General features: G+C 39.5%; 14 protein-coding genes across 26 annotated transcripts; 5 read left to right on the forward strand and 9 right to left on the reverse strand.

Moving 5' to 3' along the window:
- Positions 1 to 513: 513 nt before the first annotated feature.
- On the forward strand, positions 514 to 4801 carry LOC106642702 (transmembrane protein 42). 2 transcript variants are annotated; one of them, XM_089595224.1, is made up of 5 exons: positions 514 to 736; positions 3303 to 3432; positions 3866 to 4012; positions 4428 to 4639; positions 4742 to 4801. In XM_089595224.1, the coding sequence occupies exons 2-4, from the start codon at positions 3325 to 3327 to the stop codon at positions 4629 to 4631; spliced, it is 459 nt and encodes a 152-aa protein (XP_089451350.1). In that variant the 5' UTR covers positions 514 to 736; positions 3303 to 3324; the 3' UTR covers positions 4632 to 4639; positions 4742 to 4801. The 2 variants fall into 2 exon arrangements, with proteins under 2 accessions (XP_089451350.1, XP_089451351.1); XM_089595225.1 differs by lacking the exon at positions 514 to 736 and adding an exon at positions 1408 to 1437.
- A 5044-nt stretch (positions 4802 to 9845) lies between these two features.
- Positions 9846 to 18120, forward strand: LOC106642666 (uncharacterized). Its single transcript, XM_089595308.1, has 7 exons — positions 9846 to 10182; positions 10739 to 11139; positions 13532 to 13648; positions 15443 to 15739; positions 15805 to 16116; positions 16857 to 17312; positions 18000 to 18120. Exons 2-6 carry the CDS (start codon positions 11119 to 11121, stop codon positions 17250 to 17252), a joined length of 1143 nt encoding a protein of 380 aa, XP_089451434.1. The 5' UTR covers positions 9846 to 10182; positions 10739 to 11118; the 3' UTR covers positions 17253 to 17312; positions 18000 to 18120.
- Positions 18121 to 23689: 5569 nt separating this feature from the next.
- EMC8-9 (ER membrane protein complex subunit 8/9) lies at positions 23690 to 25281 on the reverse strand. Of its 3 annotated transcripts, none has more exons than XM_089595390.1 (5): positions 25017 to 25281; positions 24471 to 24677; positions 24328 to 24404; positions 24088 to 24255; positions 23690 to 24013 (listed from the first exon to the last, which is right to left on the reverse strand). In XM_089595390.1, exons 2-5 carry the CDS (start codon positions 24660 to 24662, stop codon positions 23842 to 23844), a joined length of 609 nt encoding a protein of 202 aa, XP_089451516.1. In that variant the 5' UTR covers positions 24663 to 24677; positions 25017 to 25281; the 3' UTR covers positions 23690 to 23841. The 3 variants fall into 3 exon arrangements, with proteins under 3 accessions (XP_089451516.1, XP_014213034.1, XP_089451515.1); XM_014357548.2 differs by having other exon boundaries at positions 25012 to 25280; XM_089595389.1 differs by lacking the exon at positions 25017 to 25281 and having other exon boundaries at positions 24471 to 24998.
- A 900-nt stretch (positions 25282 to 26181) lies between these two features.
- On the forward strand, positions 26182 to 29248 carry twy (fas-binding factor 1 twitchy). The gene is made up of 11 exons (XM_023390809.2): positions 26182 to 26389; positions 26468 to 26800; positions 26838 to 27121; positions 27174 to 27361; positions 27437 to 27599; positions 27677 to 27968; positions 28034 to 28266; positions 28331 to 28474; positions 28532 to 28696; positions 28768 to 29048; positions 29119 to 29248. Exons 1-11 carry the CDS (start codon positions 26182 to 26184, stop codon positions 29246 to 29248), a joined length of 2421 nt encoding a protein of 806 aa, XP_023246577.2.
- A 116-nt stretch (positions 29249 to 29364) lies between these two features.
- LOC106642692 (uncharacterized) lies at positions 29365 to 30879 on the reverse strand. Of its 2 annotated transcripts, none has more exons than XM_014357534.2 (5): positions 30686 to 30879; positions 30468 to 30600; positions 30275 to 30377; positions 30082 to 30196; positions 29365 to 29996 (listed from the first exon to the last, which is right to left on the reverse strand). In XM_014357534.2, the coding sequence occupies exons 1-5, from the start codon at positions 30816 to 30818 to the stop codon at positions 29935 to 29937; spliced, it is 546 nt and encodes a 181-aa protein (XP_014213020.2). In that variant the 5' UTR covers positions 30819 to 30879; the 3' UTR covers positions 29365 to 29934. The 2 variants fall into 2 exon arrangements, with proteins under 2 accessions (XP_014213020.2, XP_014213021.2); XM_014357535.2 differs by having other exon boundaries at positions 29950 to 29996; positions 30075 to 30196.
- Positions 30880 to 31083: 204 nt separating this feature from the next.
- LOC106642664 (uncharacterized) lies at positions 31084 to 32856 on the forward strand. Its single transcript, XM_014357503.2, has 8 exons — positions 31084 to 31165; positions 31235 to 31329; positions 31408 to 31558; positions 31631 to 31728; positions 31800 to 31991; positions 32071 to 32369; positions 32527 to 32725; positions 32842 to 32856. Exons 1-8 carry the CDS (start codon positions 31084 to 31086, stop codon positions 32854 to 32856), a joined length of 1131 nt encoding a protein of 376 aa, XP_014212989.2.
- A 139-nt stretch (positions 32857 to 32995) lies between these two features.
- Positions 32996 to 47828, reverse strand: LOC106642673 (membrane-associated guanylate kinase, WW and PDZ domain-containing protein 1). Its single transcript, XM_089595544.1, has 13 exons — positions 47142 to 47828; positions 40439 to 40517; positions 39512 to 39827; positions 39211 to 39430; positions 38461 to 39140; positions 37273 to 38370; positions 37046 to 37193; positions 36593 to 36967; positions 36300 to 36503; positions 36134 to 36211; positions 35894 to 36064; positions 35669 to 35803; positions 32996 to 34447 (listed from the first exon to the last, which is right to left on the reverse strand). The coding sequence occupies exons 2-13, from the start codon at positions 40485 to 40487 to the stop codon at positions 34295 to 34297; spliced, it is 3627 nt and encodes a 1208-aa protein (XP_089451670.1). The 5' UTR covers positions 40488 to 40517; positions 47142 to 47828; the 3' UTR covers positions 32996 to 34294.
- Positions 47829 to 48199: 371 nt separating this feature from the next.
- LOC106642697 (translation initiation factor eIF2 assembly protein) lies at positions 48200 to 49655 on the forward strand. The gene is made up of 6 exons (XM_014357545.2): positions 48200 to 48481; positions 48562 to 48666; positions 48745 to 48970; positions 49043 to 49165; positions 49238 to 49500; positions 49572 to 49655. The coding sequence occupies exons 1-6, from the start codon at positions 48257 to 48259 to the stop codon at positions 49623 to 49625; spliced, it is 996 nt and encodes a 331-aa protein (XP_014213031.2). The 5' UTR covers positions 48200 to 48256; the 3' UTR covers positions 49626 to 49655.
- A 680-nt stretch (positions 49656 to 50335) lies between these two features.
- LOC106642696 (uncharacterized) lies at positions 50336 to 78511 on the reverse strand. The gene is made up of 16 exons (XM_089595543.1): positions 78216 to 78511; positions 70767 to 71203; positions 64794 to 64933; positions 64216 to 64445; positions 62597 to 63156; positions 62189 to 62488; positions 60516 to 62099; positions 60007 to 60418; positions 59503 to 59937; positions 58884 to 59422; positions 58518 to 58787; positions 57890 to 58159; positions 57036 to 57612; positions 56083 to 56931; positions 53692 to 55285; positions 50336 to 53593 (listed from the first exon to the last, which is right to left on the reverse strand). Exons 2-16 carry the CDS (start codon positions 70794 to 70796, stop codon positions 52753 to 52755), a joined length of 8631 nt encoding a protein of 2876 aa, XP_089451669.1. The 5' UTR covers positions 70797 to 71203; positions 78216 to 78511; the 3' UTR covers positions 50336 to 52752.
- Positions 78512 to 81954: 3443 nt separating this feature from the next.
- LOC106642675 (transketolase) lies at positions 81955 to 92531 on the reverse strand. 2 transcript variants are annotated; one of them, XM_014357515.2, is made up of 8 exons: positions 92278 to 92531; positions 84711 to 84856; positions 84440 to 84629; positions 84049 to 84283; positions 83832 to 83978; positions 83563 to 83745; positions 83272 to 83487; positions 81955 to 83184 (listed from the first exon to the last, which is right to left on the reverse strand). In XM_014357515.2, the coding sequence occupies exons 1-8, from the start codon at positions 92382 to 92384 to the stop codon at positions 82513 to 82515; spliced, it is 1896 nt and encodes a 631-aa protein (XP_014213001.1). In that variant the 5' UTR covers positions 92385 to 92531; the 3' UTR covers positions 81955 to 82512. The 2 variants fall into 2 exon arrangements, with proteins under 2 accessions (XP_014213001.1, XP_014213002.2); XM_014357516.2 differs by lacking the exon at positions 92278 to 92531 and adding an exon at positions 88495 to 88738.
- Positions 92532 to 92960: 429 nt separating this feature from the next.
- Positions 92961 to 97597, reverse strand: LOC106642674 (E3 ubiquitin-protein ligase SIAH1). Of its 2 annotated transcripts, none has more exons than XM_089595198.1 (5): positions 97477 to 97597; positions 95635 to 96027; positions 95325 to 95564; positions 95015 to 95207; positions 92961 to 94751 (listed from the first exon to the last, which is right to left on the reverse strand). In XM_089595198.1, the coding sequence occupies exons 2-5, from the start codon at positions 95861 to 95863 to the stop codon at positions 94574 to 94576; spliced, it is 840 nt and encodes a 279-aa protein (XP_089451324.1). In that variant the 5' UTR covers positions 95864 to 96027; positions 97477 to 97597; the 3' UTR covers positions 92961 to 94573. The 2 variants fall into 2 exon arrangements, with proteins under 2 accessions (XP_089451324.1, XP_014213000.2); XM_014357514.2 differs by lacking the exon at positions 97477 to 97597 and adding an exon at positions 96391 to 97447.
- A 1068-nt stretch (positions 97598 to 98665) lies between these two features.
- On the reverse strand, positions 98666 to 102537 carry COX6B (Cytochrome c oxidase subunit 6B). The gene is made up of 3 exons (XM_014357557.2): positions 102450 to 102537; positions 99205 to 99292; positions 98666 to 99014 (listed from the first exon to the last, which is right to left on the reverse strand). The coding sequence occupies exons 2-3, from the start codon at positions 99285 to 99287 to the stop codon at positions 98846 to 98848; spliced, it is 252 nt and encodes an 83-aa protein (XP_014213043.2). The 5' UTR covers positions 99288 to 99292; positions 102450 to 102537; the 3' UTR covers positions 98666 to 98845.
- Positions 99686 to 102535, reverse strand: LOC149373963 (uncharacterized). The gene is made up of 2 exons (XM_089595354.1): positions 102450 to 102535; positions 99686 to 101091 (listed from the first exon to the last, which is right to left on the reverse strand). Exon 2 carries the CDS (start codon positions 100997 to 100999, stop codon positions 100172 to 100174), a length of 828 nt encoding a protein of 275 aa, XP_089451480.1. The 5' UTR covers positions 101000 to 101091; positions 102450 to 102535; the 3' UTR covers positions 99686 to 100171.
- Positions 102538 to 106696: 4159 nt separating the features above from the next.
- On the reverse strand, positions 106697 to 113579 carry LOC106642703 (RNA-binding protein squid). 7 transcript variants are annotated; one of them, XM_014357552.3, is made up of 5 exons: positions 113454 to 113579; positions 111365 to 111819; positions 110736 to 111066; positions 109693 to 109875; positions 106697 to 109023 (listed from the first exon to the last, which is right to left on the reverse strand). In XM_014357552.3, the coding sequence occupies exons 2-4, from the start codon at positions 111749 to 111751 to the stop codon at positions 109700 to 109702; spliced, it is 894 nt and encodes a 297-aa protein (XP_014213038.2). In that variant the 5' UTR covers positions 111752 to 111819; positions 113454 to 113579; the 3' UTR covers positions 106697 to 109023; positions 109693 to 109699. The 7 variants fall into 7 exon arrangements, with proteins under 7 accessions (XP_014213038.2, XP_089451271.1, XP_014213041.2 ...); XM_089595145.1 differs by lacking the exon at positions 113454 to 113579 and adding an exon at positions 112329 to 112399; XM_014357555.3 differs by lacking the exon at positions 113454 to 113579 and adding an exon at positions 112130 to 112291.
- Positions 113580 to 127209: the final 13630 nt, after the last annotated feature.

Here is a 127209-nt window from a genome sequence, read left to right on the forward strand (position 1 = left end):
AAAAAGTAACGCAACAAACTGTTGACCGTTCGTACAAATGCAGTGCAATATGGACTCCAAAGCCTAGTAATTTTGATAAAAGTAAAGAACTAAATAAAGTACCTGGTAACGAGATGCCGTAGTCGTCCTGGGGAGTAGTCGAGGAGGAGGTGGAGACGGGCGAGCCAGGACACCCGCTGCAACATCGCACGAGCAGACCGCCAAGCGCACTACCACCACGACCGCCACTTGCACGAGCACTGTCAATAATTACATTCTTATCACTTGGGCATAGCAGTAAATCCCGGAATGCCTTCGATTCGGGATTACGTGGCTGCTGCTGTCGATGCAGATGTTCACGGGGAGGATACTCGAGGAGAACAGGTGTCGCGGCAGCTTGGAGGTTAGGTCGCGATCCGAGGTCGTTGTTGTTGTTGTTACCTGCTGCCAACGATACTGCCTCACGGCGGCAGGTACAGCGATACGACTCCGTATTACACTTCCTCTTCTCTCGGGCGAGAGATTAAGAAAAAAAAAAAAAAAAAAAGTCGATGTCTTATCAAAACGCGTCCTCCGTAGTCGTGATTGAAACAGACCGTGCTTGTGACAGTGATTGTTGTTGTTGATGTTGGACCCTCCTCTGCGAGCTTATCCTGCAGCCAAGCGCCATTTTTAAACTACCCGTTCGGATGTTGTACTTAGCTGCACTGGAACGAATTCCGAAACTCCGATTCTTGCGACGATCAACGTCTAACGGGCAAGTACATTATTACGTATACTTATATGCCATACCTATATGGATACATTTAAACCTCGACTCGATCAAACGTCTTTCTCGCGAGTCTCGCGACCTACCCTCTCTCTGGTACGTATATACGTGTATACCTATAGTTGTACACATACCTGTCGAACTCTCTCTCTCTTTCTATCTCTTGGGCTGCAGAGCAGCAGGTATGCGGCAGAGAAAAAGAGAGATAAGGTGCTGGTGCAGCAAAGCGCGCAGCAGCAGCACTGCGGATGTGTTTTACATATATACATACTACGTGTGTACATATAGCGGTAAATGTAACGTTAAAGTATAAACTCGTCCAATTTCACACCAATTTTTATGTATTATCCCTATACCCCCCGCACTTAATTTTAGTGCTGTCCCATAATGAGAACCAGACACACCTGGTGATCCGATTCATTTGCTTTATAGTTGTATTATTTTTCAACATACAATTATATACGGTTTTTCGTTACGGTAAATAGGGGACCCGCGACGATTTTTAAAAAAATGTCAATTGAAATTAATATAATTTAATGTAACGTCTCCCACTTGAAAATTTCATGTTTTTAACGGAATATCGACGTTACTGCGGGGATTTTATAATACACAGGGCTTATTTGTTGGAAAAAAAAGGAAATAAGCGTGGGAGTATAGTTCCCCAATCGATCGGCTTACCGCGGTAAAAGGTGATGTACATCTATTAACTTTCTCGGATTGATTTCGATGTGAATATAAAGTAGATAATGGTGTAGATTACATACAAGCTTCCTCTTAATTCTCTTACTTTTACTGTTTCGTAAAGTGTGTATATAAGTAGCCAAGTATGAGTAACGTATTATATGAATGGGCGTGTGTGTCACAGCAACAAAGTATATTATTTTGAAACGCGTTTAGTGCAGTGTTACACGTCACAAAGTCGTTATTGCTTTTTCCCTTCATTTTTCATTCGTCGCAACCTGCAACCCTTTCTGCATCAGCCGCACACGGTATAGTTTATCTAAAAAAGGTAATAAATGCATATTTTAAAACCACATTTATTTATCCATCGTAAATGGGTACATCAATCAAATTTGTTTGTAGACGTCAAGGAATGAAACGACGGTTGTTTTTCTAAATTGTTAAAATATCATAAACCGAAGCGTCCGTTAGGTCACATATTTCTCTGAAAAGAGCAACAAGGGTCCAATTCTAAAGATACGTGCAGCGGCGTCCGTAATAATGTAACTGTACACCTCGCCACCTCTCTCGAAGCGTGTCTTACATTTTTCTTTTCTTTTTTTTTTTTCGAAACGAAATGAAAATATATTTGTTCCTATGGGCATTGAATTATCATGCGTAGTTTTCCCACTTGCCAGCTGCTGCACCGTTTCACCGTGACTGTCGCACTCCACCAGTATAATTAAATTTTAATAATTAATACACAGCATCTAAAAATATCTCCGGAATAGTGTACGTGGAGCTTGTCAAGTCGAAGCAAAAAAGATGGATATTGCCGGTTGAAAGCCAATAACAGAAAAAGTTTTTTAAAAACTCGTGGCATTCTTGTTTTTTCAAAATTTCGAAACAAAAAAGGCCTCTATAAGCTGACATTTTCAGAAAATTTTTTAAAAAGCTCTTTTCCGTTAGATCTCGCGAAATAATTAAAATAGAGATGAAGGGCTGGGGGAGGAGAGAACAAAAACTCTGTGTCCTCACAAAGAGAGCATACACGCGAATATTTAAAGAGAGACTCGTTGCTCAAAGAGCCCCGGAACGGAACAATTCAAATTACTAAAACCTTTTTGGCTTTTAAAAAAAAGTGGGCGCCGCACTTTTCAATCTCCCGACCTTTGCCACTTAATCACACTCTAAAAGAACACCCATTACCCAATTTGAATTGCATTCGTCGATGAATTCGAATGTTTGTTCACAAACATATACTTTTACTTTGATTAAAGGTGCCATCATTTTGATTTATGTATACGCGCGCGAAAAAAATTTTGTTCCGTGTACAAACTTAGTCTGCGGCTTTCACGGGTGCAAAAGTAGCGTGAAATGACGGTTAAGTATACGTTGGCTGTGGATATACACACATATATGGTAACTTAAGTGAATATAACGTGCTTCCATATTTATTTTGATTCGAATTGTGCCTCAAATTCACTATACTTTTCCAATTTCACCTTTTCGATCCAACTGAAGAGACGGAGAACAAAAGTAAGCCGTACACGTATGCAAATATTTATTATTTTCACATAAAAGTGTCGCTATGCACGCCGCTGCAGTTTATCGCGTTCGGCTGTCCGTCTCACCGACCCCGGCATCGTTCTACTTATTATAAGTGCACACAAAAGCCCCCCCCCCCCCCTCGACGCTTTACCTTTTCGCGAATTATTCAGCGTGTCTGCACGACTCTGGCCAACTTTTTTCTCTCGCCATTTTTTTTTTTAATCAAAACTGCCACACGTAAGTATATGGCTTAGTCTTTCGAGGCCGGAGCGAAAATGTTTGAATTTTAACAACATATGTATATGCAATACGTTGTAACTTTGCGCATCCGTTTGGTTTCCAGTGGAGGATTGTAATGAGGAGAAATGGCCGCGGGATCGAGTATTCACTTGGCAGTGCTGGCGGGCGTGTTAGCGACCGGTGGCGGCGTTTTTGCCAAACTTTCCGGCTACTTTGCCTTCACGGGCGACCTGGTAAGAATTACGAGTTTTTCTTTTTTTTTTTTTTAATTAAGTACAATGTTATATCGATGCGTGTGTTTGCGCGTGCGAAAAACAGGTCGTTTTCATAAATTTTAACGAGAGAAATAAAATATACGTACCACCATCTGTGGGAAGCTTTTTTGTTTTTCCTACTGCTCGGTGTACTGCAGTGCAGCAAGTACTATTTTTTTTTTTTTCTTATCTAGCAAATAAATAAATTTCAAGTTCGCACGCTTTGTTCATACAAGCAATGATCAAAAACGGTACCTACCGATGAAAATGGCCTTCGTTGTATATAGTTTTTAACATAAACTTATAAAAATACATAGATACACGTGAGTGTACAATAATTGTAAATATGGGGGGGGGGAAAGAGACGGTACGAGTATATCGCGAGTATAACAATGAATTTGCAAATTTCAAGTGGAGCCCAATAGCTAAGCTGTTACTGCTGGGCGCTATGGTGGTCAGCAACACGTTGGGCTGCACGTTGTTCGTCAAAGCGATGGTCGGTTCAAGCTCGTCCCTACCGGCCACCGTGGCCAGCTCAACCGTCAACTACTTTTGCTCCGTAAGTACAGCCCATGAGATTATACATATATATATGCTTGCACACTCGTGCCCTTTTCGAAAACAATTAGCTCGTATACTTGCCACCACCGACGGACTTGGACATTGTTATTTGAAACTGTATAGTTTATTTGGGCTGAAAATAAATTAAATTTTTTTCGTGGCAAAAACAGTGCATTGAAGTTAAGGAAAAAAAGATTCCAAGTTTATTGAAATGTATACAGTATAGTTTCAAATGAACTTTAATATCTGAAATGAATGCTTTTCTCAACATTGTATCGCGAATAGCGAGGGGGGGGGGGGATTTTTTTGTCCAAATCCAAAGTGACAGTGTCACGAGTATATATAATTTATTAATCGTACATCTGTACGTTTATTCCTTCTGTTTTAAAATCATGTACGATGTCACAATATAGGCACTGCTGGGCTGGCTGGTGTTTGGGGAGTCGACGTCGCTGACCTGGTGGTGCGGCACGACCCTCGTGCTCCTGGGACTGCTGTGCATCTGCAACTCACCCGAGTCAAACGAAGTGGTGACCGATGATTCGAAAAAACTCGCGGACACTGCTGGTATCCAAGAAGAAGAAGATGATGATGATACGAAATTCAAGCGCGAATAGAGGCAGAGGTGTTTTTTTTTTTTACCATACAATGCTGATGTAATAAATTGACTGGCACACGCAAGTGCCATTTTGGTCATCCAAATCAAAAGCTATTGTTTATTTCTCAGCCCAAAATATACCAACACGAAACATTCAGAAGCGGAGGAATACAAGTGGTATGTACAGGCAAACTCGTTGGCTCGGAAACGTATTTGTGCATCGAGGGGAGCTTAAGCGCGAGTTTATATATACATGGGATAAGGGTTCAGAGGCACGCGTATTGGATGCTGCACGTGTGATCAAAGTTTAAAAGATTCGAGAGTAGCCACTGAGGACTCGTTTGACGCTGGATTGCGCCGTTTCGAGTTTACTTAATATTTCATCGGCCGGGCGAAACGCGGCCTTTTTTCCTTTCTATCCGTCGAGCTACCGTCGAGGGTACTTTTTTTTTTTTTTTCCAACCGACTCGATCCGGTAAGCACATTTTTTTGTATTTTATCGAGGAACAGGTAAAGTATATTAAAAAAAAAAAAAAAAAAAACAAAGGAAAATGGTCACGGACTACGATATAGACTTCACGTATGAGATTCGTTATTTGCTAATGACGGTATAATTACGAGTCGCGCGGGCGGAGTTTGTCAAATGGGCTTGAAAGATCTGTTCCTTTTTTTTTTTTTTTCCTTCTTTCAAACTTCCATTGTTTACGTGAAATGGAAGAGAAGCGCCGGGAAGACGGAGAAAAGAAAGAAAGGGAAGAAACGAAAAGAAGTGTATATATAGACAGTGGCCCTGCGCCTCGTCGACGATTTAACGAGACCTGCCGGCTAGGCGCTCTAGTTCCCCCCCCCCTCTATTCTTCTCTGGTAGTTTTTTCTTTTCTGTTATTATTTTTGTTTGTTTGTTTGTTTGTTTGTTTTTTTTTCAAGCTCTCGTGTGCCCAGTGTAGCTTTCAAATCCTTTAAATATAAATTACACGTATATAAGAAAAATAAGGTTAAATGAATCAATACACGTATAGTAATTATAGACGTATAAATCCTCCGTAAGGGCCCGTCACTTGGAGGGGGCGCGCAATTGGTGTAACCAATTTGTAAATTAAAACTCGACTCTCCCGAGGAGGACGGATTATAACGATACACAAACGGGGAAGAACAAAATAATAAAGTGACCGGTTTTATACACGCAATAGTCGTACAAAAATTGATTTCCACCTTCCCCCCACCCCCCCCTATTTAAATCCTCGCTGAATTTTGTTCTCGTTCCAATCGAGTTATTTAAATTACCATCATCATTTTAGCTTCAAACCCTAGATTATAAAAAAGCGCGATACTTGAAAAAGGAAGGAAAAAAAGAAAAAAAAAAAAGAAAAAAACTAGATTCCCGGGATGGTGGTTGATGGGTAATGTATGTATGTATGTCTACTACCTCCGAAATCATCCACATGATCGCGAGTGTACCAGCAGGGCAGAGTGTTGGCGGTTGCATAGGTATATATAGCCTCTCAAGAAGAGTATGCACATCCCTCCCCGCTCCTACCCGTATATATTTGTATGTGTGCGAGTATATAGGGGGTGGCGCAAGGCAGTAGGTTGTCCTTTATCGAGCGGCGCTTGCGTCCACCCCCTCGCCCCACCCCCATACATATATACATACAACGACTACCCTGTACGTATGTGCAGTGCATGTGCAGCAAGAAAGAGGTGCAGGTATATAATATAGCAAACGAGGGTGTGCAGAGAGCAGCTATAGCATCCCTCCCTCCCTCCCACCCTCCTATGTATATCGTTGCAAGTGAGCGAGGAGGAGGAGGAGGAGGTCTCAAACTCCGACTTCTCAGTCTATCTCGGCCAGAGTCGCGGGTCGGAGGTGCTCCTCCCCCCCCCCTCTCGTATCTGTCCACCGCTCCCTCCGATGACACTAACGTAACGAGAGAGCACTCCCGTCAGCTGTGCGTACTCGCGGTTCTTGATTAAAAACAAAAACAAAACAAAACGGTCAAGAAAAAAAACGACAAAAAAAAAATATATATACATACGAACCTCAGGCGCGCAATCCGCGAGATGTGTTCTCATCACGTGCGATACAATTGGTACAGTATACGTGCACGCGTGCATCAACGATGCACAGCGAGATGATGTAAATATATATTATATGTATGTGTATGTAGGAGGCAGTGTGCGATATATATACCAAATAGGCCATGTAGCCGTGAAATGATAATTATAACGCGGGTCTCGATATAGATCGTGGATTTTGTGTAGTGATAGAGCGGGTGGATTGTTGAGAGCTCGCCGGGTGCGCGGCTCGATTCGTCGCGAGTGCGTGCAGGTACAAGGATAGAGAGAGGAGCTTGTGTCTTTGTGAAGGGAGAAAAAAAAAAAAAAAAAAAAAAAACATTGAGAGATCGGCCGATTTTACGCCCGATGCTTGTGTGATGTGTATACATATATTGGGTGGGGTGGGCCACTTGGAGGAGAGAGAGAGAGAGAGGCTTGGATTTGCCGAGGAGGAGTGGCGCTGTTCCTCTCCCGATGGGCCGAGTTGATTGTGTACTTACTTGGGGGATCGGTGCGTCCCTATACACCCTGATTAGCTTGTTTCCCCCCCACCCCCCCCAAGCAATATATGTGTCGAGGGTGTGTTGAATTTTAGGTGCAATTGCGTCGCTTCGGGCGATCAAAGCTCGACTTGTCAATCAAAGTGCACGTATGTATAATGTATATGTATAAGGACAATAGTGCGCCTGAGAGAGAAAAAAAAGAAAATCATTTCTCACCCAATAGTAACAATTACACGTATATATATATATATACACCACAAAATAATGGAGAATCCAACAAATGCTAAAAACGCTGTATTATATTTTATGTATTACAACAATAAAGGTACGCGTAATGGCTACATACTATGTATATGTATATATTTATATCGCAAGAGCAGCTGTTTGATTGATGTCGACTATATATACCGCGCACTCGTTACCCATCGTATGACCATGCAGCTCTTTTTTTTTTTTTTTTTTTTAAATTTCTTCTACATGCATGCATATATCTAGGTAATAAGGCTACGCTGTATGCATTACCTACTTTTATAATATATACGTGTATTATGCACTTGAAACGCAAGCTTGCGGCCTCCACTTCTCGTATCTCTGGGCTTCCTTCCCGCCCCTTTATAGACAATGTTTTTTTTTTTTTTTTTTTTTTTTCATTTGGCTTATTATTATATGGATAATCCTTTTTTTTTTTTTTTTTTTTTTACGTGTAATAAGAGTTAGTTTTACGGTTCCAATGAGTATATTTTTGAGGCCAAAGTTAAAACACTGCTCCGGTAGATCGATTATATACATTGTTGCATCGAAAATTATGATGACGATGATGTTATTGAGGGTTACATAAATTGCACATCGCTATTAGGTTAATCCCGAGTGGTAAGGTTGGCAAGGACGATTTTGTAGGTTTTCCTTTTCCGGTTGCAAGCTATTTTTTTTTTTTTTTTTTTTTTTTTTCATGTACCCTACAAACAAAAAGCGCTTTGCTCACTCCAAAGGAGAGATATGTCGTATCTTCCCTGGGCGCCAAAAAATATACCAACTCAAGTGATGTGTGCACTGCACCGGAGTTGCGACTCCCTCTCGGGAATTTTTACTCTTTCTTACACGGATTTTTTTTTTTATATTTCACCATTATCTTTTTGAATGCACTCGTGTTTTGTTGGCGTGGCATGTGGGGTTGGGCTAAATCGGCAGGATGTTTTTTCTATTGTAAAACAGTTACTACGGGCACTCGAGTCTCGTAATATCGACAGGATGTGCGCAATGTCGATAGCGTGAGTAACGCGCATAAATAACCGAGCGAAAGAAATAACGCGCGTATAACAGACGAGTATATATAGCTTACCGATCTTCTTCCCCTCTCGATTTATTCCAAATTAGAGTAATTTAATACCCGTCTACACTTATGCAAGTACATCGGGCCAATAGCTACCGTCCCTCGTTTTACCGATCAGCGATCTAAAATCGGTAAGAGAAAAAATCGCTCTTTTTTCAACTCGAGTAATTTTGGGTGTAAAACAATTGTATGTACATGGCGCAAATGAGACGTAAACGTCGATGATTGGCCCTTTGTGTACTCGCACAAGAGCCAGCAGCAACCCTCTGGAAGGGAGAGAGATCCACGCGAAAGATTAAAAATTACTCCCCCCCCCCGCGTGCAGTGACGGACACTTACACTCGCTCTTTGGAGGAGCAAATGCATTTTTTTTTTTTTTTTCAGTCCGCGTCCTCCTTTCTCTATACGGTGGGGGGGGGGGGGTTGCACCTCTCTCTTGGTCAGTCCAGCTGAGGTGCTCGCCCGCCGCCACGCCCAGGGCCCTTTTTCTCCCATATTTTAGATTGACCTTTTTTTTATCTCTTCAAGTTCCCGCTGATGCATCAATCGACCGCGGAGGGTCGTTTTTCTGTTTTTCGAAAAAAAGAAAAAATAGCGGCAAGGTAATTGTTGACGGGCAAAGGAAAAATCGCGCCAACCGAGGGCCGATCGATCGAACCAATCGTCACAGTAATATTCGACTTTGAATGTTAATCGCGTCGAATTGCAGAAATTAGCCTCCCGGGAGTAATTGTTTCTCCGGCGCCCCCTTCCCACCCTCTAACGGCGCGGGTATATCGACACGCTTGGCCTTCGGTCGTTTTTTTCTATTTTTTTTTTTTTTTTTCTTTTTCACCTTGATAATGAAGGAACGATATACATTAGTCATTTGTGCGGGTAACACGATTTATATGGGTATATTGTATTTATACCCAGGCTTGAGCGCGATTAAGTATTTTTTATGGACTTTTTTAACACTTTGAGAGAACATTTTTTATTCATCGCTATTCACGACACGATATTAAGGAAACCTTTTTTATTTCTTACAGATATAAGTGCCATACGTTTTATAACGTAGAGTATTTTACATTAAAAATCATGGACTCTCTCTCTTTTTTCCTTTCCAATGGCAATGCATCGTTTTTGCTGGAGGAAAATTTTTTTTTTTTTTTTTTGCAGCACATTACACTCCCAGCAAAGAAATTACGTTTAAAGTGAAAAAAGAAAAATCGAAAAAATATCCGTGTACACCTACCCTCGGCTCAAGGAATTAATAGTCTCGTGCACTACGTACCCACACACACAGACACACACACACACATATATATATATATATATAAACACGTATTAGGAACAACTTGTACATGCAAAAAGATTCGGTATCGCGGGGCAATTAGCCACTTTGGCTCGAGCAACACTCACAAATTCATAGTACATTGCACATTAAGTATATATGTATGCAATAGTTGACAAATAACCCAAAAAATCGACCCATAGTCGTAAAATCGGTTTGCTTGGCTCGTGTGTGAACGATGAATTGTCATCGTCTCTCTGAGATGGTTTTAATTGAAAACACGCAGGTGTGTACAGAAATGGACGCAGCGCTTGGCCGAATTATGGGGTAGCACAGAAACTGACGATATGCGGAGGGCGACGACGAGGTGTTGATGACGCCACTAATTCGGACCGACAATGTAAATGTAAGATTTTCTATACGAGGTACATTTCCTATGGCTTATATTTTGTTGTTTTCATTAGACGCATGCTTTGTTGGAATTGTTAAAAATGTTTTTTTTTTCATTTCCACTTACCTTACAACAATTTAATAAGAAAATTTTTCCCAACAAAAATCGTGCGATGCAAGTTATATACTTTTAAACAAGGTACACCCTAATTGTGATCGACCTTTGCCTATACAATTTGAAAACTGACAATAATCCTGTAACAAATAACGCGGTGCACTTGAAACAAAAAAAAAAAAAGAAACGTATACGTGTGGTTTTCTGTGGGAAAGAATAAGAAAAATGATCAGAAATAGGTGCACTTTGATGCTTGTGCAACAAAGTATTATCAATTGCGATGAAAAAACAAAAAAACGTACCAATTAACGAAAGGATTAATTGGGGTGAAAAAAAAACGGAGTTGCACCCGCGAACCTCATTAAACGGAGTAGCGCAAAAGAAAAGCACCAAGATACTCTTTGCACACACCCTGCAATAGACACGGTAAAAGAGAGAAAAAAAAATTCTTCTCCAGAGCCAGCCAGCCACTTAATCACGTCCGAGTGCAATCGAATCCCTCCCCTCTGCTGTCCGTCTAAGTGGAAGAAACCAAGTAGTCGCGAGAAACAACCGAAAAGGGAGCATGGAGGGGCCTCGCCAACGTCACCGGCCAACAATAAGAGCCATGCGGCGCGTGACCAAGGGAGTACAGGCGTACTCGCACCGGAGGCTCGTCGGACGCCGAGTCGCGGCTAAAACCGGCCGAGACCATGCACCCGCTGTCCTTAGCGTTGCGCGGCCGAGGACCCCCGATGATTACCATATCGGCGCCCGCGACCCAACGGATCAACCTATTCGAGAGGCCCCACGTCACTGCGAGCCGGGCCAACTGTAGACTGCACCCCCACTGCCAACATGGGCAATGGCATGAACAAGGTGAGCCCTCGAGCGCATGTATATATACTTACAAACACCTGTATCGGGCACACAAAAAAAAAAAAAACAAATAGAATCATCAAGAGAAATGTCACTTTTGCTCGTTTCGTGTGATCGTTTATTGGATTAAACCCTTTCTTTCTTTTTTTTTTTTTTTTTCCGAGCACGGGTACATCAAAGAGGATTCCAAGTAAACGTCGATCTATAGTTTGAAAAATGTTTCATCTCCCACAGCACCTTCGATTACATATATATTTGGGGGTACAAAAAGTGCCTCTGTACAGAGAGAAGGGGAGGGGGCGATTAGAATCCGTCGCGGCAGGCACTCGTAATCGAGTACACTCGCGGTATACAGCGTTCGATTAATATTAACCCGATGCGCGCGCGCGCGGATGTTTATTTTCGTCCCGAATAGGGTGTAATGCAGCCTCGGTCGTTACCGGCCTCCCTCTGATTACCCTCCGTGCCACGAGGTATATAATACGTGCAAGTGGCACTTGACATACCCTGCACTATTATATCCGAGTTAATTTTGCGATGTGGTTGGAAAATTGGTTGTGTGTATATAGGTACAATGCACGTGGTGTTGTAGGTGAGACGCGCGCCGAGGAGAGGCCTATTTTTACAGAATTTATTGGCCACTTGACCCGCAGCTCGCCCCGAGTATTTAACCGATACATGATTAACCGGTCGCTCGAGATCACTTTGGTTTGTGTACGACCAAAGTGTATACATGTACATGTCGTGTTCTTGAAATATTCTCACTGACGATGCTTAATCGGAGCTGCAAAGGGCCGGTATGTGTGACAAATTTGTCGGGTATACCTACACATCATGAAAATACGAGATGGCTATGGATATACGACGGGGGTATGTTGGCACGCGATTTTATTAATGAAAACTGCATTTGTATCGATTTTTCGTCGTTTGTCCGGAAAAACTCTTGCGATAAATATAGGGGTGATTTATTAATTATTTATCTCTTTTGTGTAGTTCGAACAACAGTTGCATTTGCTCGTAGGAGCAGTGGGGTCGTTTCGAGATTTTATTTCCGTCTTTATGTTGGACCTCGAGGGAAGGGGGTTCACCTGAATTATTGAGTTACCCCTTGGGAGTAAGGAAGGGGGGGGGGGTGGTTCCGTTGAAAATCTAAAATTCAATACGATGAAGGATATAGTACAAGACGCGGGGCCAAGGGTCCTTGGTTGTGTTTGTCTCCTGTTGACAAGCTGTGGATTTTAATAAAATGAAATGAAAAACAAAGAACAACAGTTTCGGGTTTGTTTCGGGACTCGGCAATTTTTTTTTTTTTTTTTTTCGTCCATGAGTACACAAGATAACAGCCAGATGTTTGTTTGTTTGTTTATTCCGAGGCTTATGAGTTATTATAAATTTTATATTTTTATTTTTTGTATTTTTACGTGCTTATTTGTTGCAAACTTGACTCGATTCAAAGTCAAAGTCTAAACTTGTTTCATTTGTTTTTTTACACATTAAAAATTATGTTAAATTACGGAGTAAATCCAAATTACTATGCGCTTACAAAAATTTTGTCAAAGTGACTTACATTATTAATTAACCTTCGTAACAGATATATAATTGGCTATATTTTTAAGCAACTATGCTGACTCGTACAATGTTGAAGGGTGAAAGTATCCTTTTTACATGAAATACATGTGTGAAAATATTGTACCAAAGATTTTACAGTCTGTTACTGTACAGTTTTACAAATGTGGCGTTTTACAAACAATAAAAAATTTAATCACCGATTGAACACATTTGGTGCCAGACTTGGGCACTTTTCGAAATATAATTTGGCGCTAAAAATGTTTTATGCAAAAAAAAAAATTTGTTTTTCATACTGTTTATACACACAGTACCTAATAAAATTACATACAAACAATTTAGGAAAAAAAAAAGAATCAAAGTATTTAGAAATATTTTACTTTAAATACTACGTGTTACAGCAAAATATGTGATGTGTGAAATAATAATCGACACGTCGACTGCTTTATTAGTAAAGTTGTTACCAAACCTACTTACAGGTCGGTAAAGGGGATGACATAAGTAGAGCGTGAAAGCTGCAGTGGTCGCTGGATCGATTTTACACGCCCCTTTATAAGTATATGGTTTATTGAGTCGTGGTCATTTACGCGTTGCGTTTTTCTACATTAGCCGGATGAATGGATCTTTTATTTTTTATTATGCGACAGCTATCATGTAGTAAAATTTTTTTTTTTTTTTTGTAAGTGGGGAAATGATACAGCACAAGTTTATGCTTGATTAAATTGATTATGGTCATCGATCGCGAAATTTTTTTTTTTTATAGTTATTAGATACATCAACCGAGGGACTGTGATAATGAAAAAAAAAAATACGTTCTCTATAATAGGTTCTACCAGGCTTGTACGTGGGCAATTACCGAGACAGCAAGGACTCGGCGCAACTCGAGCGCTTCGAGATCACGCACATCCTCGCCATCCACGACGCGGCTCGACGATTGCATTCCGTAATGTTGATTTGTTATTATAGTAAAATTAATTTACTCTCTCTCTCTCTCTCTTGTCGATCAGTTTGGAAAAACAAATAATGCCTGCACGGTTTTCGCTGCACGCACGGGACACGATCAATAAACGTACACGTGTATTACTGTGGAATTTATAACAATTTACATTTTTTTTTTTCACAGCGACTGCAGTGTTTTTATTTTTATTTTCTCTTGTTTTTTTAAATCATTATAAGAATTTTTGATGTACGTTTGCATTGTCCGTTATTTCCCAAATTTTTACTTTTTAGTCGTATACCCGCTGAAATTTCAATAGTTGAGAAAGGAATTTTATTTAACACTATTTTTTACTCGTATACTACATATTTGAGACTCCTTCTTGCCTTTCAATCGCCGGAAAAATATTCTCGAAGCTCCTGAAAAAGTGATAGTACATCACTATTTTGAAACACGATTTAATTGGCCATCGACGTTTGGCCTCGTTGGAAAGTTTATACATATGTCGTGCCTTTTGCAACATATAGGTATACTACAGCGTTAAATTAGCGGTTACCGGTCACCTACAATACTATTATTAATTAGTTATCGACAACGGATAGACAACACTGCTGTTGTGATTGCGTCTCCAACCGCGTGGCTCCGGTGCCTTTCCCGCAAGTGGCGAAAAAAGTACTTGGTTAGTATATATAGCCGAATTAGCTTTTCAGTAGTCAGAGTTGTGTGCACACTGGCTCTGACCTACCCATGTGTAAGGCTTGGCTTGAGCTGCTACTAATGTCGAAAAAAAAAAACGTAGTGGCTCGCTGAGATAAGTGGTAATTGGGAGTCAGACCCCCGGCGTGTTCATACTTTTTTTTTTTTTTTTATAATTTTAGTAATAGCCAATATATGGCCTTATTATAACATTATTTCAAATTTTATGTTATTCATTTCGTCTCATAAAGAGTGAAAATTCACTTAATAGTAAAGTTATAAACCTTTTTGTTGAAAGTTTAATGTACTCGTAAAACAATTTCATTATTTATTCTCTTCAACATATTTTCAAACACTTCCAATGTGTTATTTTATTATTTACATTTCATTCTATTCAAATACTTTGCACTTTTTTTCATGACATGAATTCAGAATATGTTGGCTCAATATAAATGTCCAATGAAATTTTCCATTATTTTTTTCGTGGCTCTATATGTTCGGAACCCCTGCAGCAGCTCAAGCACACCCCGCAGAATTAAGAAAAATTTGATGAATTCTTCCGTTATTTTAACCCAATAAAATTTTCTATTATTTCTTCTACGTAACCAACGTTACCTCAAGGAGACAGAACACCTCCATCCTCGATTTAAATTAAAATAAACATTAATTAACTACTCAATATCATAATCTGTTCATTTATTAAAAAAACTTTTTTTCTTTAGCTATAACAATTCACTTTAACGGCTGTACGTATATATTATTTGCTTACTATTTTGTTTTATCTTACAAAAAAAAAAAAAAAAAAAAAAAAAAAAAAAAAAAAAAAAAAAAAAAAAACTTAGTAGATAGTTCCTATTCTACTGAAATTGGATTGAAAATCATTATGTTATGTATATTCGCAATTAAAATACATGTTATTCCCATGGGTATACGACTAAAACAAACATTTTGGACACTCCAATGTACGTGCATCAATTAAAACTGTAAATTACTCACTGTTTCTGCGCGACAAGTATACACACGTTGTACGAGGCATTCCAGTGTTAAAAAAAAAAAAAAAAAAAAAAAATGAACATGAATTAATCAACTCCTCGACACACGCAGGACAAGCATTACCTATGCATCCTGGCCGCCGACACGCCCGACCAGAATCTCTCCCAGTACTTTTCCATGTGCAACGACTTCATACACTCGGCCCGACTGCGCGGCGGCAACGTCCTCATCCACTGTTTGGCCGGAATGTCGCGGAGCGTGACCGTGGCGGTGGCGTACATAATGAGCACGACGAGTCTCTCGTGGAAGGACGCCCTGAAGGTCGTGAGGGTCGGCAGGGCGGTGGCCAACCCGAACGTGGGCTTCCAACAGCAGCTCGAGGATTTCGAGTCGACTCGACTCCAGGAGGTATATAATTGGGCAGGTGTATACCTTGTATACACATGACCACCTGACATTCATGCCCCGTACAGGAGAGGCAGCGTCTTCGCGAGCGCTTTCCCAGCCTGGCTCTGTCGTCCCAGGACGCGGAGGCGTGTCGCCAGACCCTGGTGAGCTACGAGGGCTTGGCGTTGGCGCGCGAGCTCTGCGAGGGCAACTGCCCGATGGGCCGCAACTGCCCCACCGGGATCTGCCGGCAGCCCTCGAAGCGCAACCCGCGCCGTAAATCCTCGACGAGCAGCGCAACGTCGGTGCCCAACGCGGGCCGTACTCCTCCGCAGACACCCAGGATGCTCCCGTCCGCGCCACCGTCACCGGGACTCGCGCGCACGGGTAGCGCGTTGGCTCGACCCAGGGACAATTGGACGTGAGTTTATGAAAAAACTCTTTTTTTTTTTTTTTTTTTTTTTTTTTTCAGCTCAAATTATAGCTTATAAATATATTGTTTCGGGTGAGAGTTATAAGTGCGCAACTGAGACACTACACAGTTTCATAACAAAAACAAGTGAATAATCAATATTTCATTGAATCTAGAGATCCACTAATGAACAATTTAAAAAATAAATATAAAAAATCAATACTTAATAAATATACACAACATAAAATATTTATTGACGGGGATAAAATTATTTACCCTATATGATCAACAAAATTTTAATTTATCAGTGTGTGTAAGCAGACTAGGTGACGGATAGTTTTTTAATTTTTTTATAAATACAATTGTTTATGCTAGAATAAATTTGTTCAATCACATTTTATAAAACTGCATTTGATGAAATTTTTTTCTGCAAAAACAATCCATTCGAATTTTTGAAACGAAAAAAAAAAAAACAAAAAAAAAAACAATCCAAGACGAAGAAAAAATTGTCAAAATATTTTAAAAACGAATCCAAATACATACTTATCAGAATTTTTGTCTAATATTGTATTACCAATAATAGTGGCTAATGAAAAATGTTTCAAAGATAAATAATACACTTTATTTAGAAAAAAAACTATTCTCAAAGTGTAAAAAAAAAAAAAAAAAAAAATTCACATGAATATAATCGTGCGTCTGCGTGCATGAACTATTTAAAATTAGGAGAGTAGTTGTGTACCGATCGACGACACGATGATGTACAGGAGCGGTCCAGCGGGGTTGCATTACTACACGAGCTCGGCGCCGCCCTCGAGGGCAATGTCCCGGGTGGATCTGTCGGCAGCGGTAGCGTGTAGCAGCACAAGCGGCGGCGGTAGCACGTTGAGCCTGTCGGCGATCGGCCGCTCGGCGCCCGTCAGTAGTGGCCAGCAGCTGGTCACCGGGCCCGGGGGCAGACCAGCCGCCGGCCGCTACTCGACGAGCGCCCACTTGGCCGCAAGCTCGGCACCCGCCACCCCCAGGGACACGCCGCCCGTTTCGCCCCAGCACTGGTTCAGGCGGCAACAGCCCCAACAACCCGGTGTGCCCCAGAGGCCCGGCACGCCCCAACCGATGACGTAGCACAGGCTACAGCCACTCACTCCCATCAACGCCACCCTCGTTGATCCACTCGTAGGACAGGTACTTATGATGAACCCTATAAACGTGCGATCTGTACATTTTTTTTTTTTTTTTTTTTTTTTACCACAGCTTTCGGTGTGATCTTTCAATTTTAAATCATTTTGGCGAATAACCAACGATAAGTCAAAGTATAACTGTAAATAGTAATAAAAATATATCAATATTTGAGATATACGATAAAATTTATAATAACTGTTATTATTTATTTTTTTATTTTCTTCGAATTTGACACCTCAATAAGTGAAAAAATAAAAATAAAAACCGATAATAACTGTCATCAATTATAACTAATAGCTTATGATACTTATTATTTGTAACAACATAAAACATATATTTTTTGAAGTAACGGATAAAAATTACTATGAATTATTCATACTAGTTGTTGATAAAAATAAGATTAAATCGTATGTTATCTTTCAATTTAGATTTTACAAAGAACAAAAAAATGATAAAAACTATTATTTACTCTCAGTATATAATGTCAAATGAATGATAAATACTATACTATTATATTATAGCCTGAAACCTGTTATTATTAATTGTTATTTGTTACCCATATTTATATCATATAAATAACATAACGAAACAAGTGATATTATTTTCTCTTGGGTTGCCCCTATTTTTTCTGTATATTTTCTACACGAAACTAAAACATGAAATTTGCATTTTCCTCCCGAATGTTATTAGATCGCTCATCCACAGGCATCAATGTACGGACGGCCCTACGGCTACGGACGCTCGAGGTCCTACCAGCACATCTGCAGGGACACCAGCTGCCCTTGCGTCTACAGCCCCGCCCGTTATTGAGCTCCTGCTGCCACGCTGAAACGGTACTGACCTCAACATTGCTACATTTTACCCCTACATACAATGTACTTTGGATTTTTTTTGCCCATCCAGTTCCGCTTGCAGAAGCTGCACGCGCAAAGGAACACGATATGACCGGTCTCTGTATACTTGCGCCGTCGCTACCACCACAGCCGTCACCAAAATTCATGAAAGTAAAAAAAGCGCGTCTACTTACTCGCGAGTGACTTTTTTTTTTTTTCTTCTTTGCCATGGGTATATACATTTTCCACATGGACTTTCGGGAAATGAAAAAAAGGTTTTTTGGAAGCACACGCCAAAGCACCAACAACAAAAAATGAAGAGGGATAACCAAAAGGTGGAGGATTTTTTTTCGAGGAGGAGAAAATAATATATGTATATCACGATGCACACGACACACGTAACGGATATATTATAGTTAATATGGCACACGAGTGGCACGTCGACGGCACACCGGCAGAGGCAAGCGCGAGTTGGTTTATTTGTGTGAAAGTGAGTGGTCTCGTTTGTTTGATAAAGACACTTGTTGGAAGGGGGGAAGAAAAAGTTACGTTTTTTTTTTTCTTTTTTTTTTTAAATAAGCGTGAAAACTGCGCTGATCATCGCTATGATGTTATTCACGCCTGTCACATATATACTAATGATGTATCCTTATAGGTAACGAAATTATACGTACACATAATTATTATACTGTAACATAATCCATATACATATAAACGCACAAGTAACAAAGCATTTTTTAACAATTGGTTATTAATGATTGCTTTTCGTTATTGCGAACGTTTGGATGTTGTAAGATCGTACCACCTTTGCAAGGTGAGGTTTATATGTATACAGATAAATGGTTTTGCACAACACCGTCCAAACAACAGATTGTTTACCCGGCCTCGCTTAAATCGAGGCAGTTGTTATAATCGATTATATACGATTACACACATGTGTGAATAAAAAAAAAAAAAAAAAAATTAAAAAAACAGTTGATAAATGTGCAGAATTTAAGCATAAGATGAAGGTTGTAACGCGCTGTAGGTGAAGATTTCGAAGAAATTTATCACTGTGCCATTGCAACCGAAGTATATAATATAATTATCATTATCACACGTGATGAAGCGTTGTTTGCGAAAGAGGAGAGAAGAATAAAAAACTTGTTTGTTTTGCTGTTGTTGTTGTTGTTGTTGCTGTTGTTCTCGTTATTGTTGTTGAATAACTCAGTCGGTCGGTCATGAGCCATGATCTCGCAGTCGCGACAATATTATATACCTGCAGCGTATTATTTGTGAACAAAAAAATTATTGCAAGGCTTTAATTTGCCATTTCAATATACATAATATTATTAACCAATACACTTTGGATTGTATAAATGATGGGAGAATAATGAAATTAAAAATTGTAAATGTACAAGCAAAATCATCGATTATAAATTGAAAGAAAATTTTCGCAAGAGCCAAACACGCTTTTACAAAACGAAGTTTGAAATTATTTTGATAGTGCCGTAGAAACATATATATTATTGGGTATGTTTAGGTGTACGGGCATCACATCAAGAATTTTTGTGATGGTTATTGATGTCAAAGAGATTTTTCGAGAGAATTTTATTCCACCAAACGTTGTCTGTGACTACATGTGTGTGTGTGGGTGTTTATGTATAAACGATGCGCAGATGTGATATAGTTGTGTTACGATTAATAAATACAACCACGTAAGCATATCGAATATGACAATACAAGTTGAAACGGTACCGCGCGTATTTTGGGTGTTCGTAAGGATTCGCGTGATTTATTTTTTTTTTTTCCCCCCTCGTTTGGTAATATAATTTGTATAGGCTTATCTGTAGAACTTTCACGTGACCTCTGCTCTTCTTTAATCAGTGATAGCTTCTAAAAAAAAAAAAAAACAGCCGAGCTTTTTGAAAATCTTACGGGGAAAGCCTGAAACTTCAAATACTATTTGATATTGAAAGTCTTGAAGGAGTACACCAATTAATTAACACTGTGTCGATTGCCAGGCAGGTTATATACATATGGAGAGCAGATGTTGTTATTATTATGGTAGGCGCGCAAATATTTAACGTTTTTGTTGTTAATTAGTAAGGAAAATGGAACATAAGACGTTTCGAATCACGCGAGTATTCAACAGTAGGTGAGTAATAAATTTAGTTGAAAAATTAGAATGTAAGGCAAAGGAAAAGAAAATTACATATACCTGGAGTGTACATGTCAAAGATGAAATATATGTAAAAAAAAATTAAAAATTTTAACTCTTAAAAGCGCGGAAAGAGAACGAAAAGTTTTTATGGGAATAACGAATACGCTATGTGTCAATTTTTTTCGTGAACAATCGTTTGAAAACACACGAGTTCAAAAGCTTTTTCACTACTGAAAAAACCACCTGATTTAATGACTCCATTCAAATAAACCATGTGGTTTTACAACATAAAAAACATCGCTTTAATGTGATTAACCACTTGACTTTTCATATGCTAAAACCACATGGATAATATCAATAGAGTATACATATTAAAAAAAAACACATTCGTTTTTATCATCAATATATTATACATTTTTTGGGTTGTGATTCACAATAATTGTTGAGACGGAAATAATAATATCCTTCAAATTATTAAAGTAAACAATATAATAGTCGACGACATTCAAATGCATATTTAAGCTTTTTAGATTATTAATAATTTTTCAAGCGCTCAAGCAATCAAATCCATTTAATTGCGATTGACACGTATAGTTGAGACAAAAAACAAATTATAACTTTTTTACGACAAAAACAGTTGGTAGGTAAATATTAGTCCAGCATAGAAGTACATATGTCACAGACGATGAACGATCAAATTTTTTGAATCAAACAAATATTTTTATCCTCATAGTTTGTCTTTCTATTGAAAAAAATTCAGCCAATCGAAAAAAAATGTACTATTTTATCATCAAGTTGTATGAAAAATCAGCCATTGAAAAAAAAAAACTTAGTTGTAAGTAATATTACTTCCAACCAACTTTTGTGTCATTCAGAAGAAAGTATTTAACGAAATGAAGTTAAAGAAATTTTCTTTGATTCAATAAATTGTGTAAGTCAGTGTAGAAAATAGTATTGTTAATTAATCTTCACTATTAATGTAATTATCATAGTTATGAGAGTTTGGACGAAAAAAAAAAAAAAAAATTTCAAGAGACGAACAATCACAGGATTCCCTCATAGAAAGTCCATATCAACCATACAGCCGCGTATTTTAAACGATTATACAGAAAAATATTATAATAATAAGTCGTTTTAATTATTGTTTCTTGCCGATTTCTCATACAATCCGTCGACGCGTGATGCACCAAAAAGCGTCTTTTAATGCCATGTATAGCTCGAAAAACTGCGAAAATAAATATTTTCGAGTTTCTTTGTTTTAATATATTTTGATCATTGAAGAAAGTGAGTTTTGGTGAATAAATTTTACAGATTATTTTGACGAAACATAGTTATACATACAAAACAAGAAAAGACAAGCTTCGGACCAAAAAGTAGGGATAATCTATTTTAAAAAATCAAACAAAGGCTCGCGATTCGGACGTAATGGCGTTGTTTTTTTTTTTTCACCCCTACGTAAATTAATAGCAAAGGTCATACATACACATAATATAATATTGTACGTATAGCAGTAGAGAGTAATATTTGCCTTAGCAAACATATTATGTGTATTTACAAACACGCGCGTACTTTTTAATTCGGCAAAACACACCCAGTTGACTATACACACATAGATATAGCGTATAAATGAATATATTTTAAAGTTCATGTGTCACGTAAAATGAAAAAAAAAAAATTTATTCTACGCGCGCGGGTATTTTTGATACTTTAGAATCGGTACTTAGGTATAAACAATAGGTACAGCAGACAATGAGTGCGCAGCGTGTACATGTAATAATATGTAAACTGTGGTTGGCTGCTTGAATTAGATGATCACTGAGACACTTTTTGCATACTTCTCTATCGAAAAATAAAACCGTGAGATAAACCACGTGGTTTTTTTAAATACCATATGGTAAAAAAAAACCATGCGGTTATTTTAAAATGAATCTACGTAGTTTACCACGTGCTTAAACCATGTGGTTTTTTTTTTTTTTAGAGTTACACGTCGGATGTATCGCGTTATCGGGAAAATAAAGTAGGTGAGCTTTCTTGAGGACGATAACGAATAATAAATATACAAATCATTAGCCGCAACATAATTACATATGAGAAGATGGTTGTTAAAAAACTTTGTGATAGGCGGAGAAGCAATAAAGTATACTATACATGTATTGCGATTCATTGTACATTATAATATGCTTGTAACGTCTACTCTATATTTTTAGCGACCATTTGAATAAAGCTTACTGATGATTCGTTAAAAAGAAAAAAAAAGGATAAAGAGAAAAGTGGGTTGAAAAAAATAAATTTTAAGAGAAACAGATTTTGCAAAAATATGCAATTAAAATGGTCAATGAAATAAATAAATAATATATATATATATACACTCATACACGTAGATAGATTATCAAATTATACATGATACAAAGCGCAGAACCTTCGACGAGGCTTCGATATCGCCTTAGGCAGCATATCTTGACTTTTATATATAAATGTACGATTAAGGAACAAAAAAATAAAATAAAATATAATAAAAGTGAAATAAGAATTTACACGCTGCTTTAAATACACGTAAAAGGAAAAGTTCCTTGGGCTGCGAATTTCCAGTCGTTGCGGCAACGATCGACAATTTTAAATTGCAATTTGAAGAACAAAGATACTGCACTCTGATTTTAATGAAACTTTGAAAGTTTTTTGTAAATTCCAGACCGTAGGAAAACTCTGGTACAATAATACAATCGATGAAACTAATTCGTAGAGAAGCAAATTTGATGTATAAAAAGTGCGTCGGATGTACGAAAATGTATATCGAGCTTGATTGGCCGAGTATAATCACTCGTAGTTGAACGAGTCATGGAAAATTTTTTTTTTTTACACTGAACATTGTCTAAAACATTTTTTCACAAAGGAGATACTTACCACAAGTATAGAGTTCTCGGTTTGCTGTTGACGAGCGTCTCACGAGACCTACTTTTGAAAACGTAGCTGCTGTTAAACGTATTTTTCCAAGCACAAGAACATTATTGTTTTCACTAGCCAGAGTGGGTACAAGTACCAAAAAAGTAAATCAACTTTCGATGGATTCTCGCTAAATGTCAATAATACGCACGTACACGGCAAACCTTAGTCAAGCGCAGTTCTCGTACCTGAAATTAGTGAAAACATACGCAGACACACGTGCACACTAGAAACCAGAGTAAAAAAATTGTGTAAAAAAAAAAAAAAAAAAAAAAGAAAAAAAATTATTAGCTGCGCGCTTCTTTAGTGTTCAGTTTTTGTTTACTTATTTATTTTGAGAAGCTGAAAAAGATCATTAATTTGAGAGATTTCGGCTATTGTACATTTGTGCACCACCAAATGACAGGAGGAAAAATGAATTGAATGAATAAATAAAAATTCGTTTCTCTTTAAAACTGTTTTCTTGTATTAAACCTGAATCCATAACAAATCTCTAAAATCATGTTCCAAAGTAATCATTCTACAACGATTAAAAATGCATCATTATTATTTCATTTTAGTGCGCGTGGGTGAAAAAAAAATTTCAATGAATATACAATTATTTGGCGAATAAAAACTATCTATGATTCTTGAGTGCGTCGTCTATCACGTCGTTCAAAAGCAGATTCCTCCAATCTAAGCTTATGTTATCAAGATGATTGTCAAAATCGACTAGATTTCTGTATTCCTCGTTTTTCATTAGATAATACATGGCTTCCAAGAGACCAGCTCCACCCTCGTATTTTATGCTACAAAAAACTATAATCAGTACACGACTTATATCATCCAATTATTTTTATATTATTTCGCAAACTGTATCTACCTAGACTTGTCTTTAAATTTCCACTTGCCATCTGAATACTGCGAAATTCTCAAAGGATTGACATTCATGCCAATAGTCATGTCTTTATTGTCAACGACAGCTATAACGGCATTGTTAAAATTTTCAGCAATCTTCTCTGATATGCCTCTGTGAGAAGGTTTGTCAATGCTGCAATTGAAAATTACAATTACCGTCATCTCATACAGGTGAAACATTTGTTAGTTTAGTCAATTGCCTTACCTAACATCATTGATATTTTCATTGGCCAAGTAATAACCTGCGATTACCAAGCCCTTGGAATTGGCCATTTGTTCCACCTGAGGAAATCAATTTATTTAATAACAAGCTTGAAACTTGATTTAAAAAACAATTGTTCAATTTACTGTTGTCAGAGCGATTTCAGACATGGGAGACACATGCAGACAGATGTGGAATAATGGCACTGCATCAACAATCTGCAACTCATTGCCTTTCTGTTTTCCCAGTAGCAAGCCATTGATAGCACAATGTGGATACTTGGCTGCATGTAAAATAATCTTGGCATACGCTCTACCACAGAAACTTAAATCTGTCATGATGCTACTATTTCACTGTGCGAACAAAAAAAAAACGAAGTTCATCGATGGATGGGTTGTAGAGGGTTTATTGTTTAAACAATGAAATATCTCATCCACACCCTCGTAAGATAGTTATACAACACGTTGATGTATGATAAAATAAAATGTAAATAATGTGTCGAAGAAATGAAAATTTTAAATCAACTAAATAGCGGAACCTAACCTACGATTTGGAAAAAAAAAATTCTAAATGCATACACTTTTCCACAATAGCACACACGTACACGCGAGTAAGATGTTTAAAAATACAAAAGAATATATCACGAACGAGTTATTTACTTATGCAGGTCAATTTAATATAGCTTACCGGACCTGCTGTCACTGTTTCACTTAATTAAACCTTCCACACAGTTTAAACGACATGCACGAATCTTCTCTCCGCACACCTCAACTAATACGAGTACGAAGGCACTCCCTCTCTTGCTTCCCCATATATATTTAAGTATCCCTTTCCTCTGGATAATCCACAGAAACTTTATTTATTCAGCCACGTCATGTGTGCAATGATGCACACCCACACTCTTTCTCTCTCGTGTTAAACATACTTGTATACCTGCGATGGTGTTATTGCTCTTATTTCCCGTTTAAAGAGCCCATGCATGTATCACAGAGAATATATCTATATACATTTGCCTCACGCAAATTAAAAGGCCGTTGTCAGGGGTAACTGTCAGCTGACCGGCCACGCCACTATTTTCAAAACAAAGCGCACAATAATTGGTTGCTAATTTTTTTGTTTCTTTCTTTTTTTTTTTTTTTTTTCCTTAAGAAATTAATTATTTTGTAGAAACTTTAAAATGAAGGATTCGCAATTGCTTTTGAGTGCGTGCTGTTTTCGCGCTCAAATGAATCGGACGTAAGGATTTATTTTAGCGATTCGGAAGCAATAAAAAAAAATGTTGTTCGAGATACGCCGAATTTCGTTGTTTGAACGCCGTGAATGATAATGCTATGGACAGCCTGGACGACCTGGACAATGCGCTGTTTGGTAAAAACCTCGCTCCCCAAGCTACTTCCACGGCAGGCGAAGCGAAGAAAAAAGTCGTTTTCAAAGGTCCATTTTTGCCTTTTCTTTTTTCTCTCTCTTTTGTTTTTGTTTTTTTCCATCGAAAAAATATATCCTTGAAATTTTCTAGATTCCAAATCAAATCTCGGTCCTCTGGGAGACTTTGATCTGTCGGACATCGACGACGACGAGGATGAGGACGAGTTGGGAAAGAAATCATCGGACCTGCTGAGGAATAACAAGATCGAGGATTTGTTTGGAGTCAGGAAAGAGGTATACTAGTAACAATTTTGTTGCTCATAACAGAGTTGGTCGTGATAACAAGTCGGTTTTACATCTCAGACCACTGAACCACCGAGCATCAAACCGGCAGACAAAGGACCATCACCGAAGCAACTGACATCCGAACTAAAAGAACAAGACTTTTTGGGTGGAGAACCAACGTCGAAACCCAGCGATTCTACCCCGAAAATGCGACCCTTCTTCGAGGACGACGACGATGCCAACGACGTGATCGACAACCTAGCTGACAGGTCAAAGTCAAAAAAGACCTCGCTGATGGAAAACCTCTTTGGCAGCAGGCCAAAGTCCTCATCCAGTTCGGGGATGGACTCCAACGCCAGGAAGGACGCTTTCGGGAACAGGAAAAACAGCCTCGACGCCCTGCCGGATGGCTCTGGTGACACAAGCCTATACAAATAAAAAACCATTATTTAATTATCAAACAGGTATGATTAAATAATAATTTTACTTTCAGGCACCGAAGCTAAAAGTGGTTTCAGCCTCAGCGCGCCAAAGGAGCCCAGACGGGGCAGAAGACCTTCCTCCGCCGTACCGAACGATCCTTTGGGTCTGCTGTCGGCGTCCAGCTTACAGTTTGACGACTTGCCGAAAACCGAGAGCCTCAAACAGTCGGCCGGGAGCTCCAGGGGAGCCGAAAACGCCGTCGACGACCTACCGGAGTGGCTGGGCGGGCCAAAACAGAGCCTTAACAAGAAGCAAGACGGTTCATCCGATTTCGTTGTGAAAAAGTCTTCGACTGATCTATCATCGACCATACCAGGTATACAGAAATACATGGCAACCAAACGTGTGTATACAATAGAAACTATTATCGTTGACCGTAGTCGAGAACTCGGAGCAGAGCGCGCTGGCGTCGCGTCTCCTGGGGCTGGAGTTTGAGCAGCAGGCGGCGATGATGAGCATGCAACAGCAGGAGCACGAGCTAAAGACAGCGGTGTCGATGGCTCGACAGAGCGAGAAGCTGAACGGGCTGCTGGAGGCGCAGAGGACCAGGCTGGCCGAGCAGGAGGGCCACTTTGGTGTCTTGGTTGCCAAACAACTCGAGAGACAGGCCATCCTCGAGGCACAGATGAAGGCGCAGCAGGAGCGCATCGACGGCTACATCAGGGTAGGTTTCTTTTTGTTCTCACACTCGGACACTATGGTCAAGGGCGTTGTAGAGCCTTGCAGCCCAGCCAACTTCCGTCCCCACCGCGGTGCATCAGGTGGCGGATAGAAATAAGGAGGTGGACGAGTCGGAGGCTCTTGTGCAGAAGCTACGATTGGAGAAGCTCTACCTGGAAAATACGGTGGACAGCTTGAAAGAGAAGCACGAGAAGGAGATGTCGATCGTTGAGGATTCGTACAAGTATACCTATGCACGTTGAACGCCTTTAAGAGCTAGCACTGGCTCATTATTATTATTATTTTTTTTTTCGTCCAGGAAGCAGATAGCTTTTTTGGAGGAAGCCATGCTCCACATGGAGAAGAGGATGCAGGACGACGTGGAGAGCATCGAGGCCGACCACAGAGCCAAAGTCCAGAAACTCAGGGATGAGATCTCAGAGTGCCACAGGTTGCACGCCGAAGAGAAGGAAACATCCAAGGTGATGCTCATCAGAGTTGTCGTTGCATCGTGTCGCGGAATTTTTTGTCACGTATTTTCAATGGCTTCGACCTTAAGAGGGAAAACGCGAGGCTGTTCCAAGAGATTCGCGAGCAGCACGCGAGGAGCTTCGAGGTTCTGCAGAGCGAGCATCTCGAGACGATCGAGCGAATAACCAGGTCGAAGCAGTCGGAGCGCCAAGCTCTGGAGATCATGAGGGCCGAGGGCACGAGCGTGCAGAACGTGCTCAACAAGTCGCAGGTGATCATCGAGGGCCTCGAGGACCTGCACAGGAAGTTCGAGGGCAGGGACGTCGGGTTCGCAGCCTCGCAGACCAACCACCTGTCCCTTCAGGAGAAGAACATGGAGTGTAAGTACATCACGTATGTACCGCACTTGGACCTTTTTTTTCATACACAAATCACTATCGCGCAGATCTGAAGGAGACCCTGGAGAAGCAGAAAAATGACTTTGTCGAGGAGAAGCAGAGGCTGATGGACACGATTCGCAATCTCGAGATGAACATCGACGAGCTGACGCGCGAGTTCAAGGCGCAGAGCGTGAATTTCAAGGAGGCGGAGGGAATCATGAAGTCCAGGGAACAGGCGCTGCTCAGGGACCGGGAGCTCTTTGCCGAGCAGACCACTTGGGAGCGCGAGCGCTTGCAGGTTGGTGGCTTTGGTTTATCATGAGTGTGACCATACAGCCTCGACGTGGAATATACTGTTGCAGGCGATGAGAGACTCGTGGGTGAAGGAGCAGGACATGCAAATCGAGTGGCTGGCCAAGGAGAGGCAAGCTTTGGCGGTCGAAAAAGGCAAGCTCCAGATCGCCAATAGGCTGAAAACTGGAGCGGACGAGACTTGGAAGTTCGAGGTGATGATCAAAATGTATATAAAACAAATGGAGTTAATAATGACAATTTGATTAAAGCTGGAGGCTTCGATGAGAGCTGCGCAAGAAGCGGCGGCGGCAGCCAACCAAGAGAGGCTGAGGTGGCAGGAGAAGACGAACGAGCTGGAGTCCCAGAGAAAGACGCTTCAGGACAAAGAGGCTCATCTCGTCCAGAGGGCCAAGGAACTTCAAGATCTCACCAAGGTATGCAAAAACAAGTTTTTTCCACCTTCATATTTGGTTACTATAAATAGATATTACGTACTGCATCGTAGTCCGCCATAAACAAGAGGGACGAGGGGATGCGAGCACTGAAGGAGGCCCGCTTCGTCGAGGAGCGGTACAAGAAGAAGCTCAGCCAGCTGGAATTGCAGCGCGAGATTCTTACCCAGCGAGAAAGCAAACTTGCCTCGGAGAAGCTCGAGCTTGCACGCGAGAGACTTGCGCTTCGCATCGGTGAGGACAAGCCGGTCAAGGATACGTCGTCGGTAAAGAGTATTGACGAACTACAAGTCAGTCGTGCAGGGGAGCAGCAGCGGCAGGCCAATCTCTCGGATGGCGAAATTTGCTTACCATATTCAAAGGTAATAGCATGAATGAGTATGCTTTTGATTATTTACGCCATTGGTCGATCAACGTTTTCTAAATTTCACGCTTGCTCTTCAGGATATCGTAGATCCACAGTTGGTCTTGTTGAGGTGGGAGTTGAACAGTGGACAAGAGATCTCGTTACCCGCCGTTAAACCTAAGGTCTAGCCAAAAGTTATTTTCAACGGTTCACTTGTGTACAAAAAATCCATTTACGATTTTTTTTTTTTTTTTTTTTTTTGTCATTTATTTTTGGCCCTTCTCTGTGGAGGGGCACACTTGTGATTTATGATACATTTGGTGTGCATGTGAAATGCACCACGTACATACCAATGTACTTATTATGTTTGTACAAAAATATATATCATTCATTTTTTTCCAAGCAATACGCCTAAGCTAATTTTAATGTACATTTTTTATCTTAAAAACAATTTATAAGCAAGTTCATCATTGATTTTTCTCAGCCATTGATTAGTCAATGGTATCCTACTTGCATCTACGTTTTTTATGTACATAATATGAGTATCTTTAAAATTAATCAAGAAAAAATTCATACACATGCACACACACATTTTAATAATCCTTTGGCAGAGAATTACTAACTTCTTGTGATCAGACTTTTTGTATGGTAAATAAAAATTGAGCAAAATATACATATGTATATAAAGCGTGTAAAAATTACAGATAATACTGTAAGAAACACCTGCAAAAAGTGCTCCCAGATAATATAAATCACTTACATAATTAAATAAAATTACTTCATTAACACTACCTCATTTAGATTTTCTTAAAAAAATTTAAAAAATACTCATGCATATCAAAGTAACAATATGACTGGAATTTTTCATCGGAGTTTATGAAACAGTATCGTTAAAAGATCCATCAATAATAGTATTTGTCACCTCTTCCTGATCATCTAAAACCAAGCAGCTGTCTAAGTAATCACTGCCCTCTAAATAAAATAAATAATAAAAATTAAAAAAAACTAGCATACTATTTACCATACATGCGATCCAACTTCTTCAATTCATTGGTATTATGATGCAAGGCTACAGCTTGAATAAACTCCGTTTTAAATTCCTTTAAATCACTGGCTATACTTTCTGTTGTAGAAGTCTAAAATTACCCCCCCAAGTAATTATTGTCAAAGGCCATAAATACATAAAAATTAATAGAAGACATTAATATACAAACCACATCGTTTTGAATTTCTTCAACTGAAAGTGTGCTTGGCCTGTCCAAAATGTCAGGTTTGTTCAAAACACCATGTACTTCCGACACAAATTTAACAAAATTACTGTAAAAATAAGAGAAAAATAAGCCACACGATCATTTATATGAAATTAATATACAACGTATAAAAAATATAAGCTAAAATATGATATACCTGTGTTCTTCGTAAGGCAGAGGCAGGCCAGGAAGATCATCCATCTCCTGCAGTGCCTTGTCAATACTGTGTTTATGGTTGATTAACTGCTGGACACGCTGGTATATATTGTGCACCCCTTTCTTCAATCGATCTATAAACAATTAAATCTGTATATCAATTATCTCCCATCGGGGTTTACTGTTAGACAATACATTGTTCAATGTTTCAACTCTAACCTTCATAAATGCTGATTCTGTCTGACATTTCCTTGTATTTTTTATCGTGCTCGGCAAAATGTTTTTCATCAGCTTTCTGACGCTCCTCGTCCTCCTTCTTCATTTGGGCAATTAATTCTCTGATTGATGACATTTTTTACAACAGAATTAAAACAAAAACAAAAAGACCGTTTGAAAACTTAAAAGTTTTGAGCTCCCCCTTCCCCCAATACCCAGCGCGTAAAATTCACACCAATGAGAGAGAGGTTGTTATTTATCTCACTAGCCAATAAGAATTGAATGTTTGAACTTGCACTTCCCGCGTAAAGATAAACTAATTTTTCGAAAAACTAAATTCAAACGAAAATTCACAAGAGCTGCTAGCAGTTGGATTTGCAAATCTATTGTTGTTGGTAAACATGGCGAAGGTACTAAAGACTAGAGAGGCAAAAAGAACTTGCGTCAAGTATAACAACAGAAAAATGAAATCCCGATTTTTGTGTGAGTACCTGTTATTGTCAATTTTGTTTCACTGAATAAAAAAATTGTTTATTATTCAATATATTTCAGCATACAAAAATTACATGATCAAAAGTCTGGCTAGAGGCTTTGTACAAGTGAGTCAAGAGCGTCTAAAATTGGCCGAATCTTTTAACAAATGCAAAGTTAGTATTTAATTAACGTAGAATAAAGTATCATTGAAATGTTTAGAAATTGTACATTTAAATATGTTTTTTTTAAAGAATGTCATGAGCAGTAACTTAGAAAATGCTCAACAAACAATGCAGATGCTCGTAGTGATGTCAGAGTATTTCTCCAACATAATTTTGTCGTGTCAGGAGTTTGTACCGAATAACATATCTCCTCGTACTTCTAGTATTGGCTGTTTTAGCAGTGAGATCATTTTTCATTTATATTAATTTTCAAGCTCTTGGACGAATGCTCTGATTTTTTTATCATTTATAGGGAAAGAGTCAACCAGAAGAAACATGCCAAGACTAGCAGCATATTCAAACTTGGGTACCATCGAAGAACAATCAACTTCTGAAGATAATTCTGAGGTTGTAAGAATTATTATTATAATTTTTTTAATTCTTGGACAAACACTTTTATAATGCTTTGTTTTTTTTATTAGGAAAACAGGCGTTCACGTAGTTCATCTGAGGAGGAGGACCTTCTAGTACTCGCACCTGGTAACGAAAGTAAGCTAAACATGGGTGATGAGAAATGTGCGATCTTCATGAGATGGTCAGAAAGATATTCTGGAGGCAGATCATCGCAAAATGACTCGAGGTATTCAACAAACAAAAGTACCAATGTACATCTGGTAAGTATCTTATTGTGGTTTAAATAGATCTGACATTAATGAATTTATTAAAATTAAAAAAAAAAACAACAAATTTGAGCCCCACGACACCTTGGAATCCGGGACGAAAATGGAAGACTTGAGCTGGTTGTTTGCTTTAACTTTGGGGGAGGATGAGGATAATACTAGCCAAGAGAGTGTTACGCCTGATGAGCCGAGGCAAAACTCCTTCGCAAATATGGAGCCAAACTCGCCGGTGTTATCATTGGGTCCAAAACGAAGTTTCAACTGTGTCGACTCTTGCATGCCTGAGTCGCCCAAACAGTTCATCAATCCGTGTGCTGCTTCTTCTTTGAAAGATTTGTTTAGTCCTACGACTGGCGTGGAAACGTCTGGCAGGTAACTGACATTATTTCGATTTCACTGAATTTATTCATATCTAATAAAGTTTAAACTCGTGACAAAAGTTATCGTATAGGATATCCAAAAATATGATGAAAATTCGGTACCAATCTATAATCTTTAATCTGATAAAAAAATCATTTTCATGCAACAGTTGCACAAACGACGAGGACGATAATTGCGATAGTCAAAGGGACTTTGTTACTCGTCGCCGCTACGTGAAAGACTCTATAATGTTCAAAAATAAGCAAGGCCAGTTGGAGCCACGGGCAAGCTTACAACCCCAAGTGGAACAGTCTGAGCCAGTCAAAGCATTCGCTCCTTTATCAAAATTGGAAAAACACGAAGCAAGGGTAAAGGTACTAGTAGAGCGGCTCAAAAAAAGACTGGAGCTTGTACATAATAACTAAATTATTGTTTTCGTATTTTTTATAGATATTTCTGTATTTTTGCTGTTTGATAAATACAGAAAAAATTGTTGTGATTTTCAAGTACGTATTTTTATACAAACTGGAATTGTACATACACGTATATTAATTATAAATATCTCAATTGCCTTTGATAAGGAAATGTTAAATAAAAGTCCTAATATTATTATCAACTTGTATATATTTTATTCTTTCTCAAATTAAATATGCTTTCTCGCTTGTAACATCAAAGTACAAGAATAAGCATTTTACAATCGCCGTTATTTATTTTTTTTTTATTATTATTTTTTGTTTTTTGTTTTTATTTATATTGTGTAAAGAGAGATTTTATGATGTATTTACAATGATTTGTTACACTGGTTTATTTAAGTCTAGAAAACATTTTCGGCGAACACCAGCTGATTGGAGAGTCACTTTAAAAATTGGTCGAAAATACATTAAAAGGTAATACAATTCCTATAATTTTACTTGCTTACAAGTTATAAAAATGTGCCTTTTTATGCACACAATTGCCTACATAAGACATTACAATACGTCAAGGTGTTAGCTTAAAATGCTTTTTTTTCAATCAACTAGTTAAATCTTTTTTTTTTCGTATAAAAATAAAAATTCTGCATTATATAGCAAGGAAGATTAACAGTTTTATTTGATAATATTACTCCAGTATGTGCGGTAAAACTTACTTTTATTAAAATCTTAAAAACTATTATTATAAGCTCTTAATTGTTCTTCATGGTCGTTAACAGTATAATTTACCATAGAGATATAAGAACATAAGGTAAAAAATATTCTTGCATCCCTATGTAGTTGATATTCAATTTGCATCGATGATTAAAAAGATCTTTAATTTTAAAAATTTACAATGACTGCATTCTTTGGTGACGGCCGAATGGAGAGAATTTTAAAATTCTTGGTGTAAAAAAAGTTTTTTTTTAGTGCACAGACATTGCAGGGATATTCGCGTGGTGTAAAAATTACAAATTATTTATGGTAAAATAAAAGCATTTTGAAAAAAAATATACGTCAAAATTTTGTATTGAAAAGAGGAAAAAATAGATATTATTTGGTCCCCTATACATCACCCCTTTGCTTTTACAAAAAACTTCAAAAATAAAAGTATAGCACATTGTTTTATATTACATTACAAAAGAATGCAGCTCATTTACTACTTAAACTTATCGATGTATAAATTCCTCTTTGATCAATTCCATCTATGTAACGTTCGCACCCGAATTCGCTAATTAAAATTAAAAAAAGTCTTTTCCTACAATCACTAGTTGAAAATGTCAATTACCCTTTGTAAACGATTAGATGTACACGTCCAACGTCATACTCTTTTCAATCCCTTATTCACATGAAAGAAGAGCACATAGGTGTTAGTTTCCCCGTAATTCTTACTTAAAAAAAAAAAAAATTAAAAAAATTAACGAAAAACAAAAATAGATAAGAGAGTGAAGATTCGTTAGGTAAATGCAATAAAAAGAGTTATAAGAATCACATCTGCCTGCTCTGAGATGAGCAGCAACAGTCGAGCGACAGGGAGAGCCGATTTTTTTTCAACGGTCGCTCGAGTGTCTGTATTATTATTCCAGGCCTCGTACCCTCAGCCGTCATATTAAGATTCGCTTGCTCGAGTTCGGCGTTACTCTATAAATGTAAATTTAAGAATATATTCGACTTTTACCATCGTCAACAGTTTTTTTTTTTTTTTTTTTTTTTTTTTTTTTTTTTTTTTTTTTTTTTTTTTTAATGCTTTTAATGGTCAAGCTTTTCGTGGATGCAGTACTTTTTTGGAAAAAGTTTCCTTGACAAGTTCAATTTGATTTTGTAATACATACATGCTTTTTACACTTCAATAACCTTTATGCAGTTTTTATTAAACATTTTCATAACTAACTAATACGCTATAAGCTCGTTAAAACATGTATACATGAAAAAATATCTCGGCTCATCGAAGAAACTTTTTCACAGTTTGATACACCTTTTATTATTTTATTTTTAATATACATATACAATTTACACGTTATGGATACAAAAAAACACTTATGATTACGCAATTAAAAAGGCGCAGTGGTATTATCAAATGTTAATTCAATTACAACAAGAACACGCGCAAGGCACAATGATTACTCACTTCTTTATCACACGTGTTAGTCGAAAGAATATTAATATTATTATTATCATCATTATTATCGTTATTAATAATTATTGTTGTGTATACTTTATATAAATGCACAAAAGATGGTTCTATGCGACGACGAAACTAGTAAAAAAAAGAGAATATGTGAAAGGATGGGTCGAAAGCAATCTTTTATTGTCAATAGCAATTATTCTTGCGTCTCTTTTGGAATTCATTTTTCTTTTCGCAAGTTAAAATGTATTAGTTGATGTCGTCATGCGATCGGGATATAATAAAATTAGTTGAGCGCCAAGACTAATCGAGAACAATAGCTATTGAGAAAGAAAAAGTTGCGATGCTTGTCTTTTTTCTTGGCTATCTTTTTTTTTACGATTCATATTTGAATCTGTGTATAACGTCTTACTTACTCGCAAACTTTAATATACTTATTATCAAAAAAACTTGAAAGTCTATTCGTGTATGTCGACGTTAAAAATGCAAACAAAAGACGTAGATGTGAAATGACTGTATGATTATTTACACGCTCGCTGAGTGTGATGTACAAAAAAAAGTTTCTCAACATCATGCGTTTCAAAAGTCAAGAAAAAAAATATCAATGGGGATGAAAGACAACGATGGTAAAGATTGATGAAGAGAGATGATTATTAATTGGCGTGTTAGCTATTGTCACTTGTTGCTGGACTTTTGTTTTAAATGTTCATGTCGTACAGATGTGATGGAGCACCTACCACTGATGGCATCTGGCAGCCCCGGCGAACCAACAGCCGGACCGTCGGCCCACCGTTTCTTATAATCTCGATAGCCTCTGTGTGAGTCATGTTTTTGGTATTGATGCTATTTATCTCGATTATCTGGTCACCCACCTGCAATAATCAATACGGAATGGTCATGAGTTAACAAACAAAACCTGAATTGTTTTTTTTGCCGCAAAATTCACTTTTGAGTTTTCTTACTCTCAATCTATTGTCGATAGAGGCAGGGCCGTTCTCGGCTATCTGCAAGACGAAAAGAGGCATGTTTTGGAATTCTCGACCACCTCGGATGCTGAAACCAAAGCCCCGTGTGCCTCTTGTCAATTCCACCGCATGGTACTGCCCACCGTCTCCGTCTCCAATCATTTCATCCTGAAATTCGCCACATGGGTTAATCGTCGTTCAAAAGTTTTTAATAAACAGGTATAACGATATATTTACCTTTTGCGATAAAGACGCATTGCTACAGCAGTCGTCGAGTGGATAGCCAATAGTCAGCGTGACCGAGTAACCAGAGTCCTTGAGGTGGTTCACGCAAAAAGCAATTTACTTATGAATTTGGAAAAAATTTGCGATGTTTTTTTATAGTATACCAGTACAAAATTACCTTAATGAGATTCACGATATCCTTGTGGCAAGCATTGGTGATGTCAACGTGATTCACGGCTAGGATGTGGTCCCCAACGTTGAGTCTGGCGCAGCGTTCGGCAGGTGAGCCTTCGATTATCCGTCCGATCGTCGAGCCTGCCTTATTCACCGACGATATTATCACAAAGCCAAAGCCTTCGTTTTCCATTCGAGTTACCGTAACCTTTTTTATAAAACAAAACAGAAAAAAATCATAGATATATCACATCCAACCGATAAACTTGCCCTTATTTGGAAATCAGAGGTACTCACTTCGTAAGGATACTGCACGTGTCCCATGATCCGGCAGTTGTAGGACAAGGACGACGACGACTGCATTTGATCCTGCATCTGCTGCTGCTGCTGCTGCTGCTGTTGTTGTCTTTGCTGCTGTTGTTGAAGGTAATGATGGTGGTGGTCGTGAAGGGAAATACGCCTCCTGATACCCAGAGTAACTCGTCCATTTTGCGCGGCCGAGATCATCAATTGCACGACTCGGTGGTGGGACGAGTTCATGACGCTCTCACCATCGACGGACATAATGAAGTCACCTGTATTGAGACGGCCGTCCAGGTCGGCCGCGCCACCCGGTACTATATGGCCCACTGACACCTGTTGGCCAAGCGTAGAGGCCATACCGTTGTTGCACTGTTGAGCACAAAGTTTCAAGTAAAAGTGTGCGTTCTTAAACAATTAGCCTGAGAACATGTGGATATTATCACGTACCTGGGAACCCTCCTCGGTACCACCAACTATTCGGAAGCCAAAACCACTGTCCTGCCTCACGAGCGTCACCAGAGTTTCGATCCACTCGATGTCGGGGATCGACGGACACATTAGGTCATTTCCAACGTCCGCACCGTAAGGCACATACCTGTATTACAGAGCGTTTAGTGAAAAACCATTGATAACTTTATCTCGGCAAGAATAAATTATTTTGTTATCATCCATACCTCGGCATAATGGAGCTCGAGTGCGGCTGCTCGTGTTCGAAGCTCGTCGACTCCTTGCGCTTGTCCCAAATCTCCCCGGTGTCGACATTCTGCTCTTGGCCGATCATCGCCACGTACGAGCCGTAATCCGCGTGTTCGCCGTCAAATTGTGACTGCGTGGGCGACTGCAGCGCGTAAATGTCCTTGTAATAATCATTAGCGGCCATAGGTGGTCCGTGAATACCGTTTTGCTTTGCGTGCTGGGAGGGCAGCGGCGGTGGTGGTGGCGGTGGCGGAGGCTGGTGGTGATGGTGATTGAGCTGCTGCTGTTGGGCCACATCAATCGAGTAGACGTCGTTGCTGTAGTTTAACTTGTCGTTGTTCGCCAGCCACTTGCGCGCCAGCGAGTCCTCCATTTCCATGCCGGATAGGTTCATGGCGTTGAAACTGTCCACCAGATGCGAGACGTTCGGTTTGTATGGCATCTCCGCGGTGTAGCCGTAGATCGGGTGCCCGTAGTCCTGGTTGTACTTGTACCTGTTGTCGAGCGCGTTTTGCACCTCGTTATCCACGCAATCCACCGACGTCTGTCGAAGCTGTTCGTGATGTTGCTGCTGCTGCGAAGACGCCGAAGGTGGCAGTGGCGACATGGTCTTTGAGTTCCGGGTGTCGATCAGCGGCGTCTTCGGCCTCTGTGGCACTATCGCCTTCTGCTGCGTACTGTAAATATCGGCCGTGGGCGTCTTGCTACGATAAAAATCAAAGACCGCTTTGTCCTTAAAGTCCTTCAGGCAGTCCTTGTCCTGCAACGGGGACTTGGGCGACTTGCTGGCCGATCTCTGTACATGTATCAGGGCCTCCTGGTCCCGACAGCAGTCTTTCAGCACCTGCACGACCTCGGCGTGGCACATGTTCCTCACGTTGACGTCGTTGATGTTGATCAGTATGTCGCCCTCCATGAGGTTCTTGCACCGATCCCGGTCCAGGATCTTTTTAACCTTCTGGCCGTGCGCCGAGTCCGCGATCGTGAAACCAAAGCCGGTGATTCCCTTAACGATCGGTATGCTCAGGAACTCTGGCGGCTTCGCGGGCACGGGCGAAGAAGCGTCGTCGTGACCACTTGAAGGTAGAAAAAAAAAAAAAAAAACAATAAGAAACCGCTTACGTATTATTATTATTATAGTAGAGGAATGAAAAAAAGTGGCTTACAGGGGGTGAGAGCGATCACCGACGCTGTCCATCAACAGGATGTCGGTGCTGCTGGGCCTCTTGATCGGGCCCATGGAGTTGAGCTTCTCGGATATGCAGAGGTCCGGCATCGAGTTAACGGACGCCGTGGTCGTGAGGTTGTCGCCGTTCTGCTGAGCCGGGTGCACGGGCATGAAGGACGTCGAGTCGAGAAAGTCGAAGCGCTCGCTAGCCCTCATAGCCGAGCGCTCGAGGTCCATGTAGAGGCTCGACTCCTCGGTGAGAATGTCCGGCGCGTTGACCGCGATGGTCGTAACGACCTCGGTGTTGGGGTCGTTCGGATCGAAGGGCAGCGGGTAGCCCCGACACACCTCCAAAGCCACGGTCTCCCCGCTACCTATGGACTTGAACACGTTGACCATCTCGTTGTGCGAGAAGCCAAGCACGCATATGTCGTTCACGTAAACCAAAACGTCGCCCGTGTGCAGTTTGCCATCGAGCCAGGCCGGCCCGTTGGGCACGACGCTCTTGATCTGCAGGAACTCCTGCACATTGTCGTCACCGCCCACGATCGTAAAGCCCAGACCTCTCGAGCTCTTCACCAGACTCGTTCTAATGCGCTGGCCCTTCAAAGCATCGGGATTACGCGTAAACATCGGACTCTTCCCCTCACCCATCGCGTTCTGCTGCTGGTGGTGTGCCTGTTTTAATAACGTAACGCAAGGAAAATCAGCACCAACACGACAATGTAATGATGATACACACACGCACCAGGTTGTTTTGCTGCTGCTGGAGGGCGCGCTTGGCCTGTATCACCGGGTTCTCGTACTGAGTGCGCCGGTTCACGTGGTCGATGAAGTACGTGCCGTAAAGGTTGTCGTCGATCTTTTCCCAGCCGTAGGGCAACTCGTCGTCGCAGCACTCCTCGAGCGAGCGCTTCTGGAACTTGGAGAGCCTCGGGTCCAGCCAGTGCGACGTGCCCGTGTTGTGACTGAGGATGGAAATATATGCATACACTATATTATTATATTCCACATTGTATCAGTCATGGCTAATAGTATATAGGACGTACTCGATGAAGTAGACCTCGCCGTGGTCCGTGTAGGCCTTTTCCCAGTTGTGGGGCAGCGGGCCGAGCTGGTCCTCGGTGGGCGGGACCCCGGCACCGCGGTAGCCGAGCCTGTGGTGCCGCGGCTCCCCGTCATCGTTCGGGCCACCCTCGCCGTTGCTCCGCGAACTGCTCTCGGGATCCGAGCTTGGACTGTACACGTAAGTCGGGGGCACTCGCTGCTTGGAGCTTTGCTGGTGCAGGTTGTGGTGGTGCTGGGCGCCGCTGGAGGCGTCCGAGTCCTCGGCGCCGATGCCCAGCTCTTTGCTCATACTGTCGGCTGTAAAACGAGAAAAATGAGATTACAACGATTTCTTGAAAAATCAAAGCAAACTAATTACGATGTGTGCAAGTATATAATATGTGTACGTCCGCGGGACACGTCGAACTCAAAATGAAGAGCCGCAGATTGACGCGGATCAAAAGAGGCTCTCCCCCTTTCGATTTTAACGGTCCCGCGTCTCTCGAGGTCGGGGAGGGGTGTAATCGTTATTTATTTTTTTTTTTTTTTGCCTTTGAATAATATTTCAAGCCGAGGGGCCGTAAAAATCCATCAGTCGCACAAAGAGGCGCTCGAAATTTTCCGCTGCGCTCGATTGAAGGCCGTTTTTGTTGAGCCGCTAATATGTGTGCACATAAAACACGAATAAGTTGATAAAAGCGCGCGTATATATATACATACGTATACACGCGGATAAAAACGTATATGATGTACACAAGTGCGCGACTTTATATTTTACAATAGCGAGTTTGTGTGTATACGCGCTTAGAGATAAAGACGATCGGCACACGTGTGGCTCTCGAATTTCGTGGGTTTGCACGACGTGACAATAAAACAAATAAAGTTTTGTAAACAACATAAAAAAAAAAAAGTTGCAACGCCAAACTCACCATCGTTATTGTCGTCCATGGATGCGGAGTTGTCAGACTTTGAGGCCATACTGTCGGTTTTTCATCTTTCCCGAGGTACCTGCGTTATGAAAAAAAAAAAAAAAAAAATGACGTTAAACGAAAGATTTACCATCAGATATGTATTTCCAAAAGTTCATATCATCGTACCCACGTTGCGCGCTTTTTTTCATTACCGATACTTGGGTATACGATAGCGAACTGCATCGTGACATCGGTGAAAAGGAGGAGGAAGAAGGGGAGTTCGTCTTACTTGCTTATGAACGCACGAACGGCGATTCCGTGCGGGTCTAACGTGTACTTGTCGCTTATGGAAACGCGATACTCGGGTATACATGAGAGAAATCGCATTGCCCCCTTTGTACATAATACGTATACGGAGTAGTTCTAGAGATCATACGTATACTGTAATATATATATATACACCTTCATGTTTTTATGTAGTACATACGATGCACGTGTACACCATGAAGTAAGATATGGTATAACGGTATATATATAACGCTCGGGGACTTTTGTTTGAAAGCTACAAGTATATTACGTGCATTTATGCGATTGGCCAAATATGCCTGATACAATTATAACATAAATGTATGCATGGGAGAGAAAAGAAATTTCTTCGAATCAAAAAAATATTCGTTGGAATGTGTGGTATCGAGGGTGAATATTACAACCAACAGGACGAAATTTACAAGTATGATTAATCAAACTATCGGGAATCAGCAGGCATTTTTTTGATATTTTTCGACCCACAAAGCGATAAAGATGCACATCATCGCAATACGTGTGTTTACGAGAATCAGTATTTTTCGGTATTAGGTAAATGGCAAAAAAAAAAAAAACAAATGTACACTTAAATAACTACGATAATCCTATAAAAAGCTAATCCAAGAAAGCTCATGCGATTCTTGATAGATTAGCATTTTTAAAAAATGTCAATCACCGAACGATTTAAAAAAGATGTTGATCGAAACGAGAACAAATAAAAAACGTTTTCACTCGTTTAATCTACTCTGCACACGTTAACACGTTGTAAAGGTATGATGTAGTGTTGAAAAATCAAAATAGTGGTTTTTAACGGGTTTTCGCATGAAACCATCCAAAACTATCGACTTTTCACTGAAAGTAAAAAATCCTCTTCCAAAGTATAATCTATAGTTTCGAAAGATTGTTTACTTCGAACTGTTCAGGTGAAAATTTTTCTTCATCATCACGTGAATTTTGGTTGATCTCCGAACAAGCCGAAAAGAAAAATAAATACACCATTATACTAGTCGTTACATCGATTTTCTTTCGCACAGTAACAATAATAAATTACCCGCGGTCCAGTTGCTTCTTTCTCCTATATATGCATACGTATACAAGCTCGTGTTACACGGATAAATCGCATAAACTCATTATCGCAGTTTGCCCCACATAACTTTGCCACAACAATATTATACATAAGCCGCAGTGTTTATATATAGGTAATACGTATTATATACGCGCGACGAAACAATGATAGTATATAGGCTACGTGCTCTAGAAAAAGAAAAAAAAAAATGATCCCTCCGTCACCCAATATTCTTACACGTAACGAAGAAGACTTGTATTTATTAACGCCCGTTGCACGGGATGTACCGGGAAGCAAAGAGGAAGATGCAGCGTTCCGCGAAGGTAATCTTGAAATGCTCGGCGTTGGGTTATTAGCGTAATGTCTCTCTTCCCCTTGGCCGCCCCGTATACTTATCTCGGTGCCATCATCGCGGGAAGAGAGGAAACGCGAGGAGAGTAATTTAATATTTCTTCGTTCAATGATGATGGGATTGTTTTGACAATACGTCCAGTTTCTCTCTTTGCTCTCTTTCTCTGGATGAAATTTATAAGAGTTATCATATAAAAATATGAGTAATTCGAATGAAGATTACCATTTTGCGCTGTAAATCGGTTGCAAGTTGGCGAAAAAAGGGAAAATATTTTTATTGTTTTCGATTTATTAGACATTGTTTATTATTTGTTCGAGTGATTAAAAAAAATTGTGGTTAGAATAGTCATATTATCATACTGGAACAGTAAACCTTAAAAGAATCGGTTGATAAATTTTACTCTTCCAGCATGGTAATTTTTACTATTCAAACCATAATTATTACTGTCAAAACAATAATTTTTTATAATATTAAACATAATAATTTTTTCCCTTTTTTTCTAGCTTGCATCCGATTTACAGTGCAGAATGTTAATATTTTGCTGGAATTTCTCTATAATTTTTTTTCTGTCTCAGTGTAATCATCGTATATATAATAGTTCCTTTCGAACAATCGCTCGATTATCGGCCGTTACGTAAACGAGTTAGGAAAAAACAATCACACGCTTCGTTTTTATTTCGACTCTCTTTTATTCTTGGATTGTTGAAAAAAAAAAAAAAAAAACACCCGAGAGAGAGAGAGAGAGTACCAAAGTACTTACCAAACGTGTATACATGTGCCCAAAGAATGAAAATAGATCGATCGAGCGCCCCGAGCACACGTGAGATGAAAACACTATATGCCCCACACAACCCAATTCTCTCTCTCTCTCTCTGTGCTAAATCTGTGATTGTATGTTATATGGGCGAAAAGGAGAAGGCGTGAGTATGTATATACCTTTCGCTTTACACACGCGCGTGTGATGTGTAAAAAAAGAGTCTCTCTGCAGCGGCAGGACTTTCTATTCGGCAAAACGAAAATTTTCTCCGGCAATTTCGAAAACCCCCGTAAAAAGAAGCCTGACCGCTTCGTATCAGCGATACGTATATAATATACCTTTTTGACCCGCCCACGGAAATATATTTTTATTTTTTAATTGATTGAAGCGTCTTGTCATCCATCAAAATTGGTCAACCATCGGTTAAAAGAAAAAAAAAAAAAAAAATTACCGTAAATCATGATGGAGCTAACGAAATTTTGTCCTCCAAAACGAGAGCAAAGATTGAGCTATTTCAAACATCATGACCCAAGCTATTGTACAATACAATACACCATAAACCCGGAAAACTTCACGCCATTTGCCATCATGTAAACATCTCGTCTTACATTACACGCGTATGAGTACATATATATATTATTATGTCCCCTTTTATTGCGATATGAAAAATGTATATAAAGTACCGCGCAAAGTACAGCTAACTCGTCGCGTAGATGTGTAATATCATGTATAGTCATTGTGTTAATTATGTATACATATACACGTGAATTACAGTAAGTACAAGAGTCTCGCGAAACGCGAGGGGAATTAAACAGCTGACGGGGGGGGGGGGAAAAAGAAAAAATTCTCAGACTGGAAAAGGGAGAGTGTATTGTTGTAACGTCGGGTATAATATGGTGTACGTTATGTACTTAACGACAACGACCACGAGAGAGTTCACGGGTAAGTAGGTATACGGAAGCTATCTTACTTAGGTAGAAGAAGAAAAAGAATGAAAAATATACCCTCCAAGTGTGCGTGAAGTAGTAGTACATATACCTGCAGGTATAGTTCAGGTGGTAAAATATGTACACGCGTACCTAAGTATATATATGTTACACGCGCGAGTGTGAGAAAAAAAAAAAGCGCGTGCGGGGGAGAGATTGAACCTCCGTTACGATTCTCCTTTTGTTTCTTCTTTGCCATTTTTTCTCTCCGTACTTTTCCAACTTTTGCTCGGTTATACAGATGTGCGGGTTTTTTTTAACGATTGGATCAAATGTTCGAATCACGCGTATTTCGCACAAAATTATAATATGGCTTCGTTGGCATCGTTTGCTGCGATCGAGAATTTTTTTCCACGCCTAGTATAATTGAGTGTTAATAAAAATAAAAGCTGGTAATTACTTAGATTAGGACACAATACCCCCCTGCCCTCATTGATTCGTAGAAAAAATCATTCTGATTTATGTTATAAACAAATGCTGATGTCTGAAAGCATTTTATAATTGTTGTATGAAATATTCCACATTTTCTTAACGTTCGTTAGGACAATTGTTTATTGGAGTAGTAACAAAAGAATCCTCGGATGCATTGAAAAAAAAAAAAAAAAAACCACTTGCTGTACCCACAAAATGACCCATCAATTACCAACTCGGCAATGTCCTCCGGCTAATTCGTCGCTTCTACAATTTTTTTTTTTTTTTTTGTTTTGTTTCCAATGAGGTCAGCCAGTTTAATAGCCCTTCCCTCTTTTTTTCCACTAACCACCTTTTAATCCAATTTAAGGCACGTAAGTTGTGTGTATACTTGACAGCTCCTCGAACCATCGCCCAATTGATCCAATAGGCTCAATTCGCTCCCTTTTCACGGGACACTTTTTTCATTTCATTCCATTGTACATATTATGGTCCTTTTTTTTTTTTTCTTCCTCTCTATAAGGAGCGAAAAGCGACGATATAATTACTTCGGACGCGACTCTGTGCCCGTTTTCGAAAACTCTCGACTTTCCATCGGGTATACACTTATATGCTCATATCAAACGAGTATTATATAGCGTGAGAGGACTCTCGTCGTCGTTGTATATATGTATACACAACCGCAGCTGCTGCTGCAAAAAAAACACACGCACACGTGTGACAGGGAGAAAGAAAGTATATCCCAAGTATATACACGTAAATTTTAAAAGGCAGCTGTAGCTCTCTCGGAAGTACACTCACAGACGCCTTTTTTTTATTTATAAGTGAATGAACCAACGCATGAATGAATCAATACCGTCTTTGTTTCAGTTTTTTTTTCCTCCACCCCCTTGCAGCTATATATATATATATTTAAACGCAGGTAAGTACGAGATATGGTTTAGAAAACTTTTCAAAATAAACCGAGTCGCTCTTCTACTTATTTCTGCAGTACTTACATGTATAAACTCAATTCTCGTCATCAAAAAAAATTTTTTTTTTCATGTTCAGCGACAGATTAGTACCTCCGAACAAATTGGAAAGTACAGTATATACCTGCGGAAGTACACTTATGCAACACTAAATGGTACATAGCATTACACAAAGGGGCATCTGCGCGACTAATTAATGCACGTGCATATGTATGCATATATAGGTGCACACGCAGAGGAGAAGGTGTATAAACACTATATAGCGATGGGGGTAAAAACATCTGGTCTCTGGGTCTAACCCCTTTTTTTTTGCAGCTTGTGCATAAGTATATGCTGCATAGTGTTGGAAAATCTACTATACGGTGTACCCACCTATATACGTATTATACTCATATACATATGCACGGGAAAAGGAAAGGCGCCGTGCTGTGTGGCTGATATTTACTGGTCGTTGTATCCGTCTTTCAGTCTTACTTATTTTTCATCCAACGAGTCTGGTATTAATTTATTTCTTTCGACACACGCGTCACGTCAATGAAATTTCATCTTTCGTCCAAGACAGCTTTAACGTAAACGTACATATAAAGGTATACGAGTAAATTGGAGCATGCATAGAGACACCTGTTGATTGTATCTGAACGTGGGTGTAGGCAAAATAAAACATACCCACGTATATCGCGAGCAACTGTATTATTACCCGACGATAAAAAAAAAAAAAAAAAAAAAAAAAAAATAGACGACAGCAAGTATACGTGTAAGCGAAAAAGAGAGAAACAGACACGCTTCCGCCGAAGAAACATCTGCTCGGCTGTGCTCGACGGTTCTCTCTCTCTCTTTTATTTCTTGTCCCCCACACTTAATAAAAAAAAAAGGTTGAATACTCGAAAATTTAATTCTTTGGCCCTGGTGCTGATGGATGCTGCTGCTTTTGCTACCCGGTAAAATATACATCGTGCAAAGCCCCATCAGCATCAGAGGACACGTATATGTGTAATATATACCCTCTCGCGAAGAAGGGAATATATAAAAGAGGAAACGAGAGAGGAGGAGGAGGAGGCTCTCCTTTTATCTTTTTCTCCCATAGACTCCCTCTCGTAATATACCACGCGAAGAAAAACGTAAAAGAACCGCGTGTATTGTGCGAATGCATGTACTTTTTATGCGCGCGCGCGAGAGAGAAAAAGAACACTTCATGTATCCTCTATTTTACTGTTTTTTTTTTGTTTTTTGTTTTTTCTTCCAAGTTTAGAAACATTTTTTTCCTCTCTTCTCACGCTTTTTTTTTCATTTTGGTCTTTGGGTTCGATTTTTAATACTAACTGCAAGCTCCCGATTTTGATCCGTTCGTGTTCGTTTTTAAGCCGATCGATGTGTGTAAAGTACAGCTTTCAATAATCAATACTTTAAAAGAATAACAAGTACTAGAATTTCAATTTTATGAAGAACCTTCGGCTTTTTTTTTTTTCTTTCAAGTGCTGATAAGAAAAACAAAAGGAAACAATACAAAAAATCTTGTACTCTCTTGCAACTGCAGTAAATTTGGAAAAACCAAACGGAAAGAAAAAAAAAAAAAAAGTGGAAAAACAAGTTGTAAAAGCTCTACCACGAAGATGTGAAATACTGAGTGCAGTAGAATACGAAAGAAGTGAGTAAAGGATGAAGGAGAGGAGTGAAAAAACGCATAAATCAAAAAAAGAAGAGAAGACGACTCTCTGGAATGTTTGTAGTACCTTACACGTATAAGTACTTGTACGTGTGTGTTATAAGTATACGCGTATGCCGTTCTGGTAACAATAATCAAGTATTTGTAAGTACATACGGATGACTATATAAAAATTATATAAAAAAAAAAACTATAATAATTATGAGGTGCACCTCGCGCTGCTGCAGAGTTTCCTTCGATCGGCTGCTGCAGACCCTCGTCGTCGTCGTCGTCATCGTCTTGACTCCTTACAAGCGATTTAATGTTGTTTATCCTGTTTCTTCACCTCTGCATACTCAATACTGCACACATATGCACTGTGCAACGCACCACAATGCACATTTAACAAAAAACAAAAAAAAATAAAATAAAATAAAATAACGAGAGATGATGGTGACGAGGGGACGGACAAATGCCGAAGGAATGAATCACCCTGGAGATGCTCATCAATAAGATGCTAGGGCCCTCCACTCTTCTTTCTTGGCTCCTAGTGCACACACTACTGCACGTTACTACAACACCACACGCACTGTACACACTGTAATATAACTGATGCTTGCTCCGAAACTCCAAAGTGCCCCCGTATGTATATAGGTATAGGTATACTCTCTGGTGTGCACATATATGCACTCGCGCCCGCGTCTCTCCCCCCACCTTTCTTTTTCTGCATATATGTTCGACACTGTGAGTTGCACTTATATGCATGTAATAATTGATGTATTATTAAAATTTATTAATAATCTATAAATATGAGGATAAGATTACATCGAGTATCGAGACCCATGGCGTATGGTAATTTGATAATGGAGTCACGCCATTAACCATACGTCGCCCACTAAAGCGTACGAGTGCGCGACTCGATTGCAAGTATTGCAAGTATAACTGCGAAACTCTCTTTTTCTCTCTCGTACAAGTATCATACATTGTTATTGTTGTTACTATAATGATAGTGTGTTGTGTCGTTGAACATCGAGATTCGATTCTTATCAAGTATGTCAATCGATTCAGCTCTTCGATACACTGAATTCCGTTCGAGATTGACCGTCACGTTACAATTTCGTTACTGTGATTATTATATATGTATTTTTCGACTCATTTTCTTGTGACTGTCAATCTCGAACTGTATTCGATGTATCGAAGCATGAAGCGATCGAGTTCCAATCGAATCTTGACCAGACACGAGGTGGGGGAATGTTTATTTTCCTCACATATCTTTTCGGAGCGCATACGAGTGATTAGGTATACTCAAAAATTTTCTAAAGTTTAGCGAATACCTACGTTCTTAGTTATGAAAATTGAAGGTGCTCGAACGGCCTGTTCGTTTTGCCAGTGGTATCCGTTATTCAGTAAAAATGCCGTCGAGGCCGTGATTCTAAGTTTACCCAATGACGTGTTGAAGTACGTGGAGCACGATGCCTTTTTGCTACCAGTCGAGGCGGCGAGTAACGTTAATTTGGCCAAAGATTCCGAGTGGTCGGATGGATCTGCTATCTGCAACGACGAAGTGGACGAGGTGAAGTATAGTATTTTTAAAAAGTTTGTTTTTCTGAATCTTACGTTGTATTTGTTTTGATGTCGACCATCTGATCGTAGGATGTCACTGTGCAACCCACATTCCCAGACTTTAGTAAACAAATCCAAGAGGTGATAGATGACTTTGGAGCTGTTTTTATCAAGACCAACTGGAGCACTCCCTCGGTAAGTGATTGTATAATTACACCGAATACGTAATAATGACGCAACGAGTGCGTAATTTGCTGGTTCTTTACTTTTTAGGATGCTGCTTGGATGTTGTCCACGAAAACTTTAAAATGCTGTTCCCTGGAGGATGTTTATTTACTTCTGAAGGGCTCAGACAGAATATCTCGTGACCTTAGCTTCGTAAGCAGCTGTGACGATCAAACGGAAAACTTATTGAAACCCTGCCTGATTTTGAAGAAATGGCGTGACATAGACCCCTGCTCGGAATTCCGGTGTTTCGTTATAAACCAAGAATTGGTTGGTAAGTGCGTTGGTGTTTGTTTTGAAAATCCTGCAAGCGGGAGTCAAATGCTTTATTCTGATGTTGTTACAGGCATTTGTCAAAGGGACACGTCTCAATACTACAAACACATTGAAACAGAAAAATATGACATTCAAAGAGACATCAAGAGCTTATTCACAGAAAAAATAAAAAACAAGTTCTCACTTCGTGATTGTAAGCGCAATTTACTTTTTTATTTAATGCATACTCTGAGTAGTTTTTATTTTGCAATGATTTTTTTTTCAGATACTTTCGATGTCATAAGAATAAAAAAAGACAAGGTAAAAATATTAGATTTTGGATTGTTGGATAAATCGGCCACTGAAAGAACTCTCTTTACATTGGAAGAACTACACAGTGACATAAGAGAAAAACCCGAATTCAGATTTATTGCTGAAGATATGGGAATTCAACCAACCAAGTATTCAGGACATGTGTGTGTACCGCAGGAAATAAACGAATTTTTCCAGTCCATGGGCGGAATGTCTGTCATAGAAGCCTTAAGAAAAGTAATGGTTCGAAAATTTTTTTATATTTAAAAAAAAGTTGTTTACCACGATATTTCAATTTTAATTTTTAGGAAGTTGAGGAACAAGAAAAGGAAGGCGACAGTGATGATGAACGAAATAGTTGACAAAAATAAATAAATTATTTAAATACAGAATTTTCAATTTTATTCTGCCAATACCCTTCATTTTTTTCTCTATTGTTACATTACATAAAACGATTAAACACTATAATCTATCGCTTGAAAGAATTATTACGTAATATTGCAGTATTCCTCGTCGACATCTCAATTTTGTTTTCATTTGTCCACCGAGCGACGCGTTTTTGTTTTATTTTTCATGTATAAAATATGTCTTATATTTACAATATGCTGCACCTGTTCAAATTTCTTTTTTCAAACCTTTTGCTCGCTCACTACTCTTGATACAACTTTTATCATTTTTTTTTTTGTGCTAAACGACAAATAAATAAATAGCGCTCGAAGAACAACCCCTTTCTTTCACATATGCGACGACGTAGCTTTTTTGCTTCTTTCATTAGAAATATTGAAAGTTGAACTACGGTACAACGTATAGCGCTTTTTTCGAATACTGGTAAAGTTTCTTGTGTGTATGTATAAATATACACATTCATTTATTTATATGTATGTATACTATGTTTTACTGCTTTATTTCAATTTTATTCTGTAATAACTTTTGTATTAAGTGACAAAACTTTAGCCTTAACAAACATACGTTACAAAAAACTCCTTAAGTTACATTATTTTCTTTATTAACAGCATTTAAGCAGCTTAAGTACCTGAAGCTAACTTTGGAAAACTTGTTTTTTTTTTTTAATTTTTTTTTTTTATTTATTTATTTTCAGTTTGCCATTGAAATGAGTAAATTTTTTTTGCCTTTTCAAAGAAATGCATCACGGCTCTTTAGCAAAAATTTGTTTATTACACAATTGTCGACCCTACATTTTTTTCTCATGGCCCTTTTTTTTCTTCTTAAATGCGCTTGGTACGACTAAAGTTCGCGACAAAGGCCTCGCTAATTTCACTGACAGAAAATTTTTCAATCACTCGTAGAACAAAGTCGTTTTTTTTTTTTTTTTTTAATCTCAAAAATACAAGTCTACAAATCTGCATTTCTTAAAATGTTTTTTCATCTTGTTTCCTCGGTATAGCTTTTATAAAGTAGCGATTTCAACGCAGAAATTTATACACTGACAATATACAGGAAGATTTTCACAGGAGCCGCTACTCATACTTTACTAATTTTTCGTATTCCATTAAATTGGATTTTTTTTTCTTTTCTTTTTTTAATATTTTGCACGTGAGGGCGCTAACGCAGGGGTGAAAAATAAATTAAGAGTCTCAAATAACTCCTACACAACAATAAAAATTAAGAAATGAAAATTTTTTTTAATGTAGTCACAACTAGCTTTTTTTATAAATTAATATACATTATGTTGTTAAACTTGATTTATTTGTACATAATGGATCACGATTCTTTCAAGACATACAAAGTACACAAACTGCAATACTTCTAATAGAAAAAAAGTCACTGCAAAATTAGAGCAGTGATTTTTTTTCTTATGAACAACAAGTTTTTTTTTATTTACACATAATCAAAGAGAAGATAGAAAAAAAAAATTAAATAAAAATTATAATAAGAGAGAAAAGTTAAGTATAATAGAATCAAATAAATTAAATAATCTCGATATAACAGAAAAAAGAATAACTTGTGATGCAGTTAGAGGTTGAAGCTAATTCTTTTCCGTTTTCTTAGCATTAACGAAAAAAAACTGAAAAAAGTCGGTATATAAAAATAACGAAATTCAATCTTTACCACATAATACACACAAGAGACCACTTGCTATCATCATCATCATCATCGTAAAGGCTAATGAAATCCTCGTTGAATGGCTACCAATATACTCCTGACAATTCTTGTCTGAAGAAATGTCATTACAGCAAGATATTGTGATTTTAGAAAAGGGCTGAGAATTATGTAAGCTCAAATTTTTCGATTCATCCCTCAATAACGAAACAACATATTCTATCTATCTACGTATATTTTCGTTTGTACGAATTATTAAATAAATCTTGAACTTGCCTGCATATGCATGGATACACATCAAATTAGCAGTTTCTCAACACTCATCCCTTTGACTAGATTGCATTTATATATCTTGAAACACATTCAGTTATTCTCTTCGTTCTCTATGAAAGACAAAGCATACAAGTTCATTATGTCCAATCATGTCAAGAATACTTTGACATTTAAATAGTTCTCATTTTACAAAACCAGCTTTTTTCAATAAATATTATAACTCACAAAAAAATAATCTAATTACTAATAAAATGAATTAGTAACAAAACTTTTTTTCACGATACATACAAAATTATGTTTTACATGTCGCTCACAAGTTAATGTTAACTATATTCTGAGAAAGTTTCGTACTATTTGTCGACTGTTCTCGTTTAATTGTCGCCTAAATGCTTAATAAATCGTTCAACACCTAAACTTGGTTTTACTTTTTAAAAGGATGACGCACTAGCGCGCATTTATTTATAATAATTTATGACTGTATACACATACGTACGTAAGCCTAGATTTTTTTAAATGTATGTATAGTTTAAAAATTTTCGTTTCTACTGATTTTTTCTAACTCTTTCCAAGATTTTCATTTAATCGTCATTAAATGAATTTACGTCTTACACGATTCATTAATATTTTTTCTATGTACACTGGAGATCCTTTACATCAAAGTATCAAGGAGAGACATGATTCTAGGTGATACGAGTAATGCTGTTTTTAAAAACTTTGCAACGATGACATTGCTATTTTTTTGATAGAATAAAAAAAAGTGTTTAATGCTTTTTAAGAATTCAATAGATAACAGTGTAAATACGCTTCTGATATACATTTGCGTAAAGACAGATTTACATGGTTGATTAACAAGTATATCCATTAAATAATCGAAGCTTCACAATACGATGCCAAGTATTAAACACTTTGAGGTATTCATCGGTAAGAATCTTTGAAAATGCAAAGGTCACCGAAAGCCGAAAAACAGGCATCCTCAAATAAACTAACGAGATGCGTTGCTTTCACAAAAAAAGGTGATGGAAAGCTCCACAAGAACGACCAGAAAACAGAGACTTGCCGCCGTGATACCAAAGAAGCCTCAACGAGAAAGCAGTAACGAGTCTCGCGAACAAGGGAGAATCTACAGTAGTAGCAGCGGACACGTTGAGGCTAAGACTACCTTTTTTTCGTAGGCTGTTTGGTCTGCTGTTGTTGGTGTGGTTGTTGCTGCTGCTGCTGATTTGGCAGGTGGTGGTGCTGTTGCTGCTGCTGCTGCAGCTGCTTCACCGGAGCTTTCTTCAATTTAGCGGTCGGCGTCACAGGAACAGTAGCTCCCGCTGCACTCCCATCAGGCTGCAGCTGCTGTACTTGCGGCTGTTTAGTCATCATAATTTTTTTAGGCTTGGCCCGTTCTGGCGAGCCATTGCAGCAGCCACAGCCCTTTTTCACGTGTCCCCGTAAGCTTGATCTGCGAGCGGTGGAGCAGTGATCTATCGGGCTAGCTGTTCCACTGAACCTAGAGTTACCGATAGCCGCTGTCGCCAAGGCTTCGTCGTCCGACGGGTTCATGTCGTATATTTTATCAGCTGCGGGCACCGGACTCGACGACTCATTCTCGCTCGTGGTGGTCGTGGCTGGTGTTAGAGTTGCCGATACTCCCGGCATGATGGTTTTCAATCTTTTGGTTGCAGAATTGGCGGTTATAACGCTGCTCAGCTTTGATTCTCGGTGATTAAAGGTGATTCTTCGCATCGACAGTGTCTTCTTTTTAACCGGATAAATGGCGTGATCGACGGGTGTTACCTTCACCGATGGCGCCGGTCTCGCAGAACTCACGGGTCCTAAACCATTGCCGATGCTAGAATTTTCCGTTCCATCGAGCTCTAAATTCGAAACAAAGGACTTGGTTAAGCTCGTCTCATCGTTTTCTTCCTCGTCGTTCATCTCGTCGTCGGAGCTCGATCGCGTTCGCTCCGACGTTGGGCTACCCCAGTTAAGGTTCGTTGATTTCGTATCACTAATCGTAAAAAGAAAGAAAATTGAATAAAAAAAAAAAAAAAAAAAATAACAAAATGAAATCGCCGAATAAAATATTAGCACGTAACATGTACTTACTTGAAAAAGTCGCTGGCCCGTCGGACAGGCAGGCTCCGCTTTTTGCTGTTGGAATACGTGTATCTGTGCGTCATGAGCAATGGCCCAGCGATGGGCGACAGCGGCGACGGAATAGTCACGTTATTGGCAGCGGTATCCTCCAGCAGAGTCAAGCTCTCGTCCTCCTCTCCAGAACTAACTGCCGTCGAGGAAACAGCGTTGTTACATCCAAGTACCGCACGCCTAGCCACTTCCCCAACAATCGATCGAGACGACGCGTCCAGGACAATCGGCCTGCTGTTGTTGTTGTTGCTACTGATGCTGCTGTTGCTACTGCTGCTACTAGGCCTGTCATCGCGATTTTTATCAACGTTATTTTTCTCAGTCTTTGGCACAAGATCGTTGTTGACGACGGCTGGGGAGAGTTGCGAGAGATCGGAGTAACTGTTGGATGCGTCGTCCAAGCTCAGCCTCAGCTGTTTAGCCATGGTTGTGCCGCGGTGGTCGGCGGAATCTAAGCTACGCTTGTTTCGCTTGGCGGTATTTTCAGCCTTCGGCCTGGCAGGTCGCCTCTGCTGCGGTTTCCTCTTCAGCTCGACGGTCGAGGCAGCGACTGCCGGAATGGCTGCCGTTACCGGACTCGCGCCCCTACTACCAGCACTCGAGGTCACAACGGGATCCAGCGACTTGAAGAACGATACATTTGTGTTGCCGTAGGACTTGGGTCCAGTGGAGCTGTTTAGGCTCTGGCTGCAGGTAGCTTCCTGGGACAAGTGATCGTAGGCAGGTGAGTGATTTGCATCAAACAGCTGCAGATCGGCCTCGGGAAAGAGGTCACTCGTGCTGGGTTCGTCGACCCCCAGGTCTTCGCATTCTTCGCTCAAGCTTTTCTGCAGCCTCAGCTCGCGCTCGATCATCTGTTGTTTGCGCTCCATCAATCTCTGCTGATTCTCCTGCTCAGCGGCTGTCCTCGGGCTTGCCGTCTGCTGCTGTTGCGACACCTTTGGACCTTTCGCTATCGCAGTGAATTTTGTTCCCTGGTACGGCTCGACGACAGAATTGTTGATGCCAACGTGGAAGTACTTTTTCGTTGTTAACGTCGTCGATGTCGTCGTCGTCGTTGTCGACGTTGTCATTGTCGTCCCCGCTGTCAAGACGCCACTGCTCGACATTTCGACACCCTGTCCTTTATCGATTATCTGTAGCACGCTGTTGTTCATCGATGTGCCGGCCGAGTCGCTACCGAGTACCTTGAGCTGCTGGTCCACCTCCATCGTGGCACAATTTGTGGGGATGTAGCGCCAGGGCGTGGTGTCGGGCGACGACTCACCAGTTTTCCGTTCCTCGCAGGGATCCCAGGCCTCCTGCAGCCGTGCGTTGCCGCACAACAATCCGTTTTCCACCTTTGCGCTTTCGTCCAAACTGCTGTTCTCCAGAGCTAAGCTTGGCACCGTTGACGAGGCCGACTCTTGGCTATCAGAGCTACTTGGACCACCGCCTATGAGAAACTGCGAGGTGGCATCTAGACTTGCCGACGAGTTTGCCGCTACTGGGCTGGATGTTGCCGGTACTGTCGCAGCGACTAGTGACGTCGATTCGTGGCCCAACGAAGCTTCTGGAAAAGGAGATGGAGAAAACATTGGATTATACACTTTGCTCTGCGAAGTCTCGTAAAACTTAGATTCGATGCTAACACCAATTACCGTTAAATTACTTAACGACTACTAAAATAATACGGGAAAACATTTTTCTACTTAAATTTTTCTACGCACTTCAAATTTCACACTGCAAATATTTTTATTTACAAAGATAATCGATGACATTATTGTAATTTTTTGTTTTCCAACAAAATATGTCCAATTATCTTATAGTTATGCAAGCTATTAATTTAAAGCTTAATATTATACTGGATTAAAAAAAAAAAAATCTAGAAAAAAAGACACAATTTTGAAGCATTATTTGATACCCATACGGTGTCGGTTAAAAATATAGTATTACTTATAAATACGAAGTATTAATATCAAATAAAAATTATAAACCACAAATGTTATGCACCGAAAATCGATATAAGCTGCATTCGTAGATCTGTAAAATGGCATGCAAATAAAGTAATAAAACGAACTGATGCAAACTCCGTGTTATATCGACCGCAAACAAAAAGCTGTAAGAAAACAAATAAAAAATAAATAAATAAGTGACAAGCCAGTGATGCGCTAACGTATTAATTACACATTGAAGAAGAAGAAAAAACCACCTGTAAAGTGATTGGAGCCACAATTAATACAACTACGAGTGAGGGGGAGGGGGGGGGGGAATAAAAAATAAACGAAGAGTGCAGATAAAGAACACTAAAAAAAAACCAAAACAACAAACAAAGAACGCAATCGACAAGCTCTTGGTCGGCCTCCTTACCGACACTGGCATCGCATTGACTGTGCGAATCAGCTCTCACACCAGCGACGACAACCACCGATTGCTCGGAGTTATCTTTCTGATTAACAACAATCGGCCTGGTCGTCTCCTCGACAGCCGTACGAATGTCGTCGGGTTTTGGCTTTTTATGCAGAGCCAAGCCGTCAACCGCATTAGTCGACGCGAACGCCAGCGCGATCGTTGCCGCCTTCTGATTCGTATCGGCTAGCGCCTCCTTGATCGCTGGCGTCGCCAGACACACGACTTGTTGCGTCTGCTGAGCGCTATCGACCTTCGCGGGCAGCTTCACGACCGAGGAATTGAAGATCCTCTGGCCGATATTGGGGTTGGTCGTGATGACGCCCGAGTGCTGGAGCAGCCCGATCGTCGGCGACTTTGCCTCGACGCCCGACTTGCTCGAATCGTCGAACTTGTCGCCGCCAAGCTCCTCACTCGCGAACCTCACCACGCTCCCAGCCTGGGGTATAATGATCTGGCTCGTCTGGGCCAGTTTCGCTTGTTGCTGCTGTTTCTGATGTTGCTGCTGTATGACCTTGTTGGCCTGATTGAGCAGCGACTGGAGGACGAAAGTGTTGGACACGGCGCCCGAGGCGCCGGTGCTCGAGCGAACGGCGGGAACAGCCGCGAGGAGTTTCGAGCCACCCGAGACTACGGTGATTTGCTGGCCGCTTTTAACAAAGTTCATCGGGAGCATGAAGTTCGTACCTGACACGAGAACCGCCGTTCCCGTTGTCATTTTGCCCGTAACCGAGGCTAGAGCTTCGCCCATACTTTTCGACTGCACCGCTGCTTCCTGGACGATTACGGCTCGCGCATGGTTTGCTACGCCTGGTAATAATTTTTTTTTTTGTTGTTTTTGTTTCGAATAGTTAAAGCTAGGACCAACATTTAAAAGACTGGGCAAAAATGAAAACATGAGAAACCCAACTCACCTGTACTCGATTCGGAAAATATGATGTTCCGCCTCTTGGTGGTTACATCAACGCCGTCGTTCGAATCGCTCGTCGTATTTGACGTTCTCGAGTCATTCGGGTTTCCAAGGGTAGCATTATCGTTGGTACCGCTTTGGCTGTTGTTGTTGCTACCACCAGCGAGGGTCTCCTCGCACGCGGAAAAGCTAGCCGACGGGCTGTCCTGGATGTGCATCAACCCAGAGCCACTAGTCCCACTGATGATACCGCTGCCAGCACCGCCTCCGCTCGAATCCTCGCTGCCCGTGGTACGGGAAGGGTCGTCAGCGCTGGGGCTCGGCTCGGGAGTCTGACCTGACGATGACTTTGATTTGCCAGAGCCAGACTTTTTGCGCTTGGATGTCTGATTGGGATTCGTGGGTGGGTTCGAGCGTCTGCGCGGTGCTGGCTTATTGTTTAAATCCGGCGAGTTGCGCAATTGTTCCGCGTACTGGCCCAAGATCGCGTATATCCTCTGCGTCGTCTCGGGATCCTCTTGGGGCTTCTGCTGGGTTGTTTTAGGCATCGGTGGCGTTTTCACTGCCACTTGAGAACTTGCCTGTTGCGCAACAAGACCAAAGAGATGCGCGTTAAAAACATTTCATCAATGTATATACGTATGTATCAGAATGAATGGTCAACAACGTGTCAATCGTAATATGGAAACAAAAGAAAAAACATAAGATAATTATATACACCGCGCGTGTACAAGTTGTGCGAAACTTTTACGGAACAGTCGCAAATCGAGAGCAGTATCGGCTATTTGGAAAAAAAGTCGGAAGAAAAGACCACACGGTTATAATGTGAGAAAACAAAAAAATCAATTGGCTGCTTACTTTGACGGTCTTGGGGGCGGCTTTTTTCGCGCTTTTGGAAGACGACTGGGATTTGCTCGTCGGAGTGTGCGAGGGCGTAGCGGCGGGCGCCGGGGTGACGCAGGGGCTCGACGAGCTTTGCGAGGTGACGCTCAAAGCGGGCGACGCCACGGGCTGACAGTACGTGACCGTGCTATTGCTAGCGGGCGAGGCGTTGGTTGCGCCACTCGCGGCGCAAGAGTTAGCGTTCGTCTTAGTCGACGTCATCAGGGATACCTTTTGCGAGTACACCTAATTGTCAGCAGAGAAGAGAATTCAATTTTAATCCTGGATTTAACTTTTTTTTTTTTTTTTTTCTTTTATTCCAAAATACATTTAGTGAGACAGAAAGAAAATAAGAGACAGAGGTGAGAAAGTACGATGTTCAGAGAAAAGAGAGAAATTAAAGAATTTTAAGGAAGAGTAGTAAGTCGAGAGACGTTAGATGGTAACTTCATTAGCGATGAATCGTTTAAAGATGATCGAATGATTTAAGTTTTTGTGTCGCGTTGGATTAAACAATGTAGTTACGCGCAATTCAGAGTCTCAATCATAAATAAGAAAAGAAAACAAAATAGAGAATAATCGTTTGAGCAGAAAAATGCAATACCTCTTGCTGCTGTTGTTGGAATGTAATATTGACATTACTGGGAAACTCGACGGCACAGCTGGGTGATTGTGAGGGCTGCATGAGCAGTTGTTGCGTCAGCGAATTGACCGAACCCTGCTGACCCTGGGACTTTGCGTTGCTCTGTACGGTCTGAGTTTGCGTCTGTACTGTCGTTGTGTCGGCTGTTGTCGACTGGCTGATACCTCGCTCCTTCACTTGTTCCAATACACTCTCAAACTCTCGCAGTTGTTCCAACGTTGATGAGCTTACCTGCAAGAGTAAAGTATTGAAAATTAAAAAAAATAAAATAAAAAAAAAGTCAGTAAAAAGTAATGGACGGAGGAAAACTTGGATTATGGCACGTACTTGATTTGGTATATCCATGGTCGAATTAATCAATGAATCCGTAGACCTAACGACGGTCGGTTGTTGCGCTTGGGGCTGCTGGGGCTGCTGGATCCTCGAAGTCAACACCTGGATCGCGCCTCCGGCAGTACGAAAGGGCGCCGTTCTAATGATATTGAGTTTCACCTGGACAGGCGACCTTGTATTTGACAGGGAAGCCGGGATGGATATCAACTGGGTGCCGGAGGTGCTTCCACCAGCTATCGATACTGGAATCTTGTGCGTGTAGATGACACCAGGTGTTGAGTTCGGTACGATCTGAACCGTTTGACCAGTAGCACCCGAGCCGGTGCTACTCGACACGGCGCTCTGAACGAGGTTTAAAATCTGCCGCGTGCTCTGAGACACTTGGAGGTTCGGAATGTTGGCAAGGCTGACGTTTTGCGCGGTTGTTTGTACGGTCTTTGCCAAGTTCGATGAAACCGTGGCTGCTGATTTGTTGACTATGCGCTGCTGAGGCTGCTGCTGTTGGACGTTGGATGCTGCTCCAGCTGGTGCATCTGTAAAATTAATAATGACCTCGGTTTAAACGATATCTTAATAAAAATGCAAGTTTCAGACAATGTAGACTGGTGCGTACCACGCGCGTCAGCTGCCGAAGATGATGGAACAACCGTGGACTCTGTTGACAAGGCGCAGATGGTCTTGCCGAACGCCTGTTGAAATTTCGGTAGTCCAGTGTTCCTGGTGGTCTGCGTTTGAGTCGACTTGCCATCGGAGCCGGATACAGTTACGATCGGTATTTGTCTGGTAAAGCCAATGTTTCCATCCTCGAAATTTTGAACCGACAAGATTCCTCGCTGGCCTGCGACGATGCTAGGACTCACCAGGTGGTACGTGCCATCTGGTTTGCAAAGAACGAGCTGCTGTTGTTGCTCCATGGTGTTATTTGTCGATGCAGAGGGGGATTTTTTGGACGACGGACTAGAGACGATTCTCGGACTTGATAGGACAGCCAGAGCGACCGTTCTCTCGCCATCCGCTAAATTCAGCGTCACGGTATTCGTCGAATCAACTGAAATACAAAAATTGTCAGTTGACGGACAAATTTTATTACTTTTCGAAAAGAATCGAAGGTATTTACCTTGACTCGGAGATGTGTCTGGCGGTGGATTCGTCTCCTCGCCCACATCCTGAAGTGACGATGGCCTGGGGGCAGGTGGTGGTGTTTGGCCTGCCGGGCTCATTCCTACGCCACTGTCGTGCCCGCTCGTGGACGACGGCGTGCCCGGCAACTGTATCGTACTACTACTCCGATTATTCGCACTACTACTGCCACGAGGTGGTGTATTACCCGAGGCTGTCGTCGTACTGGCCGAGTTGGGACTATTTTGAGAATTGTTGCGCGACAGTTGTACAACGTTGACGGTCGACTGTACGCGAGGCAGCACCGAGAACTCCATCGAATGCATGCCCGGCACCGTTTTCGTCAGTATGTCTGTGAGCTGTGACTTGGCGAGGTCGGATTTCGGAGACACTGTTTTGCGACGCCTCGCCTGTTGACCAAAAAAAAAAAAAAAAAAAAATGAATGTGCTTGTTTATGGGTAACGTTTACATACGCAAAGATCAACTCATAGAATTCAAAGACTTACCGGTGCCTTCTGCTTAGCAAAGCTGGTGAGAGCGCTTTTAGTGAAGGGTATACTCTTTTTGATGTTCCTGAGCTCATTGCTGAGATCACCGGCAGTGACGACCGACTGCTTGTTTTTCCGTTTCTTCTGTTGCACAGACAATTTTTTCGGAACTTTGTCGTCGACCCTCCTCAGCGAAATCTTGGGGTTTAGATTGAGGGTACTCAGCATGGGAGCAAACTTCTTGAGCTTGGATTCGTTCTCGTCCACATGGCCGTTCTCCCACTTTGGCTGGATCCCATTGGCGATCGGTGGCTCGGCCTTCTCGTTATTGATCTGGGATAGCTTCTTGCCGTGCGGCCTGAACATCCGCAGGGACTTGATGACCTCGGGATTACTCCTCTTCTCGGAGATTATCCTCTGGGCGGCGTCTATGATCGTCTCGCACTTGTTCTCGTCTGTGTCAACCGAGAACAATGTGGTCATTGTGCCATTTCTCGCGTCAGCCGTAACGTTGCTCTCAGCGGCAGGCCGAACGTTCTCGTTGACGAGCATATGAAATTTTGTGACCGAGTCGACCGGGAGCTTCGTTTTCCTGGGTCTGCGTTTGGTCACCGACTTCTTTGGCCTAGGACGAACCCCCGAGAGTAGCTTTTTCGAGGTCCTTTTTAAACCATTGCTCCCTAAACTACCGCTCATCTGACTATCCTGGGTATTGGTATCGCTCTCTCCCGAACTAGAGAGTATTACTTTTTTCTTGAGCGAGCGCCCAGACCTTCGATGCCTGCTGCCGTCGAACTCGCTCTCCGATGATTCCAACCTTGGCACTTTCCTCGGCCTACGGCGCTTTTGCGTGGCCAAGATTATCTCGCTGTCCGTGTCCGAGCTATGGTCGAAGCTCCTGCTTCTCTTTTGCGTCCTCGTCGCCTTAGCCGCCAGCGACTGCTGGTGCGCCTCGGACTCTGAATAATCCGAGTCGTTCCACCGCTCGTAGCCCTTCTCGATGCCGATGTACTGGTCGTCGACCAAGTTGTCGTCGTAAGGGCGATCCTTGAACTGCGAGTAATCGATGTTCAGGTACTTGAGCTCCCGGTTCGTGTTGCGCATCTCCTCGGCGTTTTCCAAGTACCTCTCGCAGAGCTCGCTCAGCTCCTTCCAGTCCAGCCACCAAGTGAGCACGTGATAGCGCTGACTGCTGAGCACGACTGCCAGATCGTCGCACACCTGCGGACTGACGCCCAGCTTCTCACCGTCCAGCATCTGGTTGGGCACGGCTTTCTCGTCGTAATTAGCCGAACCAGTCATAGTGTCGCCTTTTATCAGGATCAAAGCTTCCTGGTGTCCCTTCTGGTCGACAATGGACGATTTCTGAACCAACGATCCCATATCGGAGGGCCTCCTCTCGATCGAATCTGTCGTTATCACCGGGAGGACAGCCTGTTGTTGATGCGACAAAGAACCATCCACAGCTGGTGTGGGATCTGGCTTCTCTTCCTTCTTTATCGTGAACGTGTCGAACGACATTGGCATCGAAGCTCCCATCCCATTCTCCGTAGAAGCCGCTTGAACCTCGTCTTGACTCCTCGACTCGTCTTCGGGCTCCACCTGTATCGAAAAACGCGCGGACGTAAGTTCACCGATAACCACCATTTGAATGAAAAAAAAAAAAAAAAAAGACAAAAACGATGCACCACCTTAATCTCAATATTCTCTTCGCGGCTGCATTTGCCACAGGCGACGGCCAAATCCCTGATACGCTCGTAACACTCCCGGGTCGGGTGCAGCGAGAACGCGGTGAGCACGCACTCGCGCGCTATGCCGACGCTCTCGTGCACGTAGTCGGCGAGCTTGAGGAACTCCTGGCTGAGCGTTCGAGCTATCTCCTGGGACTTTTCCTTGTTCGCCTTGCACTTTTGATTCTCCAGCTCGTTCATGTCCGAGTTGAGGGCACGTATGTAGAGCTCGATCACGAGGGGCTTGATCGCGCTGCCAAACTGAAAACACACACAAAATAACGATGGCACCTGTGTAACAACAACAAACACGTGTTGTGCCGAAGTGTGCATGCAAATCGGCAAATAATGAATGGAAGAGAGACGTACGTGGCGAGCGAGGACGCCGCAAAAAATGTAAATGTGTTGGGCGCTCTCGGCCGGCTCGCTGAGCTTCCTAACGATACCGGGTAGCATGGCAGCCCCGTCGTCGTCTTTGCTCTTGGCGTGCAGCAGGGCCCACGAGTTGAGTATCTGCTCGAAGGTGTCCGAGCCGACCTCGACGACGGGCCGGATCATGCCCATCGTGACGAGGTAGGGGGCCACCAGTTCGGCAACCTTCATCGAGTTGCGCCATACCCTGGCCGTCCCGTACTTGGTTGGCTTTTCCCCGCTCAATCTCTGCATGAGCTCCAATCCGTCCTTCAACTCCATGAGCTTCAGCTGACCGACAATGTCCTGGGTGCGCTTCAGCTTGTAAAGCAGTACGACGTACACGTCAATCATGTAGTGCACCTGGCTGGGATCTGTCAGCGAACGTAGGCGCTCGTTACGCCGCAACGAGCGGACGCAAGCTGCTGCGAGGTTCACCGCCATGTCCTCGCAGCGGTCCTCGCACAGTATTTTCAGCCTCATATTTAATAATTCACCTTTCTCTTGGTAGAAAAATTCTGCAACACAAACCCACACAACGACAACGACGTTACAAGGGATTTGTCGTGGCAAACAGCTGCTTCTTGTTGTTTTTAGGGCACAATAACAATTTTATCGCGGTAACTTGGGTGGTAGTGATAGACCGGCAAATGTTAGCGAGAAAATGACTACGGTTTCTGAGAAAAGCGAGAGGCGCCGTTTCGATTGTGTACGGAGGTGTATGGCAGTCAATTGCCGAGAGAGACTTGAAAAATAACTGGTTGGCCGATAACGCGCTATACACTCGGGGAAAATATATATTCAAGTGTTCTCACCGGCTGGTGTGCTTGCCTTAGTTGTAACGTGTACGTGCACACGTGCGCAAATCGTACCGTCGTGTGTTTGTGCGTGAGCGCGTGCACGTGTACCAAATTGTTTTTTTTTTTTTTTTTTTTTACTGCTGTTGGCAAGGAATTGAAAAAAAAAAGTACTCGGTAATATAAATAATACTCGTAAGGTAGACATCGAGTGCAGGTGGTGTTATTGTCTGGCGACGAGATCGGCTTGGTCGCTGCGATTACGGTATACGAGGGCGAGCTATCTCGAGAGAGAATCTAATCGAGTTTGCATCGAGTTGGAAAGTTTAATCGCTTGAAATTGCGAGGATTAAAAGTTTGGTCCCCCCCCTACCCCCCTTCTTCTTTCAAGAGAGAAAAAAAAAAAAAAAAGAAAATTCCAGAAAAGTTCAACCATGGGAATGGCAACAGTTTCTTCTTTTCTTTCATCCACATCGTGCGCGTGTATAAACGTGGTAACGCTGAATCATAATCACCGTGATATTTGTTGTAACGACGATCGTTACGAAACACCGCCAAGAGAGCGAGTTTGGGGGAGAAAAAAAAAAAAAAAAAAAAAAATTCATATACGTATATAGCGCGTGTACACGGCAGGTTTTTTTTATACATTCTTATCGGCTCGTCATGTGTAAAAACACAATAACGATAAGTGACGCAACAGGTGTGTTTTGTGGCACGATGCTCCGAGCGTGACCTAAAAATAAAATCCCTTAACAGTGAAAACGAGGGGAAAAATCATACCTTCCTCCTCATGTTCCGAGTTGAGGTGGTTGTTGAGTATATTAACGAGAGCCGGCTTGGCCCAGGGATTCTGCACGAGCTCGATAAGGTCCTGGCAGCGCTTCGCTGGCGCCGGTTGCTGCTGCTGGCCGAGGAGCGCCACGCACCGCTGCAACGTCACGTTCAAGTGGGTCTTGGTCGCCGCCGCGAGTTTTGGCCACTCGCCGCGCAATACCAGCTGGAGCGTGTGCCTGTAATCATATTTTTTTTTTTTTTCTTTTCCATCCATTTCGGAAAGTTTATACATTTATGGGATAGTGATATACATCATCTGGAATAGGAGGGAGAGAAAAAATTTTTTTAAAATGGGCACCGGCGTGTCTGCATCTCGAGGTGTATCTCCTCTCGGGTAGAGAGACAGTCAAACAGATGGTACACGTAGAGATGATAAGGGAAAAACAAATTGAGGGGCACGAGGTGCGGAGATGAAATTTTGGAAAGAAAAATTCAAGAGAGAATAAAGTAGAGTTGAAAAAAGAGAGGCAGAGATAAAATGGTAAAATATATATATATATATATAAAGTTGAGGAGTTACTCACTCGTTGGCCCATTCTATGAGAGACTGGGTCGACTCGGGGCAACTGGCAATGTAATTGGTGACATGCTCCCAGCCGGCCAAAAGTGCATTCACCTTGTCAATGTACTTTTTCTTCTTGTCGCTCAATGTCGCTTCAAACCCCTTTTTTTTCATTTCCGTTCCAAGATGTTGTAGTAGTTGGGCGACAACGACACATACAGCCCAGGAGGAGAGAGACAAAGAGAAACAACAAAAAACAAACAGAAACACACATTAATTCTCCTCTAGCGTTTAGCTGCGGTTTTTTTTTTTTTTTTTTTTTTTTTTTTTTTTTTTTTTTTTTTTTTTTCAATATATCGTGTGTATCTTCCACTATGTATGAGTAAATCCACAAATTTTATCATCCCGTTTTGGTCACCCATTTTTTTATGAAATTTTTTTTTGACAACACCCTCGAAATGAGGTATATTTTGTTTCCGGGAAAAATCATAAACACGGGTTTTAGTGGAGGTGACACCCTTTTTCCGGGACTCACTTATTAAAATTATAATATAATTACGTAGATATAATAATTACAGTATAAAAAAAAAAAAAAAAAAAGTGTCACCACCATTGAAACACGTGTTTGCGATTTTTTGTACAATATAACCCTTATCTCGAAGGTGTGCCTCAAAAAAAGTTTTTATTAAAAACAGGACCGTCTTTGTGTTTTTTTTTTTTTTTCATATAAATATACGACTGTCTGTTTTTGCGCGAACAGCTGGATAAACAAGGTAATTCCTAGAGTTTTGTTCCCGCAGAGAGAGAGATTGTTTTTAGAAAAAAAAAAAAAAATTATCGATCAGCAACATTCGTGTTGCACAGAAGCTCGTGACATTAACACTGTGCTAATGATTTGAGCATCCATTGAGAGAGAGGTGCAGCGATGAGATTTTTATTTATTTTATTTTTTTTTTTCTATACACATCTTTTTCTTCCAAATACATTTTGTCTCAAATGTATGCATGAAAATCCATGACATAATGCGCGCACTGGATAAAAATGGCAAAAACAGCGTGTGACGTTGTTGATAAAAACAAAAGCTTCGAGTTATGATCGAGTGTATTGGGAAAACTGCGATTTTCCGGGCACCTCAACGAAGGAAGATCAATAAATCATTTTCTCTATCGGCCGTTTTGATCTCCGTTGTTTGTTCGTTTTGGTCAACGGATGATAATTCATCAACAATATTGACGAGCGCAATGAAACAACTCGAGTATGCGAGAAGAAGAAAAAAAAGTTATTAAAAATCGATAAGTTCCCTCGAAACTTGCTTTCTCTCTCTTTTTTTTTTTTTTTTTTTTTTTTTTTTTTTTTTTTTTTTCCTTATCTTCTTTCGAAAACAGGTACGTTCATTCGACGCATCGAGCGTAGGTTATTTTAAAAGCAATTAATTTTCACGTTTACTCGCGTTTATTACAATATAACGAGCGACGGTATGCGGCTCTCAAGCGCACGTATTTTTCCTATCACCGAAAGTAGGTATAATTATGTTTATCGTTTTGAAAAATTCCTCGTGCTTGGATGTACAAGTTTTTCGATGCGATAAGAGAATAAAGGCGCAGTTCTTGGGTTAATCATAGCCAAAGTGCACTCGAGGCGCGAACATTTAGATTAGGATCGCACGCTATTTCGGTATTGTTTAAATAAAAAAATAAAAAATAAAAAAAACTGCGATTCACAATAGATATTTCAAGTAATTTATTGTGTCATCCGATAAATGTAGACTTGGGCTCTCGAATACTTTTTCCATCTTTGTTTTACTATCGATGTTGGAAGCATTTTTTTCTAATCACTTCTCATAACGCAGTGCTTAATTAAAAAATTTATTCCAGAAAAAACACAACACAAAGAAAAAGAAAAAATACAATTTAGAAAGAAAAAGAGTTAAAATGATTTGTTTAATATACGTAAAATTTATTTAGTACTTGTATACCAGAAAAAAAAGGGTTTTTCTCGATGTTGTGCTGTGAATAGCGACGAATGAAAAATTCACTTGGCAACCAAAATGCAGTTTTATTCGGGAAATATTTTATTACGTACGAAGCGAGGAGGAAGCCTTTTTTTGTACGAGTCACGTCTTATATTCATCCACCCGAGGACCGAAAAATCAAGCGACGGAGGTGCTACTTTGAAGTCGAAGGGCGGAAAAATAATTTTCTTTTCAAATTGTGTGCCCAAGGTCTAGGTAAGAATACGAATGGAAACGCGTAGATAAATACCATACATCAATGAATAATCAAATAGTGTACAAATCCTGACAAGCCGTTAATTCACCATAAACTGAAAAAACAGTACAACCAACCCTTACCATTGTATCCGCAGTGTCCATTTTCACAAAAACTCGTCTCAAACTATAATTCACGCTGGACTCCGAACTATCTCTCGAACAACTATATCCAATTAACAGGCAGGCTATCAGGCAAATGGTCGAGGCTTCTTCTACACACGTGGTGGGGGGGTTTTAGTGGGGGTCAGCAAACGTGTGCTGTCAACACATGTATACCTCTTCTTAATCGAAACTTTTGAGTGTGTGGTGATTCGTTAAACAACTTGAGGTGACTTGGGCACTCAACTGCTCGACTCGACAAAAGTCCACGAAACTTATATCCTGTTGCACATTAATTTCCAATCAGGAGAGTTACTGAGGTCATCGATATATAACTTTCGAGAAAATTGCTTTCGAAAAATCACCGATTAATCGTCAAGAAATCGAATATGACTCCGCAAGTACTCGACATACCTCGAACAATAAAATTGATTTTTTTCACAAGAAACCTATAGGATTTTTAGAAAATTCCAAAGCCACCTCAATTTATTGTGAATGTATTATACTATAACATTCAACGAGTTGTGTGACCTCATCGATGTACCATACATATTATATAAATACCTTTTCTAAAAATTTTTCACACGTAGTGACTCTTTCGACCTGCAACTGCTTGGTCAATGCAGATGACGTATCAAATTATGTAAAAAAATGTCAACAACACACTTGCACGATTATGCCATTTCCGGCACGCCCCCGTTAAAAGCGTCGAGTCAATTTCTGATTTTGGAGCCACACTCGACGCGCTTGTACAGACAAAGTTGTTACCAAGTCCCTCTACAGGTCCACCCGATGTTTTAAGAAACCGGAGCCCATTATCATTTAACTTGTGCATCCATAATATCGTCACCCCCCACCCTCCCACGCACACGATACTTTCAACAAAGTCAATCGGCACCTCTTAACTTTTATTATCCATTACTCAAGTATAAGTATGAAATATCATGTATTTTGCGAATTTATCTCAAGTTGAATGAATAAGTGATTATCAATAGCTATATATTCGTGAGGTCAAATGATTAAATCGCGCGTGAAAAGCATTGGAAAGGAGAAAAGGCGGGACCGAAGTAAATGAACGGCGAGTGTATACCTACATACACTAATTAGCCGAGGAAGGAAATCGCCCGTATGTAAAGGCATCGGATGACACGCGGAACTTTAATTTTCAGCGTCATCCCTCAAACAATTGGAAAAAAAAAGCTTGACAATGCACGTAGACGTAATTCAAAAACCTCGGACACTCCAAGTAAGTACGTCACACCTAAATTTTGTGAAGAAGCGCAAAAGAGCAAAACTTTGCCACCGACAACACGCGGCGGTTATTAATTAGCCGCGGCTAGCGGTGGACGCGAGTTTCATGGGTTGGGCCCACGCGACATAAATAAACAAACCCTTGCGTATTTTTGTTTTGTTTTTTCACACGCATCGCTTCTACCCTCCCCAAGGTCTCGATCAAAAAAACATCCAAGAGGCTCCAATTAAAATCGGTTCACTCGTTTGCGCTTCACCCCCAACTCGCTGTGTAGGCCAATGAGATTCGTATCCCTATATACACATGACACGGGAGCTTTTCAAGTGGGCGCGAGAAAGCGATTACACGAGCGTGAGGTGGGTTTTTTTTTTTTCCCCCCATCTTAGGGGCTTGGCCCACCGAGCGATTGTTTTCTTGGGGAGGTATCCTCAAAACTAATATATAATATGTACAAAAGGGAAAAAAAAAAAAAAAAAAAAATAAGAAAATTCGAGCTTGGGCTTTCGTCGTCTGAAAAATTGCACTACCCGTGCCAAAAGGGGGCGGGGATGATGGCTCAAAGGGTCGTGGCGACGGAAATGGAAAAAAAAAGTGCCAGTGGCGAGTGGGGCGAATTTCCTCGAGAAAGAATCGGGGTTTAATCGGTTGGAGCTGGGGGGGGTGGTAGGGGGAAAAAGGGGGGCTTTGAAAGCAGGGAGAGACGGCCACTTTGAAGATTTGACCTCGAGGGTCGGGGAGGGGAGGTCAAGTATACGAGGGTTTTCCAAATTTACAATTTCTTTTTTTTTTTTTTTTCCATCAACATCGTCACCACGGGTATACGTGTATATAATTATGTACACGCGACAAGTGAAAGTCTCGTTTGATCGTAAGGTCGATTTTCTTGCGTTACATTCTTGAGTTTATTGAGATACACGTGCACACGTATAGAGGGGCTACAAGAAGGAGGTTAAATGAATTTGAAGCCCCAGCGCTGCATCGCTCTCTCTCTCTCTCTCTTGCACGACGGCGACCTCAGATCGACGCTTTTGATTATATATTTTTATAGTCTTTCGCGTAAGTGCAACTTTTGCTGTTTCTTATGCAATAAACAATCATAAGACATTTACTTTGGTTTCATTGTGTTTAAGTTACAGAAAAAACAAATAAAATCAAACTATCTACTGCAAACTGTTAAAAAAGGATCCCTCGTTTCAAAATCATCAACTCTATTTTCAATGCAACGTCATAGCGGTTAGAAGAGGTTAGTAGAAGAAGAAAAAAAAAAAAAAAAAAAAAAAAAAAAAAAAAAAATAGAATCACAACAAAAACAGACTCGATTAAATCGTCGATTGAGCGTTAACCTAAGATCAAGCGACCCTTTCTCGTAAAGCACATTCTATGTTATTTGTAAGTAATTTGTGTTAGTAATTGTATTTCAAAAAACAATCACGAGGCGTAAAAGTCCTATGTCACGCACAATTGATCAATTGAATTGTGTGTCTCATCTACATCTCGTTAGATTCGCAGTGTTATGAAGTACATGTATATTATTGTTATTATTTAGTGAATGGTGCAAATGATGGTAAAAGAAAAAAAAAAAAAAAAAAAAAAATGATGAACAATTCGAAGATTTAATGAGGAAAATATTTGAATGACTCGTACCTGCAAGAGACTCTTAATAAAAGCCATATCGTGAGTTGTTCGCACGTTTGACGAGATAAGCGTGTGGTGTGTTGACGCGTGCGGTCAACATGGAACGTCGATAAGTTAGGACTTTCACAACCCCTTTTTGGTTAAATAATGAGGGGAGCGACAAACAACAACAACAACAACAACAACCAGCTAGAGTAAGGCGATAGAAGAAGACGTCTACGTGTGCGTGTGTTTGTTTTTTGTTTCGTTTTGGTTTTTTTTTGTTTTTTGTTTTTGTTTTTGTTTTTTTTTTTTTTATAAAAAAAAATCTGCAAACAAAAATAAATAGAAAAAAAAAGTTCCACCAAACACACATTACAAAAAAAAAACAATACATCTTAAATGCATAGAGCAAAATAAAGTTACCAAAAGCCCAAAAAAAAAAAAAAAAAAAAAAAAAAAAAGGTATCAATAAATAGAAAACGAAAAAAGATGTGAAAAAAAAGGCCGAGTACCAAATATCAAATATCTTGTTAATTTATCATCCCAATGACGCATCGCGTACGCACATGCAAAAACGTATACGCTGCGCGCATCTTATGAAAAAAAAAAAAAAAAAAAAAAAAAAAAAATCACCGTACAGGTAAATGTGCATTTGATATACCTCGATTGCCATATGCCATTTATGATCATAGATATACATATGTTCAATTGTAACAACAAACAAAAAAAAACAAAAAAAAGAATCATATTTCGCTCACCACACACGACTTGTGTATGTGTGAAGACATTCAGAGCCGGGCTGTCTGGCGGCGGCAGAGCAACAGCAGTGCCTGCAGCGCGGCCTCTCGCGGCTCACACCTCCTCTCCTCCGCCACCCGGTGCTGCTCTCGTTTTTCCCGCTCCACCACCACGTCCGGCCGATGCTCTGTCTATTGTTGTTGTTGCCGTTGTTGTACCTGTCGCAGCTACCACTACAACTGCCGTCACCGAGCGACTCCGTAGTGCCGTTGTTCCTGGAGCGCGGTGGCCCCAGCAGCCTCGGTTCGCTTTTACTGTCCCAGCTCACCGGCCCGATAGCCGCTTCTTCTTCTCCTCGTACCAACGGTCCTGGGCTCGACGAGGCGGCTGCTGGCGCCCTGGGCCGCGCTGGCGAGGACATCGGCGGCCAACCACCGCTTCACCACCGACCCTTACCCTGAAACATAAATTCCAATGAACCAATTGAAGGTGGAACAATTTTGGATGTTGCCCATACATGTTTATTTACTTGTTTCATTTGCTTCGTGCCACGCATTTCTACCCCATCGACTGTGTCACGCGCATTTTTCACTAAACATATGTGCAGCTCTTTTTTTTTAAAAAAAAGAACAAACAACTCCAAATGTTGGCAATATTGAATCGATAAGAAAAAAAAAGGGTTGGAGTAAGTAGCTGCACACAAGTCGACATCGTTGGGAAAAAATGAATTTGCCCGGCTTGAGCTTGATTAATCTCCAAAATAGAATATACTCTCATACTTGAGTTGGATAAATAATGATACATTATCGAGTCAAAAGTCAATGCATAATCGGTGTATGGGGTAGAAAACTATACTTGGGTATCCCCCTTGATCGTGACCATTTTGTAAAATGGTAGCGTAGCACCATCAGCAAAGGGAGCTTTTCGGCATCTAAAACGTAAATATACCGATAACCCCAATAGCCCCCCTTGCCAACAGAGAGATGAAAAATATATATCGTTTGCTTATTGCAGGTTTTAGGTGTAAATAAGCAAACTCATCAATTTTTACAAGCTCTATAGGTTGCACAGCCCTGCACGCTTAATACACCGATTATTTTTACATCCACAATCGACGCGTGTAAAGAAAACTTACGGCGAATGTTGCGGTCGAAATATTTTAAAAGCTCATTTTTTTCCGATCCGGAACTCAAAAGCTCACACGATGATGATTATACGGAGACTCTCTCATGTACACTGTTGCGAAGGAGACGAGAGGGAAAAAAAGTAAGTAGATGCGCGCGATACTGTGACTTTTTTTTTTCTCTGACCGCATTATTCATAACGTGCCCTTCTCTCTTTTTCTCCTCGCGGGTAAGCTTTAGATGTGTATACGTCAAAGGGAGCTTGCAGCAGAGCACACACACACAAAAGGGGGTATGCAAATTTTGACGCTTCCACGGCACATTTTTTTTGTTAAAAATGAATTAATTAATACCCCGGGCTTTGGATTTGTGTGTGTATCCGGGCTCACGTTAACCAACGCTGTAAACTTTTCGAATCAAGGACGGATTACCGGGTCGATTTCAATTAATTTTCCCCTCGGCGTCGAGAATACGCATGCAAGGGGGGGGGAGCGGAAAGGTACACCGTAGACTCTAAAAATTTCATGTGGCGTTTCCTCTCGTACTCCTCCCCCCCCCCCCCCCCTATTATTTTTTTCGATCCTCGCACGTATACGTATACACTCTCGTGTAATATATATACTAAAGCAACTATGGTCGACGAGGGTATAACAGAACTACAGGCTTTCCTTTATAAGTACATCCAATACGCGACATAACAGTGACGGGCAGTTCCATAAATATCCTATTATCGAGGAGGGAGCCCCCCTTGACCGGCCGGTCGGTTATTATTAATGCTCGCAGGGATGCGTGTGTTGTGACTCGTGAAATTTTTGGAAATAAAAAAAAAAAAAAAAAAAAGTTAAACGCGAACGGTGCATTTTTAGTGTTAGACAAGAGGTTCTCGCTTCCTCGAGAAACACCTGAAAATCCACCCCCACCTCCTCCGACTGGTGCGTGTATACCTTCAGCCGTCACCCCCCAAACTCTTGACCTTTATTCTCTTTGCTCCCTTTACACCCAAGTAAGTATATACTATACTGTGCGCGCATTAAACATCGGCCGTGCGTTCACATATTATACAAGTAGTATCAACTGCAAAAGAGGCTAAGGAGGGGGGGGTGAGATACGAAAGGGGGAGAGAACCCCCCTCGATTGCGTGAGAGATAGAGAGTAGCAGGGAACAGGAGGAGGGGAGAAAGCTCTACGTGGATATATATATATGGGGTTTTTTTTTGGGCTATACCAACGGGGGGAGATGAGGAGGGAAACTTTTGCTGCTGCGGATGTGCGTGCGAGCTCTCTCTCGATCTTGTTTTTCTTTTCCTTGCGCGCTCCCTTCTCCTCGCGGTTGCACTATATACAGTGCGCGTGTGGTACACACTTGTGCTTTGGCAGCAACTACTGTAAGTTGTTGTAGTAAACTTTTTGTTGTTTTTTTTTTTGGTGTACTACTACTGGAAGTTGGGGCTCCGGTCGTTGGAGTGGATTCGAAGCTTTTTTTTTCCATTCGACCATTACGTACACTGCCAAGATGGAATCCGGGGTATACGAATCGGATGAAAATAACACATAGAGATATGCTACTCTGTTTGATGTTGGATGAAAGAGCTGTCGCTTGTAACGCGATGAGGGGAAAATTAACCATATTTGGAGGGGACACGGTCGGTGGATGAAATACAAGGGGATTGATTGATACGACTTGGCGATTGATAAGAATGCCGGAGGAATAGCCTCTTATGAGAGGTTAGGTGAACAAAAAAAATTTGGGTTTCGCATGACTCTCTACATTCAAAAAGTAAATGTTTTATGCATATTTCGTAGTTGCTAGACATGAATGTTGTTTATCCTCGCCGGAACCACGTAACATATAATCTGTATGATTGGAAGCGTGAAATGTTTTTGACTGTGAAGTTGGTAATTTAAACGTAATATTAATGTTTCCAGTTAACTCGAGTAGTTTTCGTCCGATTAACCTCCAAGTAATTTGGAGTAGTTGACTTTTCCGTTGTACACGTAGTTGCAGGTCAAATGTTTTTTTTTTTTTGTTTTTTTTTCGTAGGAGGAAAAAAAATTTCCTAGAAATTTTCGTTTTTTGTCCCCCTACAACTTAGCCAATTAACGTTTCAATGCAAGTGTGTTCTTAGGAGGAAAAGTGGTATAGCAAATCTCATTAAAATATCACACTTTTTCTTTTTGGTATGTATGCTTTTCTCTGGAAAGTTAAATAACCGCACTCAATTGCAAAAATGACTGGAAATTGTATAAATAAGTTTTTAAAGTACAAAGTTAAAATATTAAATTATAACGATAAGCTTTTTTTTTAACAATAAATTAACATTAAACTATTTTATTTGACATACTTTAGAAGAAAATATTGCACACAAATTCGTAGTTTTGCAAAAAAAGGTTGCACTAATGACATTAACGGGTAATTTGAAACAAATCAAGCGACGTGTTTTCTGGTGCGCCAAAAATAATTGCGTGAATTTTCTCCTCGAACGAAAAGAAGATGAGTGTGAAGTCATCCTCGAACCGTGTGAGTACTAACTTCGCACACAGCCGCCCTAATCTGGCTAATCTCTCTCTCTCTCTCTGTACACACCACCGCGGGAGATAAGAGCCAATTTGCGCGGTCGGCGTTGATTGTTTCTTTCATGTATTTTGACGAGCGACGATATTGCGATATCGAAATAGTTTTTAAATAAAAAAAAAAAGTAGGCACATGATTTTTTGGATGCACTGTAATTGTTACTTGAAGAAAAAAAAATAAAAATTTCGAAACTGATTTTTTTCCAAGGTTAAAATTGTCAAAAAAACCAGATACAGTCCTTTACAAAATGGATTGTAGTTGTGTGAATGAAACAAATTTTTATACATTCGTCGACGCTTTAAACGCAAAATATTACCTTCTTGATTGAAACTTTTCATTGTTTCGACCAAAAACATTATTTAATTATTAAGTTTATCTGCTTTCTCATTCTAGATGAATTAAAATCTTCCCAACTTAGCAAGTGAACAAGATTTTCAGTGTAAACCAATGAAAATAATAATATTATAGTTATAATAAAAAAATATAACTTAACATTATATGTACAAGTTTCATCAGGATTTCCTTTATCATTATTACCATTATTTTTAATCATAAAACGGGGATCTTTGAATGAATATGTATATACTTACTTACTCAACAAGTTTAAACTCACTAATCCTATTTCATGGTCGCAATGGTAATGTTCGTACCTACCATGATAATGCACTAGAAGGTACTTTTCCTGTCTTAGAAGACAAAAAAAAAAAAAAAAGTTAATTAGGCTGAAATAATCGAAATACCTTGTGCGCTCACGTATACTAAATATCTCTGATTTGTACGAGCATTTGATTTTAATTCGAGAACATTGAATTTGATTATAGTCAAATAGTAATTTTTCTTTTATATTTTGAGAAAAGGTGTTGTTTTAGATAAAATAAAAAAATGTGATTTTGAGCATGATGAGAAAAATACAGTTTAAATGAACACGATAATAATCTGCCGTGAGACAAGTTATCCTTTGATAGTTAAAATAATAAATTAAATTTTTCCGAAAGGAGATACCCTAATTTAAAATATTTTATTGGAGTTGCCAATTTTCCGACACTACAAAAACTTGTTTAAATTAATCGGCTGTATTCGGGATGATTACTTTATTTTTCGTAAGATCACGTATCGGCTGAGAAAAAAAAAAAAGCTAAACAGTGGACCTCCAAAAAATTAGTGCGAGCAAAATTTTCATTTTTTTTTAGTTTACTTTTCATTGTGATAAAGGAAAAAAAAAAAATTATTTTTCTCGTCATTTTAAGTATAGTTATGAGCCCCGTCGTTTCTCAGCCGCCAATTACGCGCAAGGCCATGTTTTTCCGCTCCCGGCGATTAATATAAATCGGATCACATTGTAAATGAACTCCTTCGCTAGCTGCACACACAGCACGCAAGAGAAAAATTCGCGGAGAGGGAAGAAAAAAAAAAAAAAAAAAAGTCGGTCGAGGGTGTGAAAAATCGCGACTCTATCCGCGCGCGCGCGCGCCCGCCTCAACTAATCGCTTCCAACCCCCCCTCCCACCTTTTTCTTTCAACTTTCGCGTGTGTACGTGTGTGTGTGTGTGCGCTGGAAATTTCTTCGCGACGATGATGAAAGAGAGAAAAGCCTCGCGCCCTCTTTGTCCCATGGCTCCAACGGATACGCGTTATTGTTACTTGTATGCCGGTTTATTTTTTTTTTTCGTTTTAGTGTAATTAAATAACATGGGAAAAAACATCCATACGTCGAAGGGTAAAAGTGAAAGGATATCAAATGTGCTGCTTCCATCTCTAACGAGACGATTTTTGAAAATTAAAAAACAAAAGGGTCATACTTGGCAAATAATTATTATTGGATGAACAATAAATGTAAAACTTTAGTGCTCTTTATTAGCCATATTCATTAAATAAAACATTCAGTTTGATAGTGGCTATTGAAAAGTGCTAAGCTACAAAAATTTTCTTTTTCGTTGGACGAGCTTTTTTCCAAACCTAAACTTATTTATAGTATAGCGTATATTGTACAAGTGCAAGTTGTGAAAATTATCGTGACAATATTTCCAGCCGAGGAATATAACCACACAAAACGCACGGCGCCGACTCGGCAGCTTCTCCCGTATACGAAGCAAATAAACGCGTCGCTCTCGCGAGACGTGAAACCTGTACCGAAAAAAAAAAAAAATAAATTTAACGCTCGCGCACACCCGCGTATATATTCGAGCGACATCCATACATTATAAAGGTAAGAACAATAGTGGATGGGGTTTTTCCCCATATTTGTGTTAGTGCCGAAAACTCCCTCACAAGATCGGCACCCCGACTGCCCCCTCCACAAACACACATTTCACCTCAAACCCGTCATCATCTCGTCAACGTCGTCCAAGCTGGGGCTTTTAATTAAAAAAAAAGCGCTCCAATCGAGACGCGAGGTGAGCTGGCAGCAGAGATAAACACTCCCGAGGATGCGAAAGGAGAGAGGACACCAACGAAATCAAAGCCCTCGAGAGATCGACGAAAAAGTAAAATAGCGTTGGATGGGCCAGGGAAGGGGGAGACAAAAATACATATACGTGTGTGTACCGAGGAAACGGTTCGGGGGGGGGGAGGGTGGAAAATGTAAAAAAAAAAGGAAAGGTGGATGGGGGTAGCTCTGATAAACGAAATATTAATGTCGAGCTCCACTTTGGGTCACGACGCTCTTGTACGAGCGCGAGCGAGAGGGTATCAAAAAGCCTCGGCCCCCTTTTTGCGCCCCCCCCCAGTGGTGTGTGTACACATATAGCCACCCCACATCACTGCAATTCTCTTCTTTTTCTCTCTCTCTCTCTCTCTCTGATGGCACACACACACGCAAGAGAGAGGGAGCATCGTTTTATATGTGCGTCGCGTACACGTACAGTCAATCTACTTGGCTCGTGCCAAGCTATGTAGGGATGCTTCCCTTTAATACTTATATTTTTCCCTCCCTTCGTCGCTCAACCGTGGCCCGTCTTTACCCATACATATATATATACGTGCAGCATGGCGTTCCGAAAATATTGCTTAATGAGCTCCGTGTGCTCGTCCGGCTCGCTTCTTCGTGTGTACATATCTGCATACTTACTGTTTACTATTTTTCTTTTTCTTTTTCTTTTTTTTTTTTTTCTACGCCGGTAATAAGAACGAGGGAAAGAAAGTCGCGCTGTGTTCTTATTCATTTCTGTTTCTTCTCTCTGTGTGTGTGTAGGTATTACTTGTGGAGAGTTTTGTTGTATTCGCGCATACATACCTATGCATTAGAGCTCAACTTTGCGATGCCTGCATGCGGCTCTTTGTTTTGCAAAAAAAGTTCGAGGTTTCGGCGCAGATGCTGTTCGAGTACAATCGTTTCTCGCTTGCTACGTGACGCAACGACAAAAAAAAAACCCATGTGAGATGCTTTTGGATACGTTCGGGGGTTTAATTCACAAGATGATCACACGAGGGTTAAAAATCCGCCCCATTTGGCAACAACTCCGGCGTCGTTATCCAATATATTTCGAGTTGGTAACTTAACTCGTGACCTAAGGTGTTTGTTTCGTTTTATCTCATTGTAAATATTTAACATCCTTGGCTTACTCAGCGTTGCACAAATAATGATTGAAACTGGAAAATAAACGGCATCCAACTTGCTGTTGCATCGTGTTAAAAATATTTCAATGAAATGTTAAGCTTTAAAACGAAGGTAATGTGTGGATATAAAACATGAAACAAGTACATGTATGGGTAGAGTTTATATTAGATCATTAATCTTAGTTAAAAATATTGAAGATAATGTAAAATATCTTTACCTAAACTTGCAGCAAACGTCAATTGAGGTGCAGAGTATTTATTGTATATCTTTGGTGTTGACTTCAGAGTCTCAACAGCTTTCCATCACCCAACACATTGAATTTTAATTCAAAGAGGGGGGCAAAACCCAAACAAAAACTAAGGAAGGGCTTTCAGGAGTTTTCTCTCCAACTTTGGCACTGCGTGTCATTCACGGAACTTATATCACTGCACTGTAGGCACTTGCACTTTTTCATCCATCGGGTCGTTATGTACAAACTTTAACTCGTAAGATTTTGAGAAGGGAAAAAAAAAAAAAAAAAAAAAAAAAGACAAAAACAAAAAAAAAAAAACAACAACTAGCCGTCTTTTGCTTCAGGCGCGGCTACGTGTAATCATCTTCTGTCTCGACGATAATTTTCAGGCGTGGGCCGCCGTCCATCTGGAAGAGCTGCTCGCTATTCTCTACCCAAACGTCGCAAAGATCTGGTCTGTCCTTACGCATTTGTCAAACTCCAGTCTAATAATCTGCAACAAAAACGGCGTGGCAGCGGTGCGTTAATTCACCTTTTGTTCAAGGGTTTGTGTGTAAATATATGAAAAATTGATTGACGTGGAAAAACAAAAAAAAAAAAAAGGAAACGATATTTGTAAACAAAATTTAGTGTTTGAAAAATGTTCAGAGACAAGCCGAACAATGACTCGAAAGAACAAGAAGAAGATCGGTATGGAAAAAAAAAAAAAATTACCCAAGCCCCGGAAACGCTGGGGGGTTGGAAGAAAAGTTGATAACGGAGAGAGAAAAACATTCGAGCACACACACACACGCGATCCTCGAGACTCCAGCACGCCTGCCTTGTACACGTATCAACTCAATCTCACTCGCTTTTGCACACACAGCAAAACGCAGCTCCCCCCCTGACTTTCCCTTCCGCCCCACATCCCTTATACCAAGACAGCACAGACAGCATATCTTCGAGGGGTGGCTCTCTCCATCCAACGCACATACACACACACGTAGGTATACCGAGTACATCGTTGCTCCGTACGCACGTGCGAAGCCCACTTTATTTTTTTTTATTTTTAATCGCTTTTACTCTCAACACCTCGCTTACCCGGCTCTCTGTACAACGTGTACCTATACTATACGGCTGGAATCCAACTTTTGGCGATTTGCACTTCCCGTGTTTTATCTTAGAAAGTTCATTCCAAATGAATCAGAAAAAACACCCGATTTATTCCACGGGACAATATTGCTCGGTACTATTGTATTCCATGTATGTATACATATTTTGTGTGTAAATGCAATGCATGCGCGCGCGCGTGTACATACATAATATTATATTATGTGCATCGTAAAAGGATCGTGAAAGACAGAAGCTGCAACCGGAGTTCCTGGATTCTCAACCCGTACATGTATTTCAGGGCACACATTGTGGATGGAGGAAGAGAGTTTAGCAGTTATAAGCATACCATTGAAAGGAAAAGCAAGGAACAAATCGTTTTAGTAAAACTTTTCTCTTCCTAGATGCATCCTCCCCCCTCATACTTTGCCCCGAATGTCCAGGTATATCCTTATAACTCAACGAGTGTTGACAATGAAAAACAAGTTGGAATTGAAATCCACATCATCCCCTAATCTCTCTGCAACTCGTTGCACACATGCACCGCCGTTCACTGTATACGTGATACACACCCTCACAGCAATTGGTGTTCCTTCACCTTCCTGACTGGTACTCTATAGCTATTGCCTTCCACTCCCAAATACCAAACAACTAGGTACTCACGGTCGCATAAAAATAAACTCAAAGAAATCTTATTGCTTGATTCTTTAGATAACGTGAGACTCACTAGACCGAATGCACCATTGTAGCGAACGAAAATAATGCCATGATGCATTCAAGCGCATATATTCACAAATAATCACAGATAATCAGAGTTGAGAAGTTATATACCAGATACAAGCAGGAGATCACACGAGCAGAAGGAAAATTAAAGGGAGAACCACACACACTAGTCGCGCGTCATCTGAGAAACATCGATGCATATATACAAGTATATAGATGTTTTTACGTTATACGCACTTTACTAATAATTATAAAAACAAGGCTCGTATTCAGCCGCCACCGCGCACAATTACGTTACGTTTACTTTCTCACGTTACATGGGTAAATACACACTGGGTGTGTATAGGTATACATATACGGATGCCCATGCACCTTACGTCAGACCGAAGCAATCGGAGGAAACAAGCGATGAGCCAGCTGGAGCACAATAAACGGCCCTAAGGGTGCTGGGGTGATGTAAAAACTAAACGTCCCTTCACTGAAAACTACGTATACTCAACGAGGAAATTCGAGAGCACGTGAGCGAGGAGTTCAACATATTTAGGGTACAGGATCGAGAGCGAGAGAGGAAAAGCGGGGGAGCAGTATACACATCAGCAACATCATCATCATAAATCATCGCACAAGCAGTGGACAAACTCACACTCTGCAACCATTGAACAGACCGAAAAATACACGTACGCGATCACCAGAGACTACACGCACTTTTTTTTTTTTTTTACACTTATTTAAAAACCTTGATTTTTACTTTTTTTTTTTTTCCTCGATACGTGGTACACAAGGGATCGAAGGCAGAGCACCGCAGGTTTTCTTTTTTTTTTTTTTTTGCCCCGCACACACGGCCAGCTAGCGTTTGAGACCGTTAAGCCTATAAATATCCAAAATATAGGCTAGGAAGTGATGGCTATTCGTGAAGCAAAATAAGTAGGCAGCCACGCGCGAATATAACACGGCGAAGGCTCAAGTTGGGGCGCACATGTACGAGAGGGTAGAAGTGGCTAGAAGAGGAAAGGGAGGGGGGGGGAGGATCGTGTGTATACGTGTGTGTGTACCTCTTCGCCTCGGAGGAGGAGTCGGTCAGGTTGGCGAGGGACCCAGTGGACATGCGGAAGGTCATTCTAGAATTGACGCCGACGATGGCTGGTGACCCGAGAACACGGCAATGCTTGTAATGTAGGTAGTGCAGCAGCAGCAGCAGAAGGGACGTCGACGAGTACGTACGCTCCCGCCGCGGCCATCTTACTTTTTCACGGCTGCACTGCTGTCCCGGATTGTCCGGGGTGAAGATGGGTGTATGCAACGAGCGCGGTGTGAACCCGGTCAGTGGTGATCCACGGCTTCGGCCCAGCTTCCCGTCAATTTTCGCCTGGAGTTTTAGATCTCTCTCACTCTCCTCGGCTCTGTGCAGACCACTTTAGGCAGATAGACAGAGACACACCAAGTTTTTGTTGCATATGTATACACTTGGGTATATATAGAGACATATATGTGGTCTTCTTTCTCTTTTTTTCGATACACAATACACAATACAAACACGCACTACTGATCCAAACACAGGTATCGCGTCGCGAATGACGGGTGATGGTAAATTGTTTACGAGGCAGCTTTGTTTTTTGCGCCCGAGGCGTGGTACTGTGGTAGTGTGAGCCAACACTAACTATAATAACACGATTCAAGCGATCTCTCTTTTTTTTTTTTTTTTTTTTTTTTTTCTTTTTTTTAATGATTACTCCCCCTGTTTTCTCTATTTGATGTTGGCAGTCCTGATATTATTTAGCGCGACACCTATCTTTCCGCGAATTTTCGAATTATAAATGTGTGTGGGACTTTTGGTTTTTTATTTATTGAATTTGTCGGATGTCAGCTGATATGAATTCGAAGGGAAAGGTGTTTGAAAAAATTGAAACGCAAATAAGTGGTATCAATAGAAAATATATTCTCAAGTTCATGCTGGCTTGTTTGCTTGGCAGTTATCATTGCTATTATTTTTTACCTCGACAACAATGTAAACTTTCTTCACTGAAAAACACAACGTATATACTATATGTATTTTGTACATAACTGTATAAAATTGCAATAATATGCTTATCAAAAGTACGAAGATAGAAGTTTTGTATGCGACATGCACAAAAAATATATTTGTGCGCGTAGGCCTGCGTATTTTTTTTCACAATTCAACTCTTCGTCGCTTAAACGTTATCTTGAAAAATCACTCTACAAAAGTAACAATTATTGATAAACAAATACACTTGTAAATACCATTATCTCGGAGAAAGTATGAAAAAAAAAAAACCCGCAAATTCTTACAAATGATACAAAACACACAATTTCTCTATTGCTATGATTTGTTTTCCAGTTTGTTATTATTATTTTTTTTTCAAACACTGTACACATTGATCCACAATCCAAAAGTGCAGAGTAAACTGGTATCAAACGGAAATAACACGGTGTAGCTCCAGCCGGTGAAGATTTAATTCTTGATAAAGTCCTGGACCTCCTTGGCGATGGTGGTAGCGTCGATGCCGTAGTAGCTGAGCAGCTCGTCTGGCTTACCAGATCTCGGGACTTCCTTGACAGCCAGCTTCCTCAAAATGAGATTCGGATGCTCGGAGATGGCCGAGAGCACAGCCTCGCCAAGGCCACCCTCGGGATAATGGTCCTCGACCGTGATAATCCTGCCGCTCGTCTGGACCGCATTGTCGATAATAGCCTTCTGGTCGATGGGCTTGATGGTGAAGGGATCCATAACGCGCACGTTGATGCCAGCCTTGGCCAGGATGTCTGCGGCTTTCAGGGCCTCGTGCAAAGTGACGCCAGCGCCGATGACGAGAGCCCTGTCATTGTTGGACGACCTGACGACCTTGGCTTTGCCAATGGCCAGAGGCTCGTCATTTTTGTAGATCACCGGCGTGTTGGGTCGCGAGGTGCGGATGAAGCAGATGCCCTTGGTGTTGGCGGCGAGCTCAGCCGCACGCTCGGTCGACACGGCGTCGCAGGGATAGAAGACGGTAGAGCCTGGCACAGCGCGGAACATCGCGAGGTCCTCCAGGGCCATCTGCGAGGGCCCGTCCTCGCCTATAGACACACCGCAGTGGGAGCCGACAAAGTTTACGTTCGTTTGGGAGATCGCACCCATACGAATCTACACCAAGAAAGGAAAATCACAAATTTATCAAAAGTCGGAAATTGCATCCATGCAAAATTTCAAGGTACACGTATTTCAAATGACCTGATCGTAGGCACGACTGAAGAAGGCGGCAAAGGCGGAGACGAAGGCAACTGTGCGGTCTCTGCAAGCGGCACCAATCGCGACACCAACGATGTTCTGTTCGGCGATGTAGCCTTCGATGAAGCGCTTGGGGTCAACGGCCTTGATCTTCTCGGCAAAAGTCGAGTTTTTCGTGTCACCGTCCAAGCCGATGACTCGAGGATTGTTTTTCGCTAGCTGATAAGCGATAAATTTAATTTAGCTGAACGAAACCGTTTATGGACATAGATCTATTCGGACATGAGAAATCACCTTGGCAAGAGCAGTGCCGTAAGCTAGTCGAGTGGCAACGGCTTCTCCAAGCTTATAGCTCGGTGGAGTGTCCAGCTTGACGTGGGTGATGCTCACTTTGGGCGCGTCCTCGACTGGCTTTGCGATGACTGGTTTTGACGCCTTGCGATCGGACTCTGGTGTTTTCAACATCGTTTTCAAGTGCTGCCAAATAAAACAAGTTTTTCATGAAAAAAAAAGAAGCATTTCCTCGTTTCTGCCACGAAATGAAAAACTAAAGTTCTTATTACTTTGATAACTTCTTGGCACTGGTTGCCCACGATGGGTTTGCCGTGCCAGTTGTCGAGATCTTCGATGTTGATGAAATTCCTGCCCTTGAAGGTCTTGGCGAGAATGGCCGTGGGACGACCCTTGGTCTGTTCGGCCTCGTAAAAAGCCTGAAACGAGAGATTGAAAAATAAGATCGATAGAAGCATTGTTTTCACATCATGGGTGTAGAAAACGCACTTTGACGAGCTCCTCGACGTCGTGTCCATCGACGACGATGGCGTTGAAGCCGAAAGCCTCGAGGCGCTTGCGGTAAGTCTCCATGTTGTGCTGAAGGGAGGTGGGCTCGCTCTGGCCGAGTCGGTTTATGTCGAAGATGGCACAGAGATTGTCCAGACCGTAGAAGGAGGCAAAGTGCAGAGCCTCCCAGATCGATCCCTCGGCCGACTCGCCGTCACCGATCAGGCAGTAAGTCCTTGAAAAATTCGAGCATCGTATAAATTATTTTTACACAGCATCGTACATATGGAAGCGTTGTTGTGAAAAAAGTAGTATTTGTTGTGAATATACTATCTGTACTATTTAGCTTTTATTTGTTTTTCCAAAAATTTAGCATGACAATCAATTGTACCTGTAGGAGGCTTTGTCGAAGTACTTGCCAACGTAGGCCATACCAGCGGCGACGGAGAGACCCTGCCCGAGAGATCCAGTGGCCACATCGACAAAGTTCAGTCTGGGTGTGGGGTGGCCCTCGAGGTCGCTGTCGAATTTCCTCAGGTTCTGCAAATCCTCGACGGGAAAGAGTCCAGCCTCGGCCCAAGCTACGAACGCAAAATTCATCAGTTTTTTTCCTTCCAACAGGTAATATGTAGGACGAAATGGAAGTTATCAGTCACACAAACCTGCGTAGAGGATAGGTGCGGCGTGGCCTTTGCTGAGGATAAACCTATCGCTGTTTGGGTCGCGGGGTTCGCTTATTTTGTACCGCATCGTGTGGAAGAACAGCACGGACACGATCTCCGCCATGGAGGAGCATGATGTCGGGTGTCTGGAAAATGTCAAGGGATATAATTAAGTATTATCTCGACTTTTTTTGCTTAAGTTTAAAACTAAAATGGTAAAAAACTATACCCGCATATTTTTATGTTTTATACATTGTCAGAAAATATTGCAAAATTGAAGAACACTTGAGATGTTCGTTTTTATTAATGCTAAAATTTACTGTGTAATTCATGCATGTTTGCTTGAATTTCTTAACTGTTTTTAAAAAATCGGTTTTTTTTTTTTTTTTTTTTTTTTTTTGTTAACCCAAACATTTTGGGTTTAGAAAAAAACTCTGATGTAATTCTAATTAATACGTGCGTTGAATAAAATTTATTCTTACGTGTTTGCTACAATCCTAAAAATTTTTGAAGTTTTAGAATGTTCTAAACGTTTTGAATTTCAATTAAAATTTGTATAAATTTTTATGAAGAAACGAGTCCAACTTGCATAATTGAGTTTTTATTATTAAAAAAAAAAAAAAAAAAAAAAAAAAATAGAGTTTTAAATTACAAACATCTTTTTTTTAATTTTAAAACATTATTAAATTTTCAATTATATAATATATTACTTCCTTTTTTTAAAAATACTTGTATTTTTGAGTGACGGATATAAATACGTAGTTTGAAAATCTTATAAATCACTTATTAAATGAAGGAATGTACCTCGAACTTAAAAAAAAAAATTTCAAAATTAAGTCACGCATTTGTAACTTGCTTTGTACACATTTGTATTAATTTTGCATACGTAACATATGTATATAAATATTGGGATTATGTTCAAAGAATATGTTGTCCGTAACAATAATTTTTATAAAAACTAAATCTGTAATGTACATCGTCTTATTTTGTAATTGCACGAAATTAGCTTTTTTATAATATTTCTACACCAACCGTAATAGTAATATAAAATTTAAAAACTAAGCCGATTAAATACTCTCAAACGATATGTTTCTCTAGATAAAACTCAACAACGACAACAGTATTTATGTAAAAAAAAAAAAATAAAAAAAAATAACACATCGTTGAAAGCGATAACCTTTCAAGCGCGTACACTTTTCAAAACGAAAAACTTCAAAGTCACTTCAGAAATAGAATGGATACGATCATCGCACATCTTCGATTATCATAAGTGTATACGCACCGCTCGCTTGAGCTTCCGGTTGCGCAATCCTATCCTATACCATATGAGCTGTTTTTGCTTCGACAAAAAATTGCAACCATAGGTTTGAACTTTTCATAGAGAAATTGCTCTGTTCGTCTTACAGATTTTAGTTGAGTTTACACAATTTAGTATCGTTTGAATTTGTTTTAGAAAATAAGCATTGGATTTTCAACAATTTTTCTATTTTTTTTTTTTTCTTTTTTTTTTTTAATGGTAAAATCAGGCAAAACCTTTGACACGCATTAAATCTCAAATAAGGTACTGTGCGATTTTGATACTTGTGTATGAAATTAAAAAAAAAAAAAAAAGGCAGTTCGTAAAGTGACACAAAAATAATAAAATATGGTTGTGTGTTGAAAATTATTTTCTAATCGCATTGACGATACACCTCAGGGTCGATAGTTTAGTTGTCGAAATAAAGAATCAATAATTTATGTAATTTGTATGTCTACGATTTTTTTTTATTGGTACCCGGAAGCACGAGTAGGCAAATGGTAGTTTCTGCAGGGCAGAAATTTCTCGGGATGTCTCATCGATTTTAGGGAAACAGTTTTCTAGATTTCTGTCGTATCTACGGAAGCAAAGTATTTATGGAACTGAAACCCCTTCGTCCTTCCCCGCCAGGATAAAAAAAAAAAAAAAAAAAGGTAAAATACAAAACAATTTTCAAACCGCATGCAATGTAAGCTAAAGATGCAAAATAATTGACGATTGCACATACATTTATTACGGTAGTTATTATCATTACTATTTTTACTTCAACTGTTAACGTTATAATAATTATTAAACTCGACTTTTATTAGCTAATGAGCGTTTTACATTCGTATGAATATTACTCCATACTCAAGAGCACAAAACAGGTGATTTCTGCACGAAAGAGGAAAAAAAAAAAACATTTATGCGCAAAATACGTACATGTAATGTCCGGGAATACGATGCTTTACGCACATCGGTCACGCGAGTAAGTTAAAATTAGAAAAATTTATTGTCACGTGACCGAAGCCTTTTTATTCTCGTCGTGTGATTGATTAGAACAGATCACGTGGTTATTCGTCGATGGATACGGTGGGTCACGTCATTTTGTTAAACGAGTTTTAATAAAAGTTCATCGCATTAGAAATAATACAAATGAAGCAAGTTTGTAGCGTAAAAATGATCTGGAGTGACATTATTATTATTATTTTTTTTTTTTCGTCCTAAAAGAAACAGTTGAATTAACAGTTAGGCTTTCGATTACAGTTAATGTGAAATAAAATCATGCGTAATTTTGGAATATTCCTACGCCACATGTGTTCTTATTAAAACAGTTTTTTTTTTTTTTTTAATTATTCTTTCATTTATGTCGTGGTTTTTAAACAAAAAAATTTGGCAAAAATTGCAAATATTTCACTCGTTCGTAAAGATTAAATGAGCGAAAAATTATGTGTGTGATTTTTATCACTTTGGGTTGGTAGTGTGGTGTGCAAGTTGGATGATAAGTCAGTCGCAACATTACAAGTCTTGGGCACGATTATTTTTTAGATTTTTACACACTTGATCGGAAATTTTTTTTAATAAAACATTTTTTATTCATCACCATTTGCGATGAAAAATATGGAGAAAAAAAATGGCTTTTTTTTGGAAGATTAGTGCAATATTCACATTTTATGGATTTATTACAGTTAATTGTCCAGTACTGGAAATTGAATATATTTTTTTTTTATTGTAAATTGTAATGCGATTTTTTGCACTGTGACAAATTTTGTTAATCGTTGTGTTATTTAAAACAAAATTTTTACATTTCAACCCAAATAAATAAATTGCGCCATTAACCAAAAAATTAAATTAAAAAAATCTCCAACAATATTCGTATGCAAGTCTTGCTACAACAAATCAATAAGTGTACAAAAAAAAAAAAAAAAAAAAAATACTTCAAGTGGGTATACAATAGCACATCGAGCAAAAACCACGAGAAAAGACAAGTTTGTCGGGGAAGGGATAAGATAGGTTGTGCACACGACGTTTCGCCCCTTTTTTTTTTTTTTTCGAAACGGAGACACGAGAAGAAGCCGATCGATTCGCGCGCCCGAAAACATATTCGTACGAACTGCGCAACAATCGATATCCCGCCAAGCGAAAAGGCGCATTATCAAAGTAACGGACGGCGCTCAATAAAATACACCCGACGACTCCTTCGTTAAGTTTGAGTATATTTTCTTTCTTTCCTTCTTTTTCATACATATAAATCTTTATTGATGGACTGCGATTGTTTTGCATTGCCATTTTTTGCAGGGCGCGCGTTTATTGTGCTCGTTTCCACACGAGGAGCCCTTAAAATTCCTCGATTGTAAAACAAATGAGACCAATTTAAAAAAAAAAAAAAAACCCATCAGCTAAAAGTAAAAACGATAATAATAATTTGCCGAGTTTACGTGGACAGAGAGGCGCGTCGGATCAATATAATTATTAGCGGTGCCATACGCGTACGTGTAGTGTCCTCACCCGCTCTTGGAAGCCTCGGTCGCCTGGAGACTGTGTATCCTCAGCTTGTGCGCCTGATCCTTGAGCACCTGTGCATTTATCGTCTTCACCATTTTTTAAATATTATTTTCTGTTCCTCGCCGCACTTTAAACCCAAATACTATACTTGCGTACCGCTGGATAATTTATCGAGCCACTTTTTGATACTTGTATGAGACGAAGGAGGAGGCGCGAGAGCTGCTCGCTGCGCGTCGTCGGTCGGTCGACTGATGTGCAAAAGTCGCGGGGAGCTTTACTCCGTGCGATAAGTACAACATGTATATACAATACGCGCTGCTCTACTGGTGCTCCTATAACTTATATGTATGGGTGTACTAAGTATATTATACCCCCCTTGTGGTGTACACTTGTATTTAGGTGTAATGTAAAAACGACACTGTGTTCTATACATCGAGATTACAATAACAATTATTATGCGTCTGGTCTTTGGTGAATTTTCTTTTACTTTTGCTACGTAGGTATTTTTTCCAGGATCCCATCGTAGGTACTTTTATTTTTTATAGAGCTAAGACAGCGCCAAGTTGTGGATTAATACCTACTGGGTGGACATGTGTGTGTGTTTGATCAGGACCTGTACAAATGAATAATATGTGGATATACGAGACGAGATATTTTTGTATTGGATTCAAAAAAAAAAAAAAAGTAGGAGGAGTAGTTAATTTGATGTAATCGAGTAAAAAAAAAAAAGAGTATCAAATATAATTGGGTATAGTGTACGAAGGGACGGATCAATGAATACTCTGCACTGTCCTGGAATACAAGGTCAAGAGTCGAGAGTCGTATTTGTATAATTTGTCTTATTATTTTTAGTTAATTTTTTTTTATCATCCAATTTCAGGTCTTGTAATTAAATGGCTAACCACACAGATACTGTAAATGAACAATTAACATTTTAATCGTTAATTAAACACTGATTTCGTAACTTTCATTCTCTAGAATTTTCACATCAGGGACTTTTTAAACTGAAATACGTATTGGAAATATTTTTTTCCAACTGCTAAGGTTTTCATTTAGGTCGTCTTCACGAAACACTCTGATTTTTGGAATTGTCGGTGCCATTTTCACGTACGTATAAATTTTCGTCGCAGACATGGCAAATCTAAAATCTTTGGTCGTGTTGATCACAAAGGAAAATCAAATGAATTCAATCGTTCGATGTAAAGTAACGTTTTCTTAGCTCAAAATAAAAACGAAAATGTCAAAGTTCAGGCAAATACTATTTATTGCTTTGCTAAATGGCCTTTTTTTTCATCAAGTTGAAGTTCATCGCCAGTGAAGTCGCGAAAAACTTACACAAAGATCGCGCGGTAGACTGTGATGTATTGTGCAGTGTGTAACATGATAGGCTCAAGAAAAAAACGCCAAGGTTTGCCGATAATTGCACGGTGTATATTATATACCTCACCAATGGAATCCCAACACTTCTCGTATATAAAATGTTTCAAAGATAATAGCTTTTTTTCCACGTAAACATAAAAAACTACTACAATTCATCCATTTGTACAAGAAACGAAAAGAAAAGGTATAAAGCGCGCCTACGGCAATCAGGCGACCTCTCCTTACTCGTGGAATTATCAGTGTATACGTGTACTTACACGCATGTATGTTACGGATCGTTACGTAAAAAGAAGTGAAATGAGGGACGGCAACACGTGATGGACTGAGCAGCGTGCGAGCATATACGCATTACCTACAATACACAATATATGTACTACAGTGTCTCTCTTGTACAACTTGTGATTTTTTTTTTCTTCATTTTCTATGAAGAAAATCGGCAAACATGTCATTACCGATCTTGCCTGTAATTCAACTCTGGTTCACGAAAAGGGCACATATAGTTATGAGGCTCCTTTTTTTCATCGTTTTTTTACATAGGGATACGAGAGATGAAAGAGAGACAGATATGTGTGTATTGGTATAGACCAACTTGGAGATACTAAAGACTTATTTTAGAACTCAACCCCCGTTTTCTTTTTATGTATTTCTTTTCTTTTCCTTCCATTTGATGGTGCTCATACGTATATTTTGTGACTTGGAAAAAGTTACCAACTGTTATAAACATATATTCACTTCAAGTATTTACGACTTCATGCTTGAATTCAAAGTAAAAGAGAGAAAATCCTACATCTATACCTTATATCCCTATCTACGGTAGATTTGGCAGCAACTATTTTATGTACATTATGATAACGCATGTGTTACACGTCACTACTTCGAACTTCTTCTTTGTTTTACGCTTTCGTATTTAATCTGCAAACTAATACAAGACTTTATTATGCGCGTAAACGTATAAATTATTCCGTGGCACATGACTATAGATAGTGTTTTAAACTTCAAACAATGTATACTTGCAATTAAAAAAAAAATAATTTGACTTTACAAAGGAAATATATGCTAGTGAAGACACGTACAGATAGATAGTGCCTATATGTAAAACCGTACTTTTTTTTTCGTTGAATGATTCAACGTCTATTTAGCACAACTTTAAAATGTTTCTTCGTGAGGTATACGGTGTTTTTTTGCCCGTCGTGCAGCGAGTAAGTATACATACAAACAACTATGTTTTGCACATTAGGTAAAATGAAAAATCAAGAATTTGCGATTAAATATGGTTTTCGGGTTAAAGTGTTATGGAAAAAAGGCTTCGAGCAATTACATTGAAGTTCATGATGTATCGGTAAGGCGATCAAAACAGCATTTTTTCAAACAAGATTTAATTTTTCGGGCTTGCCAACGCTATTTTCTTTTACATTGTAATTAATACACAGACATTTTTGTTTTCATTGACTCGCGTAGTGGATACTTATACAATTATATGTTTTGGAAATTTTTAAGCTTTTAAATCGCACATGTCACTCGGTAAATATCACACTGATCATTATTGTACAAGGACCTTCTTATTCCACACGAGTTGCTCTTTTAATTTTGGTGGTATACATCTCTATTTTTTATTCGAAATCTCGACAGAATTTTAGGTATTTAATGTAACCCAAGGGTTAAAAAAAAAAAAAAAAAAAAACCACTTTTGATCGGACGGTTAGTGAATATCTAAACATATTATTTATTGCACTAATCGTAATCAGATGTATTTTTTAAAAATACCATCAATTATTAAAGATAAAAACAAACGTGTGCACTCCTTTTGAAAAAGAAAACGAGGTATCAGTTAGTTTTACTGTTAGTCACGCTAGTCATGTGTAATTTACAAGACAACAATACAATAAAATATAAAATACGCATCACTTTGGCAATCAAATACAGTTTAATGTTCTTGGAGATATGAGTGATATATGATGTATGTACCGTGTTTTACATAATGTTAAAGACAAAAATTGCCGCAACACACGTATTATTGCACCGATAAAAGTAATACTTGAATGAAAATCGGTTTTCTAGGAAAACTCAAACGTGAAATCCGAGGGAGAGTCACCGGAGAAATCGTTACATACGCTCTCTCTTATCATTTTTTCTCTTTTGCTGCTGCTGGCCTTGTGTTTTTTTTTCCCTCACAACCGTTCCATCACTCACCCAACTCTCTCGAACATCCAACATTTACAACCATAGAGACTAATATATTTTCCCCTTACATACATCTCAAAAAAAAATTACATACATATATATATGTGTTCCCAAAGGCAACAAGTATTAAACTTTTGGTCGTAAGTATACTCATTTGTAACAAACGGAGGGGGACCTAACAGGCAAAATAGAGTTGAAAAGGGCATTAATTTTTACACGACTCACCCTGACTTGCTGGCTGTGGTGGCCTCGAGGGAGTGGATCCTCAGCTGGTTCGCCAGCTCCTCCAGCTTGGCGATGGTCTTAGCCTCGGGTTTGTGATAGCTTGTCATGATTGTTATCGCAAAAGCTACTTATATCAACTTTTTTTTCAATTTCTTGAAAATCAAGTAACTACGACGAAGCTTATTAGTATACAAGTACCGAAGGCAACAAGTTGTGCAGCGAGAGCGTGGCCGAGTATGCGCGGAGAGGAAAAGACACACGCGGTCGGAGTCGGAGTAGGTTGCCGGCAAGACACTATACGTGTGCACACATTCTATGTATACGTATGTATCGTTTCTTTCTCTCTCTCTCGACTCCGAAACTCCATGCTCGATTTTCTCTCTCTTTCTTTCTTGATTGAAATCACTCGAATCCTGATATTCTTGATTCCCCACGTAATTTTTTTTCAACGTTTACACTTCAGAGCGAGAAGATCGCATTGTTATTCAGATCGAAGTATTCAATTGTTGACTCACATGAATTAACTTTTACAAGTAGTCAAGATCTTTCGTGTGCTCGTGCCTACTTCGTGATTACGTAATTACTAGTTGTACACTGAAAATAATATGATGCTTGTCGTAATAAGATACAACTTTTATAAAAGTAAAATAAAAAAAAGGGGGAAAAAAACTGTAAATGTTCTCTGTAATTTAAAAAAGAAATAATTTTATTGTATAGGTGCTTTTTCGAGATGTATGAAGATTGATTTATCTTACAAGTACTTAGGCTACAATTTCTTTTTTTTATGTACAGCAATATTAGTTTTAAATCAGGCTTACATATCGCTTTTGTTATGTTATTCGTAAAAAGTTGTCAGAGTGAAAACTGAGCGTTAAAGCAAGTCTGTAAAGAAAATCGTATATGCACGCCGGCTTGTCTCCAATTTTTGTATTTCATTTTGAAAATTAATAATTTAAAATCCTTACGATTGCGACCGTTAATGTAAAGGTGTAATTTTATTTTATATTATCGACATTTTTCGTCAAAAATCGTAAAACTATGTACAATTGTCAAAAAAATTGGGCCATTTCGATAATCATTGCATCTTCGTGTTTCGTACACACACACACGTGTACAAGCTTATTGTTGGAAAATTAGTTCGACTCAAGTTTTACAACCGACCTAATTACTTTTCCCATTAAGCTTCTCATATGTTTCGTTCGTTTTTCATTAGCCTTCTAAAATCCTGTGGATAAGGAAATATGCAAGCTTTGTTTGAAAAACAGATTGGGGCCTTACTTTTTAGCCTGGTCCATCCTTCAATCTACCGGATTGTCAAAGTGACAGCTTTGAAAAAGTTATCCCTAATTAGAAATTTTTTTTTTTCTTTTAGCCCAATTTACAACTGCATTTTGTGCAGTAAAAAGCGAGTACAGTAGTGCAATAAGAGCACATTCAGAAACACTATCTTAACCGACTGTATATTTACTCGCGCATGATTAAAAATAATAAAATTTGTCATTCCTACGTAACATATTCATACATTTAATCGTTACATGTCTTATCAAATTTTTTTTTATAATTTACAACTATAGTTACTGCCTTTATAAATGTTTTATCCCATTATTAATAGTATACAATGTACAATTCAGTCTGAATCATCGTAAAAATTAACTATTAAATTGTGTGTATGCAACAGAAGCATGTAGACTTTTGCTTGTGAAGAAAAGATAAGAAGAAAAACTGAAAAAACTAAATATCAATGATAAATATCGTCAATATGCTTACGCACGAGACCAGAATCTACCTCTAAGTTACTTTGAAATTTTTCATAATTGTTTTGAAATTTTATTATAATGTTTGACGGTTGTTAGTAAGGATAAATAAATAAAATATTTGTATTTTACATCTGCTCACACGCTACAGTTAACTAGAGGTAAAGTCGCATAGAGAGCCCTAAAAAATATTGTACAAAACAAACTTCTCAATTCGGAGGGGCAATAATTCTTGGGCAGTACGTACAAAAGGGAAAACTCAATACAAACGCAAAAAGATTGAAAGAGATTTTCTAATTTTTAGAACGTTGGTATCACACTCATCGTTTGTCCAACGATTCGTAGTTTTTTTTTATCCTCAGTGACTTCATGAAGAGACGAGAGGCTTTATCCTCGAAATGTTACAACCATATATCACCCTGTACACATACACAGAAAAGCACTGAATCAAATGATTCAAGAGTTTAGGCAAATCACGTTCACAAGGAGTGACGCTTGGCTGACGCGGAGGCTCTTCAGAAGCCGCTGGAGGCGGCTTTACCTCATGCCATCGATATAGTGACATTGATGCCGAGGTTGCCGTTGTCAGCAAACAGCTGAGCGATCGATGTGTCGAACACCAGGCAATCCGAGTTCAATATTGCTGAGGAAACGCCCTCATGTATTGAGCGCGGCATTGCCTCCCACGTTAAACGTCGTCGGTGACCATTAAGTTCCAGTCTGTCAAAATGGTAAACAAAAGAGAATAAGCATTAATAGTTATTGTAATAGTAAGTGAATAGGAAGCCAAATATAAAAAATCTAACGTTAGGTGTATTAATCTCAAGGACGCTTGTAATGCATAACAATACACGATATACAACAGTCTGATTGCGTAAGCAAATAGAACGAAATTCATACTTTTGCCAATGAATATTCATCAATGATTTTTTATGAATAAAATATGAAAACGTTAAAATATACTAGATAGCTAAGGTATCAACCTGTAAGCAAAGTTTTCTGCCTGTTTCCTCGAGCCAATGAGTTGAACTATGGCAAAAAACTGCTGGTGACCATCGTACTTTTCTTGCTTCTCAAGTACAAGCATAAAGTGATGCCCAAAGCAGGATTGCATCATCACCCAGTCCACAGCACCTGGCAAGTTGATATCCGTTGCAAGAAAAACGATATCTTCTCCTGTAGTAACAATAAAAAACAATCATGATTGAACGAATTTGAAAAAAATTGCACGTAAAACAAAAAAACAAAAAAAAAAAAAAAAAAAAAAAATGGAAATTTGGAAAGGGTACGCACCTTGAAGGGTTGTGATACTCTTGTGACTCATAACAAGATGGTTCATGACCAGTTCAAGCGAGCCTTGCCATTTGCACGAGGCACCGGGACACGGACAGCTGTATGGACGGAATTCGCAGGTATCTTCGTGATCTGGCTTTTCTGTGTGCACAAGCGTCACAGCGCAGCCGCTTGTCGAGTACTTGCAGGGGAACATTACGTTACTTGCTACTTTTTCCATTGCAAGATTACGAATGTTACCTGAAAAAAAAGCAAGAGTTTATTGTTGGTTACTGTCTTTGAATGATTGAAAAAAAGCTCTATATTCTACCTAAAGGCCCTCGACAAGTGGGACAGCAGGTGAGCTTTGGTCGACAGTTGCTGCAGACCAAGTGACCACTCTGACATTGCAGAATGGGCGGCAGCACATAGTCAAAGCAAACAGGACACTCGAACAAACTGGCGAGATCTGTGGAACTGTTTAAGGCCGAGACCGACGACGTCGAGGTGCTCGCCACGCCTCGGCCTCGCTTTCCGGTGCTAATGTTCAGTTGAGACATTTTTTTTTTTTTTTTTCCTATTTTGCCTTTTTCTTTCAACAATAATCCGTCACCCTGATAGTGGGCCCAATTTAAAATGCTGATCACAGGAATAACCGAGAATTTAACTTTACTTGGATCCAAAACTCTGGTTAGAAATCATCAAGAAATTCATTCTTTCAAGTCTGAAAATTCGAAAAGTACTGATTAGATAGTTGGACTTCGTAGTGATATGGGACAGGTTAGGTATGAAAGCTTATCAGCGCTGACATCAATGTATCTAAATCTATTTTTAAAATTCATGCACAAATACCTTTTTAATGGTCTACTTTGTGTTAAGAAATGTTATTACTCAAGTTTCGAAGGTGTTTTCACAAGTCTCAAAATTTCTTATGTTCCTTCTCGTTTATTGATATTTAAAAAGCGAATAATAATACACCAATTATTGGTAAATTACACAAAATCTGACACATCTAACCAAATAAGACTTTCACTGATGTATGCAGTTTCAAAACAATTTATGTATAATATTGTTGTTTTGAACTTACAGAAAAACTCCAGAACAGAAAAGGCCAAGTGTCTTGATACTACTGGAGGAACAAAAGTGATGACACCAGAGTGTCAAAATAAAGGCAAAGAGACGAGAAATGGCCTCCTGGTTGGCAGCCCGAGACATGACAAGGCACTTGAGTTAACTGCTCCTCAAACGAGAACCCGGGACGATGCATGTGTTTGACACCGTTTGCCGGAAGGACCGAGCTGTGCGTTACGAAGAGAAGAGCAGCAAAACGTTGTCTCGCTGGTACTGGTGATAACGATGGTGATTACGACAATGATGATGGTGCGGATGGTAATGGGTATTGTAACGGTGATGACGGTGTAGATGATTATGAGGATTACGGTAGCGGTAATAACGAGGATTTTGATTATGACAACAACGGCTTTGGAGTTGATTGTAATGCTGATGGTGATCACGGCCTGTCCTCAGCCTCTGAGTTTGCGTCCGCTGATGCATTACACTATCCGCCTCGTCGACGAACGACGGGGTGGTACTCTTTTGTTTAGTCCCGGCTTACAAACTATGAAATAACACTCACTTGCACGTAAGGTCGGCGTCGTCGACGGGAACAGTTACCGCGACGACGACGTGCCACCACTACCACACTACCTTCGTACTTAACGTCCACTGTTGTGTTACGCGCTACTGCTGCTGCTATCGCATACATGTATGTACTTTCACTCCGACGATTTGCTTATTATTGTTTTTTTTTTTTTTATTTGCTGCTCTGGCAGCGATGGATGATGATTATGATGATGATGATCCTGCAGTTACGTGATGAATGTTAAGTGTTACTTGGGCGAAGTATGCTGCCATGCTATATAAGGTACACTACCGAATAAATATCTCACTGGTACGAGGGCCTTGATGATATGTATAAATGTATCTCATAAATGAGCAAAACAAAGATTACACCCTGCACCTCTGACGGCTCCGAATACTGTACGACGTCTACGCTCTACGGTCGCCATTTCAACTTACGACTCTTACGAGTATTTATATAAAATTTTCGCATATATATCCCCCTTCTAACACACACTCAGCGACACAAGTCACAACACATATACCAACTTACGGAGCTTTCGTGTCCTTTCCCTTTTCGTATACATCCTCTCTAGATTTTTTTATAGAAATAAAAAACGACTTCGTCAATAAGTAAGCCGCGACTACTGATTTTAGACAAAATTTCTATGCCTTATGCGTTTGCCACGTACTTAAGTGAAATACGTTAACATTTTTATCATATCGTATCACATTTATCAAAAGTCCTAATAGCCCCCCCACTCTTCTTTGTGTGTAGAAATATGCGGTGCGGTACTTATGACATCGTGACACGTTCATGAGGAGTCGTTTTTTTCAAGATTTTTTTTTTTTTACAACAACCCTGTTACTTATTTCTTTTATTTTTTAACATTTGCGGAGAGAACACAAGAATTTCCGGCATACAAATGAAAAAATGGCAGTTGATACAATATGACGCGTGATATTCAAAACCACAAAAATAAAATGTGGCTAAAAATTGCTAATTACATATCAAGTAGGTAAATAGGCACACTGTGACACGTGACACCTGAAAGAAGGGATGGGTAAATCTGGTCAGGAGGTATTTACGACACGTCACATGTAATTTATGTATTTTATATCATTTATGTAATAAATGACACGGGTTTGAAAAAAGTCAATTTTTGGTTATGAAAACTTAATAAAACATACGTAAGTATATGCTCGTGTAATAATTTAAAATTTATAGTTGCTTTTAAAAGAAGTATACCCTAAAATCGATCATACACTTTCAATACAACATTTTTTTTCTGCTACGTCTGTTAGCAAAGTTAAAATTGTACCCAGATTTTAAGGTAATGAATCCAGAAAGGTAAGATGTTTTAAAATAAATATTTATCATCACATTTATACGTCAACTAGAAAGAGTTTTTGTAATTTTCCCTAAATTAATTTGTTTACCATTTAGAAAAAATAGTATTTTCGCGATATGTGTCGTGAATTCACTAAATGTAATCTCATTTTTATAACGTGTCATAAACATAATAAATGACATGTCGTGAATTGAATTTACGACGTGACGTAAATGACACGCCCATCCTTGCTTATATTAAGTCTTGTGTGCAGGCAAGCTAGAGTTCTGTAGTGCTAATAGCTGAATGATAAATATAGGCGTAGGTAACAAGTGCACACGTTACAGGTAACACTTTACCTTATTGGAGATTTGTCTACATATGGAAAATGAAGGGTGACACAACTTTTTTTTATGTTTACATTATTTGTTTTTATTAATACAGCGATGATAATTTAATAATTACTTTACAAACGTAATATTGAAGATTTAACTGTTTTCAAGACAAACAAGCAATAAATCTTGTTCCCTGACTTCAACGATGGACACATTTTGACTAATTGAGGATCATAATAAATGACCGTAATTTCACCTAAATATTACCCGGGAATCTGTTCTCTGCAACCTGTTCATCCCACTTTGAAACCCAGTCATTGGGACACAGAGATTTGTAACATTTCTTAAAGTATTGACAAGCCTCAAAGTCTTCCCCTCGCACTTTCTTGCATCTGTGGAATTTTAGGTAGCTATCGTAACAGTACCTTTGAAAAAGCAGAAAAATAATTGATTAGTACTTTAGTAATAATAATTCATTCATCCCAAATCGTAAAAAACCTCAATAGAACAAATAAGATTAAGTAATTATTATTGTAATAACAGTATTAAGAAATTCATCAAATATGTTTAAATTTTAAAATAATTTTAAAAAACATTAATTTATGAATTCATTACCTTGTTTGGTTCTGGTTTGGAAATCTGGGATCCACCGGACAAGTTCGAAATTCTTTAGGTATTGGCTCAATTGCTTCCGGCATTTTAGCTATCCAAAAAATTAGACTTTTGTAGCAAAAAGTGTACATTATGTATTTCATTTATTCCACGATTTTGTCAATAATTTCTCTCGCTTTGTATCAATAAGCCTCTGTTCTCTATTTTCAAAATTTACTATACAGCCTATGTAGCTAGGTGATTTTATTAATTGTATTAAGAAATTTAGTATCTTTGGATGTAGTACTTTTTTTAGTTTGCATAAATTCAAAAGACATTAATGAATTTTCAATTCTTGATTTTTTGGTGCTTTAATGACTTGACATTTTTTTAACATAAGCCATTAAAACAATTTAATGCTGACTCTAAATTTACTGTAGAAAATTTGAAAGAGAAAGATTCTTCAATTAAAAAAAAAAAAAAAAAAAAAAAAAAAATAGTCCGATATTCCATCGTTTGAGGACATTAACTAACAATCTGATTACTAGGACAAGCTTTTGAAATATTTAGGATTAAGTATAAGCAAGCTAAGACTTCAACATCAATATTTTTAAGTATTGCATCAATTAGAACAACATTTGAAGTACACAGCTAATCACAATTGGAATCGGTAATATGAGCAAAATTTTACTTACAAAAGCAAGGACACATCGCAATGTCATATGTACGTATTTACATAAATTGCCAAACGTTTAATGCTTAAATTACCCTACTAATAACTAGGGTACCTACACTTATATGGATAAATCTCCAAAATAATGATTAAAACTCTAGAATAAACTAAATAAAAAATAAAAAACTGACAAATCACTAGACTCCTAAACAAATGTCATATGTAAGAGCTGCATATAGTCATTTAATAACTTGGAATCCAGAAATCACTCAAAAGTTTTTAGCACTTTTTTTTCAGGATTCACATCACTGTGGAGTATTATTTGACCAGAGGTCTTGTGTTGTCCTCCTCTTGGCAGCAGACCTCTCTATATTTTTTCACCTCAGCCATGTACAGTGACCAAGCATCCTTGGGCTGTTCTATCTGCTGTTCAGTCTTAGGCTTGACAACTACACCCGTCTTGAGTATCCTGCCACCCCTTCGCTTACCAACCATCAGTGGTGGAGGAGCTACAGGCTTTTCTTCAAGGACAGTAGGTACAGATGGAGGCTCTGGTTGTGGTATCTGTTCTTGCATTTTCTTGAACATTTCCATGAAACTACCGTCGTTTTTGAAGGCATTTGATTGCACTGGGATTATAGGCTGTGCCACAGCTGGCATAAACGAACTACCGCCATACCCCCCTGCATGATTCGAGTTCTGGTTTTTATTGTACTTGTTTCTATTGTAATTCCTGTCTTGTCTGTCCCTACCTCTTCTATTCCTAGATCGGGATCTTGAATTTGATCGTGATCTAGACCTTCTGGAGCGCTTCTTGGACCTGTCCCTTTCCTTTGAATACTCCCTGTCTCTGTCCCTATCGTACCTATCTCTATCTTTTTCCCTCTCTCTATCTTTATCTCTCGGGTAATCGTTATCTTTGGGGTATTCCCTATCACGATCGCGAGACCTCGAGCGCCGGCTAGACCTCGATGGCGGCGACCTCGAGCGACTTCCGCTGCGCCACCTACGGCGTCTGTCAGGCGTAGGAGATCTCCGATTGCGGTTATTGCTCTTGTAAACGTCGGTGGCACTAAGCTTCGGCGGCGACGGGGCTGGCGGTATGTATGTCGAGTCGTCCATCACATCGTTTGAATCTTGGTCCATCTTGGATCCAGTGGCCTCGATGATGGTCGTTGTCGGGGAAGCAGATGATGGGGCCTGGACAAGAGTACCCTCTCTCTTTCTGTCCCTCTCACCTATAAGGATAGAAACTGCCTTCTATGAGTTTGGCGCAATACAAAATACATCCTGCCATTTCATACTGAAAGACTTTTATTTTTTGTTGTTTTTGTTTCTCTTTCATTTTTCACATTTTTTTAAGTGACACGTTTTTTTTATTATCTCAAAAATGAAAATTATGAAACAAATGGCTTGTTATTGAAAATCCTTCAACAATCTTCGATTGACACATGTTTTTTTTTTTTTTTTTTTTTCTTTTTTTTCTTTTTTTTCAAGTGACAAATTGATCTAGCGAGAGAAATCATTTTTAATATCTTGCAGTTGTGATGCTATTGAGATCACGTGTTATTATTTTTTGTGTAACGTGTTGTGTGACGACAAATTTAATTTGGCGTACTAATTGAAAATTGTACTGTTATTGACATTTTATAAAAAACATGTTTGAAACGTGAATGTCAAAAAAGCACATATGCCCCAAGGCCACTGATTCCTTCTTTGGTTTGCAAAGGCGCAAATACGCCCTATTTACATCTACGACTCACAACGCAACAAAACTTGGTGAAGTTACTTTTAACAAATTAAGTACATACTGAGTACAGTCATTAGTTGTCAATGATAGGCTTGAAATTTAATTATCATTGTACATGCTAATTTATTCAAAATATTATTGGTTTGAAAAGGAGAAAGCTTGAGTTATTCCACATTTCATGAAAAGAAGTGTTCTATTTTTTATATTAATATTACTTAGATGTACACTAATGATGTTATATTACATAAAACACAGAAATCCGACCAGTAGGTTGTGCTGGGTATGAGTCAGTTTGTCTTGATTTGCGACAAGTGTTTTCACAAAAATTAAAGATGCCACGATCATTTAATGATTTGTAAGATTTTGAAAAATGAAAAAAGTTGAAAGTCACGATTCGGATAAATAGCAGAAAAATTGCTTCTTTGGGGGAAACAAAAGTACCAAAATAAGGGGAACGAATGGAAGGTCGCCCTCTGTGTAGAGTTGGAACGCAAAAATAAATGTGAAAAAAAAAAAAATTAATCAATATATAAGTAAATATACGACATTTGCAGATATTTCGTTTCGATAAGTATCTCTCGTTCACTGGTATATATTTGCAAATGCGTACACGATCATACAGAGTGGATCAAGAAGGAAAAGAAAACGCAGATATACGTCGAAAGCGTCATGCAAGAGAGTCGGGAAAACTGCCCTAACCAAAAAAAAAAAAAGGACGAATTAACGAAAGGTTAATCGAAAATATGACTGAGTAGAGAGGGACAATCGATGCAGATATACAAGGACCAGGGATAGAGAATAAATAGTCGCAAAATTGTTTTTTTGCACGCAGTATGGAAATAATACCTGATTCTGCTTCTCTCGTCCAATAATAACAAAATGGCTACCAATATTTTCTCTCTCCACCAGACACCAGACCAGAGAGCTCTTTTCTTTTCTCTCTGTACACTCTACACTACAGTCTGCTACAGTAAGGAGTTGTCTGGTACTCTCTGTGTATATATATACATATATGTATTGTGTATAGAGAGTTGGCTGAACCATAGACATAGAAATATAGACTGCTCAGTGCTCGGCTACTCGCTGAATCACAGCATCACAAGTAGAAAAGGAAAGAGATATAACGTCAAATGTGGATATCTGTCTCTCTCGCACATTGCCATCGGGGGGGGGGTCTCAAGTTGAGAACTTGAGAATCAACTGTCTCCACTCTCAACCGTGCAGCGCACAGGACAAGCTCCGCTTCGTCGTTGACCGCGTGTTCATCCCCGCCAGTCCTCGCATCCCGCATAGAGGCTCTTTTACCGTCAAGCTTGAATCAGATGGCGCCAGGGCACGTCGCGGCTGTCATACTTACACACCGTCAAATTTACAGTTGTGTATTGTGACCGTGAGCCTATCTGTGTGATGAGCAAAGCAGAAGACATAACCTTTGTAAATGATTGCTGTTGTTTGCAGACAATTTTTGTTTGCATTTACGTTTAAAGATAGTAGGAAAAATGAAGTGCAGTGTAATATCCTGCGATAAGAAAGTGAAATTTAAATTTCCTTCTGATTGTGTGATAAAAAAAAAGTGGCTCGAAGCAATTGGGAGACCAACATTTTTGCCGCTCCCAAGTCATGGCTTACCTGTCCACGAGTTCTGCTTTTCTTTCACTGACTCTTGCTCCTTTCCCTTTTAAAAGCTTTTTCAATTCTGAAACTTTTAAGCTCCCATAATATTCTTTCTTGTCTTCCTTATTCATTTCAAAATTTCAAATATTGCGCTTTACCACTACACTTTAATTTCCTATGTACATACAACACTGAAAAGTAATGTTGTGTGAGTGAGACGACCATGACAGCCGCGACGTGCCCTGGCGCCATCTGATTCAAGCTTGACGGTAAAAGAGCCTCATTGTCAAAAAACGTTTTCATTTGACCAGGTGGCGGCTATTTTGCCGTTTGACACCCTGGAACTTTTTTCAAAACAACCTAACTCGTTATCAATAATAGATATCGCAAAAATACTTCGGATCTCCTCGAATCATGAGTTTTCTCAATAATTGACAAATTGGCGGCGATTTCGCAATTTACCCACCCACTCGATTCCAGGCTGGGATGGATTCCCTCATTCCCAGCTCTTAGCTCCTTCACCTTCACGCATTCAAACGTGCAACTTGCTATAGCTTTCAAGCCTGCACACACGATGTCGTTACCGGGCTTCCGTAATTTTTATTTATTATATAATGAAACTTTTGACGCAATTATTTACTTGTTTCCAGAAATCTCGACGTATTTATGATTTGAAAGAAAAGGAGCGAATATATGCCAAAAATGATGTACAAAAATTTGTTAATACATGTCGCTCAATTTGAATTGAAGATAAAAATATATCAAGACAGTATTGTATATCGTTGCATGTTAAACGAGACAGAAACGTGGTTGTTGAAAAATGGTTTATCATACAGCGAAATGGGTGCATACAAAGAGAAATTGAGTGAACTGACCGTAAGTATATAAAGAAAGTTTAAGATAGTGCCCGGATCAAAAATATTTTTATATTTTTACAGAGTAATGTGCCATTAATCTCGCGTAATAGTTTTATTAATTCAATGGCAAATTATACCGATGCCGAAGTACAAGTTATAGAATTCAAAAATACCTTTTTACACCCTCCTCTTGACGGAAATAAAATTGCCGTATTGGATATTTTTTTTTACCGATGATGAAAAAAAAAAAAATATAAAATTGAGATGCAGAAAAAAAACCATCAAGGTTTCAGAGAGAGACTTATGTTGTACTATATGTGACGCGCAAGTATTCAGACAGCCAAGTGAGTGGCATTGATTACAAATTATTAATACCTATTACGTTGGTCGTCATCCTGAATTTCAGATTACTGGAATGTGAGCAATACATTTCCCTACATCGGTTTTTGGATAGACATGACTATCGTAATTAGTTTAAATTTCTAAACATAATAATAGTAGAATTGCCGAAATTTGATGTTGAAATCAATAAATTGACAAGCCCTCTGGAGGAGTGGCTTTATTTTTTAAAAATGGCCAAACAATTCCTGATGGTGCTGTATAATCCTTTTATTCAAAAAGCACTGAAGCAAATAAAAATTACTAAATGGACGATGCACGAAATCGAGCAATACCGAAATAACGTATTGCAAGAAGAAGCTAAAGTCATAAAAAAAAAAAAATCAATTTACTAAAGAAGTAAAAAATAAATTTGGGAAAACCGGATTAGACAGTCAAACGATTTCACTTCTGATGGATACGATGGAGGCATCGTATGACATATGTCACGATGATATAATTAACGGTAGATAAAAAATATCTTGATTATTGAATAAATATGAGTATAAAAAGTATATTTATTATAAAAACGTTTACTGACAACCATTTTTATGGGGTCGCGAACACAAAATCATAGTTCGACGGTGAGCAACTTACAGCTCGTATGTCACAACGATTGGCCAAAAGTAGATTCTTAACACTGGAGAGATTCGAGACAAGCGCTAAGTGGTGAAATTGACGAACACGAGCAGCCGCACTCGAGCTCCATTATGCCGAGGTATGGATGATAACAAAATAATTTATTCTTGCCGATATAAAGTTATCAATGGTTTTTCACTAAACGCTCTGTAATACAGGTATGTGCCTTACGGTTCGGAAGTTGGAAATGACCCAATGTGCCCGTCGATCCCCGACATCCCCGACATCCCCGATGCGTATCGCTCACTATAAGTTACGAATACTATGTATGTATTATAAAATTAGGTATAAATAAACTTGTCACTTAAACTTATTCCAAAAGACTACTACATCCACGATGAGCCTGACCATTATTGGAAAAAAAGAAACTGTTGACGATGGTAAAAGTCGAATATATTTTTAAATTTACAATTATAGAGTAACGCCGAACTCGAGCAAGCGAATCTTAATATGACGGCTGAGGGCACGAGGCCTGGAATAATAATACAGACGCTCGAGCGACCGTTGAAAAAAAATCGGCTCTCCCTGTCGCTCGACTGTTGCTGCTCATCTCAGAGCAGGCAGATGTGATTCTTATAACTCTTTTTATTGCATTTACCTAACGCATCTTATCTCTGTTTTTTCTATTATCTATACGTTTGTTTTTTTATGGGTAAGAATGCAGTGAAAGTAATATTTGTTTTAATGATCTTCTCTAATGTGAATAAAGGATTTAAGAGAGTGACATATTAAGTGTACACCAAGGGTAATTGACATTTTCAACTAGTGCATTTTGTGATTGTATAAATTACTTAGACAGGTGTATACCTCTACCGACTTACAATATTTAAGGCATCAGCTACATTACTCTGCCCTATATTAGGCGCGTTCGAAAATTACCATTCGATCGTTACTTGGATCGTTCGTTCCAAAATTACAAAGAAACTAATATTGATTATAGAGCGAGTACACTGTTGTTTCCACAACCTATCGAATTTTCTGTGCATTTTTAGAACGAGCGATCCGAGTAACGAACGGTAATTTTCGAACGCGCCCATACTATTTAGTTTTCAGTTTCGTTTGCTATCAAGAATTAAAAGCTCGTACGTGTTTTAACAGTATCCTTTGTTTTAGTTTTCCATTTTTATAAGCCGCTCGCTTTCTCGCTTCATTGCTGAGTGCCTTGACTGGGAATCGACCCCACATTTCCTTGAGCTGTATCTTGGATATTTAATGTTTTTTTTTTTTTTTTTTTTTTTTACAGTATTCTATAAAAAAATTTAGATGAAAGCTGCAGTAATTTCGTTTTTTTATTTTTGATAATTTAATAGAAAACGAAAGGATATCAATGGCAAAAAAATTATGTACAAAAATAATTTTGAAAATGTGTATTATTTTATTTCGTCATAATTAAAATATAAGAGTGTGTCATGGGCGAACTATCGAAATAAATGGCAATATTAAAGCATTAAAATATTTTTTTATTTTTTTGTTTAGTTCATTGATAATTTTATTTTTATCTTCAATTCGATCTATCATTTCCTTCCTTTGTTACAATCATAGTCGCTCTTTCCAATTGTTTTTCATGTGAACTTATTTTACTTTTTATTTAACAATTAGTTCTCAATTTTCCATGCCTCCACGATTTCCAATTTTTTTCCTCTTTGAAATTCTCTCTCACGCTCTTTTTCTCTCTTGTTCACCTGTTCATATAATTATTTACTCGTACTCCATTTTTCATTACTATTTTATTTTTTCATTATGTCTTTCGCAAGCAAAATACAGTATACATAGTATACAGATCAATGTCTCTCAAAAAAGTACTATCGGCCTGAATAGGTTTTTCTTACATGCATTAATTTGAGATGTTTAATTTAAACTTGACTGTCAGTTGACACTTAAGTCGCTTATGCTTTTTTGTAACTTAGTATTTTTGTTGATAAAAAATTTGAAAGTGCAGGCCTTGTTACATTTAAAGTTACCATCAAATGTGAAAAATCTACACAGAAAGTTGTCATATAAAAACTTTACAAGGCATGTGATGGTTGTAGATTAACGAAAATTAGCGATTGTTACTTCAACATTTTATATGACTGACTGTCAGAAAAAAGCGACATCCAGCACCTGTATTTTTAAGATTCCTAACATACTTGTATAAATATTTTTTTTTTAAATAGTACACTATTTTATTTCATATTTTTCATTGATAGGTAATGTATGAAAATCAACAAACTCTATTTTCAACAACTCTATTTTCAACTTCTCTTCTTGTGTACTGGTGAGTGGCGTTTTTGAAAAGATATTTTACCACTCAGGGTTTTGCTTTACTTATCTTAAGAAAATAGTAAATAGTAATAGTAGTAAGATCAACGGCAATGAGTTGTATATGTTATTAATTTGGTTATATTTGGTTGGAACTCATTAACTAAGAGTAGTGTCTCTTAGGATACATTTTGCTGATTTCTATTTTTTAAGTCAAGTAGCAAAGTACTTAAAGCAATGTCCAAAAATTATTTTATTAGGCCAATAAACCATAGTCAGAGGGAAAGTTTTTATATTATCTATAAAATATTGTTTATGTAAGTCTATATTTTTCTGCAAGAACATGAAAAAATTCGTTCATGGTTAAATTTGTTTTATTGTATCAGTACATAATATGAAGAGTAAGATAATAAAAATTGAGAAAATATAATTCCTCTTGTTTTTCGTTATTTATTATTATTTCTTTTTTCATCATAAATTGTTTAAAATTCTATATTTATATATTTTTGCTTCACCATTCAGTCTAATTGTCATTTGATAAATGACAGGTAAGTAATTTTTATTGTATACATATATAATTCGTAAGATTATACGAGAAAAGATCATCCAAAAAATATTTCAAGTATTAATGGTGTAAATAGATGAATTAATATACATCTATAATAGTTTTTTACTAGCCAAAAATATTTTCCGTATTGACAAGAATTTTTTAAATCGGACTTGTGATCTTACATACATGTTTTATTTTTACGATTAAATATACTCTCTTAACCCATGACATTTTTATTTTTTTTGTTCATAACTTTTTTTTTGCTCACGTGTCCATACGAGCTTTTATATTTTAATTATACACATTTTTTTTAAATATTTTATTTTTATCCGCTTTTATTCTAATACCTATTTAGCTTTTTTTCTGGCTGACGGTAATAATTATAATAATAATAATTATAATAGTCTCATACATTTGTTCTTATGAGTACATTAGAGAAAACCACTAATCAATTTAAAAAAAATTACTAGTATTAATAATAAGCGATTATGATTGTATTAAAACATCAAAGAAAAAGATTAAAAGAAATTACGAGTAAAATGTAATTATTTTGTCTTTGCAAATGTAGTATGGTAATAATAATATATTCTACTAGTGACAAACAGAAAGAAAAACACTCCAAGCTTCCAAGTTTCTAAAAACAAAACACCGCTCAAGTTCAGAGTATTCAACTGATGGTACAAGATGTTACTGCCGATCCTTAAAACAAAATCTAGTCACATTCGCGATCCTTATATTATAATCAATATACATTTTCTGTTCGAAGAAAAAAAAACCAGAAATCATGTGAACGAATTCAGCCGTTTCTGGGACAATAGGTTTCGCATAATTCATCTGCTACCTACGTGCCGTAATGTACAAAAATTAATTGATACCGGGGATAGGACGTAATTGTGATGTGGTGGTAGTGACGGTGGAAATGGATGATATAAAGTATATGGTATCTGTAAAATATTTTGCCTCGAGGGGAATGAAAGAAGGTGTAGTGACTTCTTCAATTCAGAGGCAAAGTCCTCCTTGCATGAACTCCCTTTCCCCTTGACGTAGCAATTTTCTGGCTTCTCTGTGTGTTGTGTGTGTGTTTGTTCATTTCTTTTTCTGTCATCGAAGCAGATCGACTCTGTCGATGCTAGCGATATTTCTGTGAATAACCATAAAAAGAAAAAGCATTGGCGATTTTAATGAGCGATTAAAAACGTTATTTAGTAGTACAAAAAAAATTTGCAAAATAATGTACGTTGACAGCATATTTATCTCTTAATCTATTATGGTTAAAAAAGTTTTCAAGTGTAACTACATATTGCTAAGTTTATATTTTTTGATTATAATGAAACAAACAATATAAATTCTTAAGTATGCTGCATTAATTCGTCAAATCAATAAGGTACCAACTATAAAAAAATTTTGTTTGATACGTTTTCCTATAAAAAAAAAGTAATGAAAAATGCAAACATCTTTCGAGCCAATTTCACATGTATATAAATAAAATATAAAAAATGGTTGTAAATAACAAAATCAAAAATATAAATTTTTTATAAGTTTTATTTTAATTTCACTTTTAATATTACAAAAAGCCTCTATGAAGTAGTAAATTACTTAAGGATGTATTTGAATTTTTCATACGATTATCTGTAAAAATACGTGAAAAATGTCTTTTATTTTGAAAATTGCAAAAAACAAAAAAGAGAAAAAGGCGAGAGCATGAAGGTTAATTACAATAATTATAATTGTAATAATATCACGGCACTATACTTGAAAAAAAAAAAAATCAAATAATGAGCATGTTAAGTAGATTACAGTCAAAAACTACCTTGAATTTAATATGGCTGATGTCTTTGAAATGGACGTGGTCCCTGAGGTCCGTTTCTTGGTTTTCCGGGCAGTGCGTAGCCCATGTTCTCATAACCATCATATCCCGTATAGTCGTAATTGGCGTACATGTCATCGTATCCACCATATCCATTACCGTAATCAGGTATATAACCACCATATCCTAAAATTTTGAAATTTACATACCTTGTAATTTTTTACGTCTAAAGGACAACTGCTTTTTTTATGAACTTGTGTGGATGAAATTATGTGAACGGTGGTGTAAAAGAAGAATAGAGTTAAAAAAAAAAAAAAAATGGAAAGTTTTTTGTGAAAGAATGTTGTTTTTGTAAGCAAAGTAGTAATCAATGAACACAAAATAATTGTCTTTTAAATTTTTGTATTTATTTATTAACATATAGCGTCAAATTCATAATTACTTGATGTTTTCTCGTCTGAAAATACGAGGGTGTAAAACTTACAAAGTTGTGAACAACATTTATTTCGTAAATGTTAAAAATAAATACAAAAAGTTTGTTTGGTCAGTTTCAGTTTTGTTTCAGCTCATTTTTGTACAAGCTGTAATATTGGAGTCACACAAAAAAGTAATTCATGTCCGCGTGTGTGCAAAAAGAAAAAAAAAAACAAGATACTTGTAGTATAATAATAATATAACATGTGTATAATGATGACTGAAGATAGCAAATAAATTACGTTGAATTCGGAAAGCTCCCGAAGTTTTCTTAACAAAATTACAATCAACGTCAGGGGCCTTCCCGTCATTTCATAGTCTCTTTGAGAAATTGATTTAATCGTGTATATAAACTGGTCTTTCAAATATATAATTTATATACATATATATATATATATAAATACGTAAAATATGTATAAACATTAAAGTTGTTTTATCAATTAATCAATCAATCAATCAGATGTTCAGAGTCCCATGACTTGTTTTCTCATTTTAATACATCGGCGGCAAATAGTTGTTGAAATAAAAAGGTGCTCTGTTGGTGTAATTGTTATAATTAAAGGGTATTTTACCGCCACCGTAACCGTAGCCGCCGTACTGGGGTCCCCAGAAGCCTTGGCGCTGATCTTGATTGACCTTGACTTTCTTCACATCGATTTCCTTGCCCTTGATCATTTGCTTGGGCGTTTTGAGTAATTTGTATACAACATCTTTCGAGTCGAACGTCACGAAGCAATAACTTCTGCGTTGATTTTTCGTCTTGTCGAATGGTGCCTGCACCTCGACGATTGTGCCATACTGGCTGAAATAATTTCTTATGTCCTCATCCGATATTTCCGGTGTCAAACCTCCAACGAAGATTTTGCCGTGCTGGGCTTTTTTGCTCACTCGCTTAGGATCAACCTGTAATTACATTTTAATTAACAAAACCGTTCATACTGCAATATTTAGTGTTTCCACTACATGTATGTTTGTCCATTCATTGCCACACAAGAAATATGAAATGATTAGGACTTTATCGTCTTTTATATTCATTACATGAAATATTGACTCATCAGTATGAATTAATTGCCAGATAAAAACTCAACGAAACACCACAAGGACCATTAGGTTGATAAATGACTGTACGAAAATTTTCATGTACACAATATGTAAAGGATTAAAAAAAAAATAACAAAAAATTGAAAATAGACAAAAGTACCTTGCGTTTGTTGATGTAATGGTCACCAGCAGCAAGAAGCTTGTCAATGGCCTTGGGATTCTGGAAGACCATGAAGGCGAATCCCCTGGAGACTCTAGTGTAAGGATCCATCTTGATGGAGACACTCTCGATGTCTCCAAACTTGCTGAAGTACTCCTTGAGCTCGGCCTCGGTGGTGTTGCGCGTCAGACCTCCGACAAAGAGCTTTCTCTCGTCGTCCTTGCCCGGGATGCCGGCGGTCGCCTGTCCTTTGGCATCGTTACCCGCACCAGCGTTGTCATTTCCACCAGCGGCTGCGTTGTTGTCCCCAACGGAGTTGGAGTTCGGGGAGCTGTTGTTCGCCGCGCCCTCGCTCGCGTTCTCCTGGCTCTGGTATCCGTCTGCCATTATTGCCGCCTCTGTTTTCTTGGTGGTTATTAGTAGCTAATAACTAAAGTCTCCTCCGGGCTGTACCTCTGCAAAGAAAAACACGTTTTATGTTAGTAAAGCCACTCAAGAGTGCACGGCGGAATCTTATGGAGTCGTGCTCCAAAAAAAAAAAAAAAAAAAAAAAGCGCCAATCACGTAAACGTCGCGTATATAACGAACTCTCTTTCTCTCTCCCTTTCTCCGTTCTTGGCCCCGTAAACGTGAAGTAGCATCTGAAGCATCTCCGATGCATAGGCCGGCTGTTTGTCGTATTATTACACGCACGATATGCATTGAGGGGCCCCGATGTAACGTGACGTCAACCTAACCTCTCTCTCTCTAACCTACCTTACCTACCTCGATTAACGCAACTGACGTCTCAAAACAGCAAAACTTTCGCGATGTACTAACGAGTATGACAATTAAACCCTGCCGATGCTTTAGATCTGCTGCTTTTGTACAATTGCCTTGGCTACGTACAACACAACGGCTAGTCTCTAGTGCGTCCACGCTACTGTATCACCTCTATTATATATTTTATGTGTATACACAGTACCTTGCGAAACGTGCGTGCTGCCCGTGTATAGGTACTCGAGGTGGAAACTAAACTTCTCTCCGGCTGCAATATATATGTATGTATGTAGAAAGCAACGGAGCCATGCAGCACGTATAAGAAAGAAAAGAAAAACGGGGAAGACAACTATAAGCTACGACGAAACGAGGCACGCAAAAGCGTAACAATGAAGCAAACACGAATGTTTATTTTTACAAACAACTATACGTACTACATTTATCAGTGCAAAAATCGCGTTCGCGCGTAATCCCCGTACGTATAGGCGTCAGCGGCGCGCGGCGAAACTCCGAAATTCGCTTAGCCATGTTATCTGTCCGCTAATCCTCCCTCTGCGCTCTCTCTCTCTCTCTCCTCATCAACAGTCCCCTTTCCTCTTTAACTCCCGCACCGTTGTACTTAACGAGCTGCGACGTGTGACGTATGTACGAAGAAATTTGCGAACCCCGAGAATCGACTTGATTTACCGCTTAATCACCTTTACTAACATGCATCAGAAGTATTATATACCTTATACCTCTATGCTAGCGACTCAAGGGACTCTGACCAAAGTTTACTACAGTACTCGACTCCGGTGTGTACCTACATACGTATATACATATGCTTTCATATACACATTATACACGCGCGTGTATATCTATATGCTGTATCTGATCGTTTCGGAGCACACGCGAATAAGCCGGGAGAGGGGGGGGGGGGAGGAGATGAGCACTATGAAAGGCAGCAGGCACTGGAACACCGGTCCGGGGGCGATGCACCATTGTAAGAGTTCGACATCGATATTCCGGCACCCGGGGTGTAAAGACACGAGATCGTCGAGGAGGTGCGCGCCGTAGAAGCGAGAAAATAGTACGCCGACGAGGCGGACATATTGTGTATGCGGGAGGCCCCCCCCCTGGCCGAGGAAGCAGTAGCGCCGCTTGAACAACGTACAGCTTCCCCTCGTTTAATCTCTCGCTTGTTTTTTTTGTTTTGTTTTGTTGTTTTGTTTGGTTGACGAGCGGCGACGAAACGCGGTACCGAGAATGAAACAGCTACGTACCCCGAGAGAGAGAGAGAGAGAGAGAGAGAGCAGTGTACTCGAGGAGCCGCTGTTTGTGCTTTACTTACGGCGTCGTCGTGCGTCTTCTGGAGGAGGGTAGGCGAGAGAAACGGGGCTTCTTTTTCTCACTCGCTTGCTCGTTCACTCGCGTCGTGTCGTCGTCCGCCGCACGGCACACTAGCGCTCTACTTCTCTCGTCGCTGCCTCCTGCCGCCGCTCAGCCGCTAACGGCGCTGACGCCACTTTTCTGCTGCGCGCGCCCTTCGTTTTTTGCCCGCGCCCGCCGACTCTCTCTCTCTGAGATATATATATATATGTACATTTTCTTCTCTCTCTTTCACCCGCAGTCACTTTCGTGCCAAATTTCTCTCTTCTCCCGTTCTTCCGGCGCGCCGCTATCTTTTTCTCTCTCACGTGTATATTATGTTTCATCCCTTTTCTCTCCAACAGTAGGTTGCTCCTGTCCCTCTTTTTGTTAAAACATCCAAGTATCTTGCAACTTGTGTATACTGTGACAATAATACGTCGTAGAGTTGTTTCAACAAACGTTCGACACGAGAGAATTTTGTCCAAGTATAAGATGGTTTTCACAAATAAATTGGCCAAAATGTAAAAAAAAAGAGAAGAGCGCCGGTTCGCCGCGCGTGTGTGTGTCAGAAACGCGCGCATCTCCTATGTAAATCACATACTTGTATTTATGTACCTACAATCTACAAATGTATTTTCATATACCTAAGCGTGAGAGCAAGTGTAAATATATGGGTTTTTAAATAAATGATGAGTACGATGTGATTCTTTTACAGTCCAGGATGCAATTATATTTCACTTTAGGAGTTTAAGAAGATCGAAATGCGATTGAGTACCGGTTGATTCAATGTACTTAATGCACTACTGTTTAACATAAGCGATAAGTATATATTATGTTCATTGATTATATGTACGACAATTAATTTGTGCTATAAAAGGTTATACCTACCGCGTGTAATATTCAACTTCACAGAGCTAATAATGGATCTGACTGGATTTAGGCGGTCTTGCTCCGTCAGTTGACCGGTCTCTTTGACTCGGATAACGCGTTTTGTCATACCTCTAATATGAAACAATTAATTTTTTCTCGATACCAATATAATTGATAACGATATACAACGTCCGTGTATTTTTGGTAAGGAAAGGACCAACGGTCACTCAATCTCGAACAAATCGGCACATGTTTCGCTTTGTTTGGCATCGCATCTTGTATGGTCAATGTCGTGCGGGTGCGTGACGTGTAAGCTGACAACCGATTGATTTCTTTTCGGGTCGGTTACGTATTTCATCCCAATGGATCGAGAACAAATTGCGTGTATATAGGTATACTTTTTCTTTTAAATTGTTGCTTGTAATTCCACGGTACTCCCTCTCTTATGAGGTTTTTTGCACTTTGCCAGCTTTTGCACCATACGGAATAATAGATAATGTTTACAACGTCTTTTGTTTCTTTGTTTTTCTCGAACGCAATTTTCAAGTCCCCAATTCAATTTTACCGCCGTGTCGATCACACGAACTTTCCCCTCGATTGTTATCAACAAAGCAAGCATTACCGATTGTTTCGCCGCAACAATTTCTGTCTATTCCCGAGGATGTCACCATAATTATTAGAATCCACATGTAATGATAAAAATATTATTTCAATCACACATAATATGTGTAACCTCCAGGGTACGAAGTTTATTTCAAGTAAAATACAATGAGCTCCTCCAAAATAACCCACCATTAGAAATACTTTTAAAATATAGGGTATAAGAAAACAATAAATTGATTTCATCATTTCCCACACTAAGTGCACAAACTTGAAAGAAAAAAATAATAGTAGTATCCTAGTATCACCTCTAAAGAATAAGCAAAAAGATACTAACAATTAAAAAAAAAAAAAAAAGATTTGATTACATGCGTGTTGTTCCAAGAATTTCCGTAGTATAATCCACGAATGTTGAATAAGTAAGCATGTATATGTTTTACCGATGTAGGGTGAAAACAACACGCGGTTGTCGAACCGATGGGTATACCTAAATATAGAGGAGCGTTGGTTATCATCACTATTATTATTTCGAGGGTACGAGAACGGGCATATAAAAAGGCAACACTATACAGTAAAATGTATATAGAACGTGTGTGCCATACACATGTTTTTTTTTTTTCGTGCGCCAGCTGTGCCCCGAGTCAGTAGTTCCCGCGTCTTTACGTGTAACACTATTTTCATTTTCTTAATTAACTTCCCACGAAAACACATATAAAAACTACCTGCACATATAGAAACTACGGCAATAAAAGATGTGCGTGTGGTCGTGCTTGCGGCGGAGGCGCGAAAATTTGAATCGCTGGAACAATCACCCAAGACCCCTTCTAGGGGTCAAACATTTAAAACAATGAACGCAACATTTTTTTCCCTCCTAATTAATATTGATGCTTCGACTAGTACCTATTTCATCAGACGAGAGATCGGTAAGAAAAGCTCTCACCGCCTTATTAACCACCTAAAACAGTGTGCAACGTAGGATCGAAAAACCAATGATATAAAAATTGTGAACGAAATTTCACTGATGAGCTGTTTTGCACCGTAGAACGTGGTGCTCTGACGGCTTTTTCTCCAACTCAACTTACCGATCGTCGAAGCCGATCCGCCGTCAAAGTATAGCACCAAAAATCAAGCATTTTGGTTGTACCCACAAATGTGTAACAACACAACCAAACGGTGCTGGCAGACTCGTACAACGTAATATATAATACAGTGCCATCGACCCCTCACCTATAGCTTTGGGTGTCGCGCACGCGCTCACGGAGGAAAAACCACCGACGAGAAGAGAGCGAAGATGTACAGAAGGGGTTGAAAGGAAAGGAAAAAAAAAAAAAAACACCCTATGTGTAGTGTATAGACGTATACACATACGTGGTGGAGAGCAGCTGCGTGCGCGACGCGTATACAGATTCAAGTCAGTCTTTCCCCGTCCGAGCTTGCAAGCGCTCGGCGGTTCTCGCGGCGGTTGTACACCCTCAACTGGGTCCCTGTGTACTCTTTTTATACACCGTATACATTACAAATACCAATATTTAAAAAAAAAAAACCCATTCATCCGTTGTTGTTCGCGTTTGGTGCTTTTTTTTTTTTGTTAATTTAATTTATTTATTTATTATTTTTTTTTTTTTACGCGTTCACATGTACGCTCGCGTATGGTGTCAGCGTCGAGCTTTGCCATAGCAAAGCACACCCACGTAGGTATACATTAACATGTACATACATGTACCGCTTGCGTTTTTTTTTTTTTTCTCAATCCGTTTAGTCCACGGCGTGCATCATAATTGACATGGGATACCCCCGCGAACGTATATACGTAAACAGGCGTGTTTTTTTTTTTTTGGGGGGGGGGATAATGTACTTTGTACCATGTATGTAATATACGTATACGCGCAGTGTGCCTCAGATAAAAGTGGAGAGATAACGCGGACGCGCGGAGCACTCTCGCGTGTATAAAGCAGCAGGTGACAGAAAAAAAAGGGGGTGCACGGACTCTCTCGCGCGCGCGCGCGTGTGTGTGTGTGTTGTAGTCAAACGATACGACAATAATAATAATAATATATACTTGAGAGACCGAGAGAGGAGTGTATAAAAGGATGGCGCTCCGTACGCGGCGCCGATTAATTTTCCGAATAATCGATTATTCCCTCCCTCCCTCCCTCCCTCTCTTTTCTCCTACAAATGCATATAGTGTACAATACTCCCATGCATGTGTACGCTATACGTAGTGGTAGCAACGTGCTTGTGTGTGAATTGTGTAGCTCTCGAGTTTATAGGTATGCGTGTGTATCCACACGCATATGGTAACAGGGGTGGAGGCGCCTTGGCTGGCGCGCCAGCAGACAACCGTCGGAGTAACAAACGGAGAGTACACGCAAGTGGTGGGCAGCTGCCACCCCGACGTCTCTCCAGAGGCGCTTGTATACGTTTTATTTATCTCTCAGTGCACATTTTTTACACCCCCCTTACCCGTCCGCGTGATTATAAACTGAACCGCAGCAGCAAAAAGCTCTCTCTCTCTCACTATCTTGTATGCGTACAAGGTTTTGCGGGGGAGTAGGCATACAGAGAGAGAGAGAGAGATTTTTGGCACACATGTGTACAGCCGTGCGTCGAGAGAAGGAATATCAAGTGGGCCGAGAAGAGAGAGCCGTTGTTCTCCGAAGCTTACATCGGACGCGCGCCGTCGTCGTCGTTAATCGCGATATTCGATAAAGGGGCATCACCTTCCCCCCCCCCCTCGGTGCTTCCACTAGTTTTGATCCACCAATTTTCCAACGACAACGGTTGATTGGGGTTTCAAGTTCAAGCGGAGCTTGAGAATCTCGCGGGTTCGCGCGGTATGATTTTCCGAAAAAATACGTCCGAACGAGCGGAAAAGCCTTCGGCTAGAGAGAGAGCTTTTATGATCGGCTTGGAGCTCATACGCGGTGCGGTTGGGAAAAAAAAAAAAAAAGCTTGATCGCGCGGCTAATTGGAACATGTACAACATCCTACGATGAAGTGTAGCGGGGAAAAAGCACAAAAAAAAAAAGGGAGGGGTACGAAAATAGCCAAACACACAGACGTAAGTGCGTATAGCTCTCTCTCCCCCACCCCGTGTGAGAAAACACAAAACGAGAGAGAAGCGGGGAGGAGAGAGAGAGAGCGATAAAAGAATATAAATAATCAAACGCACCCGGATTTCTATTTATAAGTTGACGCCGAGTGTGGGAAAGAGACGGGGCTAGGGGCAAGCACACCAGAGCTTGCGGCGAGCAGAGACCAGCTGGGGCTGCGAGCCACACACACACGTTTATATACCTACAGAGATTCTCTCTCTCTTTCTTTTTTTTTTTTTTTTTGCTTTTTTCATAAGCCACTAGAAAAAAAAAAAAAAAAAAAAAAAAAAGGAAAAAATATAAGAGTGTAAGAACGGGGGAGCTTTTGGTTCGGTGCAATTTGACGGGGCGTACGGATGTGCCTGGTGTCGGTCGACCTAACCTGCTCGAGCGACCGAGACAATATTTTCAGCTTTGGTTTTGTTTGAAAAAAAAAAAAAGGTGCCGTGATTTTTTGTTTTTTTTCCCCCTTCAGTCGTTGCTTCCTCGGAGCAAGGAGACGAGAATGAGGCACGACATGTGCACCTTCACCAACAACGAGGAGTAGAGAGACAGGGGCGTGTGTGTAAAAGAGGGACAACGAAGGCTGATTTTTCTGTTTTTTCGTTTCGAACGATTATCCAAAAGTGCGACGATCGGCCTGTGCAGTGTGTATACAGTATACGGTGGTTCGTCGATGAGTACTTTCGGGCCAGTGGACGTGTCCTGAGCGACGAGGACGCTCGCCGTCACCGGTATGAGGTGAGTATTGAGTTGGCGGATTTTTTTTTGAAAAAAAAAAAAGCTCTTGTTCTTTTTTTTTTTTCTCCCCGAAGCGTCCGTACGTTGCTAAACACAAGAGAGACGTAGGAAAAAAGTAATCGTGTACGCCATATGAAAGATGGTGCCATTACAAAAAATTACAAGTTTACGGTCGGTTTTGCGTTGAATTGATGCAGAGTTTGCTTGTACACTCGAGTGATCAAAGTTAAGTATAATAAATATATATGAATGCGATATAATGGTTGGTAAATAAGTCAACATTGGATCTCCCGTAATGAAAATCATAAAATGGCAAAAGAGACGGCGGCACGTGGAGCTTTTTGTTATCACTGGCACGTGTGACTATCGTTGCCGTGAAATCAAATCTCGGGGAAAAAAAAGCTCTGGATCCACTTGGAAATGAATCTAAAATACTATTGTTTGTTGTGCACGTGTATTTACTAAATCCGCCCGGGCGTATGTGGACCCTTACTACTTGCGTTTTCCCTTTGTTTTTTGCGTGTACTTGTTCCACATACTTGCGAGAAAGTTTGTTTCCAACGATTACTTGACAATACAAGATACGAGACGCATCCAGTAGCGAAGTTCATAAAAACCATAATATGAATACTCGTATTCAGGCAAAAAGTATATACTTATACGTGGTTGTGGGTAGAGTACACTAAACAGGAGTCCTTCAGGGTATTTTGAACCATCTTGAGTCAATCGAACTAAATAGTTCGTACACGGGACGTGAAAAACCTTGCAGTATCAATGTTGCACTGGTTATTTAAAAATTGTCTGTTGAACAATCGACAATTGATTTCTTATTTACCAAAAAAGTTTTAACATAAAATCTAACGGTAACTATACGTTTTTCCTCCCATTTAACGGGATGTTTATCGTGAAAACAATCCTAAAGAATCTAGAGAAAACGTAACACGTGTAAACAAAACAGCAATGCTTACTCCATTGCTTTCGTTTGATCTTGAGGTGCCAATTTTTTTTTTTTTAAAGCACAGTCCACAAGTTGTTATACATTCGTAAGCATGGCATTTGAAAATATACATTCCTTTGATCAATAAGTATATGTAGGCACACCCCGCGAGGAATCCCCATTATAACGATACCCCACGCATCGTATAAAATCACGTGGCGAAGGTACACGAAAACGTGAACGATCCGCCTCCGCGTGCCGCGGTTGATCTGCCGTTCATTATATACACCGAGTCAACGTACGTGTAGCCTTTGAATACATTAAAATCGATAATCCACCCCTTCGTTACGAGACGCGCGAAATATAGGTCGTTTGTACATATACATAATTATACATACACACCCGTACGGCACGTTGAGTTTCAGGTCACTTTGTATCGCGTTATTTTAATTTGTGTCCATCCACATCGTGTCACTTGAACCCCCGCGTTTTGCACCGCGTGTACCGATATTCTGATTTATACATTGTGTGACGCATACCATACAGATCGGGATACATATATGGAGACAAAAGCCAACGAGAGTGATGGTACGCGTGTGCGTTAAGAGAAATTATTAATTGACCATCAATCTTGTATTTATTTGTTTATTGTTACTATTGTTTAAATAAAACGGTAAAACTCAAGGGCCGAGAGAGGGTTTTATCCCGTGGGAGAGAGAAAAATAAATTTGCGCTCGAAGAAGTGTGTGCATCCCATGCATTTTTAAGAGAAAAGTACATTTCCGTAAAAGCTCCCCTTTGGCGAAGAGCGTCGTAAAAAAAAGGCGCACGTACATATATACGTATATATGTATATATTTGTTTGCACGCGAGTAAGTAGATGCAGCCGGTGTACGAGCGTCAAGTAGAAAAGTCCGTGTTTGGTAAGACGCGGTGAAATTTTCTCTGTTTGTTTGTTTTTGCATTAACGAGTGCGGTATACCTATATACGTAGGTGTATATGATCTTGGAGCAAACGTCTAATTTTCTTGAAACGTTTATTCGCGATGTCCAAGCTCTTTTATACAATAAGCAGCGGACGATTTTGCTGAATCTATGAAGATGAAAAAAAAACGCGTCCCAAGAAATTAATTCTTTCTCATTTTTTCACTTTAAGGGTGTAAAAGACAGTGAATACGTGTAGTTGTAGCAAAGACTACGATATTGTATGTGTGAAAAAATATCTCACGAGGGAAAAAAAAAAAAAATAATAATTCGCACTTCACGCACAGCCGAGCATCTCGGAGTGTTGCATCTGTTCACGTGTGCCTAAAACCAGCAGATTTATTGCACTTCGATATTCCCTCCGGAGCGAGTTATCGAGACCGTGTCTTTGTGAAAATTAATGATCGAAATGATTGATTCGGGGCAAAATAAATGGTCGAGCCACGTCGACATATCACCGTTATATTTTGGCACAATAGATCCCAAAAAACAAAAACCATACTTCGGACAAGCGTCCAATTTATTATTTTTCCACACACACGAGAGGGACATTAAAGCAGTAAAGTATACTTGATTTAATCAAAAAAGAGAAAAAAAAATGCTCAAAATTTCATGACAACGGATCGATCTGCTTTGACATCCAAAAAACCGAAAGCACACATAATAGGCATCACAACATACCCCCTTACAATTTTCCATACACCTGTTGTAAGGAATGAAAAAAAAAAAAAAAAAAACAATGAAGCAAAGACACACACACACACATGCCCTCGCGAGAGCGAAATCCAAAAGTCTCTCCTTTAACGTACAGTTGGGCAGACTTGGCGCGCCGCCCGTATCGCGGTACAGGTACTCGTTATACCTTTTTACGCGCACCACCAACACGTGCTCCCCTGTCATTATACGTACACGTATATATATATACCAGTCTCGGGGGGAGCCATATTATCGTCCCGTACGCATATACATAAATATACACGCTTTAGCTCGACACGTGTGTGGGTACATGTGAATGCGAAAAGCCAGAGACTCCGTCTTTGCTGTATACATGTATATACGTATAATATTCTCGCGCGGCCGGGAATACACCGGAAAGTAGGCCGCGCTTGCGCGCATTTTCCATTCAGGAGTGTATAGGTATGCGCGAGGTACTCTTTTTTCTCTCTCTCTCTCTCTCTTTCTCTGTTTTATTTCACGTGCCTTTTTCGTATATACCTATATACATGGGGCGTGCGGGGGAGGTGCTCGGGTTATTCGACGTTTGTACGCGCGTACCTTTTGTAATGCGCTAAAACAAGCGCTTTGAGCGACTCCGTTCGGAATTCCCGTGTATTGTACATCTCTCTCTTTCGTCGCGGGGCTTTGTTTATTTATTCTTTTTTTTTTTTTTTTTTTTTTTTTTTCACTCGCACTGTAAATGGCTTGCATTACGTGTACCCTTTCGCGACGGAGCCGAGCTTGCGATTAAAACCAAACGCGTTTGAAGAGCTTTTGATCATACAAAGATCACACAATCCCTTCGAAAATTGATGAAGGTGTCTCGTGTTGATTTGTCCATTTTTTGTACAGTGGTTTTTATAATTCAAAAGAAAGAAAATTAAAACATACATCGCCAAAAGCTTGTATATAATTTCGACAAAAAATACTCGCGTGTAGAACGATTTTTGGATAATCCACTTGACGGACAACGGATTGTTTTCGACGCAACATCCTCACTTTGCAGTTTTTTCTCAAAAAGGCACCGTTAAATTTTTTTTCTTGTTTTATACGTAATAAATCTAATAGCTCTTCAAAATGTGGGCGTTAATTATTGTTCATCGTGTTGTTGTTGGTGTTTCCTCGTTCATCGATCGTATGGGAAGAATATTATGCACAAAAAAAATCCCCATAACATTCAACGTAACAGAAAAATCGGGAATGCACCCGATGGAATTCGATCGAAAAAAAAAAGAAACCCAAGTTCACGACTCAAATATTTGTTGCTCTCTCGCGAGGAGCCTCTCGATGCAATCCTACACAAATACACAACCTCCGTCATCCTCGTCTTCGTCGTCACCGTTGTTTTGCATCGATTTACCTTTTCAATGGAATAACCAATCAGGTCACTACCCACCATTGTGCGGCAGCGCTTTCGTCCCAAGAGTTATGATTTTAATTAAAAAAAAAAAAAAAAAAAAAAAGCAACCCGTGTACACATATTGTCCTAAAAAAGGCTGGAAATTTAATTATTGCATTCCCACAGTGAAGTGACCGATGCTCGGCGTAACAATGCAAAACCACTTTTGATGTAAAACAAAGAGCGGCTCGCCTCATGATACAATATTTCACTTATGTAATGTATTACATTCCGTTGATCAACCCATACTCGGAGGGACCGGCAAAGATGAAAAGAAAGAACAAACGCGATATCGCGCTCCTTCCGTCTCCTCCATCCCTCTGAAGCGGTGTACTTATACATATATATACGTGTTTACGTGTGTATAGTGCAAGCTGTAAACTAAAACTAGGTCATCGTGTGACACACCTGTCTCTCTTTTCCTGACGCTTCTTTGTTTGTTTGTTTTTTTTTTTTTTTTTTTTCCTTGCAAGCTCACGCTGCAGCGCGTCACGAATATTGTGACGGGAGGGGAAAAAAAAAAAACAACAAAACCCACCGTCTATACGCAAATCCGCGCTTTTCCCCTCGAGACGAGTGGTTAATAATAAAAAAGAGCGCTTATCCTCTTTTTTTTTTTTAAACTTTACTTTTGCATCGGTGCCCCGTACGCGGGCCACTTCCCGGCAACAATCGCTCTCTCAAGACGGCGCGCTCTTCAAAAAGAAACTCCGCCCTTTGTGTGCTTCTGCTGCTCTCTCTCTCTCTTTGGCACTTTTTTTTTTTTTTTTTTTCATTTTCTCAGCTTGAAGTGGCTTTTCGAGAAATTACGCGTCAATCTGCCGCTATTGCCAATCGATCACTCGTAGATCACTGTAGGGTGGGTTCGATTCGTAATTTATAATCGATTTGGAGGAGGGGGTTTAAAAGTGCAATAGGGACGGCTGGATCGGGTCCAACGCGAATCGGTGCGTTTTACTTCGGGTCGTTTATTTTATCGACGGGTATTCAATGGAACGGGCAAACGTCGCTCGTACGCCAAATGTATACATATACCGATACCGATATGTGTTTTTTACCTGTTTGATTTTAAATTCTTCGGTGATTGAATTTTTTTGCTTCACTGTTTATTTATGAAGGTGAAAAATGTTACGCGAACGAAAAGTAGACTTTTTCACGGTTGTTGGGTATACACACGCCGAAATCGACGGTGTCTTCTCGTGTATCGAGGAAAAAAAAACGTATACCGATCGAGATAAAAAGTGCTGTGTATACGCGTGTACAAGTAAATGAGACGAGGCTTGGGGGAAACGACGCAAATAAAAGTCTCGATTGATCGGGCGCTTGGCTTTTCCTCCTTCTCCGGCGACTCCTCTTTTCCATTAGAGTAATCAGAGGGAGCGCGTCTTCGTATCTCTGTCGTATAGTACCCCTGGGGGGGAAGGGGGACTCGGGGGTGTATTTTTATTTTTTCTTCAATTTATGCGGAAATTTTACGTCCACCGAATACACATCATATATTTTGGAGTGTCAATTTTACGGCTTTGTGACGCATGTTGGGATCACTTATTCTGAGAGAAAAATCATGAGGTAATAATACTTACATAGGGTTGTACTTACACGCAAGTTTGATAAAAAAAGGCAAGCTTATAATACATCGTACGCGTGTACGTATAAGAAACGCGTTCTTTATCTTAATTGTAAATACAGTATATGCAAGGTATAGTTACAATTAATTTTAAATACAACGTAATATCTTTCAGGGCGTGCAGTTTATCGTTGATGCATAATTTATTTGTAACAACTATGATCATTATTCATTTGTAGTTACACGGTATATGTTAGGTTATCATTAGGAGTCTAAAATACATGTATTATTTTTTTTTTTTTTTTTCATAAATATAGATGCATTAATAAAATTTTAGAATAATAATGTAAGAGTTGTAAGTACACTTGCCAAAAAGCGGCAGTTACATATATGGCACTGGTTAGTTTAGTTGGTACAGTGTCGTTTTTGTATGGTTAAGGTCGATAAATGCTTACGTCTGTGACACATGGTGTTTGGACATGACGCCATTATTAAAAAACAACACAAAGAATATCAATTTTTTGTATTACAGGTTGTACCATTATTTTTTTTTTTTTCATTCGAGGCATTTATTTGAGTTTCTCCTATACTCGATACGCGCTCGATTTTTGGATTGCCTGGGCTACATTTGTTAGACAAATTGCGTTCTGGCGAGACCCTCTCTCATTTGGCTTTTGTTTTATCGCGTACAAGGTGCTGTTTTCACGTGGAAAAGGTGAACCATTAAAGTTTGGTATCCTCGAAAATGTGAGGCTGTTGGGATATCGTTGCGTTATTTATTTTTATTTTATATTTTTCACGCGTAAAAAGGAAAAAAGTGAAGAAAAAAGCCATTTGTTCTGCAGGACTGAATATTTTCTTTTAAATTGCAAATATTCACACTTTACAAGTATATCATCCAAAAATCGGATCACGTACATAGAAGGTGACGACAGTTTTTTCGCGATTTTTATGAAAGGAAAAAAAAAGTGGGACTACAACTAAGGGTCAAGGTGTATTTGGACAAAAATAAAAGTGCCTAATGTTAAATGTAAGTGACTACTAAAAAAAAATGACCAATGTTTGTTTAATCGAAATTTCGATTACCACGCTTCGAAGTTATATCTCATAAATAATTGCGTTTGGTATGCAGTATTTCTTCTTCCACCAGAAGTGGGACATACGCATAAAATACACCAATTGCGAATTTTTACACGATATATCATATGACACTTCAAACCTGGCAAACGTTCAAGCTGCAATTAAACTCGTCATGACAAGTAACTCAAACTAAGACGTTTTTTGATGGTCATTACAACAATCAAATTACAAGCTACACAGTATGTATTAGCCGCGTACAAAGTTAACTTTTCAAATTAATTATTAACCAAAATTTAAGATGAGAAATCCACGATAGTACCACCGATTTATTAATTTTTATTTTGTCGCGACTAAAGAAAAGCGAGGAAAGTTCCGTTTCCTTTTCATGTCCAATACACCCGAAACTCGCCTGTCACAGTCATATCTCTCCCGCAAAGCCACATCTCGGGCAAACAAAAGCCTATTGACTCTCGCTGATTCGGGCGCGCTTTTAATATTTTTGCCTGTCGGCGGATTTTCAGTTCCCTCTTTCTCCCTCGCCATCGCCCAATCGAGCACTCGACGGCAATTATTCAATTTCGCCGTGTACATGTGTACGAAGAAAGGAAAATAAGCGAGCGTTGGCTCTGTATTATCGTCGCACCCACACCCCGGCGTCGTCGAGTGCCACTCGCGAGACAAATCGTTTCTCCTCATCTCACGGCGCTCGAGTACTTATTCTTATACCCTCGAGAGCTAAGGAAAAAGGAATATACGTCATACACACAGAAGGGGGGGGACACCTTCGCCCTCATTCTCCACCCTCTTGAGTTAGCCTCCCTCGGAATGTATTTATTCACGTGTACACCGAATACATAATGTATATGTTTCCGTCGTCAATTCTCTTTTCACGGAATCAATCGATTCGTGTCGCACCGGGTCGCGTGAAGGATTCTTTTTTTTTTTTCATCACAGTATACAAGCGTATACATACGACACGAAAACACAACATCCTCCACTTGCTCGACAAGTGTAATGTATACGTTGTTTTGTTCATCAACTCGCATTTGTTTTTAGCTTACGCCAAGAGCTCTTTTATCGGTGTAAATCGTGTCCTCGGTTGCGTAATGGCCAAAGCGTCTCGTCACGTTTATGAGATCCTTAATTCCGGTTGATTTGGCTAATTAGAAAGGCTACCCTGCGGGTCGTTTATCAAACTCGTCCTACCCTCTTTTCTATTATGTTGCGCTTGAATGGGAGAACATTTGTTTTTACTGCGTGTCTTTTCTTATTTTCATCGAGTCAATGATGTCGTCCATTTATTTTTACGTGAGATTTAAGTTGTCTTGGGCTCATGGGAGATGTTGGTTTATAAAATAATACATATGCGCTATTTGTTCTTAACGATAGTAGATAACTTGGAGAACTAATGGAAATGTTTTAGGGACCAGTCGATAAAGAGCGAATTCTTGACGTATTAGTTTTTTTTTTTTTTTTTCTAAAAACCATTAACTGTTGTTAATGTAATTATAATTTTTAAAGATCATGATTCCATATAAGATACTTCCAATAATAACCATTCATTTCTAAAGTAACATGATATAAAGAGCGAATTCTTCATCTGTTAAAATCATTAACCGTTGTAGCTATAATAATTATTATTAAACACCACAATTCCATATGTTTTCTCTTGTGACATGTATTTCGGAACAACAATAACAAAAGCATCTCAATGGACCGGGGTTATTATTATCAATTAAAAAAAAA

The sequence above is a fragment of the Copidosoma floridanum genome, unplaced genomic scaffold (assembly GCF_036245765.1).
Source record: "Copidosoma floridanum isolate Cflo_tuat_1 unplaced genomic scaffold, Cflo_Japanese_pri ptg000025l, whole genome shotgun sequence".
Classification (NCBI taxonomy): domain Eukaryota; kingdom Metazoa; phylum Arthropoda; class Insecta; order Hymenoptera; family Encyrtidae; genus Copidosoma; species Copidosoma floridanum.

Excerpts from the sequence above, each read along its gene's own strand:
- LOC106642673 (XM_089595544.1), bottom strand. The coding sequence starts at position 40,487 with ATGGCCTCAAAGTCTGACAACTCCGCATCCATGGACGACAATAACGAT. Across the intron at positions 37,194-37,272 it reads TCGAGCTCCATTATGCCGAG|GTATGTGCCTTACGGTGCGG; the intron begins GTATGGATGATA and ends TCTGTAATACAG. Across the intron at positions 36,504-36,592 it reads ACGTGCAGTATCCTTACGAA|GTTACGGTAACTCGAATGGA; the intron begins GTGAGTACCTCT and ends TTTATAAAAAAG.
- LOC149373963 (XM_089595354.1), bottom strand. The coding sequence starts at position 100,999 with ATGGACCAAGATTCAAACGATGTGATGGACGACTCGACATACATACCG.
- LOC106642702 (XM_089595224.1), top strand. The coding sequence starts at position 3,325 with ATGGCCGCGGGATCGAGTATTCACTTGGCAGTGCTGGCGGGCGTGTTA. Across the intron at positions 3,433-3,865 it reads TTGCCTTCACGGGCGACCTG|TGGAGCCCAATAGCTAAGCT; the intron begins GTAAGAATTACG and ends GCAAATTTCAAG. Across the intron at positions 4,013-4,427 it reads CCGTCAACTACTTTTGCTCC|GCACTGCTGGGCTGGCTGGT; the intron begins GTAAGTACAGCC and ends GTCACAATATAG.
- COX6B (XM_014357557.2), bottom strand. The coding sequence starts at position 99,287 with ATGCCGGAAGCAATTGAGCCAATACCTAAAGAATTTCGAACTTGTCCG. Across the intron at positions 99,015-99,204 it reads CCAAACCAGAACCAAACAAG|GTACTGTTACGATAGCTACC; the intron begins GTAATGAATTCA and ends GCTTTTTCAAAG.
- twy (XM_023390809.2), top strand. The coding sequence starts at position 26,182 with ATGCGACCCTTCTTCGAGGACGACGACGATGCCAACGACGTGATCGAC. Across the intron at positions 27,362-27,436 it reads ATCGTTGAGGATTCGTACAA|GAAGCAGATAGCTTTTTTGG; the intron begins GTATACCTATGC and ends TTTTTCGTCCAG. Across the intron at positions 28,475-28,531 it reads ACGAGACTTGGAAGTTCGAG|CTGGAGGCTTCGATGAGAGC; the intron begins GTGATGATCAAA and ends ATTTGATTAAAG.
- LOC106642697 (XM_014357545.2), top strand. The coding sequence starts at position 48,257 with ATGAAAATTGAAGGTGCTCGAACGGCCTGTTCGTTTTGCCAGTGGTAT. Across the intron at positions 48,667-48,744 it reads CCAACTGGAGCACTCCCTCG|GATGCTGCTTGGATGTTGTC; the intron begins GTAAGTGATTGT and ends TTTACTTTTTAG. Across the intron at positions 48,971-49,042 it reads TATAAACCAAGAATTGGTTG|GCATTTGTCAAAGGGACACG; the intron begins GTAAGTGCGTTG and ends ATGTTGTTACAG.
- LOC106642692 (XM_014357534.2), bottom strand. The coding sequence starts at position 30,818 with ATGTCATCAATCAGAGAATTAATTGCCCAAATGAAGAAGGAGGACGAG. Across the intron at positions 30,197-30,274 it reads AAGAAATTCAAAACGATGTG|ACTTCTACAACAGAAAGTAT; the intron begins GTTTGTATATTA and ends GGGTAATTTTAG. Across the intron at positions 29,997-30,081 it reads GAAGTTGGATCGCATGTATG|ATGATCAGGAAGAGGTGACA; the intron begins GTAAATAGTATG and ends GCTTGGTTTTAG.
- LOC106642703 (XM_014357552.3), bottom strand. The coding sequence starts at position 111,751 with ATGGCAGACGGATACCAGAGCCAGGAGAACGCGAGCGAGGGCGCGGCG. Across the intron at positions 111,067-111,364 it reads ATTACATCAACAAACGCAAG|GTTGATCCTAAGCGAGTGAG; the intron begins GTACTTTTGTCT and ends ATGTAATTACAG. Across the intron at positions 109,876-110,735 it reads CGGCTACGGTTACGGTGGCG|GATATGGTGGTTATATACCT; the intron begins GTAAAATACCCT and ends TCAAAATTTTAG.
- EMC8-9 (XM_089595390.1), bottom strand. The coding sequence starts at position 24,662 with ATGACAGATTTAAGTTTCTGTGGTAGAGCGTATGCCAAGATTATTTTA. Across the intron at positions 24,405-24,470 it reads CTGAAATCGCTCTGACAACA|GTGGAACAAATGGCCAATTC; the intron begins GTAAATTGAACA and ends TGATTTCCTCAG. Across the intron at positions 24,014-24,087 it reads AAATTTAAAGACAAGTCTAG|CATAAAATACGAGGGTGGAG; the intron begins GTAGATACAGTT and ends AGTTTTTTGTAG.
- LOC106642675 (XM_014357515.2), bottom strand. The coding sequence starts at position 92,384 with ATGACAAGCTATCACAAACCCGAGGCTAAGACCATCGCCAAGCTGGAG. Across the intron at positions 84,630-84,710 it reads CGCACCTATCCTCTACGCAG|CTTGGGCCGAGGCTGGACTC; the intron begins GTTTGTGTGACT and ends TTGCGTTCGTAG. Across the intron at positions 83,488-83,562 it reads ACGGCACTGCTCTTGCCAAG|CTAGCGAAAAACAATCCTCG; the intron begins GTGATTTCTCAT and ends ATCGCTTATCAG.
- LOC106642666 (XM_089595308.1), top strand. The coding sequence starts at position 11,119 with ATGGGCAATGGCATGAACAAG. Across the intron at positions 11,140-13,531 it reads TGGGCAATGGCATGAACAAG|GTTCTACCAGGCTTGTACGT; the intron begins GTGAGCCCTCGA and ends TCTCTATAATAG. Across the intron at positions 16,117-16,856 it reads CGCGCACGGGTAGCGCGTTG|AGTAGTTGTGTACCGATCGA; the intron begins GCTCGACCCAGG and ends TAAAATTAGGAG.
- LOC106642664 (XM_014357503.2), top strand. The coding sequence starts at position 31,084 with ATGGCGAAGGTACTAAAGACTAGAGAGGCAAAAAGAACTTGCGTCAAG. Across the intron at positions 31,559-31,630 it reads TAGTATTGGCTGTTTTAGCA|GGAAAGAGTCAACCAGAAGA; the intron begins GTGAGATCATTT and ends TATCATTTATAG. Across the intron at positions 32,370-32,526 it reads GGCGTGGAAACGTCTGGCAG|TTGCACAAACGACGAGGACG; the intron begins GTAACTGACATT and ends TTCATGCAACAG.
- LOC106642696 (XM_089595543.1), bottom strand. The coding sequence starts at position 70,796 with ATGTCTTCACACATACACAAGTCGTGTGTG. Across the intron at positions 64,934-70,766 it reads ACATACACAAGTCGTGTGTG|GGGTTTGAAGCGACATTGAG; the intron begins GTGAGCGAAATA and ends ATGAAAAAAAAG. Across the intron at positions 62,100-62,188 it reads AAGAGAATATTGAGATTAAG|GTGGAGCCCGAAGACGAGTC; the intron begins GTGGTGCATCGT and ends TTTTCGATACAG.
- LOC106642674 (XM_089595198.1), bottom strand. The coding sequence starts at position 95,863 with ATGTCTCAACTGAACATTAGCACCGGAAAGCGAGGCCGAGGCGTGGCG. Across the intron at positions 95,565-95,634 it reads CACTTGTCGAGGGCCTTTAG|GTAACATTCGTAATCTTGCA; the intron begins GTAGAATATAGA and ends CTTTTTTTTCAG. Across the intron at positions 95,208-95,324 it reads GAGTATCACAACCCTTCAAG|GAGAAGATATCGTTTTTCTT; the intron begins GTGCGTACCCTT and ends TTGTTACTACAG.